At 38.6% G+C, this 115,245-nt stretch overlaps 1 protein-coding gene, 1 non-coding gene and 1 pseudogene across 3 annotated transcripts; all 3 read left to right on the plus strand.

Annotated features, from left to right (window-relative positions):
• Positions 1–7,581: 7,581 nt before the first annotated feature.
• Positions 7,582–77,139, plus strand: LOC116272987 (double C2-like domain-containing protein beta; the record flags this gene model as incomplete). The annotated part of the gene is made up of 5 exons (XM_031661908.1): positions 7,582–8,049; positions 33,086–33,159; positions 48,236–48,314; positions 48,411–48,449; positions 76,043–77,139. Coding segments are annotated over 5 exons (738 nt in total), but the record flags the coding sequence as incomplete, so codon positions are not given.
• LOC116272989 lies at positions 44,086–44,189 on the plus strand. Its single transcript, XR_004181502.1, has one exon. It is a non-coding gene; the product is annotated as a small nucleolar RNA U13 (small nucleolar RNA).
• A 2,221-nt stretch (positions 77,140–79,360) lies between the features above and the next one.
• Positions 79,361–90,000, plus strand: LOC116272988 (annotated as a pseudogene). Its single transcript, XR_004181501.1, has one exon. The product of XR_004181501.1 is annotated as an E3 ubiquitin-protein ligase NEDD4 pseudogene (transcript).
• The last annotated feature ends 25,245 nt before the right edge of the window (positions 90,001–115,245 follow it).

Here is a 115,245-nt window from a genome sequence, read left to right on the forward strand (position 1 = left end):
TCAAGCCTGTAATCCCAGCACTTTGGGAGGCCGAGACGGGCGGATCATGAGGTCAGGAGATCGAGACTATCCTGGCTAACACGGTGAAACCCCATCTCTACTAAAAAAAATACAAAAAACTAGCCGGGCGAAGTGGCGGGCGCCTGTGGTCCCAGCATCTCGGGAGGCTGAGGCAGGAGAATGGCGTAAACCCGGGAGGCGGAGCTTGCAGTGAGCTGAGATCCGGCCACTGCACTCCAGCCTGGGCGACAGAGCCAGACTCAGTCTCAAAAAAAAAAAAAAAAAAAAAAAAAAAAATTGCTAATAATTAAAATGGAATGTTCTTTGTAAGTTTATTTTATATTTGGGAGCTAAAATAAACAACAGCATTTGCTCAAAGGTTTTGAACTATGGCATACTAATGGTATAGATATAGTTTATCTATTGCAGAATTGAGTCATATGCAATATGAAACAGCATAAAATCCATAAATAAGAAGATTTTATGAGGGAAAAAAATCAGTGTTACATATGCATTTTTCCCTGTTTCTGGCAAATATAATCTTTCATTCATATAAATGTTGACTGGCTTCTATGTGTTCAATGGGAAGATACAGTTCCTATATTCAAAGAACTCCCAGACTAATTCAGGGAGAGCTACAAGACAATTTAGGTACTGCTGGATTAGGAATCCTAGTTCCTCCTATGGAGTAGAAGGGATGCTTCTTCCAGGAGACACAGCAAGGGTCCCATTATACTGGAAGCTATGACTACCACTTGGTCATTTTTGAGTTTCTCATGTTAGTGGACCAATAGACAAACATAGTAATTACCATATTGGCAGGGAGGTATAGGAGCTATGGTTCAGTTTCACAAGAAAGACAAGAAAGCGTATGTTTGGAACTCAGGGGATTCACTGGGGCATATTTTAGTACTTGCATGTCCAATGACAACTCTAAATGGGCAATTACTAGAACCATGACCCAATAAGTTGAACACAACTGACAAATCATACCTCTTGGGGAGGAAAATCTGAGTCACCACCAGGCAATAACCTAGATTTGCTGAAGTACTGGCCAAGAATGGGAAAATTGAGAGTGGTTGGTATAGGAGAGAGATAATGCATATCATTTATGGCCCTGAGACCAGTTACACAGTAGATGCTGCAGCTTATCCTAGAAACCCTTGTCTATCAAGTACTTTGGAGAGGTAAAAACTGGACAGACCTCGAAGACTCTGTGGCAGAATGGACTAAGTTTGGCGCAGATCTCCACGTGTATTAGACTCCTCTTTCACTCTGACTCATATCCTCTCAACTAACCTTTACTCCAGTCCTTGCTGCAGCAACCAAAGATGTAAAGATGTAACCAGAGAGCAACTCATTTTAGTTGTTTAACGTATATTTCACTTTCTGCCCCCACCCCTCACTGCCACTGCTGTTGGACATAACTGTAGGAGCCCATTCAGCCATTCTATGCACAAGAAAATCTGCAAATATTAACATCCTATGAAATAACCCCTGTCCAATGGGGAATGGAAACTAATGAATAAATACTCCCTTCTTGGTAGAACAATTCTGAGATACATTCTATATGGCTCCTGAAGGATCCTTAATGATATCGAGCCCAAATCAGGTTAATCATGTAAGGGAACTAAAAAATCTTAAAAAATCACGGCATGGGTTTTATGCCATTCCTTGTTTTACTCTTTTCAATCCCTCACTCATGTTTCCTAGGCTCAGTCATGTTCCCATAAATGTTTAATAGCTGCCTCTCCAGGAAAAAAAAAATTATTTTGGTTTGTAGCGTTTACCTATTTCTGTGGTATAAATATACCATAATTTCAAGCTACCATCACCAAATCTGCAGTTGGGTAGAGGTATACACAATTGTACCTTGGATGCCAGTATGAGTTGAGTCCAGCGCACTACTGCTTGGGAGTGGGTCTCAAAAAAAATTACTGCATGCAAACATTTGTCTCAGAAGATATAGGGTGAGACAAAAAAGACAAAAAGCTACCAGTCTGGGCCAATTACCAGACAATCATGGGTATACTGACATTAGCCATGGATACCAATAAGATGAGAAAAACATTCTTAGGTAGAAGAGGAAAGAATTTCAATTGTATAACAAATGGGTGATAGGAAAAAGTTGTAGGAATGGGCAGGGTGTATGAATTTTAGGATACTCAGAAGTTTCTAGCCTTTGCAACTAGATAGACAATAATGCTATTTCCAGAGACACAGAATACAGGATGATGATGAGTTCATTTTGGAATCTATTTAGTTTGAGATTTTTTTTCATGATACCAAGGCAGAGATAGTTAGTGGGAAATACAGGTCTGAAGCTTAGGTAGGAGATAAGGGTGTGGAAGCTATAGCAAGGTATTGTGAAATTTTATTGTTGATAACTACTTATATTCCTGGAATGTCCTGCCGCTCTTCCTCTGGCTCCAGTCAGACAGCAGTGAGGCTTTCTGATTACTGCCCTCAGGCTAGAACTGTTACTACAGAAATGAAAAGAGAAAGATGAGTCAATGCTCATTTTTTAAGTTTTAAAATAGAGCTTTGAAACTCCTGGTAGAAAAAATATGTTGACGCTGGGTATGGTGGCGCATGCCTGTAGTCCCAGCACTTTAGGAGGCCAAGGCAGGCAGATTACTTGAGGCCAGGTGTTCAAAACCAGCCTGGCCAACATGGTGAAACCCTGTCTCTACTAAAAATACAAAAATTAGCCAGGCATGGTGGCGCATGCCAGTAATCCCAGCTACTCAGGAGACTGAGGCAGGAGAGTCACTTGAACGCAGGAGACAGAGGTTACAGTGAGCCAAGATCACATCACTGCACTCCAAGGCTGGTATTACAGGCATGAGCCACCGCGCCCAGCCGTAATAAATCTCTTTATATATCTGCATCCTATTGGTTCTGTTTATCTAGGGAACCATAACACAATGTCTTTAATCTGTCAATCTGGAACAGTTCCTCCAACTTTCTTGACTTCGATGTCCTTGACACTTTTGAAGATTACAGGGCAGATATTTTGTAGTACGTTCCTTAAATTGGATTTGTTTTCTCATGATTAGATCCAAGTTATAGAGGAAAAGCAATGGGGTGCAAGATTTTGATTTGTCAAATGTTCACTTTGATCATTTGATTAAGGTGGTATCTTTCAGCCTTTTCCTCTATGTAACTAAGTACTTTGTGGAAACATACGCTGAACCCTGTAAAAATCTCACTTGTCATTGAACTTTGAATGTACTCATTTATTATAATTTGTATCTGTAATGAACTCACGGCACCAGAATTATTCATTGGATTATAATCTGTTGCTATCATAATTTATTTTAGTGCTCACGTTAGACCATCTTTGTTCAGTGGGAGTTTTTTTCAGGTTGGTTCCTGTGTCCTTTTAATCTGTCTCCATCATTTCTTTCATTATTTTCTGGGATAACAAGATGTTTCAGGCTCAACTTTTATTTGCCTCGTCCTAGTCCTGGAATCAGCCATTTTTTCAAGGAGCCCTGGTTTCTTTGAGTAAAAAAGTTAAAATATGGATGCAAGATATGCTCACTGCTTTTGTGGTGTCATTGTTCCCAGGCCCTCTTAGAGTACAAACGCAGAAAATATTTGTGTGTGTGTGTGTGTGTTTGTGTGTGTGTACAGCAGAGGTTTACATCTACATTTATTTACATACTATATATATGTTAAAAACTTTGAGTTCATATCAAGGCCACCAATTTCATTATAACAATACAAGACCCATTCAACTTTTCTCTTTCCATTCTTGTAACTCCCTTCTTCAACAGTGAAGAATGTGGTTCTCATTATCATTCATATATTCACTTATTGGATCACTTGTCTCCACAAGTAACTAATTTCCCATTTCTGCCATCACCAGTCCACCAAGCAAACCCTTCCTTGAACACACTTGGGTCCCAGTGCCTTGCACCTGGCCATCTCTCTCACTACCTCCCACCCCTTGTGGGTTGAGGAGGGCATTTTAAAAGATGACCATGATACCTGAACTCTCTTCTTCACTCCTTCCTCTGCCTTGTTACCTGGAACATGGATGTAGTGGCTGAAGCTTGAGCTACTCTCTGGACTATGAGGATAAGGGTCACACCTACAACATCAGAGCAGTGAGCTGTAAAGTGCCTGAAATTCTGACGCTTTGGCAGAGCAAAGTAGCCATATTAACCCTGTCCTGCCCACTGTCTAGACTTTTACATGAGAGCCATACAACAGGAGTCTTTAAATCTTATCAGTTTAGGTAACTAACAGCCTAATGTAATTCTACCTGATAAAGATGTCCACAGCTAGAGGCCAGCGGGAACACAGATACTACTACTTCCAGCAGTGAGTGATGAGAATCTTCATCACCAAAATGAGGGAGCACAACAGCCTGTTAGAAGTTAGAATCCAGCTTAGCAAAAAGAGGCTCAGGGAAGACCAATGAATTGATTGGGACTATGTATTCTACCACTGGAGGCAGAAACTTAGTTCATTTCAGAAAATCAAATAGTAACATTTCTTGCACTACTGAGCTCTGTGGATCTGAGATGGGCTCTATGAAGAGAGTAGCTGAAACTATGGTAATGGCAATGGCAATGGCAATGGATGAGGTCCAGGGAGTTTCCAGAGGAAGAAAAAATAAACCTTAAAAATCTCACAAACATTAGCTATTAGAAAGGACGCAGCCAGCAGATATTAAGAGTAAGAGAGAATTAAAGGAGAACTTCTGAACAAGACTTTTTTATATCCCTTAGCGAATTACCAACATTAAAGTGCATTTCATATCGTTACCTTTCATATTGTTACATTCCACATCAAATTTTGATCCCAAGTGGTGATATTTTAAAAACTAGAAACATCTTCTGCATCACAGTGAAATCTATAGGCAGAGTTAAAGAGGGTTAGGTTACTAAAAAATACAAAAAAACTAGCCGGGTGAGGTGGCGGGCGCCTGTAGTCCCAGCTACTCGGGAGGCTGAGGCAGGAGAATGGCGGGAACCCGGGAGGCGGAGCTTGCAGTGAGCTGAGATCCCGCCACTGCACTCCAGTCTGGGCGACAGAGCGAGACTCTGTCTCAAAGAAAAAAAAAAAAAGAGGGTTAGGTACACAGACTACTAGAAAGTCTACACCAGGTTTACTGGTTTTCATTCATTTCTTGCTTCTTCATCAGTTTGGAGGCTCATGTAAAGGCAGATTTAAAGGGAGAAAAGACTCAAGAACAAGAGATGGAAGGGGTCATGCTATTGGAGGGTGCTAGAATTGCCTGCGTTTTGAGTTTGGATGATCCCTAGCACAGGTAGCAGGCACAGAATAAATTGTTATGCACCATATCACATTCTTCACACGTGCCTCTCACATGGTTATACACATACTCAAACCAAATCAACATGAACCTAACTGAAGGCAGCCTCGGTGGACAAAAGACCTTCATGGGAGTTCCGCGCAGTTGAGTGATATGTAGAGGAGTTCTTCATTCTAAACAGCTTTCTCAATGGTGGTTGGTTATTGGACCACCAGCTGATATCACCATCTCTATCTGAGCTTCGTTAATTGTAAGGTGTCCCTCCTAGCTGTTGACTGGGATATAATAATTACTCTAGTTCATCTTATATTGGTAGCTGCCTGTTTAATTCTTCATGATTTCATATTCAGAAAGACAGAATAAGAAATCATGAGTCAAATCAGCAGTCTTCGGAAGTATCATCACTAATACCTATTGGCTACATCAAATGGCCGATTTGCTTTACTTTATAATCCCTTGGAGATTTATTGAATTTTTTTTTTAATTACCAGTTTTAGGCTGTGTATACTTCTCATATATTCATTAAATGTTAGTAGCAGTAACGGAAGCTGTTCTTACATGTTCGTAACTGTGCCCTGAAATGACACTGAATTAACTTAAATTCAAATGACTTAACTGACTTAAAATTAAACATAAAAATGTATATCATGAGAGATGAGGGAAATATTATTCGCAAAATAGAAGGGCACACAATATTTTCAGATTATTTTATTCGAAACCCACACATCCCACAGATATGTGACAACTTAAAAAACAAACTAATGGGCCGGGCGCGGTGGCTCAAGCCTGTAATCCTAGCACTTTGGGAGGCCGAGAATCACGAGGTCAGGAGATCGAGACCATCCTGGCTAACACGGTGAAACCCCATCTCTATTAAAAAATACAAAAAACTAGCCGGGCGAGGTGGCGGCGCCTGTAGTCCCAGCTACTCGGGAGGCTGAGGCAGGAGAATGGCGGGAACCCGGGAGGTGGAGCTTGCAGTGAGCTGAGATCCGGCCACTGCACTCCAGCCAGGGCGGCAGAGCGAGACTCGGTCTCAAAAAAAAAAAAAAACAAAAAAAAAAACTAATGCTCTCATGGCTTTTTAGGTTTAAGTCAGCCAACAATTCCTGACCATTCTGTAATTTTGTAGTCATGTTCGATTAAGTGCCATCTCTTTCCCCCAATACAGAGGAAATCTGAATTGTGTATTAACAGAATTTTTATACATATTGTATGAATGAAATGGATCCTACCAAACATAAAAGTACAACAATTGAGACGGAGTCTTGTTCTGTCACCCAGATTGGAGTGCAATGGCGCAATCTCAGCTCACTGTAACCTCCTCCTCCCAAGCTCAAGCGATTCCCTTGCCTCAGCCTCCCAAGCAGCTGGGACTCCGGGCGCCCGCCACCACGCCCAGCTAATTTTTGTGTTTTTAGTAGAGACAGGGTTTTACTATGTTGGCCAGGTTGGGCTTGAACTCCTGACCTAAAGTGATTCACTCCCTTAGGTCTCCCAAAGTGCTGGGGTTACAGGCGTGAGCCATCGTGCCCGGTCAAGTACGACAAAAATCTTATGTAACAAACCTGTAATATGGGCTATAGCCTTGTTTCCACGTAGCATCTTAAACTGTTGAAAACAAATCAGAATTATTCTGAAATCACTGAGGAAAATAAAAATTAGATTTTGAGATTGTAGAATTTTGCAAATGTCTGCAAATGTATAAAAACAACATGATATAAATTGTGGCCTGGGTGTTTATAATTCTCCCCAGACTCTTTATATGGATGCCTTATTTGGTGGAGGTCTTCCTGTAATTATGGATCTATAAAACCCATCAGACAGGAATACTAAAAAGCATGATTATTCCATAACCTTATTCCACAGGAGTTATTCTACAGGAGGTCCTAGTTCATTTTATTTTTCCTCCTTCTTCACTGCCTTCCGGTGGTGCTGCGGGTCAATGCCCAGCTAAAGCAGGTTTAGAGGGTCAGCCTGGAGGTTGGATGTTACTGGTGGACTTTAAAGATGGACAGACCATAGGACAGCATATAGCTTAGGAACTGGCAGTGTTTACAAATCCTAGGGAGAGAATTTCGGAGTCCGAGACTGCTGCGATCCTTCCAGGCCTCCCCATTTGCTGTCACGCTCAGGCTTTCCCTGGCGGTCCCAAGGTCCAGCTTCTTATTGGAATGACAGCCTTAACCGACAAGAAAGCGCTATAATTTTCAGTTTGGGATTTAAGCGGGGGTTAAGCTCACGGATTCCCAGGCGTCTAGTCAGAGGCCGAACTCTGGGTCGGATCTTAGCGAGACTTGTTGCTGAGGAACACTGCAGCTTGGCTTGCCGGCTCCCCGGCGAGCCCGTCAACCACCCACCTCCCGGGGAAGGGACCGAGGGCGCGCCCTGCCACGCGCGCTCCCCACGCCCTGGTCCCCGCCACACGCGCTCCTCCCACCCGAGCCCCGCCGCTCGCCCTCCCCACTCCCCGAGCCCGGCCACGCGCGCCCCCGTTCAGCCCCGGGAGCGCGCCCCGCCGGCCTTTTCCCGCGGCGCTGCCGGGTGCCGCTAGCGCCCACTCGCCGGGGGAGGCGCTGCTGTCGCTGGGGGAGCGCCTCCTCCTCTTCCTCCAACTCTTCCCCGCCTCCTCCCGCTTCTCCTCCTCCTCCTCCTCCACAGTTGCCTGCCCTGGGCGGGGGCGAGCGTGTCCGGTTTGTTGGAAGCGTTCGGAAATGGCAACTTGCGCGGTGGAGGTGTTCGGGCTCCTGGAGGACGAGGTGCGGGGACCGCGGGGCTGCGGGGCGGGCTTCCCTTCGGGATATTCAGCAGCCGGACATGGGGAGGTAGTGGCGGCGGCCACGACCGGAGGCTCCGCTGTCAGCCCCTCCTCCCTCGGCGCGAGCCCGGGGAGCGCGCGAGGCGCCGCGGGGACTGTGGGGGCGGCTGGGAGCGCGGGCGCTGGGGGCTCGCTGGACCGAGCAAGTTTGTCGGGTCCATACCCGCCCCTTCCCGGAGCGGCCGCCGCCTTCCTTGTCAGTTTCCTTCAGGAAGTGTTGAGGAGGGGGCTAGGCGGCCGGCGGGGGACGCACATCACCGCGCCAGCCCTTTCCTGCCACCCCCGCCGGGTGTGCGGAGCTCGCAGGCGTGGGGAGACGGTCGCAGCATCCCTGCTGTTGATTTGCTTGCTCTGGCGGAGGCCGGGCCGACTTAACTTTACGGACTTCGGTCTGGAGAGTTCCAAGTGAATTGTCATTTGCTCGTTTGGTTTTTTCTCCTTTATCTGAAATCCTTTTTAATCCCCTAACTAGAGACAGGGGTGGGAGAGCAGGAACACAAATTTTCCTCCTCTTCTTTAGCAACAAGTGTCTAGTGTGAGAAGTTCATGCTTTTTTCCACCGGTCATCGTTGATGTTAAAAAGTAAAGCCAAAAAAGTATAAATACTTTATAAAGAAGTTACCATATCTGTTCTCTTTGAAAACTAGATTAAGCTGTGGGATTTGAAGAAGGCAAAGCTGTCTCTTTTCAACTAAATAACTAATGCTGATTATGCCTATGCTTATTAAAAATATTGTAAGACCATTTGGAAAGGTTGTTCCGTCGTAAATGATGTGTGGCTTCTGTGTGTTCTTGGAGATTGTCTGAAAAATGCAAATAGGTGGGAGATGAAAAGGCTGTATATAGTCTAACAGTGACTGGTTCCGAGTGAAAAAAATCAAATTTTTTGCCTTCTTTTTGGCTAAGCGCCACGTGTACCTGTTATCAAGATTAGACCCAATTAACTGAAAATTCATCAATCTAATTTATACTGCTTGAAGTATTGTAAGACTTAAGTTGTATAGTTCCTCCTCTTAGTAACTTGGTGTCGTCAAACATTTTACACTTCTCTTGAGAGTTCTTTGTTTATAAAGGGTGGGCAATTTGTTAATGCAGGCAAGTTATTTCAGGGTATTTTGAGAATGCTTACGTGATGTGATTAGAATTTAATTTCCTAGTTATTGCTGCCAGAAGAGAAACAAAGTGATGATGGACAAATGATGGCGGCTCATAGTTCCCTCAGAAACAACAGTCAATGTGTTATAGCTAAAGATAACATTCTAGCTAATGGCCCCTTTATTCTGTAGAGGAGATCAGAAGATAATACAGCACTTCACTTGTGGTCGCTTTCTTATCAGTCAGATTTCCCTGCTTGTTACATAGACTGCCCAGTGCAGATAACTTCAAGCTGGTGTCCAACCCAGTCAGGCTGGCCTTGGACTTTCTTTCCCTGCTATATTCACAGGTAGGCCCTGCTAATTGCAGATTTCTCATCTCACCGCCTTCCAACAGAGCCAGTTGATCTTAGAGAAAATAGTGCCAAAGGTATCATTCACCATCTGTTTACTCCCTCTTGGTACACGATCAGTGTTTTTAATTATCTACTTTAGTAATTTCTCTGTTTTCAATCATTACGCCTCTGCCCAGCTGAAATAAAACTAACTGTGGCAGTTAGTGGGTGGTCTGTAAGGAACTGGGGCTAAAGGCCAGAAACTCCACCCTTTGAAATGTGGATTTCCTGACCTTGCTGAAGGATTTGTACATCTAGGAAGTTTCATGGCATGGGGCCTATCCCATGCACATTCTGGGAGTTCTGGCTGTCAATTCCATGACTCTAATTTGTTTCTATCCCCCCTCTGTCTATTTTGTCCACATTGAGGAAGGGAGTGAGATAGGAAGATAAGAGACATGATGATGAAGAATTTTCCACTTCTTCCATTGTAATTGGATTATTCATTCAACAGACATTCATTTATTGTTTCCTCTCTGCCATGCATTGTGCTAGGCACCAGGGATAGAGAGGGAAAAAAAGTGTCAGCCGCGAACTGAGGGAAAGATAAAAGTCACTTTTTTTCTTGTGGAGGTTACCATCTCTTCACTGTCATTTGCCATTTATTTTCTGGTCTATCACAAAAGTAAAAGAAGGATGGGAACCACACTCCCACCCTCCCCCCACCACACACATACACCTCTTTTGTTAAAGGAAGAAAGCATTGCAACTCTGTCACTTCTAAAACTCACGGACTAGGCTGGGAATAGGTAGCCCTCTGCTGTTGATTAAAAGTAAAGTGCTTTTTCATTACAACAAAAGGAGAGGATTCTTATTTTAAATTTTAAACTAAAACAGGGAGAAAAATAATTTGAAATGGGATAGAAGATAGTGAAAGAATTGTAATTTAATCAGTATGTAGTGAATAGTCCCTGAGTCACAGTGTGTGAGTATATCAGCACTGAAGCATGCCAAAATGTAGATCATAACACCTCTCACTTTTCAGTGAGTTTTAACTCTTCTTCCACATATAAGTGGCTTATAGTAAGAGATCGCCCTGGCTGCATGTGCAGAATTTTGCCATTAAAGTGTTAACAAACCAAGGAGGAAGTGTAGTATAATTTATACCAGATTTGTTCTGACAGTCACTTGAGATTAACGGTAGAGAATAACACGCAGTGATCTTTAGTGGGGAGCAGTGTGGTAGATGCGGGGACTGGAATTCAGCATCTCTTCCCACTTCCTTCCCATGCACCTCCCAGTGATGTGGAGGTGGGAAAACTAAACACTGTTTCCCACACTCCCTTGAAATTAATGGTCTGGATTCAAAATAGGCTCCCCAGTTAAGTGCAATTACTTGAGATTTGGGGAGTGGAAATGAGGTGGAGCATATTGTTTTGTTTCTTTGGCTTTTTCTGCTGATAAGCACAGTCATGTAAACATCGAATTTTTCTACAAAAGTATTCCAGTATCTGGTAACTTGCTTTGTACATATTGATAAGAAGTCACAGAAATAGTGGTAGCGGTAGCTTCCAGACATCAAGATTGGTTGTATTCTTGAAGTCATCAGTTCTGGTGATGGCTCCTGATCACCTACCTTTCTGATTGGGGCAGAGATAGTAGCTTCCTGAGTGGGTCGGTTCTGCCCTGTTTCTGATCTTCTAAGAACTGCAGTCCCCAACAATTTTGGCACCACGGACCAGTTTCATGGAAGATAGCTTTTCCATGGACCAGGGATGAGGTCTAGTGGTTTCAGGATGATTCAAGCGCATTACATGTATTGTGCACTCCACTTCTATTATTAGTACATTGTAATATATAATGAAATAATTATACAACTCACCATAATGTAGAATCAGTGGGAGCCCTGAGCTTGTTTTCCTGCAACTAGATGGTCCCATGTGTGGGTGACGGTAATGGGGGACAGGGAGACAGTGACAAATCATCAGGCATTAGATTCTTATAAGGGGCACACAACCTAGATCCCTTGCATGGACAATTCGCAGTAGGGTTCATGCTCCTATGAGACTGTAATGCTGCTGCTGATCTGACAGGCAGCGGAGCTCAGGAGGTGATGTGATCGATGAGGAGTGGCTGTAAATACAGATGAAGCTTTGCTCACTGGCCTGCCACTCACCTCCTGCTGTGTGGCCAGTTCCTAAGGTTGGGGACCCCTGCTCTAGAAGTCCAGCCTAGCGTCTACTCTTCCAGCTCTTCCAAAGATTTTGTAAGCATCTAATCCCCTGTATTAGCTTCTTCTTAAAACATCGAGAATGATTTCTGTTTCCTGTAATAAAGCCTGACTGAAGCAAGGAAAAGAAGGAAGGAAATAAAGAGGAAAGAGTTTAGAGTCTCCTCTGACAGTATGGAGAGTGCGGTTTCCACACACAGAATAACAGATGCCCCTGGTGGCAGCAGCCACAACAATGCCTCAGCAACAGAGTAACTAAGAAGGGCATATTCTGATACTTCTGGACCCACTAAGGCTGACCAGACACTGACCCTCACTCAGTCTAGGAACAAACTTCCCAAACCTTTATGTACTACACACAAAGGAGGAGAAGCATAGTTTAAGCAGCAGCTGTATTAGTAATCTCTCCCAAGCTTTCATGTATTTTTTTTTTTTTTGCCATTAGTGCTTTTTTGCAACTCTTTAATTCCGGGATCATTATAAAGTATTTTTCATGGACCCAAGGACCAAAGAAGTGAATAAATATAGTGTATTTTTAAAATAGTTTATTTTAAAGTAATTTATTTATTTACTTTTGAGACGGGGTCTTGCTCTGTCACCCAGGCTGGAGTCAATGGCATGATTTCAGCTCACTGTACCCTCTGCCTCCCAGGTTCTAGCAATTCTCCTGCCTCAGCCTCCTGGGTAGCTGGGATTACAGGCATGTGCCACCACGTCCAGCTAATTTTTGTATTTTTAGTAGAGTCAGGGTTTCACCATGTTGGCCAGGCTGGTCTCGAACTCCTGACCTCAGATGATCCGCCTGTCTCGGCCTCCCAAAGTGCTGGGATTACAGTCGAGGCACCACGCCCATCCTATTTTGAAAGTATTTTAAACCATCAGAAATGTTGAAAGTACAACACAAAGAGCTCCAGTATCCTTCTCATGCAGATTCTGCAACTGTTAACCTTTTCTCTGCAATTATTCCGTCACCTTTTTTTGCCATTTTCATTAATCTTTTTCTGAACCACTTGAGAGCAAGCGACAAACACAATGCCCCATCATCTTTAGATACTCTAGTGTGTATTTTTCTAAAACAAGAATACTTTCCTGCATAATAACCATACACCCCTCCAAGCTAGGAAATGGACACTGATACAACAATGCCATTCAATCCACAGATACCATCCACATTTTGATAAATGTTCTAATAATTTCTCTCTTTCCTTTTCTGGTCTAAGAACCTATCTAGGAACATATATTGCATTTACTTGGCATGTCTTTGCAGTCTCTTTTAATCTGTAACATTTCCTCAGTTTTTCTTACCCCAGACAATTTTAAGAAGGACAGGCCTTACATTCTATGATGTTTCTCATTTTGGGTTTGTTTCGTTTTTCTTGATGACCATGTTCAGGTCACACTCTCTTGGCAGGAATCACAGAAATGATGCTGTGTTCTTCCCATGCATCACACCAGGGGACACATGATGCTGACTTGTCCCAACACTGTTAGTAATAACCTTAATCACTTGGTCACCTTGGTGTCTGCCAGGTTTATTCTCTGTAATGTCACCCTTTTTCTCTTTATAATTGATAGTATTTTCGGGGGATATATTGTAAGATTATGCCAATATCCTATTTCTCATCAAGTCTTCATCCTCACTTTTAGCATCCATTGATGAATTCTATCTGAACCAAACACCACTGTTTTGTTTTATTTCCATATCTATTAGTTAGCGTTCTGTGTAAGAAGAGCTTTCCTTTTCCTGTCATTTATTTTTATCAGCATAGACTTGTAAAATCCCACTTTATTCAAGAGGTTGTAATCACTTACTGTCATTAAATATTTTATTGCTCATACTGTCCCAGTTTGTCCAGTGGCAGCCCTTTCAAGGAGGTTCCTAGGTCTTTGTAACAAGTCCCCATCATTCTTTGAACACTTTCTGGCAGAAGTTGTTCCAGGCTTCTCTTGTATTTTGCTTGGCTCAGCTATCTGTAGTCAGCCATTTTCCTAGGAGCGCTGGTCCTGTTTAGTATAAAGTGGTTTTTACATGCTACAATTTGGGTGCTTGGTGTGCTCATTGTTACTGGGATATACTCTTGGGCCATCTCAGTGAACAGAGTTCAGAAGCATATGCATGTGTGTTTGTGTGTGTATGTGTACTATACACACATAAGTATACACAAAGATCTATAGCTATTTCTATATCAATCTGTAAATACATATATGTAAAAATCATGAATTCATACTGATTTTTTCCAATTCACATCTAACACCTGAGTTCCTTTATAGCCATAAGTACCTTTTCTAACAGTGACAAAATTTGACTTTTATTATCCTTAATATAGTTATTTGTTCATTTAATTATGTGTTCAGTGTAACTAACTTCCTGACCACGCAGATTTCTCCTCTGCCACTTCAGCTCTTCACATCCTTGGATGCCAGTGGGAATATTGCTATTCTCTATACAACATCCTTATGCAACGCTCTCCTCCCCTCCTCAGTACCCTTGCCAGTGGGCACCCTTCTGGTACATCTCGGTATGGCACCTCCCTTCTCCCCTCAGTGCCCCATGCTGGCGAGCATGCCAACCATGCACCTCTGTGAAATTCCCCCTCACCCCACAGACGTTTTCTGTAGTGGCTTGTGGTTGACTGCTCTGCACCAGGAACAGAAGAGGAGAAGGAACTATAATTTCTTTTATAGGTAATTAGGAATTCATATATCACATAGGAATACAATCTTTGAGTTGGAAGAGACCTTGTAAATAAGTCATTTAGGGTGAGCAGGGGTATAGAAAATGGGATTCTTTTGGGTTGGAATTCTGGCCCTGTTACTTACTTGGTGAATCTTGCATAATTATTTCACATCAGTCAGAGCAGAGTATTTAAGTCTGCTGATTCTCCCCATCCCCTTGCTGTCTCAGAAATATTCTACAGCGTTTGGAGACATGCCGGAACCAGTTGAACACAACTGCTTCTCAGTCTATCATGGTTATCTACTCTAGCGCTGAATCTTTAAGTCAGATTGCTAATTTGAATTGCTAAACCCGTTGTTCTGCTGAATTCTGTGGCAATTGATGTTACTCCTTTACAACTTCTGTTTCTTCTGGCCTCCTTGCCAATCGTATCAAAGTTTTAAGAGGATAAATGAATGGGGAGCAGGTAGGAGAAATCTGGAGATAAATGCAGGGAGAAAGGCATAGCATAAGCAAAAAGCATTTTGATAAGACTTTTCTGAAAGTTAAGTAAATATGTCTGTAGCCCATTGTTATAACTCATGGCTGGACTCAGATGTCTGGCTTCGACTCATGTGAGACATGTTGGGGCAATAAAGAGAGTAATATGAACAGTCATGGCCGTGAATAAAGATGCTTTAGTGAAAGTATTCTCCTATGGGAGAAAGAGTCAACCTAAATAAATAACAGCTGCCTTTAACTGCATATGCACTATATGCCAGGCACCAGGTTAGATTTTTTCATACTTTAGCTGTAATCATCACAACATTATTGCAAAAGTAGGAAGTATTACCCCCATTTTAGAGATAGGGAATATGAGATTCTGCTTTCTTCAAGAACCTTCTCCCAGTGGGTAGCGGCTCTGGGATTGAAACACAGATCTCTTTCATAACAAACCCTTGGTCCTTCCACTTTCTTGCTACTAATACACAAAATAATTTAAAAGAAGAGACTTTTTCTCAGGAAGATGATGAATGTGAATGGAATGTGTGCAAAATTAACTTGTAATTGTTATGCTCTCATTTCCACATCTTCTGTCTTTTCTTGGTAAAGCCTATACGTGGACCTCTGAAGTACTTGATTTCTGTATTTGCTTAACAAATATTTGATGAACACTATGTATCAGGCATGTAGGTCAAGGCATGAGGTATAATGATATACAATAGACTTTACCAACTTTATAGCCAAGAGGGAGAGAGAAACATTAAATAAATTATCACACGTCAATGTTTTATAAGTGTTATTAAGGAAAATAGTGTAAGATGAAATTATATATAACAGGCTGGGTGTACTGGCCCACGCCTGTAATCCCAGCACTTTGGGAGGCTGATGCGAGTGGATCACCTGAGGTCAGGAGTTCGAGACCGGCCTGGCCAGCATGGTGAAACCCTGTCTCTACTAAAAATACAAAAATTAGCCAGGCATGGTGGCGTATACCTGTAGTCTCAGCTACTTGAGAGACTGAGGCAGGAAAACTGCTTGAACCCAGGAGGTGGGGGTTGCAGTGAACTGAGATTATGCCACCGCACTCTAGCCTGGGCAACAGAGCAAGACTGCCGCAAAAAAAAAAGTATATCTAAAAATTAATTAATTTTGTATGGTGTGGAGAAGGGAGAAAATATCAGGGAAATTGAAACTAAGGATGAATAGGAGTTAGCAGATGAAGAGTAGGGCAAAAAGCTTTCCGAGTAAATAGAACCACATGTGCAAAAGATGGGATGGAGACGAACATGAAGGCTGGAGTGCTAAAACAAGAGGGACAATGTCAGCAGATGAGGCTGGAGAGGACAGCCTGATCAGGCAAGGCCTGGCATGCCACGTTAAGGATTTGGAATCGGATACAAAGTGGAATGGAAATCAAATGCGCACACACACACACACACCCCCCATTGTCATCATCATTAACATTATTTTTCATAGTTAATATTTGTTCCTCATATGCTTAACATTTGTTTGCTAGTTATTTCTTTATTCTTGCTGCTTCACCTTTCCGTCTGGGATCACTTTTTCTGCCTAAAGTACATCATCTAGAAATTCTATTTTCTTTTTTTTTTTTTGAAGATGGAGTTTCACTCTGGTCACCCAGGCTGGAGTGCAGTGGTGCAATCTCAGCTCACTGCAACCTCCACCTCCCGGGTTCAAGCTATTCTCCCCGCTCTGCCTCCAGAGTAGCTGGAATTACAGGCGCCTGCCACCATGCCTTGCTAATTTTTATATTTTTACCAGAGACGGGATTTCACCATGTTGGCCAGGCTAGTCTCAAACTCCTGACCTCAGGTGATCCACCCGCCTTGGCCTCCCAGAGTGCTGGGATTACAGGTGTGAGCCACCGCACCCGGCCCTAGAATATCTTTTACTGACTGTTTGTTGGAATTGAACTTTCTCAGTTTTTGTTTTTGTCTGAAAATGTATAGATTTTGCCTTCTTTTATGGAATGGGCGTGGAGAAGAGTAAAATTTACAAAGAGTGAAATGCACAGATCATAAATGTACAGTTTGATGATTTTCAACATGTAGAGCCAATGACCCAATTATGATATAGAATATTGCCATCATTCCAGAATGCTCCCTTGGGCCCTCTTCCAGTCAATTCTACCCCTCTACTCTCTATAGGCAACCTTTTGTCACCATGGATTACTTTTGCCTGTTCTGAAACTTTATGTAAATGGAATGCACATTATGTACTCTTTTGTGTCTTGATTCTTTATTTTGAGAGTCATCCATGTGGTTGTTTGTATCAATAGCTCATCTTTTTCTTGCTTAATAGTATTTCATTGTATGAATATAGCCATTCTCCTTTGATGGGCACATTGATTGTTTCTAGCTTTGGGCTGTTATGTATAAACCTACGGTGATCATTCTTCTACAAATCTTTTCATAAAAGTATATTTTTATTTCTCTTGTGTAAATACCTAGGAATGGAATTTCTGGGTCATAGGATTTATGTCTTTAACTTTATAAGAAACTGCCCAACAGTCTCCCAACGCGATTGTACCATTTTAATCTCCCATTGGTAATATGTGAAAGTTCTAGTTGCTGCACATTCTTTCAGCAGCATTTGAAGTTTCAGCCAAAGCCTTCCTCCTACTCCTGTCTCCCAGCCTTCTCTAGTAACCTACAGGTTATCAGCTCCATGTGTATCCTTCCAGTGATACTTTGTGTATAAATAAACAGATACGGTGCTATCACACTTAAAAGTAGTGATAAGATGTAAAGTGATGAGTTGTTCTTTCTTAGAAATTATATAGTATTGATTCAATAAAGTCCAGTATTCTAAATGAGGAATACTTCCATAACCACATTAACGACAGCAGTTTCCTTTCCTACCCCCATGTTCTCTACCTGTGGTTGTCAACTTTAGTGTCCATCTGAATCATCTGAAGAGTTTGTTAAAATATAGACTACCCCACAGTGTGTGATTCAGTAGGTTCGGGCCTCAACATTTGAATATGTAACAAATTTCCATGTGATGTTCATACTGCCAGTCCATGGAATCCACTTTGAGAACCACTGCTTGCTCCTAAATCGAAGGATTCTGGATATTTCTTCTTTATTGTGGCTATTACTGTCAAAAACTCTTGAAGAATTTTGACTCATGCATTTGGGTATCATAGACTCCAGCTTTACAAGGACACTTCTAATTGATTTTATTTCTCAGTATGGGTGATCTTCCATTTATATTTTTATAGACTGTTTCAAATGAATTTACATACCAGAGGAAGAAAACTGGTGTCAATCCATAGGTTCCAGTTTTTCGTTTGGAAAATATGGTTGCCATAAGTGATGTAGCATGTTGCTCAAGAGAAAAAAAAAGGAGGCCGGGCATGGTGGCTTACACCTGTAATCCCAGCACTTTGGGAGGCTGAGGTGGTGGATCACCTGAAGTCAGGAGTTCCAGACCAGCCTGGCCAACATGGTGGTGACATGAGAATCCCATGTATGTCTCTACTAAAAATACAAAAGTTAACTGGGTGTGGTGGCAGGCACCTGTAGTATCAGCTACTCAGGAGGCTGAGGCAGGAGAATCACTTGAACCTGGGAGGCAGACGTTGCATGCAGTGAGCCGAGATCATACCACTGCACTCCAGCCTGGGCGATAGAGTAAGACTCCGTCTCAAAAAAAAAAAAAAAAAGGAAAAAATATGCATCCCTCCCTAGCAATTTTTTTGTTGAATATTTTGTGTTTACCTTATTACCCTATTTAAATACAGTACTATTCACATCTGAATCACTATACTATGTTTATAATTATTTATTTCACATTTTTGTTTGGTTTAGTTTTCCGTATGTCTGTCGCAGATGTAATTATAAGCTGTTGGACAGAGCTTTAAAACCACTCAGTGCAGTAAAAATGTTATATATATATATATATATATACACACACACACCCCCCTACACACACACTAAAAAATGAATGCTAGCCATTTTCTTTTCCTTGTTCTTGTTGAAGACAGCCTCTTGCTATGTTGCATTCCATCTGGACTGCTTGTTCTCTACACCTGTTGCGTAGCCATCATCTGTGGGCTTCCATTTGCCATCATTGTGAGAATTCACTTGATCTCTTTTCTGTGTTGAATGCACTGTTTCTTTAATTTCTTGTTTTCTTCTTTCCAAATTTATTCCTTATTTGGTGGCTTACATCCTCTGTACGAGGAGCAGGTACTGTTGACTGGAGCCTGTCACAGTAGAATGATCTGAACCTACCATTTCATTGTGGGATTCTCATATGTCACGATTTATAGTATTTTTTTTTCCCTTGGATCACCCAGTTTCCTCAAAGAGGAATCTTCTGTTTGGTGGATGCAGGTCTGGCAGCCTCTGTTCCCAGACACAAGTTGGGGGATGAGGCTGGGGTCTCATTAGGCAAACTTTTCCCTGCTTTTAATAAGGTGTCTTACTCCTATTTTCAGCTACTTTAGAAAGGTTTCTTGTTAATCCAGAATTTGTCAGCCCCTACTGTGTGCCAAGTATTCTGCTGATTTCAGAGGGTATAAAGTTAATGAAAATATGGCCGGGTGCAGTGACACACGCCTGTAATCCCAGCACTGTGGGAGGCCAGAGGCAGGCAGATCGCCTGAGGTCGGGCGTTCAAGACCAGCCTGGCCAACGTGGCGAAACTAAAAATACAAAAATTAGCCGGGCATAGTGGTGCACCCCTGTAATCCTAGCTACTCAAGAGGCTGAGGCAGGAGAAACACTTGAGCCCGGAAGGCAGAGGTTGCAGTGATCCGAGATCGCGCCACTACACTCCAATCTGGGTGACAAAGTGAGACTCCATCTCAAAAAAAAAAATAATTATTATAAAAAGTTAATGAGAAGAAAGTTTCCTAAATCTCAGCTTTAAAAGTGGAGAAAGGCATAAAGTTTATGCCTGAGATACGAGATAATGTGTGATAAACGCTACATAAATGAGCCTCTGACAATGAGAAGATTAATTCCATGTAAGACTTTTAGAAAAGATGGCATTTGGGCTTTGAAGAAAGGGCAGAACTTTCTTTAAAGAAAAAAATAGAATGTAAAATTTACAAAATGTTTAAGAAGTAAAAACTTTCATGACCTTACTACTTTAATAGCTATTTTTACTTTTGCATATTTCCTTCTAATCTTTCTGTGTGTATTTTTACAGTTGTCGTATAATAAATTTCAGCATTCTTATTTTTTCAATTAATATAATTATTCTGTTATAATCATTACTTTTTTAATGGCTTCAAAGGATTCTGCCCAGATGATATAGGGTTTTAATAGTGAAGTAGTAAGGGAATCCAGCTTGTATAAAAACTCAGAGATAAGTAAAAATGGAGTATATATATATTTTCAAAAATAGACTTATGAGTGTGGGGCACAACAGAGGAATGAGAGAAGGATGAAGAATAACAAAAGAAAATCTCTCAAGACTTGTGAGAAATGGAAAGACATACAGCCCTGCATTTCCTGTTCTTGTTTTTTGTTTTGTTTGTTTTTTGCATTGTCAGGAAATTGAAGAGCAGTTAGTAGATGTCTTCATGAATTGTGGAGAAAATCTCAACCCTAGGAAGCTACCTGTTAATTAACGCTGCCTGCATAGATAACACATTACATCACATTACCAATTTGTTTCTCCTTGTCATTCAAAAAGGGCACATCTCTTTGCCTATAATTTGCAACTTTCTATTTTATTTTCGAAAAACAATAAAGTTCTCTTTACTCATGAGTGGAAAAGGGAAGGTTCAAGCTTTAGTGAAGAGCCTTGGTCTGGTATAATTTTGTCCCTGTTTTGATTACGGAAAGGGTGTTTAACTTTTGTTCCTTTTTTTATTTATTTAAGTACTATCCAGATTTCTGTTAATAGTACTCAGTATCAGAATTCTAAAATCATTGAAGAGATTTTTCTCTAGTTGCAGCATTTATGCTGCTTTCCCTCCTTTTCAAACATGTGAGAGATTATAATGTCAACATGTGAAAGTGATGGAAAAGACAATTCTCTAGCATAAAATTACAAAATGAAGTTAAAATCAGTGCAAATATTAAAATAAATGGCACTTCATTTTGAGAGAAATTTTTAATCAGTATAGCTTATCAATTAATCTTAGCATTTAAAATAACTAGTTCTGTTTTTCGTGGTGGGAAATGCAAGGAGAAAGGTTAAAAGTTAAATGTATCTGGGACAGCTGTGTTATTTATAATTCCCCTGGAATTGTTTTTGATTAATGCTTGTTACATTTTCCCCATGAGGCTGGGGAGTGTTTCAGTAAAGGCTAACATGGATGGTTTTTAATATCAGAAGTTCCACAAATATGGATTAACTTTTTAGAGATATATGATAATCTCTTTTCTCAGTTATGGTCATGTAAATTATAACTGCTACCTGAACTTAGAAAAAATAAGATAAGTAACATTATTTGCTGTTGTCACTTCAATTATACCTTACCACTTGAGAGAAATGGTACTTGTTAATTAAGTCATGACAGAAGAGATTTTTAATCGGGAGGATCCAGTTTTGGAGATTCCTACCTATGTAATGTAGTCTGGTTACTTCCCAGTAAACTGGTATAGTGAGAATTTGACCATCAGGGCCAATGGAATATTTCAGTTGGCCTATTTATTCATTGACCTTCCAGAAAAAAAGGGTAATCTGTAAGTGTCTCCGATTTTTGGGAATCCTTCCCCTCAGAAAACTGAAATTTCAGCTTACATGTTTTCCTCTCTGGTTTTCAATTCCATCTTTATTTCTGATACCTGAGGATTTCCCTTCTTTCTTGCAAGATCAGCTATATATTTAATTTTATTTGGTGATGGAAGAAAGTTATTTTTTTCTAGCATCTCCAGTCAGAGTTTTTTTGTGTGTTGTGTTAATTTACCATATGGGTTTTGGAATTAGTTGAATATTTAATTTACAGTCATGCATTGCTTAACAACAGGGATACATTCTGAGAAATGTGTCATTAGGCAGTTTCATCATTGTGCAAATGTCATAGAGTGTAGTCACACAAACGTAGAAAGTATAGCCTACTACACACCTAGGCTGTGTGATATAGCCTATTCTTCCTAGTGTACAAACCTTTACAGCATGATAACTGTACTGAATACTGTATGTAGTAGTAATACAATGTAAATATTGTGTGCCTAAACATATCTAAACATAGAAAAGGTAAAGTAAAAATGTGGTGTATTATGGGACCACCATCATATATGCTGTCCATCATTGGCTGAAATATCATTCTGCAGCATGACTGTCTTATTTAGTGAGACCTCTTGGAACAGGGGTGTTTGTAAACCTTTAGAAGGAAGAAGGTTAAAATAAATAATCTATGATATGTATATTTTCTCCTACTCAGACCTCTTCTGAGAAAGACATACAAGCTACTACTTGCCAATGAAATAATTTTAGAATAGAATCAGTTAATTTGCTATCTCTTGTGCTATAATATTTCATATTTGTTGATCTTTCAAAATTTTTAAAAATGCTTAAATTTTGTGGGCTCGTAGTAGGTATATATGTTGATGGGGTACATGAGATATTTTGATACAGACATTCTATGTATAATAACCACATCAAGGTAAATGAGTTATCTATTACTTAAAGCATTCATCATTTCTTTGTGTTACAAACATTCTAATTATTCTGTTATTCTAAAATATACAACAAATTATTGCTGACTGTAGTCACCCTATTGTGCTATCAAATACTAGCTCTTATTCATTGAATCTAATTATATTTTTGTACTCGTTAACCATCCACTTCCCCCAGGTCCTACTACCCTTCTTACAAATGCATGAGAACATACAAAGTTTGTTTTTGTCTCCCTGGCTCATTTCACTTAATGTCTTCCAGTTCTGTGTTGTTGCAAATCATGGAATCTCATTCTTTTTTATGGCCGAATAGGACAGCAGTGAGTGTATGTACCACATTCTCTTTATCCTTTCCTCTGTTGATGAATACAGGCTGATTCCAGATCTGCTGCAATACACATGGGAGTGCAGACATCTCTTCGATGTACTGGTTTCATTTCCTTTGGGTATATAGCAGTGGGATTGCTGGACCATATGATAGTTCTATTTTTAGTGTTTTAAGGAAACACCATAGTGTTCTCCATAGTGGTTTTACTAATCTACATTCTCATCAACAGAGTATAAGGGTACCCCTTTTGCCACATTCTTGCCAGCATTTGTTATTGCTCATCTTTTGGATAAGAGCCATTTTAACTGGGGTAAGATGATATCTCATTGTAGTTTTGATTTGCACTTCCCTGATGATCAGTGATGTTGAACACCTTTTCAAATACTTGTTTTCCATTTGTATGTCTTCTTTTGAGAAATATCTATTCAGATCTTCTGCCCATTTTAAAATCAGATTATTGGAGTTTTTCCTATTGAGTTGTTTGAGCTTCATATATTTTCTGGTGATTAGTCTCTTGTTGGATAGTTTGCAAATATTTTCTCCCATTCTGCGGGTTGTTTCTTCACTTTGTTGATTGTTGCCTTTGCTCTACAGGAGCTTTTTAAGTTGATGTGATCCAATTTGTCCATTTATGCTTTGGTTGCCTGTGCTTTTGAGTATTACTCAAGAGAGTTTTGCCTAGACCAGTGTTCTGGAGAGTTTCCTCAATGTTTTGATTTGATTTTTCTATATGACAAGAGATAGGGGTCTAGTTTGATTCTTCTACATAGGGATATCCAGTTTTCCCAGCACCATAATTTATTGAAGAGACTGTCCTTTCCCCGTTGTGTGTTCATGGCACCTTTGTCAAAAAGGAGTTCACTATAGATGTATAGATTTACTTGTGGGTTCTCTATTCTGTTCCATTGGTTTGTATGTCTGTTTTTATGCCAGTACCTTGTTGTGTTGGATACTATAACTCTGTAGTATAATTTGAAGTCCAGTAATTAATTTGACTCCATTTTGTTCTTTTTGCTCAGGATGACTTTGGCTATTCTGGATCTTTTGTGATTCCATATATTTTAGGATGTTTTTTTCCGTTTCTGTGAAGTATGTCATTGGTATTGTGATAGGAATTGCATTTAATCTGTAGATTGCTTTGGGTAGTATGGACATTTTAACAATATTGATTGTTCCAATCCATGAACATGGAATATTTTTCCCTTTTTTTTTTTTTTGGTGTTGTCTTCTATTTCTTTCATCTGTGTTTTATAGTTTTCAATGTAGAGATTTCTCACTTCTTTGGTTAAGTTTATTCCTAGGTATTTAATTTTATTTATAGTGACTGTAAATGGGATTCCATTCTTGATTTCTTTTTCAGATTGTTCACTGTTGTCATATAAAAATGCTACTAATTTAATACCTTGTTTCTTAAATAAAAATAAATGCTACTGATTTTTTGTATATTGATTTTGTATCCTGCAACTTTACTGAATGTGTTTATCAGTTCTAATAGCTTTTGGGTGGAGTCTTTAGGTTTTCCAAATATAAGTTCATATCATCCTCAAATAAGAACAATTTGATGTCTTCCTAATTTAGCTTCCCTTTCTTTCTCTTATCTAATTTCTCTAGGACTTCCAGTACTATATTCAATAATAGTGGTAAAAGTGGGCGGCCGGGCACAGTGGCATACGCCTGTAATCCCAGCACTTTGGGAGGCCAAGGCGGGTGGATTGTCGGAGGTCAGGAGTTGGAGACCAGCCTGGCTAACATGGTGAAACCCTGACTCTACTAAAATTACAAAAATTACCCGGGTGTGGTGGCGCACACCTGTAGTCCCAGCTGCTCGGGAGGCTGAGGAAGGAGAATTGCTTGAACCCTGGAGGCAGAGGTTGCAGTGAGCTGAGATCATGCCACTGCACTCCAGCCTGGGTGACAGAGCAAGACTCTATCTCAATGAAATGAAAAAAAAGAAATGAAATGAGAAGAAAAGAAAAGAAGAAATGAAATGAAAATCTTGTTCCAGATCATAGATGAAAGGCTTTCAGTTTCTCCCCATTTACCATGGCACTAGCTGTGGGTCTGTCATATATGGCTTTCATTGTGTTGAGCTATGTTCCATCTATAGTCAGGTTTTTGAAGTGTTTTCTTTTAATCATTAAGGGATGTTGAAATTTATCAAATGCTTTTTCAGCATCAGTTAAAATGATCATACGGGTTTTGTCCTCCATTCTGTTGATATGATGTTTCACTTTGATTTGTGTATGTTGAACCATTCTTTCATCCCTGATATGAATCCCACTTGGTCACGATGAATGATTTTTTTTCAATGTGTTGTCAAATTTGATTTGCTAGTATTTTATTAAGGATTTCTGCATCAATGTTTATCAGAGATATTGGCCTGTAGTTTTCTTTTTTCAATGAATCTTTGGTTTTGATATCAGAGTATTATTGGCCTTATAGAATGAGTATGGAAAGTATTCCCTCTTCCTCTGTTTTTTGAAATAGTTTGAGTAGGATTGGTATTAATTCTTTAAATATTTGGTAGAGTTTGGCAGTGAAGCCATCAAGTCCTAGGCTTCTCTTTTCTGGGAGACTTTACTACAGCTTCAACCTCGTTGTTATTGGTCTTTTTATGTTTTGGATTTCTTCGTGGTTCATTCTTGGAAGGTTGTATGTGTATAGAAATTTATCCATTTCCTTTAGGTTTTCCAATTTATTGGCATATAGTTGTTCGCAGTAGTCTCTAATGATTCTTTGAATTTCTGTGGTATCAGTTATAATGTCTCCTTTTTCATCTGTGATTTTATTCATTTGGGCCTTCTTTCCTTAGTCTAGTTAAAAAGTTTTATCTATTTTGTTTATCTTTTCAAAACACCAGCATTTCATTTTTGTTGATCTTTTGTATTATTTTCTTTGTTTCAATTTCATTTATTTCTGCTCTGATCTTTATTATTTCTTCTACTAATTTTGGAGTTGGTTTGCTCTTGCTTTTCTAGTTCTTTAAGATGCATTGCTAGGTTTTTTTTTTTTTAAGTTTTTCTACCTTTTCATGTAGGAACTTACAGCTATAAGCTTCTCTTTTAGTACTGCTTTTGCTGTATTCCATAGATTTGCTATGTTGTGTTTCCATTATTATTTGTTTCAAGAAATTATTTAATATCCTTCCTAATTTTTTCATTGATCCGCTGATCATTCAGGAGCATACTGTTTAATTTCCATTTGTTTGTATTATTTCCAAGTTCCTCTTGTTTTTGATTTGTAGTTTTATTCCATTGTAGTCAGAGAAGATACTTTTAAGATCTTAATTAAAAAATTTTTTTTTTCGTTTTCAAGACAGAGCTACTCTGTTGAACAGGCTGGACCGCAGTGGCACAGTCATGGCTCCCTGCAGCCTCAACTCTTGGGCTCAAGTGATCCTCCCACCTCAACCCCCTGATGAGCTGGGAGTACCACTCTGCCTGTTTTTTTTTTGTTTGTTTGTTTGCTTTCAAGAGATAGGGTCTGACTATGTTGCCCAGGCTGGTTTCAAACTCCTGGGCCCAAGAAGTCTGCCCATCTCGGCGTCCCAAAGCGTTGGAATTACAGGAATGAACCATTGTGCCTAGCTGAGTTTTTAAAGACTTGTTTTGTGGCTAACATATGGTTTATCCTTGAGAATGATCCATATGCCAAGGAGAAGAATATGTATTATGCAGCCATTGGATGAAATGTTCTGTAAATATCTATTAGGTTCATTTGGTTTACAGTGCAGATTAAGTCCAACATTTCTTTGTTGATTGTCTGTCTGAATGATCTATCCAGTGCCGAAAGTGGGATGTTGAAATTTCCAACTATTACTATATTGAAATCTAGCTCATTCTTTGACTTTAACAATATTTGCTTTATATAACTGGGTATTTCAGTGTTGGATGCATATGTATTTATAATTGTTATATCTTCTTGGTGAAATGATCCCTTTATCATTGTGTAATAACCTTTTTTGTCTCTTTTTTTTAGTTTTTGTATTGAAATCTATTTGATCTGATACAGCTATTCCTGCTCTTTTTGGTTTCCATTGACATGGAATATTTTCTCTGTCCTTTTATTTTCAGCCTATGTGTGTCTTTATAGGTGAAGTGTGTTTCTTGTATGCAACAGATTGTTGGGTACTGTTTTTTTAATCCATTCAACCACTCTATAATTTTGATTGGAGAGTTTAGTTCATTTACATTCATTGTTATTATTGATAAGTAAGGACTTCTGCCATTTTTAATTTGTTTTCTGGTTATTTTGTGGTCCTTTTTGTGAAAGTGTTTTCTTTAGTGGTGTGCTTTAAATTCTTGGTTTATCTATTTTATATGTCGGTTGTAGGTTTTTTAACTTGATGTTACATGACGGTTGCAGTTAACATATTACAATGCATTATTTTAAACTGATGACAATTTGATTGCAAAAACAAACAGGAAAAGAGAAAACTGATAAAAACGCTACACTTTATCCCTCTTGCTTTTTAACTTTTTCTTGTTTCTATTTGTATCTTCTTATATTGTCTGTGTCTTTAACAATTGTTGTAGTTATTGTTTTTGATAGATTCATCTTTTAATCTTTCTGCTCAAGATATGAGTAGTTTATATACCACAATTACAGTGTTATAATATTCTGTATTTGTCTGTGTACTTACTGTTACCTGTGAACTTTGCACCTTCAGATGATTTCTTACTGCTTATTAACATCCTTTTCTTTCAGACTGTAGGACACCCTTATAGCGTTTCTTGAAGGATAGGTCTTTATGTTGATTAAATCCCTCAGCTTTTGTTTGTCCAGGAAAGTCTTTATTTCTCCTTTATGTTTGAAGGGTATTTTCACCGGATATACTATTCTAGAATAAAAATTTTTTCCTTCAGCACTTTAAATAAATCATGCCACTGTCTCCTGGCCTATTAGGTGTCCACTCAGAAACCTGCTGCCAGACGTATTGGAGCTCCTTTGTTTTTTGTTTTGTTTTGTTTTTTAATTTTCTCTTGGTGCTTCTAAGATCCATTCTTCATCTCTGGCCTTTGCGAGTTTGGTTACTAAATATCTTAAGGTAGTCTTCTTTGGGTTAAATCTGCTTGATATTCAATAACCTTCCTGTGCCTGAATATTGATATCTTTCTCTAGGCTTAGAAAGTTTTCTGATATTATTTCTCTGAATAAACTTTCTACCCCAATCTCTCTTGCTACCTCCTCTTTAAAGTTAATAACTCTTTTTTTTCTTTTTTTGAGACAGAGTCTCACCCTGTTGCCCAGGCTGGAGTGCAGTGGCGTGATCTTCGCTGACCACAGCCTCTGCCTCCCAGATTCAAACATTTCTCCTGCCTCAGCCTCCTGAGTAGCTGGGATTACAGGTGCGCGCTGCCACGCCTGGCTAATTTTTGTGTTTTTAGTGGAGACGGGGTTTCACCATGTTGCCCAGACTAGTTTCAAACTCCTGACCTCAAGAGATCCACTCGCCTCGGCCTCCCAAAGTGCTGGGATTACAGGCATGAGCCACAATGCCGGGCCCAGTAACTCTTTGCCCTTTTGGGGTTATTTTCTACATCCTGTAGGCATGCTTTGTTACTTTTATTCTTTATTTTTACTCCTCCGACTGTGTATTTTCAAATAACCTGTCTTCAAGCTCACTAATTCTTTCTTCTGTGTGATCAGTTCTGCCACTGAGAGATTCTGATGCATTCTTCAGTTTGCCAATTAATTTTTTCAGCTCCAGAATTCTGTTTGATTCTTTATAAGAATCAAAGAGGTTTTTAATCTCTGTTAAATTTATCTGATAGGATCCTGAGATCCTTCTTTGTGTTTTCTTGTATTTCATTGAACTTCCTCAAAACTGCTATTTTGATTTATCTTAGAGTTCACGTATCTCTGTCCCTCTGGAATTGGTCACTGCTGCCCTATTTAGTTTGTTTGGTGAGATCGTGTTATCCTGGATGATGTGGATGCTTGTGGATGTTCATTAATGTCTGAACATTAAAGAGTTAGGTATTTATGCTGATCTTCACAGTCTGGGCTGGTTTGTACCCATCCTTCTTGAGAAGGCTTTGCAAGTATTCAAAGGGAATTAAATCTTGTGATCTAAGTCTTTGGTCACTGAAGCCATATGTGAGCATATTAGAGGGTACCCCAAGCCTAGTAGTGATGCGACTCTTGTAGTCTCATAGAGGCACCAACTTGCTGCTCTTGGTTAGATCTGGGAGAATTCCCTGGATTACCAGGCAGAGACTCTTGTTCTCCTCTCTTACTTTCCCCCAACCAGTTGGAGTCTGTCTGTCTGTTCTGAGCTGCCTGGAGTTGGCAGAAGGGTGACACAATCCTGTGGCCACCGTCACTGGGACTGTGGCCTTGGGTCATACCTGAAGCCAACACAGTACCGGATTTTGCCTAAGGCTTGTGGTGACTATTTCCTGGCTACTGCTTGTGTTTATTTAAGACCCAAGGGCTCTTCAGTCAGCAGGAGACGAATTTGCCAGGGCTGGGTCTTTCTCTTCAGTGCAGTAGGTTCCCTTCTGGCCCGCGGTGGGTCTAGACATGCTGTCTAGGAGTTTGGGCCTGGGATTAGAGACTTTAGGAATCTGCTTGGTGCTTTATTTCACTGGGGCTGTCATGGTACCCAGGTTGCAAGACAAAGTCCTTTTTATTCTTCCCTTTGATTTTCTCAAGCAGACAGAGTCTCTGCCCATGGCCACCACTGCCCCAGACCTGTGGCTACTACAGTCTGGCTACTGCTGATATTTATTAAGAGCCCAAGGTCTCTTTAATCAGTAGATGGTGAGTCCTGCCAGGCCTGGGTCTCTCCCTTTAGGGCAGTGGGTTTCCTTCTGGCCCAGAGTGGGTCTAAGGCCAGGAATCAGTGACTTTAGGAGTCTGATTGGTGCTTTATTTTACTGTGACTGAGCTGGTACCCACGTTGCAAGACAGTCTTTTTTTTTTTTACTTTTCCCTCTCCTTTCCTTAAGCAGGAGTCTTTCCCTGTGGCCGCCACAGCTGGGCATGTGTTGGATCACACCGGAAGTCAGCATAATACTGAGTCTTGCCCAAGGCCTGTGGCAACGGCTACCTGGCTACCCCTGATGTTTATTCAAGGCCCAAGAGCTCTTTAGTCAGCAGGTAGTGAAATCTGGCAGGACTGGGACCTGTCCTTCAGGGTGGCACCTTCCCTTCTGGCCCAGGATGGATCTAGAAATGTCTGGGAGTTATGACTTAGAATGGGGGCTTCAGGACTCTGGTTGCTGCTTTATTTTATGGTGGCTGTGCTGGTATCCAAGTTGGAGAACATAGTCTCCTCTACCCTTATCGCTCCTCCTGGAGCTACGAACTGTGCTGTCTGAAGTTGGAGGAGGAGTGACACAAGCACACCCTTGGCCGCCTTGTCTGGTGTCTCACTGGTCCGTGTGCATCCCAAGTCTGCTGACTCCAAGCCCAGCACAGTACCAGGACTTGCTCAGGGACTGCAGTCCTTGTGGTCTAGACTGCCTTTTAAGTTTATTTAGGATCTTGGAGTGCTTTAGCCTACAGGGGCAAGGCTTGCCCAAACTTAGCTGTTGCTGGGATGGATGATTCCCCTCTGGCTGAGGTTGGTCTAAATACTCCCTCCATGGGTGCCAGTTGACTTCTGCCCTGTTTTGCCTTCCATTGCGACAGGGCAGCACTGAGTTCCAATGCAAAGTCCTACAATCACTTTGCTCTTCCTCTTGCGAAGGCATAGATTCTCTCTCAGCCACCACACTGCACTGCCAGGGGATGTAGGAGGGGTGGTGTAAGCAATTCAAGACTGTCTTTCCTACCCTCTTCAGTGCCTCTTTCCTTCATACGATGTTAAAACTAGGTACTGTGATTGGTCACCTGATTTTTGGTTCTTATGCAGATGCTTTCTTGTTTGAATAATTGTTTAATTTGATGTTCCTTGGTGGGGACTGTCACTGGAGAGTTCTAATGAGCCATCTTGCTCTGGCTCCTCCTCCATATTGTTGATCTTAAAAAATGCTCCTGTAAATACTGTTGTACTTAAGTCCTTGTATACATAGATGTACATTTATCTAGGGAAGCATCTAAAAATAGAGTTCCTGGGTTTTTGTTTTAGAACTTTAGTAAGCAGGTCAAGCATCTCTTTAGAATGATCCATCAATTTACACTCCCACCAACAGTGCATTAGAGTTCTTTCTGCTGACTGGTGAGATTATCTTTTCATGTATTTATCTTAGCCATTCTATATGGTATCTTGTATTAGGTTAATTATATTTTACATACTGATTTGTAGGAATTATTCACATACTCTGGATAATTATCATTTGTCTCAATGATGTATATTTTAGATACTTCTATCCTGTAGATATTTTAGATATGTCTACAGGAAGAAGTATCTAAAATATCCCCTTTTTTTTTCGTTTTGCACATGATATTTTTTCTCATACTAAAGGTATATAATTTTATTATTGTGGAATTGAATAATTTTTGCCATTAGGGTTGTATTTTTAAAATATTTCCAGATGCTATAGAACTATTGCAAAATTTTAAATTAACTTTAAAAAAATTTTTATTTTCACTTTTAGACTTTATCTGGAATTTGGTTTTATGTATTAGTACAAGATAGTGATTGAATGTTATTGTTTACTTCTTTACTCATTTTTACTCCTCTCTATGAATTTTGGAATTATTTGTAAAGATCCATGAAAAAATTTGAAGGGAGAGTGGGAATTGTATTAAATTTATAGACTACTTTGGAGAAAAAAGATAATATTAAATATTTTCACACATAAACATAGTGGATTTCTCCATTTATTGAAGTCTTTTTTACGTTCTTCGATGTTTTATACATTTTTAAAATAAGGTCTTGCTCTGTCACCCAGACTGGAGTGCAGTGGTGTTCATAGCTCACTGTAATCTCAAATTCAGGCAATCCTCCTGCCTCAACCTCCTTAGTAGCTGGGATTACAGATACAAGCTATCATGCCTGGCTTATGTTTTGGAGGGATATTGTTATATTGCCTAGGCTGGTCTTGAACTCCTGGGCTTAAACGATTCTCTCATGTTGGCCTCCCAAAGTGCTGTGATTATAGGTGTGTGCCAGCGTAACTGGCAATATTTTATAATGTTATCTATGAAGGTTTTTTTATATTTCTTATTAATTTTATTTCTGGTCTAACAGTTTTGTAACTTGTGAATTAAAAAAATGCATAATGTTTTATATTTTCTTAACTTTTTATTTTGAATAATTTCAAACCTACAGAACAGTTAAAAGAGTAGTATAAGTAGTACAGTATACACCTGTATACCCAAGAACTAGATCCACAAATTGGTAATATTTTGCTCATTCCCCTTTATTTATATACGCACACATACGCACACACAGCCTAGTTATGTTAAATTTTTTATTTGCTAAGTTATTTGAAAGTAAGTTGCAAGATTTATGATACTGTATCCCTAAACACTTTACTATGTGTCTCTTAAATCTAAGACACTCTTTATAAAACCTCCATGCCATCATATCAAAGATATTTAATATTTGATACTTTACAGTACCCACACATTATTATACACTGTGTTGTCTGTTGAATGGGATTTTAAAAATAACCTTTTCTAAGTAGTTATTACAAATGATTATGGGCTGGGTACAGTGTCTCACACCTGTAATCCCAACATTTTAGGAGGCTGAGGCAGGCAGATCACCTGAGGTCAGGAGTTCAAGACCAGTGCAGCCAATGGTAAAACCTTGTCTCTACTAAAAATAGAAAAATTATCTGGGCATGGTGGCGCATACCTATAATCTCAGCTACTCAGAAGGCTGAGGCATGAGAATTGCTTGAACCTGGGAGGCGGAGGTTGCAGTGAGCCAGGATCACACCACTGCACTCCAGGCTGGGTAATAGAGTGAGACTCTGTCTCAAAAAAACCCCAAAAGCCAAATGGTTATGAACTTTCGATTTTGTGTATGTATATAGCAATAATTAGAAATTCATATTAGTTGCAATACTTTGGCTTTAGATTTTCTTGAGTGCAGTAATAAATTCTTATTCAATGTAATAAGTTGACTCAAATTTTTGCTTATCTTTGTAAATAATCAGGTCATCTACGAATAATTTTCTTTTTTTCCTATGTAACTTTTAGTAAAATTATTGAAAAATTCTTCAATTAATTTTAATATCCAAATTATTGATATATATATTTTAAAATATTGTATCTTAGTTAACTTATAAGTGTATGAAAATGAAATATAAATTTCTGTATTTTAGGAAAATTCACGAATCGTGAGAGTAAAAGTTATAGCTGGAATAGGCCTTGCCAAGAAGGATATATTGGGAGCTAGGTAAGTATATCAATTTGGATTATAATTTTAAAACTTTGTATTTGTTAATTTTTTCCAAACTTTGGTTAAATTAAAAATCAAATAGTATTAGTAAATTGTTGTGGAAAGTATAATAATAATATTACCAGTTGGTGGTTTACTAAATCTCTTGGTGTCTGAATTACAAAATTTGTGAAATTAGGCAGAAGTACGAATGATAGCAATAGTCACAAGATACATTATTGAACTCTGGTTCTGGAAATTTGTAAAATTCTAACAGACTAATCCTTTAGCAGGTAACAACCATAAACTCTGGACTTAATACAAAAAGCAGCAACTTGAAGGCAGTGGAGAGTGAACAGAGCAGGCAGATTCTGGTGGGGAGTTCATGTTTGGAAGAAGCGAATTGTACTGAGTGAGTTCCTGATACTATGAGTTGGTCTGAGGGCAGGTAGAATCAGAACCTGGAAAAATTGTAGTCTTCATGGCCCAGGAAAGTAGCAGAATCCAAACTTTGGTTCAATTAAAAATCAAATCAGGCTGGGCATGGTGGCTCACGCCTGTAATTCTAGCACTTTGGGAGGCTGAGGCAGGCGGATCAGTCGAGGGTCAGGAGTTTGAGACCAGCCTGACCAACATGGTGAAACCCCGTCTGTACTAAAAATAAAAAAATTATCCAGAAATCGCTTGAACCCAGGAGGCGGAGGTTGCAGTGAGCCGAGATTGTGCCACTGCACTCCAGCCTGGGCAACAGAGTGTGCCTCTGTCTCAAAAACAAAAATATATACGTACGTACGTACATACATACATACATACATACATACATACATACATACGTATGTACCAAATAGTATTGGTAAGTAGTTGTGGGAAGTAGAATAATATTTCCAGTTGTTGATTTACTGAATCTCTGAATCTGAAGAAAACATGGCAATGGTAAGGATTCTGGAAGGGAGAGAGCTGAAGAGCTCAGCAACTCAACTGAAGACAAAAGATCTGAAGAGAAATCAGAGTTACTGCCTAAGAAACGGGGTTTGGGAGACTGAGGCAGACAGATTGCTTGAACTCAGGAGTTTGAGACCAACCTGGGAAATATGGTGAAACTCCATCTCTACAAAAAATACAAAAAATCACCTGGGCATGCTGGCACATGCCTATACTCCTGGCTACATGGGGGACTGAGTCAGGAGCATTGCTTGAGCCTGGGTGATTGAGTCTGCAGTGAGCCAAGATCGTGCCAACGCACTCCAGCCTGGGTGACAAAGTGAGGCCGTGTCTCAAAAAACAAACAAAAACAGGATTTGTGGCTCTTGTCGGAACAAGATGATTAATTGCATGATAGTCTTAATCTGTTTAGTGTTGCTATAACAGAATTCCTAAGACCGTGTATTTTGTAAAGAAAAGTGGTTGATTTGGTATGTGGAAAGTTCAAGACTGGGCCTTTGCATCTAGTGAGGGCCTCAGGCTGATTCAAGTCATGACAAAAAGGGGAGGGAGACCTAGCATAGGCAAAGAAATCACATGGCAAGAGAGGAAGCAAGAGGGAGGTGTGCCAGCCTCTTTTTGACAAATAGAGAGGAACAAATAGAATGAGAACTCACTCACTCCCGAGGGAGGACATTCATCTATTCAGGAGGGATTTGCTCCCATGACCCAAATACCTCCAACTGAGACCCATCTTTCAATATTCCCACATTGGAAATCAAATTTCAACATGCAGTTTGGAGGGTACAAATATCCAAACCATAGAATGATAAGCAGAGACATACACACACACACACACACGCACACACAGCAGCAGCAGCAAAATTCAGTCTCCAAAACTTAACATTTATAATATATGTCGGCCAGGCACAGTGGCTTACGCCTGTAATCCCAGCACTTTGGGAGGCTGAGGCGGGCGGATCACGAGGTCAGGAGATCGAGACCATCCTGGCTAACACGGTGAAACCCCGTCTCTACTAAAAATACAAAAAATTAGCCGGGCGAGGTGGCAGGCACCTGTAGTCCCAGCTACTCAGGAGGCTGAGGCAGGAGAATGGCTTGCAGTGAGCCAAGATCGCGCCACAGCACTCCAGCCTGGGCAGCAGCGAGACTCCGTCTCAAAAAACAAAACAAAAAAAACCCCCCAAAAAAACCATTTATAATATGTGTCCAGAATATAATGCAAAATTACTTATCTAAAAGAACCAGGAAAATGGAAGGCATTGTCAGTAGAGAAAATATGCCCACAATAAATTTTAAAAATATGAAATGAAATGGAAATCATAAACAAAAGAAAATTCCAAGAGTGAAAAAACAGCATTTGAAATTAAAATTGTTGGGTAGATTTATCAGCCAAATGGAGAAGAGGAAAGATGAACTGAACTTAAAGATAGATCAGTAGAAATCGTTACCCAGTTGGAGGATGAGAGAGACAAGAGAGACAAACATTGGAGGTAAAAACAAAAAACAAAAAAACACAGCTTTGGGGATTTGTTAGATAATATATAAAAGTCTAACGTGGATATCGTTATATAATATCTTACAGTCTAACACAGAAACGGGAGGGGAATGAAGAAGGCAAAATATTTTTTGGAGAAATATTGGCCAAGTTTTTTTTTCCAAATTTGATTAAATTCATATAGTATTGAAAAACGCCAAGCAGGATAATAAACACTAAGAACACAATGAGGTGCATAATAGTCAAACTGTTGAAAGCCAGGTATAAAGAGAAAAATCTTGACAAAAAGAGAAAAATATGACCCTTTATATATGGGGGAACTACAAGTCAATTAATTACTGACTTCCTACCCAAAACGATAGAGACCAGGAAAAAATGGAACAATAAAATAACAACCATCAATCCATAATTTTATATTCAGTGAAAATATCCTTTAAGGAAGATGAGAAAATAACATTTTCCAAAAAAAAGACAACTAGAGAATTCATCACTGGCAGACCTGCCCTGTAAGATATCTTAAAGAAAGTCCTTTCCGCTGAAGAAAATTGAAACCAGATAGACACTCAGGTCCTCAGAAAGGAGTAAAGAGCATCAAAAATGGTAAATATCTGAGAATATACAAAACATGTTTTCCTTTTATCATCATATCTTTTTAAAATAAAACATATGCCTATTGAAATCACAACCTAAAACATTGTTTTGTAGGATTTATATTGCTGATGGAATACATATAACAACTGTGACATAAAGGATGGAGCAGGTGTAAATTATGGACCTATGTGGTAGAATGGTATAATACTAAGTATAAGTTGAATAAAAGATTAATGATGTGTAGTGTAATATCCAGAGAAACCAATAAAAAATAGTGCAAAAAATTATAGATAAAAAACAGTAGAAGTTTTAAAATGAAGTTGTTGAAAAACTAAATAAACAAAAAGCCAGGAACTTAAGCCCAGGGGTTCAAGACCAGCCTGGGCAACAAAGTGGGACCCTGTCACTACAGAAAGTCAAAAAATTAGCCAGGTGTGTTTGTATGCACCTGTGGTCCCAGCTACAAAGGAGGCTGAGGTTGGAGGATCACTGGAGCCCAGGACGTCAAGGCTCCAATGAGCTGTAATTTTTTGCCACTGTACTCCAGCCTAGGTAACAGAGTAAGACCCTGTCTCCAAAAAAAAGAAAAAAAAAAATGCCAGAAAAGGAGAAACAAATGATCAAAAAAAGTAAACGAGGCCAGTTGTAGTAGCTCACACCTGTAATCCTAGCACTTTGGGAGGCTGAGGCGGGTGGATCACCTGAGGACAGGAGTTTGAGACCAGCCTGGCCAACATGGTGAAATCCAATCTATACTAAGACACAAAATTAGCTGGGTGTGGTGGCCCATGCCTGTAATCTGAGGCACTGAGGAGGCTGAGGCAGGAGAATCAGTGGAAGCCAGGAGGCGGAGGTTGCAATGAGCCAAGATCACACCATTGCACTCCAGCCTGGGCAAAATAACTAAACCATTAAAAAAAAAAAGTCAGAAAAGGAGGAACAAATGATCAAAAAAAGTAAAAGGGGCCGGGTGCAGTGGCTCACGTTTGTAATCCCAACACTTTGGGAGGCTAAGGCAGGTGGATCACCTGAGGTCAGGAGTTCGAGAGTAGCCTGGGCAACATGGTGAAACCCTGTCTCTACTAAAAATACAAAAATTAGCTGGGTGTGGTGGCGGGCATCTTAATCCCAGCCACTCAGGAGGCTGAGGCAGGAGAATTGCTTGAACCCGGGAGGTGGAGGTTGCAGTGAACCAAGATTATGCCACTGCACTTCAGCCTAGGTGACAAGAGTGAAACTCCATCTCAAAAACAAAAAAACAATGTAAAGGGCAGGAACAATGGAAAACAAACAATAAACCTGGTAGACCTAAATCCAATCATATCAATAATTACATGGAACATTAATGGATTAAAATAAATATGAGACAGAGGTTGTTAGGATAAATTAAAAAACAAGACCCAACTATATACTGTCTTATGAGATGCACTTAAAATATAAAGACATAGCTAAGTTGAAAGAAAGTGGAAGCAAAAATATATGCCATGCAAACAGTAAGCATAAAAAGACTGAAGTGGATATATTAGTATCTGGTAGAATAGATTTAAACACAAACATTTTCAAACATTTCGTGATGATAAAGAATAAAGTCAATCAAGAATATATAACAATCATAAATGTATGTGTGCCTGCTAAAATAACTTAGAAAAATATAAATCAAAATTTGACGGAATTAAAGGGGAAATTTTTAAAACTCCCACCATCATAGTTGGAGGCATTGACACTTCTCTTTCAGCAGTTGATAAAACAACTAAATAAAAAAATCAAAAACATAAATTTGAACAATATTATGAACAACTTTGACCTAAAGAACACTATTTCTAACAACTTTCTTTTCAAGTGTACATGGTACATTTGCTAGCGTAGACCACATATGGGCTGTATATTGCTGCATAATAATATTACCACAAACTGGCCGGGCGCGGTGGCTTATGCCTGTAATCCCAGCACTTTGGGAGGCTGAGGCAGGCGGATCACAAGGTCAGGAGATCGAGACCATCCTGGCTAACACGGTGAAACCCCTTCTCTACTAAAAATACAAAAAATTATCCGGGCGTGGTGGTGGTCAGCCCCTGTAGTCCCAGCTACTCGGGAGACTGAGGCAGGAGAATGATATGAACCCGGGAGGTGGAGGTTACAGTGAGGCAAGATGGCGCCACTGCACTCCAGCTTGGGTAACAGAGTGAGACTCTGTCTCAAATAATAATAGTAACAACAACAACAATAATAATAATAATACCACAAATTTGGTTGCTTAAAAGAACGTACATTTATTATCTCACAGTTTCTGTGGTTCAGAAGTTCCTGCATTGTTTAACTGGGTCCTCTGCTACAGGGTCTTGCAAAGCTGCTGTTGTTGTTGTTTTTTTTTTTCTGATTTTTTCTAACTTTTCTGTCTTGAAGTCTCTCACATGAGAGTGGCTGTAAACTCTAGCCCTGCCCTGATGAGACTCTAGGAATTTGGACATAGATGTTTACACTGTGCCTTTCATGGGTATTTCTTTATCCTGGCAAGTGCCCTCATGCCTAAGTGTCTTACCTATGACCAGATGTCCCTCTCACAGCACACTTGCATATCCTGGCGGCTGCTCTTAGAGCTCTCGTCTGTGTCCAGTTTATTCCTACCAAAATAGCAGATAGCCACTCTCTAGGAGAATCCTGACAAAGAAGTTAGGGTCGAGTGTATCAGTCAGGTGAGACACAGGGGGCAACTCAACAAAACACACGAAATAACAGCGGTGTATTACTTAACAGATGCCAGAGAGAAGAGGGCAGCATGCCTCCCAGGGTCAACAGGAAGTGGGGAGCCATCCAGGACTTGCACAGTCAACTAGTGGGTGGGGAACAGGAGAAACAGTGCAAGGGACCTGTGGGCTGAGGCTTTTATTGGGATCCAGGGCATTTTCCAAACAGGTTTCCTTCAGGGAGTTGTCACTGGTGGGTTTAGAGCAAGCAGGCACAAATTTCATGGAGTCATGCTGTGTCTGAGAAATCTGTATTAGGGTTCTCTAGGGGGACAGAACTCATAGGATACATGTATATACGAAAGGGAATTTAGTAGGAGAATTGACTCACATGATCACAAAGTAAAGTCCCACTGTAGGCCATCTGCAAGCTGCGGAGCAAGGAAGCCAGTCCGAGTCCCAAAATCTCAAAAATAGGAAGCCGACAATGCAGCCTGCAGTCTGTGGCCGAAGGTATAAGAGGCCCCTGGCATGTCACTGGTGTAAGTCCAACAGTCCAAAAGCTGAAGAACTTGGAATCTGATGTTCGAGGGCAGGAAGCATCCAGCATGGGAGAAAGATGAAGGCCGGAAGACTCAGCAAGTCAAGTCCTTCCACGTTCTGCCTGCTTTATTCTAGCTGCCCTGGCAGCTGATTAGACAGTGCCCACTCAGATTGAGGGTGCGTCTGCCTCTCCCAGTCCACTGATTCAAATGTTAATCTCCTTTGGCGATACCCTCACAGACGCACCCAGGAACAATACTTTGCATCCTTCAGTCTAATGAAGTTGGCACTCGGTATTAACCATCACGGAGAGGTGGTTACTGTGGCATATTTCTGCAGTCCTTGTGGGTATGGGGTCAGTGGAGCAAGTCAAGTAGGTTGAATCTGGTTGCTTCTTAGGGAGGTGGTTACCAGGAGGCAGTTGTGTAAGGTACTTATCTGATTGACCACATTGAGGAGCCGAGAGGAGGTAGAGAACTGGAAACTGTGCTAAGGGTGACTAAGACCTCCTTCTGGTATAAAAATGTCCAACTTAACATTCAGTATGGATGCTGAGGCAACATAAAATTATAGGAATTCACTTCAGCTGTCATTAAGGTGTTGGTAGGGCTGTGGTCTTAGCTGAGGCTTGCTTAGGGAAGGATTCATTTCCAAGCTAATGTGGTTGCTGGTGGCATTCAGTTCCTTGCAGGCTGCCAGTCTGAGCGTTTCCATTTCTTGCTAGCTGTCAGCTGGAGGCCGTCTCAGCTTCTTGCCATTCAGCAGCTCACAAGCTGGCAGTTTGCTTCTTCAAAGCTAGGAAGAGTCTCCTAGCAAGGTGGGTTACAATCTTATGTAATGTAATCACATACTTTGTCACCTTTGCCACAATCTGTTGGTTAGAATATATAGATCCGTCCCATGCTTAAGAGAAGAGGAACACAAAGAGCATGAATATTAGGAGGTGGGGATAATAGGAGCCGCCCTAGTGTCTGCCACAATATTCTGGGCCTTAAAACAATAAACCACATTCTTTTGAAATGTGCATGGTACATTAACCAGCATAGACCATGTGTGGGTCCATAGGACAAATTTCAGAAATTTTCAAAAGATTGAAATCATATAGAGGATGTTCTTTGAGAACAATGGAATTCAATTGGAAACCAATAATATTAAGATCTAGAAAAACTACAAATATTTGGAATTTAATTAGCATACTTCTAAATAATCTGTATGTCAAAGATGAAAATATTTTGAACTGAATGAAAATGAAAATAAAGCAATTTCACAATTGTGGAATGCAGCTGAAGTTATATTCAGAGGGAAATTTATGTGTTTAAAATCCTTAACTTAGAAAAGGAGCAAGATATAAATGAATGTTTTGAGTTCTGACCTTAATAAATTAGGAAAAAAGAGCAAATTAATTCTAAAATAAGTAGAGAGAAGAAATAATAAAAACAAAGGCCAAAATCAATAAAAGAGAAAATGGACAATGATAGAAAAAAAATTACTGTAATCAAAAGCTTGTTATTTGAAGATATCAATTAAAGTTTTAAATCTATCTAGAATGATCAAGAGTTAGAGAGAAGGCACTAATTACTGGTAATGAGAATGAAAACTGGGGCATTGCTATGGATCCTGTGGAAATGAAAAAGATAAAAGGAAAATATTTTGTACAATTTCATATCAATAAAGAAGTACACACAACTTAGATGAACTAGATAATAGTCTTGAAAGACACGGATTACAGAACTAGCCACAGAACAAATATAAAACTTTAATAGATGTTCATTATGGAAAGAAATTGAATTTGTTGTTAAAAGAAATTGAATTTGTTGTTAATTAAAGGAACTGAATTTGTCCTTCCTGCAAAGAAAACTCCAGGCCCACATGGTATCACTGCATACAACTATCAGACATTTAAGGAATAAATAATACAAATTCTACACAAACACATTAAGAAAATGGAGGGCATTTCCCTACTCATTTTATTAGACTAGTATTATCTTGATCCCCAAACAAGACACAGACATCACAAGAAAACTTAAAACCAATATCCCTCAACACAGATGCAAAAATGAAATTGAACATTATGTATCTATGTGTCACCAGGTAGGATTTTTCCTAGGAATACAAGGTTTGTTCAACATTAAAAAATTTATCAATGCAATTCATCGTATTCATACAGTAAAGTAGAAAACACACATGGTCATTTTGCTTGGCATGGAATATGCCTTTGACAAAATCTAACACCAGTCATGATAAAATCTCTCAGCAAACTAACATAAAATACAAAGGCAGTTTAATATCTGAAAATTAACTGATGTAATACACTATATTAATAGAATAAAAGAAGACAGTCACCTTTTTTTTTCTTTTTTTTTAAAATTATACTTTAAGTTCTAGGGTACATGTGCACAATGTGCAGGTTTGTTACATATGTATACATGTGCCATGTTGGTGTGCTGTACCCATCAACTTGTCATTTACATTAGGTATATCTCCTAATGCTATCCCTCCCCGCTCCCCCTACCCCATGACAGGCCCCGGTGTGTGATGTTCCCCACCCTGTGTCCAAGTGTTCTCATTGTTCAATTCCCACCTATGAGTGAGAATATATGGTGTTTGGTTTTCTGTCCTTGTGATAGTTTGCTCAGAATGATGGTTTCCAGCTTCACCCATGTCCCTACAAAGGACGTGAATTCATCCTTTTTTATGGCTGCATAGTATTCCATGGTGTATATATGCCACATTTTCTTAATCCAGTCTATCATTGATGGACATTTGGGTTAGTTCCAAGTCTTTGCTATTGTGAATAGTGCCACAATAAACATACATGTGCATGCGTCTTTATAGCAGCATGATTTATAATCCTTTGGGTATATACCCAGTAATGGGATGTCTGGGTCAAATGGTATTTCTAGTTTTAGATCCTTGAGGAATCGCCACACTGAGAAGACAGTCATCTTAATAAAAGCAGAAAACACAACTGGCAAAATTCAACACCCATTCATAATAGAAACTCTCTGCAAACTAGGAATAGATGGAAATGTCCTAAACTTCATCAAGGGAATCTATGAAAAAACCCAGTAGCTAACCACCTACTTAATGCTGGCAGTTTGAAGGCTCTCTACTTAATCTCAGGAATAAGGCAAAGTTGCCTGCTTATATGTTCTATCCAACATTGTACTATATATTTTAGCCCTGTAGTATAGCAAAGAAAAAATATAACAGGTCAAAAAGGAAGAAGTAAAACTGTCTTTATTTGCAGACAACATCGTTTGTAGGTAGAAAACCCCAAGGAATCTACAGAAAAAGCTACTGGAAGAACTAATAAGTGAATTTAACACTGCCACAAAATGCAAAGTCAGTGTACCCAAAATCAGTTATATTTCTGTATCCTATCATTGAGCAATTGGATAATAAAACTAAAAAATGTGTTTACAATCGTGTAAATGTTAAATATTTATAAATAAATGTACCAAAAGATTTGCAAGAAATGTACCCTGAAAACTATAAAACAGTGCTGAGAGAAATCGAAGACCACATAAATCAATGGATACATATGCTGTTTTAATTAGAAGACTCAATAGTGTTAGGGTGGCATTTTTCTCCAAATTGATTAGATTTGGCACAATCCCAATAAAAATCTCAGCAAATTTTTTCAGAGACATTGATAAGATGATTTCAATATTTATATGGAAAGTCAAGGCACATAGAATAGCCAGAACAATTCCGAGAAGGAACAAAATTGGAAGACTTACGTTACCTCATTTCAAGACCTGCTACACAGTTATAATAAGACAGAGTGGCAATGGCATGAGAATAGACATATTGTTCAATGGAATGGAGAGTGTAGAAATACATGCACGTGTGTGTGTGTGTGTGTGTGTGTGAGCGAGAGAGAGAATATATACACATATATGATCAGTTCCTGTTTAACAAAAAATGCTGAGGTAATTCAAGGGAAAGGGTAGTCTTTCAGTACACAGTACTAGAACAACTGGTCTGTACAGAATGAAATGAATCTTGGCCCTTACCACACATCATACAGAAAATTAGGATGAGCTAAAATGATGAAACTTCTATAGGAACACACAGGAAAAAAAATCTTTGCTCTATTGGGTTACACAAAGTTTTCGTGAACAGTACCAAAAAGGATGGGCCATAAAAGAAAACTGCCTTGAAAGGAACTTCAACACAATTAAAACTTTTCTTCTTTAAGAAACACGGTTATGGAAAATGCAAGCCATAGATTGGGAAAAAGTATCTTCAGACATATATCTGGAAACAACCTGAAAGTCCATCGACAAATGAATGGGTAATCTCATGTACCCCATAAACACATACACCTACTATGTACCCACGAAAATTAAAAACATTAAAAAAAAGAAATGTGGGCTGGACATGGTGGCTCACACCTGTAATCTCAGCACTTTGGAAGGCCAAGGTGGGAGGATCACTTGAGCCCAGGAGTTCGAGACCAGCCTGGTGATGAGACCCTGTCTCTACAAAAAAATTTTTAAAAGTTAGCCAGGTGTGGTGATGCATGCCTGTGGTCCCAGCTACTCAGGAGGCTGAGGTGGGAGGATCACTTGAGCCCAGGAAGTTGAGGCTGCAGTGAACCGTGTTCATGCCACCTCACTCCAGCCTGGGTGACAGAGAAAGACCCTGTCTCAAAAAAAAAAAAAAAAAAATGTAGTCTAGATCCTTCTGTAGTTTATAAGTGTCATGACGGGGTGTCCATGCACATGTGTAAGATGTGCCACCCTTGAAGCTTGTTACAACATGGGCAGATTACCAATTTCACATGAAAAGAAAGAAAAGAAATGTATATACATACAGTGTTTATTCAATCTTTAAAAAGGAGATTCTGCAATATGTGACTATACAGATTAATCAGGATATTATGCTAACTGAAATGAGACAGTCAGAGAGAGACAGATACTTCATGTTTCCATTTATATGAGATATCTAAAATAGTCAAATTCATAGAATCAAAGAGTGGAATGCTGGTTGCTGTGCTGGGGTGAGGGGTGAGTAGAAATGGAAGTTAATAATTAACAGGCATTAAACTTGAGTCAAGCAGGAAGAATAAGCTCTAGAGATTTGCTGTACAATGTTGTGCCTAAAGTTAACATTAATGTATGTGCAATTAAAAAGGTAAGAGGGTAGAGCTGCTGGGTGCAGTGGCTGACACCTGTAATCCCACCACTTTGGGAGGCTAAGGCAGGTGGATCACTTGAGCCTACAAATTTGAGACCGTCTCAGGCAACATGGTGAAAAACCCTGTTTCTACAAAGAAGCACAATTAGTCAGGCATGATGGTGTGCGCCTGTAGTCCCACTACTTGGGAGGCTGAGGTGGGAGGATTGCTTGAGCCCAAGAGGTGGAGGTTTCAAGTGAGCCGACATTGCACTACTGCACGCCAACCTGGACAACAGAACAAGACTCTGTCTCAAAAAATGAAATGAAATGAATGAATAAATACATAAATAAATAGGGTAGTGATCATGTTAAATATTCTTACCACAAGAGAAACAACGAAACAAAGATATCTGACAAAGGCCATTAACCCCCTATATATATGAAACCTCTTACAACTCAATATAATTAAAAGGCCAATTAAAAAGGGGCAAAACTCGACTGGGCACGGTGGCTTACACCTGTAATTCCAGCACTTTGGGAGGCCAAGGTGGGCGGATCACCTGAGGTTGAGAGTTCAAGACCAGCCTGACCAACATAGAGAAACGCCATCTCTACTAAAAATACAATAATTAACCAGGCGTGGTGATGCATTCCTGTAATCCCAGCTACTAGGGAGGCTGAGGCAAAAGAATCACTTGAACCCGGGAGGCAGAGGTTGCGGTGAGCCGAGATTGTGCCATTGCATTCCAGCCTAGGCAACAAGAGTGAAACTCCATCTCAAAAAAAAAAAAGAAAAAAGAGGCAAAACTCTTGAACAGACAGTGTCTGTGTATTGTTCAAGTGTATTTGTCTAGCTGGATGGTGAGATTAGGGATATAATTACATTTACATTTTGTATTTTTATATTTAATAGTATTTAGTTAGTTGTAAAAAACCGTGGATAAGATTGGAAAGGGAAAATGTAGAGAGAACAGAGGGGTGGGGCAATACTTAGGGAATATCAGTATTTAACTGGCAGATAGTAGAAGAGGAGCCTAAGTAAGCCACTGAAGGAACGGTTCGAGTGGTATGAGGAGCACTGGAAGAGATGTGTCATAGAAGCGAAATGAGATGAGTGTTTCAAAGAGAAAATGGTCAGTAGTATCTAAAAACATAAAGAGGGCCAAAAAAAGAAGTATCTGGAAAATGTTGATTGCTTTAACAAGATTGGTGACTTTACAAGAGCCTTTTCAGAGGAATGGATCTCAAGGGAAGAGACAGAAATCAGACTGTAGGGTTTTGAAGCATAACAGGAATTAAGGAAATGAAGTAAAGGCGGTGGTATGCTATAGTGGTTAGGAGTATAGGCTGGGAGGCCGAGGCAGGCGGATCACGAGGTCGAGAAATCAAGACCATCCCGGCTAACATGGTGAAACCCCATCTCTACTTAAAATACAAAACATTAGCCAGGCGTGGTGGTAGGCACCAGTAGTCCCCGCTACTCGAGAGGCTGAGGCAGGAGAATTGCTTGAACCCAGGAGAAGGAGGTTGCAGTGAGCCGAGATCGTGCTACTGCACTCCAACCTGGCGACAGAGCAAGAGAGTATAAGCCGGGCATGTTGGCTGATGCCTGTAATCCCAGCACTTTGTGAGGCTGAGGCGGGTAGACCACCTGAGGTCAAGAGTTTGAGACCAGCCTGGCCAACATGGCAAAGCCGTGTCTCTACTAAAAATACAAAAATTAGCTGGGCGCAGTGGCGCGTGCCTGTAATCGCAGCTACTTGAGAGGCTGTGGCAGGAGAATAGCTTGAACCCAGGAGGCAGAAGCTGCAGTGAGCCAAGATCGCGCCATTTTACTCCAGCCTGGCTTACAGAGTGATGCTTCATCTCAAACAAACAAACAAAAAAGAGTATGGCCTCTGGAGCCAGGTGCTGGAGTTTCAATCCTGGCTGTCTGCTTTCTAGCTGTGTGATCTGTGTGAAATAAAGAAAGGAATAGTACCTACCTCACAGGTGGTTATAGAAATTCAAAGAATTAATATACGGGCTGGGCACTGTGGCTCACGTCTGTAATCCCAGCACTTTGGGAGGCCAAGGCAGGCGGGTCACCTGAGGTCAGGAGTTCGAGACCATCCTGGCCAACATGGTGAAACCCCGTCTCTACTAAAAATACAAAAATTAGCCGGGCGTGGTGTTGCACGCCTGTAATCCCAGCTACTCGGGAGGCTGAAGCAGGAGAATGGCATGAACCCGGAAGGCAGGGGTTGCAGTGAGCCGAGATTGTGCCACTGCACTGCAGCCTGGGCGACAGAGCAATACTCTGTCTCAAAAAAAAAAAGGGAGAAAAAGAATTAATATACGAAACCTACTTACAGCAGTATCTGGCATCGGGTAATTGCTATATAAGTGTTCTTGTTTTTATTGTTAAAGATTATTCTCTGAAAAGGTTTGGGAATGGAAGAAAAAGATGTATTTTGCTTTGCTGGAGAAGGGAGGGAAAGTCAAGGGGAGGAGGAATTTAAAAACATTTATATGCCTAGAGAAACCTAGATCAAAGAAAAAGCCAAAGGTCTAAAAGAGAGCAATGAGAACAGATGATGCAAGGCTCCAAAGTTCAGAGAACTGAATAAGGGGGATGAGACTCAAAACAAGAGGACTCCTGACTCACTAGGTTAGGGGTAAGGATGGGTTCTGATAAATACCAGTTTCTTGGGAGTGTTTTGGTGCCTTTGATTTTGGCCAATTAAGAGGTAACGTGGTATGAAGAAATGGAGTTGGGGGAAGGATAGTTTGGATTAGTTTGGAGGGGATTTGGTGGAGAATGGTGAGTACTTGGGATACCCATGGAACATAGGAGAAATTTAACCATGGACAAGTAAAGTGTTCAAAGTCTTGTGGTTTGCAACCCTATACATCACAAGAATTTCCTTCTTCATATCTCCTTGTAGAATTGGTTTTATTAACATCTAGTTATTTTATTTTAATTTTTTTTTTGAGACAGAGTCTTGCTCTGTTGCCCAAGCCTGAGTACAGTGTTGTGATCTTGGCTCACTGCAAGCTCCACCTCCCAGGTTCACGCCATCCTCCTGCCTCAGCCTCCTGAGTAGCTGGGACTACAGGCACCTGCCACCACGCCTGGCTAATTTTTTTTTTTTTTTTTGTATTTTTAATAGAGACAGGGTTTCACCGTGTTAGCCAGGATGGTCTTGATCCCCTGACCTCGTGATCCACCCGCTTCAGCCTCCCAAAGTGCTGGGATTCCAGGCGTGAGCCACTGTGCCTGGCCACACCTAGTTATTTTTTTTTTAAGTGAAAACAGTTTGCCTTTACTTTGTAAGAAGAGTTTACACCCATGAGATAACTTGAGACAACCTGAGGTCTTACAAAACCAGTCTTAGAATCATTGAATTAACCATCTTAACTCAGAAGAAGAAAGAATGTAATAAAAATCAAACAAAATTTTAAAAATCTAGGAAGGTTATAATCATTAGGCCTGTGATTAAAAGGTTTTCTTTCTAATTCTTTGTGTCTTTCACTAACATGGTACTTCAGGTTTTTAACGAGATGCAAAAATTACTTCAATTGCTTACCTGCCTAAGAATTCTGACTTTTAAATTCAGGAAATAATTGTAGATATAACTAACAAGGAAAATTGTGAATTGTATAGTCTGGGTGATCTGAGCTTGGGGTAAGCAATAATTAAAATTTTTCTTTTTTTTTTTTTTAACAGTGATCCTTATGTGAGAGTGACGTTATATGACCCAATGAATGGAGTTCTTACAAGTGTGCAAACAAAGACCATTAAAAAGGTTAGACTTAGCAATATTCAGAAGTTTTTAATGTCCTTTGTTTTATTTTTAGAAGACAAAACATTATTTAGTTATACTATGTTTATTATTTTTCAGAGTTTGAATCCAAAGTGGAATGAAGAAATATTATTCAGAGTAAGTATATATTTTATTTTACTAAAGTGGAAAAGTAAGTTTTTTTCTCAGGAGGTTAGAATGATAAATTCTCAATTACAATATTTGAAAATGTATCTCAGAATTGCCTGAAATTGTGAAAATGTAAAAGGAATTGAAATTGAGGATGACATAGTCCTGGAACCATTTGTCTTATGAAAAACATAAATGTAAAATAATGGAGAGGTAAAAGACTGGAATTATCTCATTCTAGTGAAACTGATTTAGAGACTGTACAGTAGTCCTATTCCAGTTGAGCAGATTCAGTGTTTTCTCATAAAGATGATGCAAAATATATTTATGTCTCCCCAGTGGTTTATTATTAAACAGTTTAGGGCCTATCAAGTGAACACATTTCTTTTTATCCACACGTCATTCACATTGCTGCCTTTCCACCCCATCTGCCTCATTTACCATAGGAACAAACTCCAGTCAGCAGTTATTTCCGGTTCCTCAGTAGGACCCTCAAACTGACTGTGTCTCTGTGTACCTGTTTAATATCAGAGTCCTTACTGTTGCCAAAATCGAAACCCTACCAGAGCAGTGGTAGAGATGCATTTCAGGAATTTCCCCTCTCTGGATTATTCCCACTTGTATCATCCTTCAAATGTTCTTCCTTGACCCCATTTTCCCCTTTAGCTGTTGACTTGTTTCTCTGTTCACCTGAATAAGGAACATTCATGGGAGAGTTGTCTACCCTCATCATTTCTGCTTCTCCAGGATGCTCCTTGACCCACTGTACTCTCGCTCACATCCCCGTCTCTCAAATGAAACTGCTGTTATTCAGGTCCCCAGTGACCTCCCTGCTGCCAGGTTCATCTCATCTCATCTTACTCATGCTCTTCACAGCATCTGACATGGCAGATCATTCCTGAAACACCAGCCTCTCTGGAGGCTTCTATGGTACCATACTTGATTTCAGTAAGGAAAACAGAAGCTGTTCTTCCGTACTTCATGTTAAAGATATTTTGTTTGTTTTGTTTTGTTCAATTTTAATAAAGTGAATTTGAAGGGAAGAAATTGCTGACACTAAGGGCAAGGAAGCTGTTGCTGAAGATCCAGCCAACAGCACCAATTAAGTTGCTTCTGTTTTTTCAGTTTGGAGTAAGATTTTCCCCACTCTTTGTAGTATGACATAAAAACAACATTTTAAATCGGTTAGGAAATTTTGGAATCTTGAAGAAATGATATTGAATCAATTGGATAGTCACATGAAGAAAAATGAAGCGAAATTTCTGTTTTTACTATTTCACCAGAATAAATTCCAGGCTTGATAATGTCTGGTTTTGATTGCTTTTTTGGCACAATTGTTGCTTAGGAGAGTATTTTTAAATTCCCAAGTTGTTGAGTTATTTATTTATTTATAATTTTGTTTTATTTTACTTATTTTGTTATATTTTTCTTAGAAACATATGTATTTTCAATATATTGCAAAGTTTTCTTTCTACCTCTTATGTTTTTTCTGATATTATTGGCTTGCCCATGTTAAATAATGTTTAGTCATAATAACAATGGATATATATTTGTCTTGTTTCAATTTTAGTGGGAATGCATCTAGCATGTCTCCGTTAAATATGGATAGCTTTTTGTTATTTATCATATTAAAGATGTATTCAGCTATTGCTGTTTTTTCAAGAGTTAAAAGAAAAAACGTATTGATACTTCCAATTTGAGCCATGATACAGTAACAGGATATCGGGCTTAACCTGATGTGTAAACAACCATAAAGCTGGGGGGGGGGGGGAAATAGGAGAAATGGGGGGATGTTGGTCAAAGTGTACTGACTTTTAGTAGTAAGCTAGATAAGTTCTGAGATCTAACGTGTAGCATGGTGACTATAGTTAATAATACTGTATGTACACTCGAAATGTACTAAGAGAGTAGATTTTAAGTGGTCTCACTATACACACACACAATGGTAAGTAACTATGTGTGGTGACAGATGTGTTAATTAATTTGATTGTGGTAATCATTTCACAGAGTATACATATATCAAATCACATGTATACTTTGAATATTTACAATCGTTATTTGTCATTTATAACTCAAGAAAACTGGAAAAAAGAAATCTACTTAGATATAGTGAAATAGATGGTTAAAATTTAAAAGATGCAAGGAGACATACCATGCAAAAGTAATCAAAAGAAACTGAGGTAGCCATATCAATGTCAGACAAAGTAGACCTTAGAATAAGGACAATTACTGGGCATACTAAAGGACCATTATATGATGATAAAAAGGAGAAATTCATGAAGAAGCCAGAAACAGCTCTAATTGCTTATGCACCTAATGACAAAGCTTTAAAATACCCAAAGCAATAAATGATAGAACTGAAAGGAGAAATGGGCAATTATCCTATGTGGAGAATTTAGCATTCTTCTTTTTCTCAGTAACTGGTAGAACAAGTAGAAAAAAAAAATTGAGTAGTGATGTGGAAGTCCTGAAGAACATTATCAAGTTGATTTTACCTAATTGACATCTGTAGACTCTCTACTCCAACAGTAGCAGAATATGTAGACTTTTCAAGTACACATAGAGTAGTTACTGAGTAATCTGGGCCAAAGCCCAAACCCTAACAATTTTAAAAGAATAGAAATCATGCAAATTGTGGTCTGTGACTAGAATGAAATGAAAGCAAGAATTAATAACAAAAAGGTATCTAGAAAATCCCCAAATATTTGGATGATAAACACTTCTAAGTAGCTCATGAGTCAAATAAAAATTCTCAATGGAAATTAGAAGATATTTTAAGAGAATGAAACTTTTTGATGTGGTTGTTTGTTTTTTTCTTGTAAATTTGCTTGAGTTCTTTGTAGGTTCTGGATATTAGCCCTTTGGCAGATGAGTAGATTGCAAAAATTTTCTCCCATTCTGTAGGCTGCCTATTCACTCTGATGGTAGTTTCTTTTGCTGTGCAGAAGCTCTTTAGTTTAATTAGATCCCATTTGTCAATTTTGGCTTTTGTTGCCATTGCTTTTGGTGTTTTAGACATGAAGTCCTTGCCCATGCCTATGTCCTGAATGGTATTACCTAGGTTTTCTTCTAGGGTTTTTATGGTATTAGGTCTAACATTTAAGTCTCTAATCCATCTTGAATTAATTTTTGTATAAGGAGTAAGGAAAGGATCCAGTTTCAGCTTTCTACTTACGGCTAGCCAATTTTCCCAGCACCATTTATTAAATAGGGAATCCTTTCCCCATTTCTTGTTTTTGTCAGGTTTGTCAAAGATCAGATGGCTGTAGATGTGTGGTATTATTTCTGAGGACTCTGTTCTGTTCCATTGGTCTATATCTCTGTTTTGGTACCAGTACCATGCTGTTTTGGTTACTGTAGCCTTGTAGTATAGTTTGAAGTCAGGTAGCGTGATGCCTCCAGCTTTGTTCTTTTGACTTAGGATTGTCTTGGAGATGCGGGCTCTTTTTTGGTTCCATATGAACTTTAAAGCAGTTTTTTCCAATTCTGTGAAGAAAGTCATTGGTAGCGGGATGGCATTGAAGCTATAAATTACCTTGGGCAGTATGGCCATTTTCACGATATTGATTCTTCCTATCCATGAGCATGGTATGTTCTTCCATTTGTTTGTGTCCTCTTTTATTTCACTGAGCAGTAGTTTGTAGTTCTCCTTGAAGAGGTCCTTTACATCCCCTGTAAGTTGGATTCCTAGGTATTTTATTCTCTTTGAAGCAATTGTGAATGGAAGTTCATTCCTGATTTGGCTCTCTGTTTGTCTGTTACTGGTGTATAAGAATGCTTGTGATTTTTGCACATTAATTTTGTATCCTGAGACTTTGCTGAAGTTGCTTATCAGCTTAAGGAGATTTTGGGCTGAGATGATGGGGTTTTCTAAATATACAATCATGTCATCTGCAAACAGGAACAATTTGACTTCCTCTTTTCCTAATTGAATACCCTTGATTTCTTTCTCTTGCCTGATTGCCCTGGCCAGAACTTCCACCACTATGTTGAATAGGAGTGGTGAGAGAGGGCATCCTTGTCTTGTGCTGGTTTTCAAAGGGAATGCTTCCAGTTTTTGCCCATTCAGTATGATATTGGCTGTGGGTCTGTCATAAATAGCTCTTATTATTTTGAGATACGTCACATCAATACCTAGTTTATTGAGAGTTTTTTAGCATAAAAGGCTGTTGAATTTTGTTGAAGGTCTTTTCTGCATCTGTTGAGATAATCGTGGTTTTTTCCACTGGTTTTGTTTATGTGATGGATTATGTTTATTGATTTGCGTATGTTAACCCATCCTTGCATCCCTTGGATAAAGCCAACTTGATTGTGGTGGAAAAGCTTTTTGATGTGCTGCTGGATCCGGTTTGCCAGTATTTTATTGAGGATATTGGCATCGATGTTCATCAGGGATATTGGTCTAAAATTCTCTTCTTTGTTGTTGTGTCTCTGCCAGGCTTTGGTATCAGGATGATGCTGGCCTCATAAAATGAATTAGAGAGGATTCTCTCTTTTTCTATTGATGGGAATAGTTTCAGAAGTAATGGTACCAGCTCCTCTTTGTACCTCTGGTAGAATTCAGCTGTGAATCCAACTGGTCCTGGACTTTTTTTGGTTGGTAGGCTATTAATTATTGCCTCAATTTCAAAGCCTCTTACTGGTCTATTCAGAGATTCAACTTCTTCCTGGTTTAGTCTTGGGAGGGTGTATGTGTCCAGGAATTTATCCATTTCTTCTAGATTTTCTAGTTTATTTGCATGCAGGTGTTTATAGTATTCTCTGATGGTAGTTTGTATTTCTGTGGGATTGGTGGTGATATCCCCTTTATCATTTTTTCTTGTGTCTATTTGATTCTTCTCTCTTTTCTTCTTTATTAGTCTTGTTAGCAGTCTATTTTGTTGATCTTTAAAAAAAAACCAGCTCCTGGATTCACTGTGTTTTTGAAGGATTTTTTTTGTGTGTGTCTCTATCTCCTTCAGTTCTGCTCTGATCTTAATTATTTCTTGCCTTCTGCTAGCTTTTGAATGTGTTTGCTCTTGCTTCTCTAGTTCTTTTAATTGTGATGTTAGGGTGTCGATTTTAGATCTTTCCTGCTTTCTCTCGTGGGCATTTAGTGCTATACATTTCCCTCTACACACTCCTTTAAATGTGTCCCAGAGATTCTGGTACGTTATGTTCTCATTGGTTTCAAAGAACATCTTTATTTCTGCCTTCATTTAGTTATTTACCCGGTAGTCATTTGGGAGCAGGTTGTTCAGTTTTCATGTATTTGTGCATATTGGGGTGAGTTTCTTAATCCTCATTTCTAATTTGATTGTGCTGTGGTCTGTGAGACAGTTTGTTGTGTTTTCTGTTCTTTTACACTGGCTGAGGAGTGCTTTACTTCCAATTATGTGGTCAATTTTAGAATAAGTGCCATGTGGTGCTAAGAAGAACATGTATTTTGTTGATTTGAGGTGGAGAGTTCTGTAGATGTCTATTAGGTCCACTTGGTGCAGAGCTGAGTTCTAGTTCTGGATATCCTTGTTAATATTCTGTCTCATTGATCTGTCTAATATTGACAGTGGGGTGTTAAAGTCTCTTATGGTTATTGTGTGGGAGTCTAAGTCTCTTTATAGGTCTCTAAAGACTTGCTTTATGAATCTGGGTGCTCCTGTATTGGGTGCATATATATTTAGGATAGTTAGCTCTTCTTGTTGAATTGATCCCTTTACCATTATGTAATGGCCTTCTTTGTCTCTTTTGATTTTTGTTGGTTTAAAGTCTGTTTTATCAGAGAGTAGGATTGCAACCCCTGTTTTTTTGTGGGTTTTTTTGTTTTTTTTTTTTTTGCTTTCCATTTGCTTGGTAGATCTTCCTGCATCCCTTTATTTTGAGCCTATGTGTCTCTGCACATGAGATGGGTCTCCTGAATACAGCATACTGATGGGTGTTGACTCTATCTAATTTGCCAGTCTGTGTCTTTTAATTGGGGCATTTAGCCCATTTACATTTAAGGTTAATATTGTTATGTGTGAATTTGATCCTGTGATTATGATGTTAGCTGGTTATTTTGCCCATAATTGGTGCAGTTTCTTCATAGCATCGACGATCTTTATAATTTGGCATGGTTTTGCAGTGGCTGGTACCAGTTGTTCTCTTCCGTGTTTAGTGCTTCCTTCAGGAGCTCTTGTGAGGCAGGCCTGGTGGTGACAAAATCTCTCAGCTTGTCTATAAAGGATTTTATTTCTCCTTCACTAATGAAGCTTAGTTTGACTGAATGTTAAATTCTGGCTTGAAAATTCTTTTCTTTAAGAATGTTCAGTATTGGCCTCCACTCTATTCTGGTTTGTAGGGTTTCTGCCGAGAGATCCGCTGTTAGTCTGATGGGCTTCCCTTTGTGGGTCACCTTACCTTTCTCTCTGGCTGCCCTTAACATTTTTTCCTTCATTTCAAACTTGGTGAATCTGACAGTTATGTATCTTGGTGTTGCAATTCTTGAGGAATATCTTTGTGGTGTTCTCTGTATTTCCTGAATTTGAATGTTGTCCTGTCTTGCTAGGTCGGGGAAGTTCTCCTGGGAAATATCCTGAAGAGTGTTTTCTAGCTTGGTTGCATTCTCCCTGTCACTTTCAGGTACACCAGTCAGACATAGAGTTGGTCTTTTCACATAGTCCCATATTTCTTGGAGGCTTTGTTTGTTTCTTTTTATTCTTTTTTCTCTAAAGTTGTCTTCTCACTTTATGTCATTAATTTCATCTTCAATCACTGATATCCTTTCTTCCACTTGATCGAATCAGCTGCTGAAGCTTGTGCATATGTCATGAAGTTCTCATGCCATGGTTTTCAGCTCCATCAGGTCATTTAAGGTCTTCTCTACACTATTTATTCTAGTTAGTCATTTGCTAACCTTTTTAAAGGTTTTTAGCTTCCTTGCGATGGGTTAGAACATGCTGCTTTAGCTCGGAGAAGTTTGTTATTACCGACCCTCTGAAGCCTACTCCTGTCATCTCATCAAAGTCATTCTCTGTCCAGCTTTGTTCTGTTGCTGGGAGAGGAGCTGCGGTCCTTTGGAGAAGAAGAGGCGCTCCGGTTTTTAGAATTTTCAGCTTTTCTGCTGTGGTTTCTCCCCATCTTTGTGGTTTTATCTACCTTTGGTCTTTGAGGTTCGTGACATACAGATGGTGTTTTGGTGTGTATGTGCTTTTTGTTGATGTTGATGCTGTTCCTTTCTGTTTGTTAGTTTTCCTTCTAATACTCAGGTCCCTCAGCTGCAGTTCTGTTGGATTTTGCTAGAGGTCCACTCCAGACCCTGTTTGCTTGTGTATCACCAGCGGAGGCTGCAGAACAGCAAATATTGCAGAACAGCAAAATTGCTGCCTGATCCTTCCTCTGGAAGCTTTGTCCCAGAGGGGCACCTGCCTGTATGAGGTGTCTGTCGGCCCCTACTGGGAAGTGTCTCCCAGTTAGGTTATACGGGGGTCAGGGACCTTGAGGAGGCAGTCTGCTTGTTATCAGAGCTCCAGTGCCATACTGGGAGAATCACTGCTCTCTTTAGAGCTGTCAGATGGGGACGTTTAAGTCTGCTGGAGTTTCTGCTGCCTTTTGTTCAGCTATGCCCTGCTAATAGAGGTGGAGTCTATAGAGGCAATAGGCCTTGCTGAGTTGAGGTGGGCTCCGCCCAGTTCGAGCTTCCCAGCCACTTTGTTTACCTACTCAAGCCTCAGCAATGGTGGACACCCCTCACCCCACCAGGCTGCAGACTTTCAGGTCGATCTCAGACTGCTGTGCTAGCAGTGAGCAAGGCTCCGTGGGCGTGGTATCCACCGAGCCAGCCATGGGAGAGAATCCCCTGGTCCGCCAGTTGCTAAGACTATGGGAAAAGTACAGTATTTGGCCGGAAGTGTCCCGTTTTTCCAGGTACAGTCTGTCATGGCTTCCCTTGACTAGGAAAGGGAAATCCCCCAACCTGTTGTGCTTCCCAGGTGAGGCAATGCCCCATCCTGCTTTGGCTTGCCCTCTGTGGGCTGTACCCACTGTCCAGCCAGTCCAAATGAGATGAACCGGGTACCTCAGTTGGAAATGTAGACATCACCCATCTTCTGCATCGATCACACTGGGAACTGCAGACCGGAGCTGCTCCTATTTGGCCATCTTCCAATCATTACATCTTAAAGCTCTAAAATAATCTCCTTTGACTCTGTGTCTCACATCCAGGTCACACTGATGCAAGGGATGGTTTCCAAAGGCCTTGGGTGTCTCCACCCCTGTGTCTCTGCAAGGTACAGCCCCTTCAGCTGCTTTCACAGGCTAGTGTTTTGTGCCTGCAGGTTTTGCAGGCAAATAGTGCAAGCTGTTAATCTCCCATTCTGGGGTCTGGACAATAGTGGCCCACTTCTCACAGCTCTACTCGGCAGTGTCCCAGTTGGAACCCTGTGTAGGGACTCCAGTCCTACATTTGCCATCCACACTGCCCTAGTAGAAGTTCTCCATGAGGGCTCTGCCCCTGCAGCAGACTTCTGTCTGGATAGCCAGGCATTTACATACATCCTCTGAAATCTAGGAAGAGCTCCTAAGCCTCAGCTCTTGTCTTCTGCACACCTTCAGGCTTAACACCATGTGAAAGCCACCAAGACTTATAGTTTGAACCTTCTAGAGCAGCGGCCTGAGACATATCTGGGCCCTTTTTATCCACAGCTGGAGCTGGAGTGACTAGGACTCAGAGAGCAGTGTCCCACAGTTGTGGAGGGCAGCAGGGCCCAGGGCCTGGCCTGTGAAATCATTCTTCCCTTCTAGTCCTCTGGGGCTGTGATAGGAGGAGCTACCACAAAGGTCTCTAAAATGCATTCAAGGCATTTTCCCCATTGTCTTGGCTGCTGTGAACATTCAGCTCCAGCAGCTGGCTTGAATTCCTCCCCACAAAATGGGGCTTTCTTTTCTACCACTTGGTCAGGCTGCACATATTCCAAACTTTTATGCTCTGCTTTCCTTTTAAATATAAGTTTCAGTTTCAGATCATTTCTGTGAATGCATATAAGTATATGGTTAGAAGCAGTCAGGCCACATCTTGAACACTTTGCTGCTTAGAAATTTCTTCTGCCAGATACCCTAAATCATCTCTTTCAAGTTCAGAGTTCCACAGATTTCTAGAGCAGGGGCACAATGCTGCCAGTTTCTTTGCAGAAGCATAGCAAGAGGGACCTTTATTTCAGTTCCCAAAAGATTCCTTATCTTTACGACCTTCTCAGCCTGGACTTTCCTGTCCATATCACTATAAGCATTCTGGTCACAACCATTCAACAAGTCTCTAGGAAGTAAGTTCTATCTTTCCCCCATCCTCCTTTCTTCTTCTGATCTGTCCAAGCTGTTTCAGTCTCTGCCCATTACCCACTTCCAAACTTGCTTCCACATTTTCAGGTATCTATATAGCAATGCCCTACTTCCCAACACCAATTTTCTGTATTAGTTTGTTCTTGCATTGCTATAAAGAACTACCCGAGACTGAGTAATTGATAAAGAAAACGGGTTTAATTGACTCACAGTTCACAGGCTGTACAGGAAGCATGGCTGGGGAGGCCTCAGGGAACTTAGCAATTATGACAGAAGGTGAAGGGGAAGCAGGCTCATCTTACATGGCCAGAGAAGGAGGAGGAGAATGAAGGGGGAAGTACTACACACTTTTAAGCAACCAAATCTCATAAGAAGTCACTCACTGTCACCAGAGCAGCAACGGGGAAGTCTGCCTCCATGATCCAGTCACCTCCCACCTGGCCCCTCCTCCAACATTAGGGATTACAATTTGACATGAGATTTGGGCAGAGACATAATTCCAAACCATATCAGATACCCTACAAACACCAGAAAAAATATGCTAATGGTTGTGTTAACATCAGCCAAATTAGACTTTAGGACAGTATTGCCAGAGATGAAGAGGGCATTTCATGATTATAAAGGGTGAATTCAACAAGAAGACATACAATCTGAAATGTGTATGGACCCAGTAATAAATCTTTAAAATTATGAAGTAAAAATTGACAGAACTAAATAAATAAACAAATCCACAATAGTTGATTTTGTCACTTTTCTCTTAGTAACTGATATAACAACTAGACAAAAAATTTAGTAAATACATAGATGATTTGAACAACACTAGCAATCGAGTTAACCTATTTGACATGTATAGAACACTACAGCTAATACCCAAGTGTATATTCTTTTTATATGCCCGTGGAACATTTACCGAGATAGACCACATATTGGGCCATAAAACAAGTTTCAGTACACTTAAAAGGATTGAAATTCAACAGGATTGGTTGAGCGTGATGGCTTACGCCTATAATCCTCGCACTTTGGGAAGCTGATGCAGGCGAATCACTTGAGGTCAGGAGTTTGAGACAAGCCTGGCCAACGTGATGAAACCCCGCCTCTACTAAAGAAAAAATATATACAAAAATTAGCTAGGTGTGGTGGCGTGCACCTGTAATACCAGCTACTTGGAAGACTGGTCATGAGACTCACTTGAACCTGGGAGGCAGAGGTTGCAGTGAGCTGAAATCGCGCCGCTGGACTCCAGCCTGGGTGACGGAGTGAACCTCTGTCTCAATAAAAAAAAAAGAAATTTAACAGGATAGGTTCCCTGATCACAACAGATTTAAGTTAGAATTCAGTAACACACGTATATATGTATCACAAATGTTTAGAAATTAAACAAGTTTCTTTTGAATAAACCATGGATCAAAAAAGAAAATATAAGGGAAATTAAAAAGCATTTTAACTGATTGATTGTTAAAGCGTAACATACCAAAATATGGGCTGAAGCTAATTCAGTGCTTAGAGATTAATTTATACCTTTAAATACTTATATATAAATGAAGAAATATTCAAAATCATTGATCTAAGCTTCCACCTTAAGTTCTTTAAAGAAAAAGAAGGAAAGAAATAAGAATAGAAATCAATGGACAAGAAAATGGACACAAAGTAGAGAAAATAAATAAAACCAAAGATGGATCTTAAAAAACTTAATGAAATTGATAGACGACAACTGGCCTTATATGAGAGAGAAAGAGAGAGTACTCAGATGACTAATATTAGGAATCAGAGGAGGGAACTTACAGATACTTTTTAAAAGGTAATATTGTAACTAATTTTATGCCGGTAATTTTAACAACTTAGTTTAAATAGATAAATTCTTATAAGCCAAAATATACTAAAATCAATATAAGCAGTAATAGAAAATATGGATATCTGTTAGAGGAATTAATGTTATAATTGGTTTTTTTTTAATTAAGGTGTCTATAATTTTAAAATCTTACCATTATTTTTGATGATCGTATTCTCCTATTGGAAAGAATATTTGACCTGGCATGGTGGCTCATGCCCATAATACCAGCACTTTGAGAGGCCAGGGTGGGCCCCCCAAAAGTTTAAGATCATCCTGAGCAACATAGTGAGATCCCATTTCTACCAAAAAAACGACCCTCTTCACAAGGCATGTGGCACACACCTATAGTCCCAGCTATTTGGGAGGCTGACATGGGAGAGAATACTTTGAGCCAAGGAATTTGAGGATACCCTGGGCAGCATAGTGAAACCTAGTCCCAAAAGAAAGAGACAGAGATAGAGACAGAGACAGAGAGAGAGGGAGGGAGGGAGGGAAGGGGGAGGAGGGAAAGAGGGAGGGAGGGAGGAAGGACTACTTTGGAATTAAAGATATTAATGAGAAAAATAAGAAAGTCATTTAAACAAAATTTTAACTGATTTATTGGGGGTATAGTTCATATAGAAAAAGCCTGCACATATTTAATATATAAGGTTTGATAGGTTTAAACATATGCATACAGCTGTAAAACCATCACCACAATAAAAGTCATAAACATATCCATCACCTCCAAAAGTTTCCTCCTGTCACCCCCTTTTTTGTGGTATCTTGATATCTACCCTCTTCGCAAAGGTTTTGGTGTACAATGTAGTATTAAACCACCATTCTACTCTCTGCTTCTATGAATTTGACTATTTTAGATACTTTTTGTGAGTAAGATCAGTATTTGTTCTTCTGGGACTAGCTTATTTCATCTAGGGTAATGTCCTCAAGGTTCATCCATTTTGTTGCAAATGGCAGGGCTTCCTTTTTGAAGGCTGAATAATATTCTATTGTATGTATATGCCACATTTCCTTAATGTATCCTTCAGTGGGTATTTAGGTTATTTCCATATCTTGGCTACTGTAAATAATGCTGTAATGAATGTGGGAGGGCAGATAACTTTAATTGCAGTGATTTTATTTCCTCTGGCTACATACCTAGAAGTGGGATTGCTAGATGACCAGTAGTTCTATTTTTTAATTTTATGGGAAACCTTTATACTGTTTTCTATAGAGGCTGGACCATTTTACATTGCTACCAATAGTGTGCGGGGATTCCAGTTTCTCCACATCTTCACCAAAACTTGTTACCTAAAAAGATCTAAAAATTTTTGTAATAGTCATCCTAACAGGTGTGGTTTTGATTTACATCTGTCTGATGATTAGTGATTTGTGAGCACCTTTTTACATAAAGGGTAGGCTATTTGTCTTTGGAGAAATGTCTATTCAAGTCTTTAGTTCATTTTTTCAATTGGGTTCTTTGTTTGTATTAGTCCGTTTTCACACTATGATAAAGATACTACCTGAGACTGGGGTGATTTATAAACAAAGGAGGTTTAATTGACTCACAGTTCCACATGGCTGGGGAGGCCTCAGGAAACTTACAGTCATGGCAGAACATGAACGGGAAGCAGGCATCTTCTCCACAAGGTGGTAGGAGAGAGAAGAGAAAGTGAAGGGGGCAGAACCCTTTGTAAAACTGTCAGATCTCCGGAGAACTCACTCACTGTCATGAGAACAGCATGGGGGAAACTTCCCCCGTTTTTGTTTTGTTTTGTTTTGTTTTGTTTTGTTTTGTTTTGTTTTGTTTTGTTTTTTGAGACAGGGTCTCACTCTGTTACCTGGTTGGAGTGCAGTGGCACAATCATGGCTCATTGCAGCCTCAGCCTTCTAGGCTGAAGTGACCCCCCCACCTCAGCCTCCCTAGTAACTGCAAACACAGGTGCAAACCACCACACCCAGCCATTTTAAATTTTTTTTTTTTTTTGTAGTGCCTCACTGTTTCATCCAGGCTGGTCTCAGACTCCTGGATTCAAGTGATCCACCTTCCTTACCCTCCAAACTGCTGAGATCATAGGCATGAGCCACTGTGCCTGGGAGTTTATTTTATTTGTTGTTGTTGTTGTTTGTTTGTTTTTGCTATTGGGTTATATTAGTTCCTTTTGTATGTAATTTTGAAGTTTGGAGATCAACTTTTTATCTTATATATGGTCTGCAAATAGTTTTCCCATTTTGTAGGGTGCCTTTTCACTTTGTTGTTTCCTTTGTCATATAGCTTTTTAGTTAAATGTAGCCAACTTGGCAGTTTTTGCTTTCATTGCCTGTGTTTTTGGTGTCACCCAAAAAATCATTGGCATTGTCAAGACCAAAGTCAAGAAGCTTCTCCTCTGTTTTCTTCTAGGGATTTTACAGTTTCAGGTCTTGTTTGTGTCTTTAATTCATTTTGAGCTGATTTTTGTGTTTGTTTTAAGATAAGGGTCCAATTTCTTTCTTTTGCATGTGGATATCCAGTTTTCCCAAGCCATTTGTTGTTTTTTTGTTTTGATTTTTGTTTTGTTTTGTTTTGAGACAGAGTCTTGCTGGAATGCAGTGGCACCATCTTGGCTCACTGCAACCACCACCTCCCAGGTTCAAATGATTCTCCTGCCTCAGCCTCCTGAATAGCTGGGACTGCAGGCATGCGCCACCACGCCCAGCTAATTTTTGTATTTTTAGTAGAGACATGGTTTCACCACGTTGGCCAGGATGGTCTTGATCTCTTGACTTCATGATCCTCCCACCTCAGCCTCCCAAAGTGCTAGGATTACAGGTGTGAGCCACTGTGCCTGGCCACCATTTGTTGAAGAGACTGTCCTTTCCCCTTTGTGTATGCTTGGCACCTGAGTCGAAGATCACTGAACTGTATTTCTTGGGTTTGTTTTTGATCTATCTATTTCATTGATCTCTGTCTGTCTTAATTCCTGTATCAGACTGTTTTAATTACTGTAGCTTTGTGATGTATTTGGAAATCAGGAGCTATTATGCCTCTAGCTTTGTTCTTCTTTCTCAAGATGCAGGGTCTTTTGTAGTTCTGTATGAATTTTAGGATTATTTGTTCTATTTCTATAAAAAATACCATTGGGATTTTGATGGGTGTAGCATTGAATTTCTAGATTACTTTGGATAGTATGGACATTTTAACAATATTAAGTTCTTCCAATCCATGAACACGGGATATGTTTCCATTTATTTTTGTCTTGAAAGAAGGCTATTTTAATCGACAAATCAGGATTAGGACTCTACTGCCATTTCCTTATTTTGTATTTTATTTTCCATAACTTCATTACTACCAAATGTTTTAGCTAGTAACATTTACCAAATATTTACTTCATTTTTGGGATCATAGGCGGCACGTTTGTTTCAATTAGATATTTTGCTAATTCATTATGCCTAGAAAAAAGCTGAAAACATATGGTGAAATATCTTCTCTACAAAGGACATTATTATGTGTGATCCTCTGTTTTCCTCTTTGTCATTTATATCATTTGTATATAGCCCAGAATGTTTTCAACTGAATGTATTCACCATAAAAATGTCTGTTGAGATAAATATATTACAGCAAAGCATGGTTCTTGGGCATTCGGCCAAATGGAAATTGTGGTCAGAAGTTGAAGGCAGCTTTTATGTCTTTGAGAAAACATGAAGTTCAAAAAAAGTTTTTGTGAAAAACTGTTATTGACAAGTTAACACAAATGGGAAACTCCAAGTTGAAGTTAGTGCTCAATAGCAAATTATGGCCAGGAGTGGTGACTTATGCCTGTATTCCCAGTGCTTTGGGAGGCCAAGGAGGGTGGATTGCCTGAGGTCAGGAGTTGAAGACCAGCCTGGCCAATATGGTGAAACTTCATCTCTGCTAAAAATGCAAAAATTAGCTGGACATCATGGCGCATGCCTGTAATCCCAACTACTCAAGAGGCTGAGGCAGGAGAATCACTTGGGAGGCAGAGGTTGCAGTGAGCTGAGATTACCCCTTTGCGCTCCAGCCTAGGTGACAAGAGTGAAATTCTGTCTCAAAAAAAAAAGTAAAAAATAGCAAATTATAATTAAAATCTACACTTCACATGCTCAGAGGGAAAAATGTACAACACATTAGGTGCACTGCACATGTTATTTGCTCTATGCATAAGAATTGTGCACGGGCATCTGAAAAAGCCTCACCCCATTTCCTATATTCTGCAGGTGCTCTGTGTATATTTTAAGCATTCATACTCAATATATTAGATGTATATAATGTATATGTGTAAGTGTATGTTTATATTATGTTATAGAAGTAATGTAACTTATACAAGATAGATTTTTTTTTTAATAAAGAGAAATGAAAATCAGCCATGATTTCATCTCTATAAAACCACCACTGATAGTATGCTCTTCTGGGATTTCCTATGTGTTTTTTTTTTTTCTTTTGTATTTTTATGGATAGGGGGAAAAAAAAACTTACCTACATATGCGCACAAATTTGGTGTGATATTTTTCTAACCTATTTCTCAGGGATTTTGCTATGCTTGTTAATGAGATAGCCACAGTCCCTACCCTCAATGAAACTTACTGTCTAGTATGGACCAGTGTGAACAGGTAACTCAAAATTATTATCAGTGTGCTGAGCGTTATGGAAGGGAAAACAATGGTACCAGAGAGTAAATGCAGGGATGGGGGATCACTTAGTCTAGGAGGTTTAGGAGGGACCTCTCTGACAAAGTGTATCGTTTAGGATGCTTTCAGCTTCAAGTTATAGAGTCGAAGTAACAACGAAAACTGCCTTACACAATAAGCATACTGGTTAGCTGTAATCATAAGAAGCATAGAAGAAGGTTGGTCATTGCAGCAGGTGAAAGAAGTCATGCTTGACCCAGCTTCTGTGGGATTCTCTTGGCTTGCTTGCTCTCTGTGGTCACAGATACTTATAGCAGTTCCAAAGACACGATGATGTCCAGAGGCTGAAAAGGCAGAGCTTTTTGCTGAGTACCTCTCTCTCGCTCTCTTTTTTTTTTTTTTCTTTTATACAGAGTCTCACTCTGTCACCCAGGCTGGAGTGTAGTGGCGCGATCTCAACTCACTGCAACCTCCGCCTCCCGGATTCAAACGATTCTCTTGCCTCAGCCTCCCAAGTAGCTGGGACTACAGGAGCCCGCCACCACGCCTGGCTAACTTTTTGTAGTTTTAGTAGAGACGGGGTTTCACCATGTTAGCTAGGATGGTCTTGATCTCCTGACCTCATGATCTGCCCGCCTCGGCCTCCCGAAGTGCTGGGATTACAGGCGTGAGCCACCGCGGCCGCCGGCCTTTGCTGAGAATCTCTTTAAAAAAGTGAAGAACCTTTTTCCAGAAGACCCTCCAGAAGACTGGATCTTTTCCCCTTGGGCCAGAGTTGTGTAATGTGCGTATTTCCTACCCCATTGTTGATGAGGAAAATGGTGTGACGCTAAGGCTTAGAGGAATCAAAATCCAGCCCCTGGGAGAGAGGAGTTGCTGTCTATCCCTGACATACATAGTCACCCAATATTTGAATAAAATCATAATTCTTTTAGCTAGGAAGAAGGCAGAAGGTCCCCTCAAGTGGAGCAGTAAGTACATTATGATACATTCATACAATGAAATCCTAATCTGCTGTTTAAAAAGAGGCAGGTTTATATGTTTTTATAGATAATTCATTTCAGATTATATTAAAGGAAGGAAGAAAAATGCAGAACAAGGCCAGGCACGGTGGCTCATGCCCGTAATCCCACCACTTTGGGAGGCCGAGGCGAGTGGATCACCTGAGGCCAGGAGTTCAAGACCAGTCTGGCCAACATGGTGAAACCCCGTCTCTGCTAAAAATACAAAATTAGCCAGGCGTGGTGGTGGGCGCCTATAATCACAGCTACTTGGGAGGCTGAGGCAGGAGAATCGGTTAAACCCGGGTGGCAGAGGTTGCAGTGAGCCGATATTGTGCCACTGCACTCCAGCCTGGGCAATAGAGTGAAATTCCATCTCAAAAAAAAAAAAGAAAAAGAAAAATGCAGAAAATTGTATATAGGAATTATACTATTTGTGTAAAACCAGAAAAATTTTTAAATACTTTCTTATATGCTAGTATTTTTAGAAAATAATTCTGGAAGGACCTAAGAAACTGTTTATAGTATTTGCTCTGGGGGTGGGACAAAGGTAACACAGAGATGTATAATTCACTATATATCCTTTTTTACTGTTTTGGTTTTTTGTCTGTGGCCATATATTTACAATTTGTTTTTATATTTGTTGATTAGAGATAATTATTTGCATAAAGAAATAAAGTGGAAAGACATAAAACATATAAATTAAAATGCTGGAATACTTTCTATTCATATATTGTTTTATGCTTATGAAAATACTTGTCTAATTCGTTTAATTTTTTATACTTTTTATTTTACAGTGTTCTTAAAACATATGCACAGAAAACTTGTGCACCAATGTTCATAGCAGCATTATTCATAATAGTCAAAAATTGGAAACAGCACAGTGTCCATCAACTGATAACGAAATGAGATATACACATATAATGAAATATTATTCATCCATAAAAAGGGATGAAGTACTGATACAAGTTACAGCGTGGATGAACCTTGAAAACATTATAAGTGAAAGAAGCTGTATTAGCCCATTCTCACACTGCTCATGAGATATGCCTGAGACTGGGTAATTTATTTATTTTTAATTATCATTATTATCATTATTTTGAAGCGGAGTTTCGCTCTTGTTGCCCAGACTGGAGTGTAGTGGCGCAATTTTGGCTCACTGCAACCTCTGCCTCCTGGGTTCAAGCAATTCTCTTGTCTCAGCCTCCCAAGTAGCTGGGATTATAGGTGCGTGCCACCACATCCAACTAATTTGGTATTTTTAGTAGAGACAGGGTTTCACCATGTTGGCCAGAATGGTCTCGAACTCCTGACCTCAGGTGATCTGCCTGCCTCAGCCTCCCAAAGTGCTGGGATTACAGGCATGAGCCACTGCCTCCAGCCAAGACTGGGTGATTTATAAAGGAAAAAGTTTTAATTTTTCCTGACTCACAGTTCAGCATGGCTGGGAAGGCCTCAAAAAACTTACAGTCATGGGGCCGGGCCCGATGGCTCACATCTGTAATTTCAGCAGTTTGGGAGGCCGAGTGGGGCGGATCACGAGGTCAGGAGATGGAGACCATCCTGGCTAATACGGTGAAAACCCGTCTCTACTGAAAATACAAAAAATTAGCCGAGCGTAGTGGCGGGAGCCTATAATCCCAGCTACTCGGGAGGCTGAGGCAGGAGAATGGCGTGAACCCGGGAGGCAGAGCTTGCAGTGAGCCGAGATGGCGCTACTGCACTCCAGCCTGGGAGACAGAGTGGGACTCCGTCTCAAAAACAAAAACAAAACAAAACAAACAAACAATAAAACAACTTACAATCATGGTAGAAGGGGAAGCAAACACATCCCTCTTCACATGGCAGCAGCAAGTAGAAGTGTCAAGAAAAAGGTGAAAACCCCCTTATAAAGCCATCAGATTTTTTTTTTATATACTTTAAGTTCTAGGGTACATGTGCACAACGTGCAGGTTTGTTACATATGTATACATGTGCCATGTTGGTGTGCTGCACCCATTAACTCATCATTTACTCTAGGTATATCTCCTAATGCTATCCTTCCCCCCTCCCCCCACCCCACGACAGGCCCCAGTGTGTGATGTTCTGCACCCTGTGTCCAAGTGTTCTCATTGTTCAATTCCCACCTATAAGTGAGAACACGCGGTGTTTGATTTTCTGTGCTTGAGACAGTTTTCTCAGAATGATGGTTTCCAGCTTCATCCATGTCTCTACAAAGGACATGAACTCCTCCTTTTTTATGGCTGCATAGTATTCCATGATGTATATGTGTCACATTTTCTTAATCCAGTCTATCATTGATGGACATTTGGGTTGGTTCCAAGTCTTTGCTATTGTAAATAGTGCCACAATAAACATACGTGTGCATATGTCTTTATAGCAGCATTTATAATCCTTTGGGTATATGCCCATCATGGGATGGCTGGGTCAGATGGTATTTCTAGTTCTAGATGCTTGAGGAATCGCCACACTGTCTTCCACAATGGTTGAACTAGTTTACGGTCCCACCAATAGTGTAAAAGCATTCCTATTTCTCCACATCCTCTCCAGCACCTGTTGTTTCCTGAATTTTCAATGATTGCCATTCTGACTGGTGTGAGATGGTATCTCATTGAGGTTTTGATTTGTATTTCTCTGATGGCCAGTGATGATGAGCATTTTTTCATGTGTCTGTTGGCTGCAGAAATGTCTTCTTTTGAGAAGTGTCTGTTCATATCCTTTGCCCACTTTTTGATGGGGTTTTTGTTTTTTTTTCTTGTACATTTGTTTAAGTTCTTTGTAGATTCTGGATATTAGCCCTTTGTCAGATGGGTAGATTGTAAAAATTTTCTCCCATTCTATAGGTTGCCTGTTCAGTCTGATGGTAGTTTCTTTTGCTGTGCAGAAGCTCTTTAGTTTAATTAGAACCTATTTGTCAATTTTCGCTTTTGTTGCCATTGCTTTTGCTGTTTTAGTCATGAAGTCCTTGCTCATGCCTATGGCCTCAGTGGTATTGCCTAGGTTTTCTTCTAGGGATTTTATGGTTTTAGGTCTAATATTTAAGTCTTTAATCCATCTTGAGTTAACTTTTGTATGAGGTGCAAGGAAGAGGTCCAGTTTCAGTTTTCTACATATGGCTAGCCAGTTTTCCCAGCACCATTTATTAAATAGGGAATCCTTTCCCCATTTCTTATTTTTGTCAGGTTTGTCAAAGATCAGATGGTTGTAGATGTGTGGTATTATTTCCGAGGGCTCTATTCTGTTCTGTTGGTCTATATCTCTGTTTTGCTACCAGTACCATGCTGTTTTGATTACTGTAGCCTTGTAGTATAGTTTGAAGTCAGGTAGCGTGATGCCTCCAGCTTTGTTCTTTTTGCTTAGGATTGTCTTGCCAATGCGGGTAAAGCCATCAGATCTTATGAGAACTCACTCACTATCACGAGAACAGCATGAAGGTAACCACCCCCAGGATTCAATTACCTCCCACCAGGTCCCTCCCACTACACATAGGGATTATGGGAACTACAATTCAAGATGAGATTTGGGTGGGGACACAGTCAAACCATATCAGAAGCCAATTACAAAAGACCATATATTATATGATTCAGCTTACATTAAATGTCCAAAATAGGCAAATCTATGGAGACAGAAAGTAGATTAGTGGTTTCCTGGGAAGGATGAGGGAAAATGAAGAGTATCTGTTAAAAGACCCAAGGTTTCATTTTGTAATTGTAAAAATGTGCTAAAATTGTGATGATGGTTGCACATTCTCTGAATATATTGAAAACTATTGAATTGTATACTTCAAAGGGATGAGTGTATGCTATGTGCATTATAGCTGGTAAAGCTATTTTAAAGATGTACCTGTATTGTTTGTTCCCACAACCACTGGCAGAATTTTCAGGAATATTGCTTCAGGTTCTTTATGAACACAATAGAATCATATACTTATCAACACCTTTTTTCTTTTTGGAAAATTGGATCCTCTTTTGGCAACTTTTTTCCTCTGTTGTTTTATGCATTTATAGACTAATATAGTTATCCTTTTTTTCAGTAAGTCTATCGCTGATATTTTTAATTTTTTTTCTGCTTTTACCTTTTCTTAAAATATCATCTTGTAAACTCTGTTTTTTGTGATTATAGTTGTACTCCTATCTTTAATAAATTTAAAAAATCTTTTGAAAGAATTTGCACAGTTTTAAAATGAGATAGTATAAAAGGGCTTATAATGAAAAACAACAAATTCTGGTGCTCTGTCTTCCCTCCTGTTCCTGCTACCCACTTTTTAACTCTTTCTGTTTGTTACTCTGATCATATTTCCCATATTATTAAAAAGCTCATGCATGCATGTTCCAAGTCGATTTCCGACTATGATAGATGAATAAATAGCCAACTTAGTTTGGCCATTCATAGGATTCTTGTGTAAACAGAATTTTTCCTCAGAAATTTGAAGACATTGCTTTATCATCTTTTACAGTTGTATTTTATATTTCTGTTGAAAGATATGATACTTGTTCCTTTTTTCTCCCTCTTTCCTTCTCTTTCTCTGAAAAATTTTAATAATTATTTTTATGGCAGTGTTTTAAAATTTCACAGTGATGTGCCTTGTATGTACAGTTTTTTAAATCCATTGTGTTAGGCCTTTGGTAAGTGGATTAGTCCATTCTGATGCTGCTAGTAAAGACATACCCAAGACTGGATAATTTATAAAGGAAAGAAGTTTAATGGACTCACAGTTCCACATGGCTGGGGAGGCCTCACAATCATGGCAGAAGGCAAAGGAGAAGCAAAGGCATATCATACATGGTAGCAGGCAAGAGAGTGTGTGCAGGGGAACTCCCATTTTTAAAACCATCAGATCTCGTGAGACTTATTCATTACCAGGAGAGCAGTATGGGGGAAACCACCCCAATGATTCAGTTATCTCCACCTGGCCCTGCCCTTGACACATGCGGATTATTACAATTCCTGTGAGATTTGGGTGGGGACACAGCCAAACCATATCAGTAAGCATTTCAGTCTAATGAATACTGTTTCTCTTCAACTCTGGAAACTGTGTGAATAATTTCTTTAATGATTTTCTTCCCTCTGTTTGTATGATCATTTGGGGATTCCAGCTAGTTGAGTGGAAGGTCACCTAGAGTGATTTTCTGTTCTTCTCAATCAGAATTCCTCATGTGAACCACAGAATCAGAAAATGGTTTGAGTAACTACTTTCTCACATCTTCCAAGGCTCATCTTAACAAGTACTATTCTAGATACATGAGAGAAGTTAATAGATAACATACAGTGATTGTCTAGAACAAGGGTCAGTGAACTTTTTCTTAAAGGGCCAGATAGTAAAATATTTTGGGTGTTGTAGGTTGGGAGGCAAAATCAAGGTTATGGTATAGGTATTTATATATCTATCTGAAATGTAACCATTTAAAAATATAAAAAATGTTCTTATCTTGTGAGCCATTAAATTAAAAAGTAGATTGCTGGCTGGATTTAGCACACAAGCCATAATTTGCCCAACCTCTTTTTTAGGGCGTTAGGGGTTAATTCTTTCCCTGAATCTGTTCAAAAAATCCTCTTTTTTATTTTCACTCATTTCCCTTCAACCTAGCTTTTTATTTTACCTTTGGGGAGATTTCCACAAATTTTTCTTAAAGCACTTCTATTTTAATTCAACAGTCATTTTTCATTCCAGCACCTTTTTTGTTTTCCAGTTCCCTTTTTTAGTATCTTGTTTTTGTTTTATGGATGCAAGACATTCCTAAATGTTTCTAAGGATACTCCTTAATAGTTTTTAAAACCCTTTTCTTTTGTTTCCTAAATTATCTCTTTTTCCTTTGAGGACAGTTTTTCTAATTTGTACGTTCTTGATCTCTGGTAATCTAGTCATACTTAACAGTAATAAAATAGAAAAATCATCTGTTGTTTCTCTAGGTAAAATGCATAAACATTTAACTATTACATGTTACATTTTTAGTTACCATTTATATTTTATATATTAAAACTGATGCTTACAGGAACAGAAAACCAACCACTACATGTTCTCACTTATAAATGGAAGTTAAACATGAGTATGCATGGATACAAAGAAGGGAACAATAGACACCGGGGCCTGCTTGAGGGTAGAGGACAGGAGGAGGGTGAGGATAGAAAAGCTACCTGTTGGGCACTATGCTTATTACCTGGGTGATGAAATAATATGTACAACAAACCCCCACGACACACAGGTTATCTATAGAACCAACTTGTACATGTACTCCCAAAACTAAAATAAATTTTTTTAAAAAAGGAAAAAAATCTGATGCTTATATTTTCATTAAATCTCCTCCTGAAAATAGACATAAAGAGAAGATCTCTAATAAGAGGGTATGTGTGCATGCGTGCTCATGCGTGTGTGTACATGTACCATCCAGAGGCAAAGGTGGTATTTGAGACATTCTGTCATTAGGGTAGTTGCCCCTTTTGCTTTGACACTCTGTTCTTTTGGTGGTTTTCAGCTTCCTCTGCCATCCATCATCACTTCCATCCCCGCTTCATCCGTCTGCTAGGTGACTGTTGAAATTGCTCGGCTGCTGATGGCCCTCTCATCTTCTTTGCTGTAATGGTTTTATGTCTTTTACAAACTATTGCCTACGATTTAAATAGAATCTCCCAAGAAAGAAGATAAGTGTTTATGTTCAGATTGCTAATTTTTACTTAGTATTCTCACTACACATTTTAAACTGTATTTTTACATTTATTATGTGCTTCTGAAATACAAAAAGCAACATGAATAAGTCATTTGTGGTGTTTATAATTCGGTAGGGAGATATCACACATATACCCAATTAACTTTAATAAAAAGAAAAAAATGTGGTAAGTCTGATCACCTACTTTGAAAACAGGAGTAGTAGTGAATGGGGAGGTCAGGCTCTAGGGAGAGGTTGGCATTTGAGCTGGGCTTGAATGATGAGCACAATGTAGACGTGTAGAGTGGAGAAGGTGTTGCAAGTGGATAGACCTTAACGTGCACAGAAGTACCAATCAGAAAATGCAAGAAGCAGTTAGTAGTGAGTTTCCAGTGCGATTACAGTATAGGGTAGATATATATTTGGTTGGGCAAGGGGACATTTATAGGACACAAGGCCAGAAAGGCAAATCGGACTCAGATCATGAAGGATCATTCCATACTCAGGTGTTTGGATTTTGTTATTTAGACCACTGGGGACAACTTTGAAGTAGGGTGTAAAGATGGCCTAAATGTCTTCTAGGTAAGTCACTCCAATTACAGTAAGAAAGATAGATTAAAAAGATAAGATAGGCCAGGCCTGATGGCTCATGCTTGTAATCCCAGCACTTTGGGAGGCCGAGGTGGGTGGATCACCTGAGGTCAGGGGTTCGAGACCAGCCTGGCCAACATGGTGAAACCCTGTCTCTACTAAAAAAAAAATTACAAAAAATTAGGCAGGCCTGGTGGCACGCCCCTGTATTCCCAGCTACTTGGAAGGTCGAGGCAGGAAAATCGCTTGAACCCAGGAGACGGAGGTTGCAGTGAGTTGAGATTGCACTGTTGTATTCCAGCCAGGGCAACAGAGTGAGGGGGGAAAAAAAAAGATAGTTGAGGTAGTGAATCCTTTTACGACCTGTTAATTACAGTCTGAACCAGGACAGCAGGTTAGTTTCTTAGCAATATTCATTAAACATCGGCAGTGTCTGCTAGGTATTTTGATAGACATTGATGCTTTGGAGGTTCTTCCTCAAAATGGTTTCTATAGCCCTGTCTCCCTCCCTATTCCCACTGGGGCCATCCTGAGCAAAGCTCTACTGACTCCATGCCTGAGTTACTAGGGCTCCAGCTCCTGTAGACACCAGGGTCTCTCTCCAGCCCAATTCATTTTGTGCATCACTGACAAAATAATCTTCAGATGTGACCTAAATTATGTCATGTCTCCTTTTAAAACTGCTTTGGTCCCCCTACCAATCAAGTCTTAACTCTTCTTCTGGATGTCAGTGTCCCACCCTGGCTTTACCCTAACTAACCAAACTTTTCTTGCCAGTCTCTAATACAGAAATATTCTTGTGAGGCCATGACGGGAGGATCACTTGAGGCCAGGAGTTCAGGATCAGTCTAGGCAACACAGTGAGACCTTGCCTCTACAAAAAATATTAAAAAATTAGCCGAGCGTGGTAGTGCATGCCTGTAGACCCTCAGGAGGCTGAGGTGGGAGGATTGCTTGAGTGTGGTTGCACTGAGCTGTGATCGCGCCACTGCACTCCAGCCTGGGTGACAGAGTGAGACTCTATCTCAAAAAAAAAAAAAAAAAAAAAAAAAAAAAGCAGTCTCATTTCCTTAGAGCATGCTCATTCTGCCCCCATGTCTTCTTTCCTCATGTGACTTTGCCGTGCATGTTCTCTATACCTTCTCATTTAAACTCTTCCCATCTTTCAAGTCTCAGCTCAGTTACATCTCCTCAAAAGTTCTTCTACATCTTCTTTGAAAAAAATTGTCTTACACTATTTTTTCTTTTCTTTTCATTTTTTGAGACGTGGTCTCACTCTGATGCCCAGGCTGGACAGTGCAGTGGCGCGATCTTGGCTCACTGCAACCTCTGTGCCCCAGGTTCAAGTGATTCTCCTGCCTCAGCTTCCCAACTAGCTGGGATTACAGGTGCCTGCCACCACACCCAGCTAATTTTTGTGTTTTTAGTAGAGACAGCGTTTCGCCCGGTTGGCTAGGCTGGTTACAGACTCCTGAACTCAAGTGATCTGCCTGCCTTGGCCTCCTTAAGTGCTGGGATTACAGGCATGAGCCACCGTGCCCACCCTTTTTTTGGTGGTAGGGGAGGGACAGTTTTGCACTCTGTTTTCCAGGCTGGAGTGCAGTGGTGCGATCTCGGCTCGCTGCAACCTCTGCCTCCCAGGTTCAAACGATTCTCCTGCCTCAGCTTCCTGAGCAGCTGGGACTATAGGCACGTGCCATGACATCCAGCTAATTTTTGTTATTTTTGTAGAGATGGTCTCCCTATGATACTCAGGCTGGTCTCCAACTCCTGGGCTCAAGTGATCCTCGCACCTCAGCCTGGGAGTGCTGGGATTACAGGTGTGAACCAGCACATCTAGCTGTCTTAACACTATTTTTCCATCCCCATGATGTCTAGCCTTATGTTTGGCATGTCTATCCTCAGTTACTCCATGGTCACAATATGGCTGCAGGAATGCCAGCTATCCTAACCACAATTTCAGACAGGAAAGATAAATGCAAGGGGCAAAAGGGACATCTCTCCCAGCTGAGTCAGCCACCTCTGAAAAGCTCTCCCGAGGAGTGACTGGCACTAGGTTGGCTTCATTGGTTGCCCCTAGGTACAAGGGATAAGTTTCTAGATAGGCATATTCAGGGTCTCCATGTTAAACAATTCCAGAGAGCACCATTCACAAAAAATATATATAAAATAGAACAGATTATTCAATATCTTTATCTGGGTTTAATATATATACATATGTATCATATACATAGTATGTATATGTATTTTTATGTATACGTATTTTTACATACGCATATTTTATATGATACAATACACATATGTAAAAAGTTATCAAGCTGTATAGTTAAGATTAGTATACTTTTTTCTTCCTCATCCCAACATTAGTATACTTTATACTTCACTGAATATATATTGTACTTCAGTTTTCAAAAATTAATGGTTCCTCAAGAGGTGTGCAGTGTGGTAAGCCTGGGAATGTGGCTGTAGGTAAAACTAGGATTATGTTCTCGAAGGAAAAGTAGACACTGAGTTAGGTATCCAGAAATCTTTGTCACAAGTATAGGACTTTTTTCTGTCAATACTTTTGACATGTACACCAATGTTTTAAGATATCACAGTGTACAATATAATATATGTATTGTAGGGGAAAATCAACATAAATATGAATATGCTTTCTTCATTTTAAACTCTGGTACAAAAAAAGTATTAAAGATTGCCTTTCTGTTTGATGTCACATAGATTTTTATTTTGATATTGAAACATTCCTACAAGAACGAAAGCATTGGCTTTGAGAAATAAAATATTGCTTGTAATTTTTATTCATGTGCTACAAAATTTAAACCTTAAGTGAAAACTCAGTGTATACTTTTGACTGCTATGTACTTTATATAGTAAAAGCAACATGTGATTTTATTAAGTCAATAATAAAAGAATTCACAACACTAGTTTCTGAAAAATAAATGTCCACTTTGGGTCACTCTACACTGATAAATAGCAAGAAAATAAAACTGATCATAAGATGTCAAAATCTAGTCTGTATTTTTAAGCGTTTGCAAACATTTAAGTAATCTTTTGAAATTTTCTTTTACTTCCTTTCATTCTATTAGAAAAATCTGAAAAATAAACAACCAAATTCACTTTGTTGTTATTGTGAAACTACTAGAAAATGAGTGACACATGACTAGTCTGCTCTTATTTCATGTAATTTAAAATACATTCCAAATAATAGGCATTAGCAAATGGCAACATATTTTTGTTTGTTTGTTTTGTTTTGTTTTTCTGGAGATGGAGTCTCTCTATGTCGCCCAGGCTGGAGTGCAATGGCATAATCTTGGCTCACTGCCATCACCACCTCCCAGGTTGAAGCGATTCTCCTGCCTCAGCCTCCCAAGTAGATGGGACTACAGGCACATGCCACCACACCTGGCTCATTTTTGTATTTTTAGTAGAGACAGGGTTTCACCATGTTGGCCAGGCTGGTCTTGAACTCCTGACCTCAGGTGATCCACCCACCTCAGCCTCCCAGAGTGCTGGGATTACAGGCATGAGCCACTGCACTCAATCAAATGGCAACATCTTTAAGCATTTATTTCTCAGTGTCTGTGGGTTGATGTTTACTTGTTTTTAAATAAAGATTGTGTTTTTCTTACTTAGGTTCATCCTCAGCAGCACCGGCTTCTTTTTGAAGTATTTGACGAAAATCGATTGGTAAGTTATATTGTGCTTGTGTGAAATATGAAGTAAGGGTACGTTTCAGGAGAAAGGGTACGTGAAGTAAGGGTACGTTTCAGCAGCCAGGGGAAGTGGGTAGGCAATCTGGGATTTGAGAGATGGGTTGTGGGTGGTTATGGAGACTCTGGGCAAAATGGTGAGGGAGATAGAACTTGTTTTCTTCCTCCTGGTGCTACTCTCTCCCTTTCCATTCTCCTCCCAAGCACCTCTTCTGATTGCCGACATATTATAAGGTCTTACTGAAGACCTCTTGTGACAGGAAAGGACAGAAAATCAACCTCTTCGTCCTGTCTTCCCTCTCACTCGTCCATGACCCCTGGTTCCAAGTCCATGGCACTGGGAATCTTCGCCCAGAGTATCCTTCAGTTGTGCCTCCTTACTACAGTGGTCTTTCTTAGGGTTACCCGTATCCAATGGACATCCTATCCACTCTCTCATCCCCACTCTTCTACAGAGGAAATCTGTCCTTTTTACACTGATAAGGAATGAGCAAATAAAGTTTTCTCAAGGATGGCCAGCTCTTACAGAAGCAAAAAGCAAAGTTAAACATGATGTTCTTTTTATAAAATGATTGTTCTGATTTCTGAATTCCTAAAGACTATCTTAAAGTCCTATTCTTTTCCTAATGTTGTCTCTGAGGATCCAATCTCAAACCCTCTTCTTAGCGGCTTACATTTATATTTTAAACCTGTAAGATTTGAACAGGTAAGTATACAAACAGTGTTACGTGTGCGAAGCTTATCAGTTACAAGCACCAGAAAAATTAAACAGTTTTGTTCATTTTTTAGCTAACAAAGAAACTAGCTTTTTAAAAAAAAAAAAAAAAAAGTCTGTTTTTAGTGTTAAACTACATTCATGTTTTTTGCCCTCAAGAAATGATAATTATACTAGCAACTAAAGATTTTGCCAATGAAATCTTTAGTAAACATCATAGTAAGCAAAAGTACATTATTGCTGCCGAAGAAGACTCTCACTGGCTGGCAATCTAATTTTTTTTTTTTTTTTTTTTTTGAGTTGGAGTCTCGCTCTGTTGCCAGGCGGGAGCACAGTGGCTCAGTCTCAGCTCACTGCAACCTCCGCCTCCAGGGTTCATGCAGTTCCCCTGCCTCAGCCTCCCTAGTAGCTGGGACCACAGGCGCATGCCACCACACCTGGCTAATTTTTTTGTATTTTAGTAGAGATGGGGTTTCACCATGTTGGCCAGGAGGGTCCTGATCTCCTGACCTCGTGATCCACCTGCCTCTGCCTCCCAAAGTGCTGGGATTACAGGCGTGAGCCGCCATGCCCAGCCTGGTAATCTGATTTTTAAGGCTGAGTGACAGATGTTGCTGATTTGATTATCGAATATGGTTAGTTACAGAGCTATTTGTTTTCTGTGTTTTTGCTTTTTTTAAAAGAATATAAAATGTTTTCCTTTTTTCTCCCCTCTGTCTCTATAGATCTGTTTTCCTTTATTTATTATTATTATTTTTTGACAGAGTCACACTCTGTTGCCTAGACTGGAGTGCAGTGGCGCAATCTCAGGTCACTGCAACCTCTGCTTCCCGGGTTCAAGCGATTCTCCTGCCTCAGCCTTCTAAGTAGCTGGGATTACAGGCATCCGCCTCCTTGCCCAGCTTATTTTTGTATTTTTAGTAGAGATGGGGTTTCACCATGTTGGCCAGGCTGGTCCCTTCTAGATGGAAACAAATTAAACTTCATACTGGTGGAGTTTTGTGTGTGTTTTGTTTTTAAATCATGAAATATACATACAAAAAAGCCCACATAATATAAATATTTAAATAATAAGACAACTATGTATATACACACTTATTACTCAGCTTAAGAACTAGAACATTACCAAAATCTTTGAAACCCTCCCTAGATCCCTCCTTAGTGGCATCTCCTTTTCTTCCTCCACTAGTAGCCACTGTCCTCAATTTTGTATTTAGCATTCTTTGCTTTTTAAAATACTTTTATCACATATATACACATACATATCCCTAAAAAAGACATTGTTGTTGGCCAGGCATGGTTGCTCATGCCTGTAATCCCAGCACTTTGGGAGGCCGAGGCAGGTGGATCACCTGAGGTCAGGAGTTCAAGACCAGGCTGGCCAACATGGCAAAACTCTGTCTCTACTAAAAATACAAAATTAGTCGGGCGTGATGGTGGGCACGTGTAGTCCCAGCTACTGGGGAGGCTGAGGTGGGAGACTTGCTCGAACCCAGGAGGCGGAGGTTGCAGTGAGCCAAGATCACACCATTGCACTCCAGCCTAGGTGACAAGAGCAAAACTCTATCTCCAAAAAACAAAAACCCACCTTGTTTATTTTGCATATTTTTTAATTTATAAAAATAGTATATCTCTGTAGGCATTCCTCTGATACGCTTTTTTGCTTAACGTTGTATTTGTGAGATCTGTGATGACACCTTTCAATGATGCATAATCTTCTATACTCTGAAAATATCATAATGCTATAATTTATGTATTTAACTTCCTTAATATTAGTGTTATTAGTGTTATTTCCAGTATGTTGCTCTTACCAATTGATAAACATTTTTATGTCTCCGTATGTACATGTCTGAGTGTATCTCTAAGAGATACATTTTAGAGTTGAATTGCCAGATCATGGTATTACTGTTATTTTTCCTGTTGCCACTGATACCGATGTGAATTCTGCCTTATCATTGGGTGTATTATTGGTGAACTATTTTATTTGCATTATTTGCATGTTGTCTACAAGGAGGGACAGCTCACATCTGTGCTTTCCACACAGATGTAGTCTGGTCCATTTTGCTAGTAACTTTAGTATTGGTGTGACTCTTTCTTAATGGCCAGAACGGCTGTTTGTCAAACACTGATCAGCAAATGAACATTCCTTGAGCGTTTACTGTGTATATAATACTATAAAGTGCGTCATGATAGGTTGGAAGAAAAAAGCATTGCCTTTGATATTAACATCTATATTTATAGATGGATAAATATGACAAATAAAATTTTTAAAACTTTTAACTAAAGGAAAAAAAACAAAATACATTAATCAAGATACTGTAACGCCTGTAATCCCAGCACTTTGGGAGGCTGAGGCAGGCGGATCAGGAGATGTTCCTGGGGTCAGGAGTTTGACACCAGCCTGGCCAACATGGTGAAACCCTGTCTCTACTAAAAATACAAAAATTAGCCGGGCGTGATGGTGCACACCTGTAGTCCCAGCTACTCTGGAGGCTGAGGCTTGAGAATTGCTTGAGCCCAGGAGGTGGAGGTTGCAGTGAGCTGAGATCATGCCGCTGCATTCCAGCCAGGACAACAGAGTGAGACTCCATCTCGGGGGGAAAAAAAAAGTTGTTATAGATCCCCACACTAAGGACTAAGAAATTCTGTTATAATCCTGCATTTCTTTGGGTGCATTAGCTTGTAACCCTAAACAAATTATTCAGGCCTTCTAAAAATACCTTCTCACATTTGAAAAATGAGGACAACAATATTTGCCCTGCCTATCTCATAAGCATGTTGTGAGGATAAAATGAGACAGTGACTATGAAAATACTTGGAAAATTCTTTATCATGATACAAATATAAAGTGTTATTTAACATTCATGGATTTACGCATTTGTAGCTGTCTGATATGGTATATTTTGTGTTAGCTAAGATATACCATTTAGTTTATCTACTGTATTAGATGCTCTTCTGTGCATGGGAAATACAGCTTTTCTCGAGAAACTTGGTTTACTAGCAAAACAAAGAGCCAAGATGATTAGAGCAGGGTGGTGTGTGTCATTCTAGTCCTCTGATTTGTTGCTAGTCTCAGCAGGTAAGGGAGGTATAGAGATGACTTGAGATGTTATAGAAACTATAGCCATTGGTGGAGTAACAGACCTGATTGTATAGCAACAAATGATCTATGTTATTATAAATGTCATTCCATCTTTATTCTGCTGAGGCACTCACAACTAAATTTAAAGTGTACCGTTTTCCTAGCAATTTATCTTTGAAAATGGAGGGTGAAAAACACAAGTATAATATTAAGCAGAAACAACTTTAGTCATCTGGAAAACGTTTGCAATATAAGTGATATTTGCTTTCAAGAAAGACTAGGCTTATATCATTGTTTTCCAGCCAATTTTAAGACTTGAGGGTTTTAAAATATAGTCGTTTCATTATGGTGATGGTAGTGGTGGTGGTGGCAATAATGACAGAACATTTCAGAATGATGTGCCTTAAAAAAATTCTACCCACCAGTGCAAAAGTTAGCACTGTGTCACCAGTCTAAGACATACACCTGTACACATTCAGCCACCGGTTTTAGGAGCTGCCTATATTCTGGGTGGAGACCTTGTGCTTCTCACATTTAGCAGTTGTATTAATGAAGGTTCTCCAGAGAAACAGAAACAATAGATTGTGTATATATTTTATGTATTATTTATTTTTCATACATTTTATATATGAAATTATGTGTAATATATGAATACATATATTTCCACACTATGTATGTATATAGTGAAGACTGCAATCTGAAATCTGCGGGGCAGGCCAGGAAGCTGAGAACTTAGGCAGGGATTCTACATTGTAGTCTTGAGGCAGAATTGCTTCTTCTTACAAAACCTGTGTTTGCTCTCAAAGCCCTCGACTGATTGGGTAAGACCCCCACACATTGTGGAGGGTAATGTGCGGTACTCAGAGTCTACTGATGTAAATGCTAATCATGTCTAAATGTCTTCATAGCAATGTCTATACTGGTGTTTGACCAAACTACTGGGTACCATAACCTATCGAAGTTGATACATACAATTAACCGCCGCAGCTGACTTTGGCCTTCAAAGTTCAGTCAATGATTAAGATTACCCAGAGCCTATCCACACCATGTAGATAATTACATTATTTTCCGTGTAGATGATCAGTAACCAACAGCTCAGAATGTGGGGTTCTTAGCTTCAATCTGTTTCACTCCAGAATATGCAATTCTATGTAGGATGTGCATGGATTCTTTCCAGATGAGGGCTGCCGTGTCCCTCCAGTTCTTCTACTCTTAAGGTTAGGGTTAACACTCCTGTTTGGTATTTGCTGGACTGAGGAATTACGTTTTATAGCAAGTTCCCCGATTTTCCATGCAACTGCTGTAATAGCAGTATAGATCCTATGTTCAGACCTCAGCCAGCAGTGCAAACTGTTCAGCCTCCCTAGAATTTAAACTCAGACTAGAGTGCTAGGAAGTGCATGTGATTCTCTTAGCTTACTTTTCCTTGGCTGAGACCCTCTCTGTAAATTTTTCAAACGTCATTCCTTCTTGTCCACCTGCAGCGCTTCTTGATATTTCTTTATAACTGGCAGCTGGATCAACTTCAGCAACAACAACAAAAATCCTGAAAGAAAGCGTCAGGCATTCAGAGTGCCTGTGGTGAGACCATCTATCCATCCAGACTTCTCTCTGGTGTCTCTTGGTACTTACTTTGTGCCCAGGACAAGCTCAGGAGCCCCAGAAGAACCGTGTAGTTACGGTCCATGCCCTCCGGAAAGTTAAAATCTAGTTAGGGGACATGGAACTGATGCTTATAGTGAAGCTTATCAAAGGGAAGACATTTATCTGGCCAAATACTTGGAGCTCATTATTTTATATGTTAATAATCAGAGGAGCTTTTCTTATTTCCAGGAAGTTGTAGGCCACAGGCATGAACAATTAGATCTCATTGATTAGCCTATTAGAAGGGATTCATTCTTTGAGTTATTAGACCCCACACTTAATCCCAGAAAGCAAGCTGAAGTCATTTGAAGGCAGAGTAAAACAGGACTCCTCCTTATTTAAAAGAAAAAGATGTTAAGGGAATGTTGGCTGAAGTCTGTAAAATCTTAAAGGAGATAGGTTATACAAAACCAAAATAACATCATAATTGTATTACTAAATTTCCAATTATTGTACACATTTGAAAACACAGTGCTGTTTCATTCTAGTCAAATATAATTCAATAAATTCCCATAATTCTATTTTGTTGTGTCTTAATTGATTAAATATCTGTTTAGAAAATTCTGATCGAAAACAGATGTATCTTAAGCAGTTTTTTTAAAACAAAGTATATGTTTTACATATTTGCTTTTACTTAGGAAAAAAAACTTACTTAGAAAAATACAACTTGGGTGTAGTAGCATGTGGTATAAACAACGGAACTATTTTACCTTTTACTTTCCTATGAATGAGCCAGTATATATTTATTACTGGAGTTCCAGCTATAAAATTTAGGTAAGGGGTTTAAATATACCCTAGAGTATTATTTAAAAATAAATTTGTTTCTTTCAAATAGAATACCAACCTTGGTCTATGGCATTTGGGAGAGAAATTAAAATATTAAATTTTTATTACCCAGTAAACTGAAAATAAAGGTTAAATAAATACAAAGCAGAAAAAATATATACAAAATCACAACCTCTAAAAGGACAAACAGTCCACTGTTCTCTACTGTGGAAGGTTTATCAGCACTGCTGAGCAATTCCACCTCTAGGGCAGGGCTAGCTCTCAAAAATGTAAACAAGTATGTACTTTGTTTATATAAAGAAATGTACAGCTTGGTTTGTATTTCTTTATAGATATCAAACATCTAAATGGATTGTTTCAAAGCACCAGCAGGGGCCAGCAAAGAGCTCTTAGAGTTTTTCAGAACAGAATTGGCATTGAGATATGTTTATTTGATGTGTTAAATCCTTTTTAGACTTCTTTACTTACCACAACACTCTGTTAAGTGAATGAATTGCAGAGACAGTGGAATAAAATATCCTATGTGTTCAAACTATCTTGGGGTATAGTTTTTTTTTTTTCTAATCTGCATATATTTTTATTGGAATGTTTGCTTAGGCTATTTCTTGGCAGAGTTTTAATAGTCAAAATATAAATGGCATCATTTAAAGACTGTTCTACTTGGCTGGAAAAGGCCTTAAAATTACAGGAGAAAATGCTTAGTGACAGCTTCTCTTAAACTTCTTTTCTCGAAACTATGCTTCAGTTTTGCAATGGTATTAATAGGTTAATTTTGTAGTTCTGTCCTTAAGCTTTCATTTTTTATGTAATTAGCACTTTAGAAGCTAAAATATGTATCTGTTTGATGTAGTGCTAAAGTTTTAATTCATCCTAAAGTTTTGGTATTTCCAAATTTACAGAACTGTTTGAATTCACAAATTAAAAAAAAAAATGAACAGTCCCTATATTAACTAACTTGACTAGATTCCTAGTATGACTACTATTTGGAAATTCAATCTTTGATTTGATACTTAATTACATGGGGTTTCGTTCCTACCAACTTCCTGTAATTCTATACCTATGGGTAAAAATATTAGTGGTCAAAGTTGGCTGGAGAAAGTATAGGCACTGCGATTCACATAGTTAAATGTTCATTTAGTAGAGCTGGGGTGAAAAAATACTGTTTCAACATGAAATGTTAGAAGATTGTTGTTCTTGTGTTACTCATTCATGCAAATTGGAGAAGGTATAATTGAAACAAGGTTGGCTGTGTTTGAGTCAGTGTGCTGCAGCTGAGCTCAGCTTAAAGGTCGCTGGAAATCAAGTGCTTTGTAAGTGAAGGCATTTTGACTACAAGCGATTCAAGACATTTTGGAAACGTCAGTCTCTGGAATGGGTCGTCTTTTTCTTCCTATGATATCTGGTATCTAATGTTTTACTTAGGATAAAGACTACAGCTTAATAGCTCTTTTAGGCACCACAGATGATTTTTTCTTTTGATGCAGTGCAGCTGCTTCTAGCCTGTCTACGGACAGAGATCTTTGTTATGACTTTCAGCCCTTAACATGTTTGGAAATGAGAACAAATGGCACAAAGCTTACGATTGCACTTTGCAGCCAGAAGAAGCAATACTTACCCTTTGTCAGAAACCTCCGGAGATGACTTGGATAGCCATGTTCACATGTGCTTCAAGAGACCAACACGGATTTCAGCGTCTAACGTTGTTCAAATGAAGCTGACTCCCAGACAGACTGCACTAGCTCCGTTAATAAAGGAAAACGTTCAGTCTCAAGAAAGATCGTCTGTTCCCTCATCTGAAAATGTTAATAAAAAGAGCAGCTGTCTACAGATTTCACTACAGCCAACAAGGTACAGTGGATATCTTCAGTCTAGCAATGTCTTAGCTGATAGTGATGATGCTTCATTTACTGGTATCTTGAAGGATGGTATTTACAGCAGTGCTGTGGTCGATAGTGAATTGAATGCAGTGAATGATGGTAACCTTGTAAGCAGTCCAGCCATTTGTAGTGGTAGCCTTAGTAACTTTTCAACCAGTGATAATGGATCTTACAGCAGCAACGGTAGTGATTTCGGGTCATGTGCAAGTATCACAAGTGGAGGTTCATACACTAACAGTGTCATCAGTGACAGTAGTAGTTATACGTTGCCACCAAGTGATGATACTTTTTTGGGTGGAAACTTACCTTCTGACAGCACCTCCAGTGGAATTGTGCCAAACAGGAATACTACTCCATGTGAAATTTTTTCGAGAAGTACAAGTACAGATCCTTTTGTCCAGGATGACTTGGAACATGGGTTAGAGATTATGAAATTGCCAGTGAGCAGGAACACAAAAATTCCACTAAAACGTTGCTCCTCCTTAGTCATTTTTCCTAGGAGTCCTTCAAATACCCCACCGACTTCTCCAACAAGTCCATGTACTCTTCTGAGCAAAGGATCCTATCAAACTTCACACCAGTTTATTATTTCTCCTAGTGAAATTGCACATAATGAGGATGGCACTGGTGCTAAAGGATTTCTTTCAACAGCTGTCAATGGACTTCGGTTATCTAAAACAATTTGTACCCCTGGAGAAGTAAGAGACATACGGCCACTTCACAGGAAGGGCTCGTTACAGAAGAAAATTGTTCTTTCAAATAATACTCCCAAACAGACTGTCTGTGAAAAGTCATCTGAAGGATATTCTTGTGTTTCAGTGCATTTCACCCAACAAAAAACAACTACATTAGATTGTGAAACAACAAATGGTGATTGTAAACCAGAAATGTCAGAAATTAAGCTTAATTCTGATTCAGAGTATATTAAGCTCACGCATAGGACATCTGCATGTTTGCCATCCTCCCAAAACGTAGATTATCAAATAAATATCAATGGAGAATTGGAAAGACCAAATTCACAGATGAACAAAAACCATGGTATTTTACAAAGAAGTATTTCATTGGGAGGAGCTTATCCAAATATTTCCTGTCTATCCAGCCTTAAGCACAATTGTTCTAAAGGGGGACCATCTCAGTTACTCATAAAGTTTGCATCTGGAAATGAAGGTAAAGTGGATAATTTATCAAGAGACAGCAACAGAGATTGCACAAATGAACTGTCTAATTCTTGCAAGGTAAGTTTCCTTTGATCTTGGTAAATATTAATTTATACGAGAATAACTTAATGAAATATTTGGAGAAAATTTATTGTTATAACCAAGCAGTTTTATATATTTTCCTGGTCCTTAGCTAGCAGTACTTTGTAGTCATAAATTTTATATTTGTAAATCTGAAGAACCCTAAGTATAGTTTTTTACTGTATTTGTTATTTTACCAATGTACAAAATGTGTATTTTTAAAAATCTTCCGAAGTGATTTAAGCTGTAAAACTTTTCTACAACATAAAAACAAACTTTGAATAACAGTCTATTTCATAAGATTTTATCTTGGTATCTTTTTCCTTTAAATGGTATAGTATTCTATTTTGTAGCTCAGTATTTTATTCCTATTTTCAAAATCATCATTTTGCTTTCTCCCCTTCTTAATCATTATGAAATAGAGTAAAATTTAGAATGCTTATTTAAAATATTAAGCAAATACCCATATCAAAGTGTGAAGATCTTGTTATAAATTATCATAGAGGAACTGTATCTCTAAAATACATGTATTGATCAGATCATTCATAAAAACTATTATGCTGCATGTTTAAAGCAGAGGAAAAATAAATGGCATTTGCATTTGTATATACTCTTAACTATGGAATTTTGTTTCCACCCTATTTTTCTTGAGCCACGAGTTAATACTGCCTTCTAAAATGTAACTCACTCACTCAACAATATTGAATTCTAAGTTTTAATATTTTTGAATTTGGTTTAAATTGCTAGGCATTTCCCACAATTTTCTATTTACCTTTTCATTTTTGACAATTCAACTTTATTATATTAGTAATTTAACGCTTGAATCTTAGCCAAAAGTTCTTTATGTAATTTGGCCTTTCCAAAGTATTTAAAATGGTTTGAACTGAAATAGAATTTTAAAATTTCTGTATTTGGAATGTTTTGCCAGATTCCAAGAAATTTAAAAAATTTTCTAACTAAAGCAATTTTACATGACAGTACATAATAGTTTGGGGGGAAAAAACCTTATCTGTTTATCTGTGTTTTTGTAACATCCAGTATGTTTATTAAAGATTAAAACAAAAAATCTTCTGGATAAGTAGCTTTAGGTGAATAAAATAGTAATTGCTAGTTTATTTTCTGTCTTCTGAAATCTGGTAAATATAACAATTGTTACCAATGCCCAGATGTTAATATAAGCCACTACTTTACTAGGATAAAAAAAGATCAGATTTCAAATTCTGATCTATATTTTACAATTTTTAATTCCATTTAGGAAACTTTTCTAAAACCAGCTTTTAGGAGATTATAATCCAATCAACTATTTTTCTTCCTAAAAGGAAGAAATGAAATGGCACTGAGAAGAAACATTAATACTATGCTAATTGAATTAATGTTACTTATAAATTTCTTTTACACGTAATGAAATAATTAACCTGAAAGGAATAATTCATGTATAAATATTTGTAGAAATACCTTAAAATAGTTTATTTTATGGTAATAATTATAGTTTGTTGTGGATGCTTTTGAGAAGAGTATTTTAAATGTGTTTTTTAATGAAATGTGGATCAAATGCCTTTTGCATTGTTAAAAATATCCATTGTTACTGGTTTTATTTATGCTTAGGTAAGCTAACTTAAATATTTTTTGTGACAATCAAATGTATAACTTTGTGCAGATTCTATCTTTTGGTAGATTATTGGATTATAAAGTAGTTCAGAAGTGTGCAGTTTGCTGGAGATTTAAATTGTCCCCCTTTTAATGTTTATAAAAGCATTGTAAACCATACAGTGACACTTAAATTTAATTTATACTATATCTAAATAGATCTAATTGATAAATCAAGGCTTGTTTTATGAAGAAGATTCTAGTGTTGCTTTTTCTAAATATAGTAGTGGCAACAATGATGGGTTTTAGAAATAATCCTGTGTTTATCAATAATTATATATTAATCTAATTATAGTGTTATATTGTAACTCATTTATAAATAAACAGCTCCCAAAATATTTCCCATGACTCCAGTTAGTCTGGGTTAGTATTCTGATATGCTGAGTCTGGATTCACATTTAACAAGTTGATATTAGAGTAGCATTTGGTAATGTCAGCTATCTGTACTGAGCAGTCGTGAAATTAAATCACTGCTTTGGTCAGAGACCCTGGTTTCTAAAGCACTGAGAGTCTACACATTCTTTTCTTATATGTTTAGCTACCAGTCTCTAGCAGTATAAGATTGAGTTTCTAGCTTTCTATAATCAACATCTCATTAATGACTGAGTTTTTAAATCTAGTGGGAACTTTTACCTGTATCTAGGACACTGTGTGTGTTCTGTGTTTACAACTTAGAGTGAAGATGAGACTTTGTAGTCTGTCTGCATAATGTTTATTTCAGGCATAGCAAACAACATAACAGTGACTGGCATATGTTTATTATGTATGCCTTTTGAAATACAGTATTACTTTTGTAAAGGCTATATAATGACTTTTGATCTGAAAATAAATATTTGATATTTTAACAGTATGTGTAATATTTTGGCAGTTCAATCAAGAAGCAGGTTAAGGAACTAAGGTACTACGTATACAGTTATAAAAATGATTGCTATTCAGATTTCTAAATCTGTATAGTAGTTTTCTCTACTGTTATTTTATTTCCCCCATCTGTTATTTTCTGAATCTCCTGTGTTATGTTGTTAGGATGCTCAGAGATTTCAGTACCCTATTATTTAATGTGCATTCGCATTTTGCCCAAGCTTGAATGTCTTCCATTCTTTGCTTATATTCATATTTTCATTAGAATTATTTTTTACATTTTTTTCTTTTTGTTATAAAAGTTTTTGTTCATTATCTGTAACTTAATCCTAAATAGGTAAATTGCTACTATTCTAGTATAGTAGAACTGTAATAAACTTATGTCTGAATTATTTCAAAGCCTTTAACACTGATCTCAAGATTATACATTTCTGTATTTTCTTATTTAATTGTTCTTCCTAAAATAGATGTTTTAAATATATACTTACTTTAATGTTCCATTATTTTCCAGCCCCTATTTTACTAAATTTAGCAGAATATTTAGAGAGATTTGGTTAAATTTATTTTGAGCAGCACTTATAAAAACCAATGTAATTTATAAATATTCTAAAATGTGATGCCATAATGTTAATGACTAGTTTTAGAAAGTTGGTGAAAAATGTATATTTGTACATGTATATTTCTTAGAACTGAGGAATCATTAATTTCAGACAGGCTCAGAGTGCTGAGTTGTTTGCTTGAAAATATTTTGTTTTCTCTGTAGATGTGTCTTGTTTAATTCATCCAGTACACATTTGAGTGCCAGGCCCTGTCCCAAGCACTGAGAATAAAAGATGAGTAAAATACAGTCTCTATTTAGGGGACCTCCCATTCTGGTAATAGGGACATGCTGGTAAACATAAAAATTTTCAGTCTAATATGTGATGTGCTAAATAGAGGTGTGTATGAAAAAGTAGAAAGATGTGACATTATTCATCTGGAGAGAGGACCTGGTTGGTAGAGGAAGGTTTCCCAGAGGAGGTGACATTTGAACCGAGTCTTGATAGGTAAACTAGAGTTCATCAGACAGAGAAATCAAAGAGATTCTAGGGCAGGGATTCCCCATCTCAGCATTATTATATTGGGCTGGACACTTTTGTAGTGGGGGCTGTCCTGTGCACTGTAGGATATTTAACAGCGTCCCTTGCCTCCACCCACTAAATGCTAGTAACACCCCTTTCTCCCAGTGTGACAATCAAAAAGTGTCCCCAGACATTGCCAGATGTCCCCTAGGGGCAAAATTGTGCCCTGTTGAGAATCACTGCTGTAGGTGTCAGCAGCAGCATATGCAAGACTAGAGATGTGAAAGAATCTCACACTGTAAATAGTCCAGTGGGGCTCAAGCATAGGGTAGCCTGGGGATGTGGGAGGAGGTGATCTGCCAGAAGTGGGTCGGAGTTGATTAGGCCTGGTGCTTCATGCTGAAGACAAAGAAGGTGGTCTTCTGCTGAGAGTCAGTAGTTGGGCAATGGAAGTCTTTATTTGAGAGTGTGAAGTGCTCTCTTTAAGGTTTTTAGAAGATAATTTTTCATGGTTTCATGGATTATAAATGGACTTAAGTTTTCCTAACTTGGATGACTGGGTTAACAGTGATGTTATGAACTAAGATGAAGAACTCAGGAGAGGGGCCAGATTGGGAGGGTGAAGAAGAAATCACAAATTAAGTTTATGTGCTTCAGAGGCTGCCCTGGTGGTGCTGCTTTCAAGTAGGGCAGTTGGAGATACAGGACCAAGGCTCAGGAGAGAGGTGAGAGTTGGAAATGTAGATTGGGAGTCAGGAGTACAGTCAAAGTCTCAGGTAAGGATGAACATGTTAGGGAAGGTATACATGAGATGGGAAGGGAAGATAAATTATAATTCTGGGGACTACCAACTTTGGTGAGGTGGTAGAAGAGGGCATAAAGAGGAGACTAAGGAAGAACCACACAGAGGCCAAGAGAGCATGGAGGCGTGGAGAGCATGGAGGCGTGGAGAGCATGGAGGCGTGGAGAGCATGGAGGCAGTACCACAGAGAACAGAAGTATCCACTGGATGTGGCAGTTAGAAGGTCTGTTAGCAAGAGTAGGCTCAGGAGAATGCAGGGTTAAAAGCCAGATTGAAGAAAGAATGAAACAGATAAGGAAGCAGAAACAGCCAGTGTAGGTTGCTTGCTCAGTGTCATAAAATTAGCATGAGATAGTATAGGCAAGGTATATATTTAGTGATTGTTATACAGAAGGCATATGTGAAGTAGATATAAGATATATAAGACAAACTCCCTCTCTACAGGGAGAGTACAGTCTCTTTTTCCTGGAGAAAAACATAAATGTTACAGTCTTCTGTTTTTTCACCTTGGAACTATAGAAAAAAGCAAGTATGATCAGTGAAAACTGAAATGGAGATTCAGCAATATCAAATGAACGAAACAGAAAATTACAAGTTAAAACTTGAAATCGTTTATGAATATTCATAACTCATTTTGGACAGCATTAGTCTAACTTTCTCAGTCCCCTGTCTACCACCAAAAAATAAGACAAAACAAAATAGAGCTTCCATGTAGAAAACAAGTCAAGGTTTTAAGGCCTATTCCCAGAAACTACTTGGAGAATAAGCAATTCTATCTATTTTGCTGGCTTCTTCCACGCTATGGAGCCTACCATGTGCTAGCTGTTGTGAGGCCTCACCCATTTGTATCCACTCTCCCTTTACATCACAGGTGACAGGGAAATAAGACAGACCAGGAGAAGCCAGGACAAGAGCCTTTGTAGGCTGAAGGGGCTTGGCAGAGTCTCTGGGTGAGACCAGGCGATGTGTTGAGGTCAGGAAGGTGGTTAGCAGAAGGAGCAAATGAGTGCTGAGAAAGGGAACCAGTTGTCTTGTCAGCATATCCTGGAAATAATCCAAAGTATTGCTCACACGTCTGGTTCAGTATCCTTTGTTCCTTGTGTAAAATTGGAAGACTGTGGTCAGATGAAGACAGATACTTAGAGATATAATAATTTCAAAACAAGGGGTGAGCAGATCTGTCCCAGTTCAATGAGATGTTTTGGGAAGGACTCAACATGGGAACAATTGTTGAAAAGCAATTTTACCCACACTAAGATTGAAGCGAACTGTTGGGATAGAACAAGAACAGCAGACCTGAGGGCTTAGACAAGCAACCAGCTAGTGTGTATGTGTAGCTCGATTCATGGGTGAGTCACAGCAAAGAACACCTTGAACAAGTAAGTAAATTCATGGCATTTCTAGTTAGGCTCAAGGATATCTGTTGGGGAAGAAAGAGCGTAGGCCTTCTCTTGACTTAGAGGTATTATAAAACCCTAACACTATGAAACATTTTTATTACCTTAGTAGTAAAATATATTACCCAAGCAAGAATATAGTAGACCATGTCTTTAAATTCAGTTATAACTAAACTTAGTTAAGTATAGTTATACCTGAAGTTAAGTACAGATATACCTAAAATAATATTATCCTGAATTGCTTCCTTTTATTTACTTTTTCTCTCAATTTTTTTTTTTTTTTTTTTTTTATGATGAGGTCTCATTATGTTATACAAGCTGGATTTGAACTCCTGGGCTAAAGCAATCCTCTTGCCTCAGCGTCCTGTGTAGCTGGGACTACAGGTGTACTGCTGTGTCCAACTTGTAGGCTACCCTCTAATGCTTTATTAAGGAATTAGAGAATGGCTTATTAAGATGTCAGCAGGACCAGTGATTTTTAAATTCTCATGTGCATGTAAATAACATGGCGATCTTATTAAAATGCAGATTCTGGTTCGGGTTCAGTAGGTCTCAGAGTGGGAGCCTGAGATTTCTGTATTTCTAACAGATTGTACCAATGCTGCTAATTCCCCAGACACACTTTGAGAAGTAAGTCGTAAGGCCATTCTTTGATGCGAACAATAATACAGTTCAAAGTCGAAATATCCATTGAGTCCCTGAAATGCCATTATTGTGGCCATTATCATGAGTAATTCATTAAAAACATATCAATAATACTTCAGATACTAAATGCACATGCAGCAGGAAAAAAGTTAAAGGTGGAGATATGGCAATAGGTAGGCAAATGTAAATTGACTAGAATTGATTAGAGAAGGATTCTGGAGAATGGATTAAGCAAATCTTTTCTGGGCTCAGATTTGCTAGAATACAGTTCCCTAGTATAGAGAATAATGACTAGCTCAAAATAGACACTTAATAGATATTTATTAAATTAATGAATAAAGCCAGGGACCCTTTGGAATGGGGTAGAGATGACTGCAGAATCCTGATAGGTGAGGATGACTACACAGCCTTGCACAAACAGATAACCAAACTAGGATATTTGAGTGGTGACTGTGATGATGAGTGGGAGCTACGTGATACTTCATCCTTTGCATGGAAGAGTGGCACTCTTAAATGAATACCTTGTCCCTGGGGTGAATGCCAGTGGAATATTATGATCGTGACTCAAGGATTAGTTTCCACAGTGAAGTCTGATTCATAGCCTACATATTCCACTAACGGGTATGGTATAACTGTGTGTCTGGATAGAGGCTCAGATCAAGTTTTCTGAAAAGAAGGTTGAATGGACAGAGATCTTTAAGGGTATTCAGACAAAGGCCATTCGACTAGCTTTCTTTCAGTTTATCATTGTTTTATAAAATGACTTCCCTCTAGACTTCATGTAAGAGCTGGGATTCTCAGACTAGTTCCTGGAGTTTTAAGTAACTGTTTCAGCTAAGAATGACCTTTACTTTTGTGACAAGGCTAAAAGACTGAACCCGCTTAAAGAGTCACAGAGCTTACTGGAAACTCAAGTCACCTTCAAAGCAAATGAGTTTAACAAGTATTTATCAAAAATAGAATATGTGCCTGCCATAAGTGGCAAATATTCTTCCTGGATTTGAAGAGGTTGTAATTGAAATGAGAAAACAGCATAATCCATTGAAAACAACTGGAGAACAATATAGTATAATATATAATAATGTTTATATACCTACTTAATGCAGGTGAACACCTAAACATTGAGATATATGATTGCCCATATGATTTTTAATTTTTAACTTTTATCAAGGTAACACATGTGCCTATTTTAAAAGTCAGATACTATTTCTTTGAAGATTTTCTGTATTTTTCTCCATGTTCTCTCTTCCTAGAATTCCTGTTTGCCAAAGTTTGTACTTCCTGGATTGACCTTAAAATTTTCTTTTCTCTTCTGTTTTCTGTTTCTTTGCCTCTTTAATCTACTTCTTGGAAGATGTCTTCCAAGTTTTCCCCTTTCTTTAATTTTAAAATTTTGTTTACTTTTTATTCTCTCTCTCTCTTTTTTTTTTTTTTTTTTTTTTTTTTTTTTGAGACAGTCTGACTCTGTCGCCCAGACTGGAGTATAGTGCTGTGATCTTGGCTCACTGCAACCTCAGCCTCCCGGGTTCAAGCGAGTCCCATACCTCGGCCTTCTGAGCAGCTGGGATTACAGCTATGTGCCGCCATGCCTGGCTGATTTTTGTATTTTTAGTAGAGATGAGGTTTTACCATGTTGGCCAGGCTGGTCTTGAACCCCTGACCTCAAGTGATCCACTGCCTAAGCCTCCCAAAGTGTTGGGATTATGGACGTGAGCCACCGTGCCCAGCCTAAAACTTTATTTTTTAATTTATCAAATTCTTGTTTCTGATTATTTCCTATTCCTAATGTCCTGCTTGTTTTATGAATATAATCTCTTATTTCTCTGAGAATATTTTACTTCGGATTTGGTTTATTTTCTTTCTTAAGTTTTGTTTCAGGTCCTGTGTTGTCTCTGGTTCCTTTTGATGCCTTTGCTGTTGTTATTACTATTTCTCTTTGTTACTGGACATTTTCCTCCAGGTATCTGTTGTTCATGTTTGAGAGTAAGTCCCTATGAAGTTGCCTGGAGGTTCTATAATTATGTTGGGCTTTTCATCTGGTGGGTTCCACTGTTGGGAAACCCCCCAAGTATTAGTGTCTTCTCTCTGAGGTCAATTTGTTTCTCCAGAGAAGAAACTTCTAATGATTGCCCAGTTATGTTTTACAGCCATGGTTAGTGACAAATCAGGAGTGAAAGTGATTCCTTTATATAAGTTCTGCAACTGAGCAAATTCCAGGTAAAATATGTCTTAAAAGTGATATTTACTTACAGAATTCTTACCGTGCTGATGGTAATTTAATTCATTTGCAGTAAATGAGATACCTGATTTTCTTTTTCTTTTTTTTTTTTTTTTGAGACGGAATTTCGCTCTTGTTGCCCAGGCTGGAGTGCAATGGCACGATCTCGGCTCACTGCAGCCTCCACCTCCTGGGTTCAAGCAATTCTCCTGCCTCAACCTCCCGAGTAGCTGGGATTACGGGCATGGGCCACCACGCCCGGCTAATTTTGTATTTTTAGTAGAGACGGGGTTTCTCCATGTTGGTCAGTCTGGTCTCGAACTCCCAGCCTCAGGTGATCCACCCACCTCGGCCTCCCAAAGTGCTGGGATTACAGGCGTTAGCCACTGTGCCCGGCCAAGATGCCTCATTTTCATACCTGTGGTCTGACATACCTTGTGTATATTCTAAAAGTATATGCACTCCTAGAAAGACTGAAGTAAACACTCTATAGTAGAAAATGTGGTTTCCTTAACATATTTCTCAACTTTTTGCATTCCTGTTAATACACTGAAGTGCAAATATGCATACCTATCACTCAGAAGAAAAGGATCAACCTGTTTAAAATGTGTATGGAAATATGCCAGGTGTGGTGGCTCACACCTGTAATCCCAGCACTTTGGGAGCCTGAGGTGGGCAGATCATTTGAGGTCAGGACTTTGAGACAAGCTTGGCCAACATGGTAAAACCTTGTCTCTACTGAAAACAGAAAAATTAGCCAGGCGTGGTGGTGCACGCCTGTAATCCCAGCTACTTGGGAGGCTACGACAGGAGAATCCCTTGAACCCGGGAGGCAGAGGTTGCAGTGAGCCGAGATTGAGCCACTGCACTCCATTCTGGGCGACAGAGTAAGACTGTGTCTCAAGAAAATAAAATAAAATGTGTATGGAAATAGAACAAGGAGGAAGAGACCATAACAGCCTTCTAATAGAGTTTAATATTGGATGGTCACTGTCACTAGGACTTGAAGCCTCAAGTATGATTTTTAACTTGGAGAAAACCTTCAGAGAGAGAGAGAGAGAGAGATTTTTTTTTTTTTTTTTTGAGATGGAGTCTCGCTCTTGTCGCCCAGGCTGGAGTGCAGTGGTACAATCTCGGCTCACTGCAACCTCTGCCTCCCGAGTTCAAACGATTCTCCTGCCCCAGCCTCCCAAGTAGCTGGGATTACTGGCGCCCACCACCACACATGGCTATTTTTTTTTTTGTATTTTTAGTGGAGATGGAGGTTTCACCATGTTGGCCAGGCTAGTCTCAAACTCCTGACCTCAGGTGATTTGCCCACCTCAGCCTCCCAAAGTGCTGGGATTCACAGGTGTGAGCCACCATGCCCAGCCAACGTGTGTGTGTGTGTGTGTGTGTGTGTGTGTGTGTGTGTATTTTTTTTTTTTTTTTTTGAGACAAGAGTCTCGCTCTGTTGCCCAGGCTGGAGTGCAGTGATGCAATCTCGGCTCATGGCAACCTCCGCCTCCCGGGTTCACGCCATTTTTCTGCCTCAGCCTCCCGAGTAGCTGGGACTACAGGCGCCCACCTCCTCACCTGGCTAATTTTTTGTATTTTTAATAGAGACGAGGTTTCACCGTGTTCACCAGGCTGGTCTCGATCTCCTGACCTCATAATCCGCCCACCTCAGCCTCCCAAAGTGCTGGGATTACAGGCGTGAGCCACCTCGCCCAGCCCCAGTATATTCTTTTTTAAACCCTTAGCCTTGTATTTGTAAAAGTTTAAAACAGCATTCTTCATGTGCCACATTATAGGAAACTGTCTGAGATAGTGATTATCTCCATATTAGAAATAAGTAGAAAGGCCCAGAAATTTTTAAATGACTTGCTGAAAAACACAAATTAGTAAATGTCATACTTCAACCAAAGCTCAACTCCATTATGTATTTTAAAGCACCTTTCTACTACCACTAGCCAAAAGGACTCTCATCGGGCACTGGGAGAATCCTACAGGATAAAGCTGCTTGGAAAAGATCACTTTGGTAAAAATAGCATCAGAAAGAAAAACAAGAGTTGTCTAAAGGAAGAATTCCGTTTGGGCTGACTACAATCTGATGGATAACGTTTACACTCTAAAGAACATATAGTCCAGATCAAGTGCTGTCTCATAGCCATTGTTGAATGAAAAAACAGTTTAGGGATTATTATTAAACATTACCAGAGAACCGGTTTCTCTCACAAATATTTCTTTCTTTTTTTTTTTTTTTTTGAGATGGAATCTCACTCTGTCACCCAGGCGGAGTGCAATGGCACGATCTAGGCTCACTGCCACCTCCGCCTCTTGGGTTCAAGCGATTCTCCTGCCTCAGCCTCCCAACTAGCTGGGATTACAGGTGCCTGCCACCCTGCCAACCTAATTTCTCTCAAACATTTCCTTCCTTTTCTCTCAACTTGTGATTTATAATTACTTTGTTTATTTCTGATTACTTTTATTGATTAACACATACCTTGTTTTCTGCCTCCTATAATGTTGCTTATGAATTTCATCCTTAAGTTCTTTTTATTTAATAAGTGTTACAAACACCCTACATTATTATAAACTAGTTTTTTCCCAAATATTTTAAAACTTTTTGTTAGGGAAAATTTCAAACATACACAAAAATAGAAAGAATATTGCAGTGAAACCCTATGTATGACTCATCCAGTTCTAAAATATATCAACATTTTGTTGATTATATCATCCATCTCCTCCTCGCTGCTGCTTTTTTCTAGAATCTTTAAAAAAAAAATACATCATATTCTACTCATAAACATGTTGAAATGCATCTGTGATGGTTAGGAACCTTTTAGGTATATAAAATCACCATGCAATTGTGACAAAATTAATGGTAAAATTAACATTAATTCTAAACTGCTTTGACTGGATAAATCTCTAAGTCACTATGTCATTTTAGTATTGACAAAGTTCAAGACAGGTACATCTCTTTTGGCTTGTGTCTATCTAATACTTTTATTTTCTGATATGCACATTTCTTTGGAATGGAGCATGTCAGTTATTTACCATAGGATTTTCTCTTTCTTTAATCAGATAACTTTTGATAATATATGGGTTACCAATATAATTGAGGCCTTCCTTTGGAACCTAAAACCAAAAGGTTAGAGTTCAGATTTGGAATTTATCATCTAACCACATCTTATCTTGGCCTTAATTGCCACACTGTATTTAGGGTTCAAACATTTGGGATAGCTACCTTACTCATTCCTGGGCAGAGGTGAAAATGTACTCTATGTTGAAGTAACTCTATTAATTCGTATTATAGCTTTTCCAAATCTTCATTTTTATATTTATATAATACGAAATTTATGAAACACTGCCACAGTGTTTCAAGTACTGGAAATTTTATATGTTTGGCAAATACTTGATGCTCAATAAAGAGTAGATCTCATTATCTACCTTATATTGTGAGAGTATCTGAAGGCACTGTAAAGTGCCATGATATGTAACACATAATAATTGTTTTATAGATGTACAAATGGAATCATATAGGTAATTATGAATCCAGATGGACAGTTAAGTAATGGGAAATGCATGAAAAGATCACATTATTAAAAAGTCAAGTAAAAATACACAGACCACGAATCTGGGGAAGCACTTCTTCATAAGAAACCAAAGCAAAGATCAAAGTCTAAGATTTCTAAAGCCTTATTAACAATTAAGCCACAATTCTTTTTACTTATACTCACAAATTTTGATTAGATGTATTAGGGACAGTGTCAACACTAGTTGTACTGAAGGAGGACAGAAATAAGAATTATACAGCAAATTAACAGGAGCAAATAATTAGCAGCTAGAAAGTCCTATATGTGGGCCACAAGCCCCATATCGAATATCCAATAATTGGTAGTTCCAAAGCAAACCCTTTTGTTTCTTTGATCCCCCATTGAAAATTTTGACTTAGGGAGATGATCTCATAAACATGAAACATAAAAGAGTAGACTTTTTTCTCTTCAGTTTTTAAACTAAAGAATTCCCAGCGCTCTCAATAGCTAAGATACCACGAAGGATAAATGCTTGAGGGGATGGGTACCTCATCTTCCACGAGGTGACTATTAGGCATTTCATGCCTGTATCAAAACATCTTGTACCCCATAAATGCATACACCTACCATGTACCCACAAAAATTAAAAATTAAAAAGTTAAGATAGCAGTTTTCACTAATAGCATTATTTTTATTTAAATGAGTGTATTCTATGTGAAAACGTTAAAATAAACATCTTATTTTGTAAAAACCATTATTATAACTTGGTTTTTATCTTACTCTTCATCTTTAGGAATCAGTTCATCTTCTAGCTATCATCAGGGTTTTTGCCTCATACTTTTAACAAAATATTAATACATTTGCAATGGAAAGTATATCCTAGTATGCCAATTTATCTTCATATTAAAACGTTTAGTTGGCAGTTGTTGACAGGGTAAAAGCAAAGTAATTCAGCTATTATAATTTTACATTTGTATAGTTACTTTTTGAGACATACGTAAAAGCTCAATTTTGTCAGTTTGGTAGGACCTTTGTAAAGCTCTCTTATAGCTATCTCTCCCTTTATTGAAAGTAATTATGTATTTGGCTCTTAGGATATTTTTTAACCTTCTAAAGTTAATTTGGGTATGACCCTGGCATGTTATTTATAAATATTAGCAACAGGTGGTAAAACTGCTGAAATATACTGATACCATGATTTTGGAGCAAGCTAGTCAAATCTGTTTATTTACTACATGTAATGTAAGTTTCCCAAGCTTCAGCAGTCTGCAGGGACCAGTAGATACAAAATAACAATTATAATCTAAATTTCACTGACTTAGCTCTTCTCTTCTACTCATGAAAGATCCTAAGCAGCTATGAAGCGCTCTTCAGTATTTCTGGGGTTCCCGGGCATGGCTCCCATGCACTCTTAAACAAATCCAATCCTGTGGAGCAGTATTTCCAGGCATATGCAGCACACCTGTTGTCACTTTGGAGTCCTGCTATGTCTCACTGGGCCCTGGATCCTCCTCCTTTCCTTACGATAAGGTCTTGTCCAGAAGCATCCTAAAAAAGCTTATCTCAAGCTTTTCTTAGGTATGATGAATCAAACTGGTTTAAAAAAAAAATTTGGGGGGAGTCATGATTCTGAACACAGAGTGGTGGGGCATCATTCAGCTTTGAGGACATGTCTGAATCTCAGAGATAGCAAGAACTAAAAACAAGATCTTAAAACCAGAAAGTACTGTTTTACTAAAAAAATTTCCTACAGCACCACTGTCCAGTATAGTAGCCAGTAGCCACGTGTGGCTACTGAGATTTAAATTAGCTTAAATTAAATTGGATTTAAAATTTAGAACCTCATTTGCACTAGACACATTCCCTGTGCTCCATCGCTACATGTGATCACTGGCTCCTGCACTGGACAGCAGTAGTACAGAACATTTCCATCAGTACAGAAAGTTCTGTTGGACAGGGTTCCCCTAGAACATTAGGTCTCGAGCTGCAAGACATTGATACCCCTGTACTTCCACAATGATCCAGTGTATTGAGGAAAGCGCCTAAAGCTGCAGTACTAGGTGGTTATGGCTGAAGGAGTGGAGCCCCATCCCAATGGTCCTATTTTTCTCTACTGGTACCCGCCCTAACGTTTAAGCAAGAAAATGTTGGTTTTAAAGGGGTTCATTGAGTTATTTTCTTAGGCAACAGTAACCCACATCCCCCTTTTTCCTGTTTTCATTGATATGTCATAGTCTTCAGTAAAAATTACATGAATTTTCAACCCTGGGAAAAATCTTAAAAACTGTTTATAGATCAGCTAAACTTACATTTGATCAGATAACCAGGTAATCAAATTATAAGAATAATCAGTTTCTACTTCTGAAATAATGTTTTTAAAAACTAAGAAAAGGCTATTCATTTCAAAAAGTAAAATTTTTTACAGAAAACATTTTATTCTGTGCCAAGGTTTGAAAAGGAGAATTAACAAGAAGAAGAAAAACTGCTTTGGGAATCATTTGATAATTATTTTGTTTGTTGTTTAGAAATATTCTCTGGCCATATGTACACTCTTTACACATACTTCTTGCAACGTGTTTATTGTACTGAGAATAAATCTTTGTTTTCACTGATCACTGCACATCATTGGTGCTTACTACTATTTGTTGATGAATAGGGAAAAGATACTAAAAATCTAACAAACACATTTTACTTTATGAAGGTCTTTTCTTGGCCAGGCACAGTGGCTCATGCCTGTAAGCCCAGCATTTAGGAGACTGAGATTGGAGGATCACTTTAGCCCAGGAGTTCAAGACCAGCCTGGGCAACAGAGTGAGACCTCTGTCTCTATTTAAAAAAAAAAAAAAAAATTTTTTTTTTTTTTAATTAGCCAGGTGTGGTGGCATTTGCCTATAGTCCCAGCTACTCAGGGACTGAAGCAGGAAAATCACTTGAGTCCAGGAGTTCCAGTTGCAGTGAGCTGCAATTGTACCACTGTAGTTAGCCTGGGCAACAGAGTAAGACCTTGTCTCAAAAAAAAAAAAAAAAAAAAAAAAGAAAAAGAAAAAAAAAACTTGTTTGTTGTGAAATACAAAAGAATAGAAGACATTATCCCCACTTCTGATAGGGCAGTCTAGGCAAGGAAGACAAAGAACATATATAAGATGTTTTGAAATTATTAAAGAAGGATCAGAGTGTTGAAATTATTGTAAGCATCAAGGCTGCTTGCCCATGAATTAAGGAAGTTTGCAGGAGGATAATCTCAATAAAGTCTATAGACTGAAAACTTTCATAAATCCTGAGTTGTTAATAGTGTTTTCGGACCCACTAATGCTTATGTTGTTTAATATATAGAAAAAAATTGAATATGAAGTTCAGGAATTTATAACTTTTAGATTCAGTTGCCTTTGAAAATGATTATAACCAGAGTCTGGAGCAATAAATCTAACAACCAAATGGTGAGCTAAATAGTGACTTCCAACTATGTGCAGTTGTTGGTAGGCCTTACACTATATGGAAAAACTTAGGAATTATTTTTAACCTTCCTTTTGAAACTTTGTATAAACATTCTTAGATGATACTTAAACTATCAAATGGGGTAGTTTTATCTGAATGTAAGTTCACTTGAGTTGTGAATTTCACCTCTCATCTATGTGTTTTTTAATTGTGGGATAATGTCAATGGAAGATCAGGGTTATAATATGGCATTTGAATAATAGAAATTCACGTAAAATATTCTAATCTGTCAAACTTTACCAACTTATGTGCAGATTCCACAGCCAGGGATGGGAGTGTGGCTCATGGCCACTAGAGGGCAGGAAAGGTCAGGAACCGGATGTGGAAGCCTGGGGAAAAGTATAGGGGAAAGCTTGGATCACCCCTTCATAAGGAAGACAACTTCCCACAACTTGAAGCAAACACCATTCAGTCCCTGGGGCAGAAAAGCCAGTAAACGATGCAGGAACATAAGCCACAGTCAAAGCCAGGAGGACACATGGGCAGAGAATTAATAAACCAGTCTGGAGCCCAAACATTACCGGGCTGTCAAACTGCTGGCAGAAAGCTAAATTCTGGCCAGGTTGAAGAAGGCAGTCAGATTGCAGGGAGTTGAGCAGGTCATTTAACCCTCACGATTATTGCTCCGAGTAGAACATAGACCCTTTTGAAATGGGCAAAGTGGGACTTTAAGAATCTAGTGCCTGAAAAGTCAAAGGAAATCTGATACCATCTTCTTTTGATATTGTAGCATTTCCTGTCACAACTCCTAATTTAGTTTTGTAATGCTAGAACTATTCCTATTTCCTTCTTGGAAAATTCCCTCCACATCCTAGAGTACTTCCTCAGGTCTCAATAGCTAGTGTTTACAAAGGAGGGATTCAGTAAGACGAAGATAGTACAGCACAATTTTCCATTAAGACATGCCATATCAATCATCATATTTAATATTTTATAAATTTTGTATTTATAAATGTATAAATATATAATTATGTTTAATCATTTAGAATTTATCTTTAGATCTTAAATATATAAATTATGTTAAAACTATAAAGGCAAGGCACATTGGGCTATAACAAAGAATAAAAGTTTTCCTTAACATTTCTATTTACATGAATAGAATTTTGTACTTTTCCTTTACAGTTTTTACACAGGTTTTAATTATATGTGCATGTTTGTCAACCATGCAAGACTGGAGTCTCCATGATATCAGAAATACCCTCCTGAACTTAACCTGGAACCTGACTCTAGAAGCTAGTCACTAATATTTGTTGACCTCAAGGAATTTACTATGTGGTTGGAGTGCAAGAGAACTATAATACAGATGTTAAAAATAGATACAAGGTGAAGTAGAATTACAGAGAAGGAAATTAGCAATGTAGTCTCATCTGGTAAATTTTTTATTAAAATGGCATTGAGGCCAGGCACAGTGCCTCACTCTGTAATCCCAGCATTTGGGGAGGCCAAGGCAGATGAATCACTTGAGGCCAGGAGTTTGAGACTAGCCTAACCAACATGGCAAAACCCCGTCTCTACAAAAAACAGAAAAATTAGCCAGGCATGGTTGTGCATGCCTGTAATACCAGGTACTTGGGGAGGCTGAGGCAGGAGAATTGCTTGAACCCAGGAGGTGGAGGTTGCAGTGAGCCAAGACCGTTCCACTGCACTCCAGCCTGGGCAACAGAGTGCGACTCTGTCTCAAAATAAATAAATAAAGACAAAAATAAATGAAATGGCATTGAGCTGGGTCTCATAAGTAGTAAAGGATTTACACAGGCAGAGACAAAAAAGAAACTTTTCAGGAAGAGAGTGTGCTGAGTGAGCTTGAGAGGGCAAAATATAGGATCATTGCAGCTATTGGGGGGCTTTTGTTAATAGAAGGCTGCAAGGTAGATTGGAAAAAAGCAAACTAGAATCCCATGCCAAGGAATTTAGTTTTTCCCCTGGAGCAATATTTTTGAAATGTGGTCCTCACCAGTCTGTAAGATGCCTCATATAAAACCTACCCTACTGACAGATAAGTGTGTATAATGCCACATGCTATATCTTGGAATACCACAATGCACATTAGTAAATCTAAGTTCCTAAAGTTCTGTAGGAAATAAACTTTTGAACTTGGTTTAACCAGATGTATCCCAATTATATGACTAGCGTTAGATGGCCAGCTCATTTATCTTCAGCTGTAAACAATCATTGCTCACTCCTCCTGGTTTCTCCAAACATTGAATAGAGACGTGTTTCTGAATGTGTATTGCTGGTCAGATATATTAGTATCACCTGAGAACTGCAAATTCTCACACATCATACCAGATCAGCAGAATCAGAAATTCTGGGGGTAGAGCCCAGCAATCTGTCTTTAAAAAGCCTATGAGGTGATTGTAACACACACTGAAATTCAGCCTGTATCTTGAAACTCTAGATTAGGTTGGGCACAGAGCCTCCAGCTTTCCTTAGCTACCACAGCTTCGTTTTATCCGTTTTAAAGTGGTTTCCTGTTTATCTGTTTTAAAGTTCACCTTCTCACACTTACTTGTTTTTAAATTGAACATCCAAGATTTTACACAGCTCAGCTCCTTAGTTTCTTAGAATTGAAGGCACTCTTATCTTTTGCAACAGTAACAACCGTCTGCTAATTTCATTTCTCATTTAAACTGCAGAGATAATTCTCCAGAGAAGGTTAACTTCCATCTCTTTGAAAGTTCTATTTTCCTTTCCCTAGTAGCTTGGCAGACATTTCTAAAAAGAAAAAAAATTAATATCATAATTAGCACTCAGAAGTGTGAATCTCTATTTTCAGTCGAGGGTGAATACTTTTCTTTTGGAAAGGAAGAGCTTTATCCATTTTAGCAGTTACCTAACTGTGGCTATTTCCTGGCTAAATTATAACTTTATACACTTAGTTCTGTTGTTATTTTCCGTTGTTCCGAAATATAAATTTGAAACAATGGGATGAGCCCCTCCCTTTTTTAGAGGTGGAGAGAAAGTTGAAACAAATGCAAAACCTTTTTCTCATCTTTAGCAGCCATCAGGTTTAGGAGCGTACAATATAAATTGCTTCTAAGAGTATTGGATATATTAAATTTTAACTTTGGAAATAATTATAAAATCCTATTTATATTTGATGCGGACACAACCTCTGATTCCTGTTATGTCTTGTCTGCTTCAGATTCCTTCTTTCCTGTAGCATATTAAAAAATGGTTTGTATTTTTAAATCCTCACAATAAATTACAAATGAAACTTTAGAGCATGTAAAGATAAACTTGACCAGATAGATCATCTGTTTTCACAAGTCTGCGATAATTAGAAAGTAGAGAACTCCAAAGAAACTGAAATTCAAAGGGCAGTAACTCAAACTGAAACTGATTTAGAAAGTGGTTTCTCCTGACTTCCACCTCGCCCCAATCTATGAGGTAAAAGTCCTTTTTAAAGATGTGAGGGTTTCTAAGGGCTGTAGAATTTCAAGTAGTGTGAAGCTATTATCAAAGAACGAAGTACAGGTGTCTCTTGGTATTTGCCGGGGGATTGGTTCCAGGACCCCAGACACCAAAATGAGCAGATACTCAAGTTCCTTGAATAAAATGGTATAAAATTTGCATGAAACCTACACACATCCTCCCATACACTTTGTCATCTCTAGATTACTTATAATGCCTAATACAATGTAAATACTTGTGCTGCATTGTTTTTTAATTTGTTTTTTTGTTATTTTTTCCTTTTCAAATATTTTTGATCCCGGATTGATTGACTCCACAGATACAGAGAGCTGACTATGCAGTTTGTGTCTTATAGTCGTCTACCAGATAGGCTAGAGGCCGAACAAATCATAAGCTTAAGACATGGAATGCTTGCTTTATGCAAAGATATCCAGTTTCCAGAGCGCTATGATTTTATAGCACAGATTAAATTAACTCCATTTCCTCCTTGATATACTAAAAAGATTGACTCAGTAAATTTTGAACATCTAGGAGAATGTTTTAAATAAGCCCATTGTAGCATAAAGCACAGTCAATAAGGAAGTAGGAAAGAAGCAGCTATGCAAATGCAATTTTATTTAATAAGATTGGTTTACCTTAGAAAACAGTTAAATTCTAGTGATTTTTATGAGCCTTTTTTCTATCTATAGTATGTGGTATGAATCCATATAGTATGGATTTTGAGAGGAAGCATGTTTATTTAAAATAATAGTTTTTATTATATTCAGCAAGCAGAAAAATATGGTTTCTTATTTGTAAAATACTATAAATGGTCCATTCATATAAGCTCTGCTTATTTTTCTGAGAGACTCGTGTGAATATCGTCTATGTCCAAATACCCACTTTTCATGTGTTCAAATAAAAAAAATTTATTGTCTTATAAATAGAAGGGAAATTTAAACTCCGCTTTAAACAAAGAGGTTCTTAGATAAATTCACTTTTAGTGTTTCAGCTTCACAGTTTTTAATTCTATTCTGGTCTTTTGTGATCTCTGAAGTATTTCTTGATCTCTTAGCTTAATTTAAATAATATGATTAATAATGGCTTGAACATTTTTATGGCTATAAATTCATTCGATTTCTTTTTTTTACTGCCTGCCCCAATTGTTGTTTTTAGAATTATGTGATCTATGCAGAGGAATCATGACATTTGCACATAGAGGATTTTAATACAGCTCTGTGAAGACAGTTGTTATTAGCAATGATTAAGATATTAATACAAATGTAAGCCTCTTGATCTTGAATCTTTGATCTTGATCTTATCTTTGTAGAAAGGTAGTTTAAACTTATGTGTGCTTCTTGGCTCACTCAGAAAAGTATTTCCTTCTGTAGCATCCAATTAATCACTAAGATCTGTTTCTATTTCAGGTTAATTTACTGTAGTCTTTATTGTTACACAAAATAAAAACTATCTTAAGTATATATGCAAAATGATAAATACCAGCTTATCAGTTGAGGCATTGTTTGTGATAGCAAAAGATTTGAAACCATTTAGATTGTCTGTCTAAATTTAGATTGACAATCTAATGATCTGTCAGTAGGGAACTGGTTAAGTAAATTTTGATGTACCATATAATGACATACCATACAACCACAAAAAAGGTAAAGCATCTCTATATATATTTATGTGAACAAAGTATGAGAGAGAATGTTGAAGGGGGAAAGCAAGATGCATAACACTGTGTCAGAGAAAACTCTAAAGGGATGGATACTCAGGCACGAAAATAAAACAGCTATCACCTTTTGTAAGGACAGAGGGTAGAAATGGATAGCTGGAGGGTAGAAACTCTCATTTTCTTTTTGATTTTGTACTTAGTATATGTGTTACTTAGATTTTAAAATTACTTTTTAAAAAATGTTCTTGAAAGAAAAGTGCTGATAGCTAAGTCTGAAAACTGAAAAACCATAAACTGTACTATACCAAATGTTCAGGTCTAAAATTTATTTTTACTCTTTAAAAAGCATGATTGAAACAAAAAGTTTGATATTACAGCAGAAAACCTTGGCTATCTTGTTGGCCTCTGGCTGTGAAGAAATTATTCTTACTATAATCCTTTGCTTTATACAGTAGATTTGCCCTGGAAAATTATTTATAGTTCATATTTATTTATTTATTATTATGATGATTTTTTTTGAGATGGAGTTTTGCTCTTTTGCCTAGGCTGGAGTGAAGTGGTACGATCTCAGCTCACTGCAGCCTCTGCCCCGCCCAGCTCAAGTGATTGTCCTGCCTCTGCCTCACGAGTAGCTGGGGTTATAGATGCCCACCAAACACGCCTGGCAAATTTTTGTATTTTTATTAGGGATGGGTTTTGGCCGTTTTGGCCAGGCTGGTCTCGAACCCCTGACCTCACATGATCAAACCGCCTCGGCCTCCCAAAGTGCTAGGATTACAGGCATAAGCCACCGTGCCCAGCCTATAATTCGTATTTAATAGAAACCCTTTTTAAAGCAAAGTATTCTTCAAAGTTGTGACACTTTAAATTCACTGTTTTTTAAATTCTGATTTTTTATTACATTGGATTCTCTTAAAGCATAACATTTAGCCATTATTCATTCTTATTAAAGTTAACAACATTTGTCCTCCTAAAATTAGAGCATCTTTAGTTCTAATTCAAGTTTTTACAAAAACAGCAATTTGGATTTTTTCTTTTTATGTTCTAAAAATTGTTTTAAGAAACTGAAATTCATGTCATTATAATATTAGAAAAGGTATTATTTACTGACTACACTGTGCCCATTACAGATGGTCCTGTTTAAAATCACCTGGTGTTCCAAATTGTTTTTCAGATTTTCAGGCATTCTTACGTTACTTGTATTGTACCAAAAGCAAATTTGTTTTATGAAGTAGTCTGCATGCAGTTCAAATATAGGAAATAACTCTTGCAAAGAAATGCTTGATATTCAGAATTTGGAACAATTGGTTGGCTAGGGAAATATTAATGAACATCACAGACTGACTTGCCTTCATAGGAATGAATTTAATACTGTTACTTTTCCTTTGTAAATGGAAAAAGAACCTCTAATTGTCCTGTATTTATAGCAACCATATGTCCCAGACTTTCCAGGATAGTTCCCAGTTTCAGATTCTCCATCTCCTTCTAAGACTATGCATATTGACTTTTAGTTTGGAAAATTTTTTCGTTTTTCAAACATTGGAAATACAGCTATTTGAGATCATTTCATTTTATGTAGAAGTGAAGAAACTCATTTCAGATCACTGGCTTTAAATAAGACACTATTGCAAGAAATATTTAAACTGTAGGTACTTGAGACAAGAAAATTCTCACTATGTGGGATTTTTGTTCTTTTGTTCCTAGAGACAACCAATGAACAAGGAATATAGCGCAATAAAAACAGGTGATTTTTTTAGGGAGATGGTATGGGATGAGTTTTCTTTCTGTCCCTCAGTGACCAGGCACTGCTTCTCCATGGAGATGAAAGCTGTAGGGAAGATTATAAGAGATTTTAGGAAATAAGCACAACAAATACATGAAAAGATGCTCAACCTCATTGGCTGTCAGGGAAACGCAAAAAACCACGATGACATACTACTACACACGCGCTAAGAAGGGTATTGTCATAAAGAGAGGTCATTGTTGCTAAGAAAGGGGAGGAACTGAAATCATCTTACAGTGCTGATAGAAATGTGAAATGATGCAGCAACTTTGGAAAACAGTCTGGCAGACTTTTAGCAGATTCTGTTCCTGAGTATATACCCAAGAGAAATGAAAACATATGTTCGTACAAAAGCTTTTACTCAAATGTTCGTAGCAGCCTTATTTATAATAGCCAAACAGATGAAACAACCCAAATGTCAATCAACTGAAAATGGATAAATAAAATGTGGCATATCCATATAATGTAATATTCAGCAATAAAAAAGGAATGCTACAGTGTGGATGAATCTTGGAAACATGCTAAGTAAAAGAAGTCAATCATAAAGGACCACGTATTATATAATTCAACTTATATGAAATATCCAGAATAGGCAAATCCGTAAAGACAGAAAGTGGTTGGTGGTTGCCTAGGACTGAAGGAGGAGGGGTGGGGAAATGGGGAGTGAATGCTGATTGGTAAGGGTTTTTTTTGGGGGTAATGAAAATGTTCTAAAATTGATTGTCTAAAGGTTACACAACTCTGTGAAAATACTAAAAAACATTGAATTGTACACTCTAAGTGGGTTAATTGTACGGTATATGAATTATATCTTAAGCTTTTTATTTTTAATTTTTATGAGTACATAGTAGATATATATATTTATGGGGTACATGAGATATTTTGGAGCAGGCATACAATGCATAATAATTGCATCAGAGTAAATGGGGTATCCATCCCCTCAAGCATTTATCCTTTCTGTTACAAACAGTACAATTACGCTCTTTCAGTTATTTTTAAATGTACGATTAGTCTGGGTGTTAATCCTAGCACTTTAGGAGGCTGATGTGGGCAGATTGCCTGAGCTCAGGAGTTTGAGACCAGTCTGGGCAACACAGTGAAACCCCATCTCTACTAAAAAATACAAGAAATTAGCTGGGCGTGGTGGCACATGCCTGTAATTCCAGCTACTCAGGAGGCTGAGGTGCAAGAATTGCTTAAACCTGGAAGGTGGAAGTTGCGGTGAGCCGAGATCACATCACTGCACTCCAGCCTCGGTGTCTCCAAAAAAACCCCACTAAATTAAATTATTTTTTACTATAATTACCCTATTGTGCTATCAAATACTAGATCTTATTTACTCTTTCTTGTACTCATTACTCATCTTTACTTCCCCCTAATCCACTACCCTTGCTAGCCTCTGGTAACCGTCATTCTACTATCTCAGTTCAATTGTTTTAATTTTTAGCTCCCACAAATAAGTGAGAACATGTGAAGTTTGTCTTCCCGTGCCTGGCTTATTTCACTTAACATAATGACCTTCAGTTTCATCCATGTTGTTGCAAATGACCAGATCTCATTCCTTTTATGGCTGAATAGTACTCCATTGTGTATATGTACCATATTTTCTTTGTACGTCTGTTGATGGACACTTTGGTTGCTTCCAAATCTTGGCTATTGTAAATATCTCTTCAGCACTGAAGTGCACATGTCCCTTCAATACACTGATTTCCTTTCTTTTGGGCATATATGTAGTAGTGAGATTGCTGGATTATATGGTCATTCTATTTTCTTCCAGTTAATGGGCTGTCTCCCCACTTTCTTGATGGTTTATTGTGGGCTGTGCAGAAGCTTTTTACCTTGATGTGATCCCATTTATCCATTTTGATTTGGTTGCCTGTGCTTATGGAGTATTACTGAAGAAATCTTTGCCCACTCCAATGTCCGCAGAGTTTCTTCCAAGTTTTCTTTTATTACTTTCATAGTTCAAGATCTTCGATTTAAGTCTTTAATCCATTTTTATTTGATTTTTGTTTAAGGTGAGAAATAGGAATCTAGTTTGATTCTTTTGCATGTGGATATCCAGTTTTCCCAGCACCAGTTATTGAAGAGATTGTCCTTTGCCCAGTGTATGTTCTCGGCACCTTTACCCAATATGAATTCACTGTAGATGTATGGATTTGTTTCTGGGTTCTCTATTCTGTTCCATTGGTCTGTGTGTCTGTTTTTATGCCAGTATCATGCCGTTTTGGTTACAATAGCTTTGCAGTATAATTTGATGTCAGGTAATGTGATTTCTCCAGTTTTTTCTTTTTGCTTAGGATGCCTCTGGCTATTCTGGGTATTTTGTGGTTCCATATAAATTTCGGGATTATGTTTTCTATTTCTGTGAAGAATGTCATTGGTATTTTGATAGGGATTGCATCAAATCTGTAGATTGCTTTGGGTAGTATGGGCATTTTAACAATATTGATTCTTCTGATCTATTAACATGAAGTATCTTTCCATTTTTTGTGTCCTCTTTGATTTCTTTCATCAGTGTTTGATAGAGATATTTCACATCTTTGGTTAATCCTAGGTAATTTATTTGTAGTTATTGTAAATGGGATTGCCTTCTTGATTTCTTTTACAAATTGTTTATTGTTGGCATATAGAAATGCTACTGATATTTGTATGTTAATTATTTATTATGCACCTTTACTGAATGTATGAGTTCTAATGGTTTTTTGGTGCAGTCTTTAGGTTTTTCCAAATATAAGATCGTATCATCTACAAACAAGGATAATATGACTTCTTCCTTTCCAATTTGAATGCCCCTTATTTCTTTCTCTTGCCTGATTGCTCTAGCTAGGACTTCCTTTACTACATTGAATAACAGTGGTGAAAGTGGCATTCCTGTCATGTTCCAGATGTTAGAGGAAAGGCTTTTAGTTTTTCCCCATTCAGTATGATATTTGCTATGGGTCTGTCATATATGGCTTTTGTTATGTTGAGCTATATTTCTTCAATACCATTTTTTGTAGGGTTTTATCATGAAATGATGTTGAAATTTATCAAATACTTTTTCAGCATGAATTGAAATGATCATTCTGTTTATAATCAATACTTCATTCTGTTGATATGATGTATCATATTGATTAATTTGCATATCTTGAACCATCCTTGCATCCCTGTAATGAATCCCCCTTGGTCATGATGAATGATCTTTTTAATAGGTTGTTGAATTTGGTTTGCTCGTATTTTGTTAAGGATTTTTGTATCAATGCTTATCAGAGATTTGGCCCTGTAGTTTTCTTTTTTGGATGTGTATTTGTTTGGTTTTGGTCTCAGGGTAATACTGCCTTCATATGATGAGTTTGAAAGTATTCCCTCCTCCTCCTCCTGAGTAGGATTGGTATTACTTCTTTAAATAGTTGGTAAAATTCATCAGTGAAGTCATTGGATGTTGGGCTTTTCCTTGCTGATAGACATTTTATTACTGCTTCAATCTCATTACTTGTTATTGGTCTGTTCCTGTTTTGGATTTCTTCATGGTTCAATCTTAATAGGTTGTATGTGTCTAGGAATTTATCCACTTCTAGATTTTCCAATTTATTGCATATACTTGCTCATAATCTCTAATGATCCTTTGATTTCTGTGATATCAGTTGTAATGTCTCCATTTTCATCTCTGATTTTATTTATTTGGGTTCTCTCTCTTTTTTTCTTAGTCTGGCTAAAGGTTTGTTAATTTTGTTTATCTTTTTTTAAAAACCAACTTTTTATTTTGTTGGTCTTTTGTGTTGTTCATTTCAATTTCATTTATTTTTGCTCTGATCTTTATTATATCTTTTCATCTACTAATTTTGGGTTTGGTTGGCTCTTGCTTTTCTAGTTCTTTAAGATGCGCCTTTTAAGCTGTTTATTTCAAGTTTTTTTCTTTTTTGATGTAGGCACTGTTAGCTATAAACTTCCTCCTGAGTACTGCTTTTGCTGTATCCCAGAGGCTTTGGTATGTTATGCTTCCGTTATTTGTCTGAAGAAAATTTTCAGTATCCTTAATTTCTTCATTAACCCACTAGTCATTCATTCAGGAGCGTACTATTTAATTTCCATGTTTTTGTATCATTTCCAAAATTCCTTTTGTTATTTATTTCTAGTTTCATTCCTTTGTGGTCGGAGAAGATACTTGATATTATTTCAATTTTTTTTTTTTTTTTTTTTGAGATTGAGTCTTGCTCTGTTGACTAGGCTGGAGTGCAGTGGCGCGACCTTGGCTCACTGCAATCTCTGCCTCCTGGATTCAAGGAATTCTCCTGCCTCAGCCTCCCTAGGTGGGACTACAGACCAGCACGCCCTGCTAATTTTTTTGTATTTTTAGTAGAGACAGGGTTTCATCATGTTAGCCAGGATGGTCTCAATCTCCTGACCTCATGACCCGCCCGTCTCAGCCTCCCGAAGTGCTGGAATTGTAGGTGTGAGCATCCATGCCTGGCCCATTTCAATTTTTAAAATGTTTTAAGGCTTATTTTGTGGCCTAATATATGGCTTATTCTTGAGACAGATCCATGCACTGAGAATAATGTATAATTGGAAGCAGTTGAATGAAGTGTTCTATAAATATTTATTAGATCCATTTGGTCTGTAGTGCAGATTAAGTCAGATGTTTCTTTGTTGATTTTCTGTCCAGATATCTGTCCAATGCTGAAAGTGTGATGTTGAATTGTCAAGCTATTGTTGTATTGGGTTCTGTCTCTCTCTTTATCGCTAATAATATTTGCTTTTTATATCTGATTGCTCCAGTGTGGGATGCATATAGACTTACAATTGTTATATCCTGTTATTGAATTGACCCATTTATTATTATATAATGAATGACCTTCTTTGTCTTTTTTTATAGCTTTTGTCTCGAAGTCTGTTTTATCTGATACAGCTACTCATGCCTTTTTTTGATTTCCATTTTAATGAAATATCTTTTTCCATCCCTTTGTTTTTAGTCTTTATGTCTTTATAGGTGAAATGTGTTTCTTTTAGGCAGCAGATTGTTGGGTCTTGTTTTTGTTTTCTTTTTTTTTTAAATCTATTCAGCCACTGTATGTCTTTTGATTGGAGAGTTTAATCTGTTTATATTCAGTGTTATTATTGTTCAGTAAAGACTTACTCTTGCCATTTTGTTATTTGTTTTCTGGTTGTTTTATAGTTTTATCTTCCTTCTTTTCTTCCTTCCTGTCTTCCTTTTAGTGAAGGTGATTTTATCTGATGGTATGTTTTAATTTCTTTCTTTTAATTTTTTGTGTATCCTTTGTATGTCTTTTTATTTGAGGTTCCCAAGAGGCTTGCAAATATTTTATAAGTTATTATTTTAAACTGATGACAACTTAACATTGATTGCACAAACAAAGTAACAAGCCAAGAAAAAACCAATAAAACCTCTTTGTCCCCTTGCTTTTTTTTTTTTTTTTGCTATTTTTATTTATATCTTATTGTACTATGTCTTAAAAAGTTGTCATAGTTACTATTTTTGATCAGTTCATCTTTTAGTCTTTCTACTTAACATATGAGCAGTTAACACACGACAATTACAGTACGATCATATTCTGTGCTTTTCTGTATTCTTACTGTTACCAGTGAAATTTGTACCTTCAGATGATTTCCTATTGCTTATTAATATCCTTTTCTTTCAGATTGAAGAACTCCCTTTAGCATTTCTTGTAGGACAGGTCTGGTATTGATGAAATCCCTCAGCTTTTGTTTGTCTGCGAAAGTCTTTGTTTCTCCTTCATGTTTGAAGGACATTTTCACCAGATACACTATTGTAGGGTAAAACTTCTTTTGCTTCAGCACTTCTAAAATGTCATGCCACTATCTCCTAGGTAATAAGATTTCCACTGAAAAGTCTGCTGCCTGATGCATTAGAACTCCACTGTGTATTACTTGTTTCTTTTGCTGCTTTTAGGATCCGTTCTTACCCCTCACCTGTGGGAGTTCGGTTAATAAATATCTTGAGGAGTCTTATGTAGGTCATATCCGCTTGGTGTTCTATAACCTTCTTGTACTTGAATATTGATCTCTTTCTCTAGGTTTGGACAGTTCTCTGTTATTATCCCTTTGAGTGAACTTTCTACTTCGATGTCTGTCTCTACTTCTTTAAAGGACAATACCTTTTCAATTTGCCCGTTTGAGGCTATTTTCTAGATCTTGTAGGTGTGCTTCATTGTGTTTTATTATTTTTCTTTTGTCTCCTCTTACTGTGTATTTTCAAATAGCCTGTCTTAAAATTCACTCTTCTTTCTTCTGCCTGATAAATTCTGATATTAACAGACTCTGATGCATTACTCAATATTTCAGTTGCTTTTTTCAGCTCCAGAATTTCTTCTGGATGCTTTTTAATTATTTCAGTCTCTTTTGTTAAATTTATCTGATAGGATTCTGAATTCTTTTTCTGTGTATCTTGAATTTCATTGAGTTTCCTCAAAACAGCTATTTTGAATTCTCTGTCTAAAAGGTCACATGTATCTCTCTTTCTGGGATGGGTCCCTGGTGCTTTATTTAGCATATTCTGTGAGGTCATATTTTCCTGGATGGTCTTGATGCTTGTGGATGGTTGCCAATGTCTGGACATTGAAAAGTTAGGTATGTATTATAGTCTTCACAGTCTATGCTTATTTTTACCCATCCTTCTTGGGAAGGCTTTCCAGGTATTCAAAGGGACTTGGTTGTTGTGATCTAAGTTTTGGTCGCTGCAGCCATATGTGTGTTGGGGAACATTCCAAGCCCAGTAGTGCTGTGACTCTTGCACTTATAGAAGTACCACCTTGGGACCAGGCATGGTGGCTCATGCCTGTAATCCCAGCGCTTTGGGAGGCCAAGGTGGGTGGATCACTTGAGGTCAGGAGTTCAAGACCAGCTTGGCCAACATGGTGAAACCCAGTCTCTACTAAAAATACAAACATTAGCCAGACATGGTGGCAGGTGCCTGTAATCCCAGCTACTTGGGAGGCTGAGACAGGAGAATTGCTTGAATCCAGAAAGTGGAGATTACAGTGAGCCAAGATCATGCCACTGCACACCATCCTGGGCAACAGGGTGAGACTCTGTCTCAAAAAAAAAAAAAAAAAAAAAAGGAAGAAGTATCACCTTGGTGGTCTTGGATAACATGTGGAAGAATTCTTTGGATTACCACCAGACAGAGACTCTTGTTCTTCTCCCTTACTTTCTCCCAAAGTCTCTCTCTCTCTCTGTCTCTTTCTCTCTCTCTCCCTCTCTCTCTGTGTCTCTCTGTGTGTGTGTGTGTGTGTGTGTGTGTGTGTGTGTGTGTGTGTGTGTGTGTGTGT

The sequence above is a fragment of the Papio anubis genome, unplaced genomic scaffold, assembly GCF_008728515.1.
Source record: "Papio anubis isolate 15944 unplaced genomic scaffold, Panubis1.0 scaffold295, whole genome shotgun sequence".
Taxonomy (NCBI): domain Eukaryota; kingdom Metazoa; phylum Chordata; class Mammalia; order Primates; family Cercopithecidae; genus Papio; species Papio anubis.